The sequence below is a fragment of the Meriones unguiculatus genome, chromosome 7 (assembly GCF_030254825.1).
Source record: "Meriones unguiculatus strain TT.TT164.6M chromosome 7, Bangor_MerUng_6.1, whole genome shotgun sequence".
NCBI classification, from domain to species: Eukaryota; Metazoa; Chordata; class Mammalia; order Rodentia; family Muridae; genus Meriones; species Meriones unguiculatus.
This window is the reverse complement of record NC_083355.1, coordinates 10987378-11131556: the sequence shown is the minus strand read 5'-3', so window position 1 is coordinate 11131556 and position 144179 is coordinate 10987378. Positions and strand designations below refer to the sequence as shown.

At 40.1% G+C, this 144179-nt stretch overlaps 2 protein-coding genes and 1 long non-coding RNA gene across 6 annotated transcripts; 2 read left to right on the top strand and 1 right to left on the bottom strand.

Annotated features, from left to right (window-relative positions):
* Positions 1 to 44786: 44786 nt before the first annotated feature.
* On the top strand, positions 44787 to 101583 carry Kcnj16 (potassium inwardly rectifying channel subfamily J member 16). Of its 4 annotated transcripts, XM_060386468.1 has the most exons (3): positions 44870 to 44932; positions 46378 to 46565; positions 98091 to 101583. In XM_060386468.1, exon 3 carries the CDS (start codon positions 98194 to 98196, stop codon positions 99451 to 99453), a length of 1260 nt encoding a protein of 419 aa, XP_060242451.1. In that variant the 5' UTR covers positions 44870 to 44932; positions 46378 to 46565; positions 98091 to 98193; the 3' UTR covers positions 99454 to 101583. The 4 variants fall into 4 exon arrangements, with proteins under 4 accessions (XP_060242450.1, XP_060242451.1, XP_021489942.1 ...); XM_060386467.1 differs by lacking the exon at positions 46378 to 46565 and having other exon boundaries at positions 44787 to 44932; XM_021634267.2 differs by lacking the exons at positions 44870 to 44932; positions 46378 to 46565 and adding an exon at positions 73605 to 73925.
* A 22751-nt stretch (positions 101584 to 124334) lies between these two features.
* Positions 124335 to 130634, bottom strand: LOC132655375 (uncharacterized). Its single transcript, XR_009593189.1, has 4 exons — positions 130471 to 130634; positions 130082 to 130244; positions 128204 to 128264; positions 124335 to 125471 (listed from the first exon to the last, which is right to left on the bottom strand). It is a non-coding gene; the product is annotated as an uncharacterized LOC132655375 (long non-coding RNA).
* A 111-nt stretch (positions 130635 to 130745) lies between these two features.
* On the top strand, positions 130746 to 141325 carry Kcnj2 (potassium inwardly rectifying channel subfamily J member 2). The gene is made up of 2 exons (XM_021634327.2): positions 130746 to 130919; positions 136001 to 141325. The coding sequence occupies exon 2, from the start codon at positions 136226 to 136228 to the stop codon at positions 137507 to 137509; it is 1284 nt and encodes a 427-aa protein (XP_021490002.1). The 5' UTR covers positions 130746 to 130919; positions 136001 to 136225; the 3' UTR covers positions 137510 to 141325.
* Positions 141326 to 144179: the final 2854 nt, after the last annotated feature.

Below are 144179 nucleotides of genomic sequence, written 5' to 3'. Positions count from 1 at the left end.
CACATTGCATGTGTGGAACGGCATTTTTTTTTTTTTTTTTTAGAGCATGTGATTAATGATGAACACTTTTTATTTTTAGCTTTGAGACTGAAATGATGAGATGGGTAATTGTTTATTCAGTCACTCAACAAATTTTGGCCCTATCTATCATGTGACAGGACTTGATCTCCTGAAAGAGAAATGAACGTATAACGTTCTTTCTTAGTGTGGCCTGTTGAGGGGCTGCATATGGATAGATATGAGCGAGTCAACAAGTAAGCAGCAAATATGTAAACATGTAAATGAGAAAATTATTAAATCCATTAGGACAAAACAAACAACAAGAGGCACAAAAGACTGGCAGTGGTGGTGAGAAATTTTACTTTATTTTATTTTGCTTTACACTTTGTTACTTTCTCTTGTTTGGTGTTTTGCCTGCATGTATGTTTGTGTACCATATGTGTGCGATGCCTGCGGAGACCAGGAGAGGGTAGGACAGATGGCTGTGAACTGCCAGGTGGGTGCTGAGAATCAAACCCGATTCCACTGGGAGAGCAGCCAGGGTGCTTAACCCCTGAGCCAGTGCTCCAGATACTGCTGTTTATGTATGTTTTTTGAGCCTCATCTCACTAGGTAGTGATGAGCAACCTTGAACTCAATATCACGCTGCCTCAATCTCTTGGGCATTTTACTTCAATATGAAGAGTTCTTTTATGCTCAACACCATGTCATGTTCTAATTACATGCCATGCTTTTCCTGTCCTGCCACATTGCCATCTTTACGACTCATTGCTCAGACGATGAAATGTTCAAGGTTCGAATTTCTGAGTACCTGCTTGTCAATTTTCCTTTATGTATTGCCAGAGAGAAATAATATTCTGATATAAACAGAGATACCAGGGCAAGGCATATTGATTTCAGGGTTTGGGAATATTAACTCCTACTTTATAGTTTCGTTTTTCTTCCTGTTGAGAAGGAAATGATACATCCAGAAAAAGGATTTCTCCGTTTTTACCTCATAAGAGTAGTATTGCTTTTTGCTTTTTGTTTTTTTGTTTTTTTTGTGCAAATCATAATAATGAGTACTTGATGTTGCTTGCTTGTTTGTTTGCTTGCCTGTTTGAGACAGGGTCTTTCTACGCAAGCTTCACTATCTGGTCCTGTCTGCTCTCGGATGTGCAGTGTTCCTTCTGTCTAAGCTTTTTGACTGCCAGGATTACAGCTGTGCACCTGACACCTGGGTTCATCCTGATTAATCATTCTGAAGACTCTTAACAGTTCTGCTAACAGAAAACCAAAAGGTACACTTCAAAAGTATGTAGCATTTAGGATCAGATAAAAGTATAAGCCTCAGTTTTCCATATGTAATTCGTTGGCTCGTTAATTCAGTAAGTCTCAATTTTCAAAGCTGTAAATGGGTATAATAACTCCCACCATTATGCTGAAAGGTATATGTTATTAAGCCAAGCAATGTTTCTGAGAGTATTGTACATAGGAAAGCCTGCAAGAGGAAGGTATTATTAACAATAATTATCATCTATGTCATCTACACATGCCATGTATACATACTGACTTCTCACAGTGTGTCATTATCCAAGCTGGTGCTGAAGAGAATAACTGTAAAATGTCAAACCAGTTCTGATCAGTCTGTCATGCTTTTCTCCTTTTATTTCCTTATCTCCTTTAAAGGAGTCCATCAATTATGGACTCCTTAACACTAGCCTAATTTATAACTAGAGTCCAGTGTTAGGCTTAGGAGGAAGATTTCGAATTGACTTCAAGATTAAATTAACACGAGAAATCCTGATTTAAATCCTACTTTATAGTTTCTTTTTTTTTTTTCCTGTTGAGAAGGAAGGAATCATAGGGAAGTGATACATCCATAAAAAGGATTTCTCCATTTTTACCTCATAAGAATAGTGTTGTTGTTTTTTAAATGCAAATCATAATAATGAGTACATGATGTTGCTTGCTTGCTTGTTTGTTTGCTTGTTCATGAGAACCCTATTTAAAAATTGTTCTCCATTAGGTCTTTAGAAATGAGGTTGAAGACGGGAAAGGTAAAGATGTGCAGAATTTTGTCAAATTTCTGTCTAATAGGGAATTGCCCCCCCCCCATGTGGGGGTCTGTGAATGGTGGAAGGAAACTCCTCCATTCAGTATGTCTTCTGTGCAATACAGTGCCGATCTTTTTGTGATTCCTCTTGCTTTATTTTTGAAGCTGTCAGTGCACCAGCAAAACATATACTATTTAAAAAATTTTCTGGAATAAATTTTTTAAATTTAACAACCATTTCTATGACTTAGTCAACAAGTACTCTCACTGAGTTTAGCTGAGAGAGGGGTTGGATATTATAGAAACAGTCATACAGGAGCTTAACAGCTATGCTTTCTCCTTTTTTTTTGTTTACAGTTATAATAACTGAAGGTAATTAAGGGCATTAAAATTATCTTAAAATCAGTTGTGTGAAGCCACTTTGAAATTCTCCACAAACCAAACATTTTTAAGATTGATTTTTTCTTTTAATTTATTCTTCTCTCAAACAATAATACATACCAACTGCAGCCTCCCTTCCATCCATTTCTTGAAATTCCCCCCCACACACACACACATTCTATTCTTCCCTAGATCTACTGTTCCTCCATTTCCCTTCAGAAAAGAATAGGCCTTACAGGAATATCAACAGAACACAGCATAATAAGACACAATAATGCTAACCAGAACCTCTCATGTCAAGGCTGGATGAGGCAACTCAGTAGGAGGAAGAGGGTCAAAAGAGCAGGTAAAAGAGTCAGAGATAACAGAGATAACCCCACTCCCACGGTTATGAGTTATATGCTCATATTATATATGTATTATAAATATATGTTTAAATTTCCTTCATTGCATCAGAAAGAATCGATGGTTCACTCACTAGTCAAGGAAGAGGAATTAATTTGAGTTACTAAAAACAGTTATATTTTAAGTCTATAATATAATATATGCATAATAAGATTATATATTTATATAATAAGAAAGTAAAACAACATTTACAATACTAATAACAACAGTAAAACAGGATGAGGAATCTTCTACGTGATTCAGAGAAATAATCCATGTAAAAAAAATTGTGATTATCTATGGAGGCTATTCTTATAAATAAAGAGAACAGAGAAGGAATAAAAGGCTTCTTCTTAATGGTGTCTATTCAAAAAAGAGAGTGAGGAAGAAAATAATAGTTCATTGTTTACTGATGGAAATGGTCACTTTTTTGTTTTTGTTTGTTTTTACTCTTTAAGAGAAAACAACACAAAAATCTGCCTCAGGACAGGAGCCTATCACAGAGGGCCTCTGAAAGACTCTACCCAGCAGGGTATCAAAGCCTATGCTGAGATTTATAGCCAAACTTTTTGCAGAGTACAGGGAATCTTATGAAAGAAGGGGGAGATTGAAAGACCTGGAGGGAATAGGAGCTCCACAAGGAGAGCAACAGAACCAAAAAATCTGGGCACAAGGGTCTTTTCTGAGACTGATACTCCAAACAAGGACCATGCATGGAGATAACTTAGAACCCCTGCATAGAAGTAGCCTGTGGCAGCTCAGTGTCCAAGAGGGTTCCCCCAAAATAGGAACAGGGACCATCTCTGACATGAACTCATGGGCTGGCTCTTTGATCACCTGCACCTGAGGGGGGAGCAGCCTTACCAGTCCACAGAGGAAGACAAAGAAGCCAGTCCTGATGAAACCTGATAGACTAAGATCAGATGGAGGGGGAGGAGGATCTCCCTTATCATTGGACTGGGAGAGGGGCGTCAGAAAAGAAAAGGGAGGGAGGGAAGGTGGGGTTGGGAGGGGATAGGAGTGGGGGTGACAGCTGGGATACAAAGTGAATAAACTGTAATTAATAAAAAAATTAAAAATCCTAGATTGTTAATAAATTAACTATACCATCATATGAACTCTGTTACTAGTTGTGAAGGTTTTGCTCATCATCCTCAACAATTTTGAATGTTTTTATTACAAAAGTAAATAAAGACAAGGCTGGCTTCCATACCCATTTTGTTAGTCATACTCTAAAGAAGTTTTTTGCACCCTCCCATCCTCCCAAATGAGATTAGTAGTCACACTTTCTATTTTTAATTTGTACCTAGCACTTCATCTCACTTATCACCATCCATGAGAACCCTGTTTACTCACCTCACCTCAGGAAGTCTGTTTGCCTTTCTCATTTTCAGAAAACCTTTCCCATCTGTTCTCAACACTATAATAGCTTTCTGTGGTGTTCAGGAGTAAAGGCATGGAGAAGGGGTGGGGGTGATGGCTTAGCAAAGTTTTTTTTTTTTAAATGACAAAGTTAACCATGCCAGTAGAAATTCAAGTTAATTAATGGAAAACCCTCATGTTAGTAAAAAGCATTTATATGCACACCATAAAACGAAACAGAAATTACCTAAAATGTATTTACTGTTGTACTCACAATGGATGTATTAAGTCCTTTTCTGTTTACGGACTTGGTCTGTAACTTTTCCATTGCCGTCCTATGTACAAAGAGACCAGTCTGTAGAAAGAGCCACTTGTACATAAGAAAGAAACTAACTAAATTGAGGTATCTCACCAAAGAGGTCCTGTAGGTAGCCAGGAAAAGACCCTGCATATCACTACTCACCGGGGAAACGGAAGATTAAGCTATGGTGAGATTGTAAGTCACCAGGAAAGTGACAAAACTGAGCAGATAAGTGGCAGATGGTAGAGGAAGGACAGCTCCATCACTTTTTTTTTTGTGGTACGACTTTAGGAATTGATGGGTGGTGTCTCAATGAAGTAAAAGTTAGATGTATCTTTCACAGGACTTTGAATTCTCAGTTACAGTCTTTCGTCTAAGAGGAATAAAACATGTGCTCACACAAAAGCATGAATAAACATGCTAATAGCTGCATCACTTATAACAAAATAAATAATAATAAACAAAGCATGATGTTTTCATGAAATCTAGTTAAACTGTAACAACATAAAATCCTACCCTGTTAGTTCCGCTCTTCGCAACTTAAAACACTCAGCTTATTTAAATAAGCCAGCTGCCGAAGATCAAGTATAGTATGATTTGGCTTCTGTGTAATAAGCCCAAACATGCAAAACTGTGAAGATAGAGTGTAGCCAAAGACTGTGGGAGGTCTTATTAACATGTTCAAAATGCTGTAAGTTTGTAATTATGTCACACATTCACCTGTACATTAAAAAGCCACTGAACTGCATACAAAGTCCATTTGAACACTGAAGAGGGTGCTGCACACAAGAATCTCTGATATGATTTTATCATGGAAAACCTTTGTCTAGGAAAGACACATGGAAGGGACACATGGGTTCTGGGTCTCTATGGATGCCACCTGCTCTCACTATGAAAACTTTATGACCAATAAAACCAGGAAATATGCCATTTCTGGAACTCAGGTTTTATTTTTTTTTCTTTCCCAAAGGGCAACATAAAATCCATGTTAACCTTGTGTTTAATACATTTCAGGTGTTCAAAACAGAGTGCAGAGGGATGAAGGGAACTTGAAAAGCAGAGCATTTGACTTCAGCATCTTGCAATCAGGTGTGAGTAGAGGGAAACAAGACCTCTGGCAATAAACAGTACTAAGGCCCCTGTGTGAACAAAGCTGCCCTGTGTAGAGGGACGACGCATCTTTAATTCCAGCACTGCAGAGATAAAAGGCTCTCATGAGCTCACCGTCAGGCAACTACAGCCACTCAGTGAGCATCAGGCCAGTGAGAGATCATGTCTCCAAAAATGAGCTGGACAGAGAAGAAGGAAAATACCAAAAAGTCTCCCCGAACTCCACATTCCCCCATTGCCTACACAAACACAGAAACAGATATGAACATGTAACATATAACATAAAGCACACAAGGAGGGAGGGAGAGAAGGAAAGAAAGAAAGAAGGAAGGAAGGAAGGAAGGAAGAGAAAGAAAGAAAGAAAGAAAGAAAGAAAGAAAGAAAGAAAGGGAGGGAGGAAGAAAGGAAGGAAGGAAGGAAGAGCAGATGGGATTGGGCAGTATAATGAGTATTTCTTAAATGTATAGGGAGTTACTGTTTCAAAATTGTTTCTCAAAGAAGTGACAGCACAACTCCCCACTTGCACTACTCCAGTTCTTCTTAGTGCAATGCTGGACTCTATGTTAGATAGATTACCTGAGCTATAGATTACGTGATCCATTCCAGAAACTCTGAAACAGAATCTGTGTACTAGTGTTTTTCCTGTGTGACTCAAATGTATCTGGTCTGCAGAATTGGATGTCTTAGGTACGATGTTTTTATGTTTTAGAGGTTTTTATGTTTTCTTAATGGGATGGTTAATGGCTCTTCTTTCTTATTTGTTTATTTTAATTGACAGGTAAACTTTCATATACATATCGTATACAAGATATCCTGAAAATGCAAAACTAAGATAATTAACATATGTATAACCTGGTATTGGAAATATGACTCTTTGTGGTCAAGAGCATTGGCTGCTCTTGCAGAAGATCCACATTTGATTCCCAGTATCCATGTCCCTCTGTAACTCTAGGATCTTAGTTCTTAACTCTGCTCATACCAGGGACATATGTGGTACCATCAGCCAAAACACCCATACACATAAAATTATTTTTTTTCTTAAATCATGAAAAAAATATTTTCAGAATTTCAAGTGCTTGTCATTTTAGAGGTGAGGGACATTTAATGTCCTCCCTTAACCGTGTTTCAAGAAAGCAACATTTTAACTTAGTTACTCTGGAGTTTTGTGTCCTTGCCAACGTCCTCGTAATTTATGTTTCCCCAGACTCTTGTCAACAGCGTATAGTTTCAACAGAGCTGCAGAGAATTCTGAGATCAGTTGTTCACAGGAGGGGCTGGGGAGATGACTCAGTAGCTAAAGTCCTTGCCACACAAGCGTGAGAACCAGAGTACATCATCTTGGAGGTCACGTGAGTGCCTGATGGGCAAGGTGGCCTCCCTGTAATGTGAGCTTCCACAGGCTGAGGCAGGGGATCACTGGAGCACACTGGATATCAAGCATCACAGGGTCGTGAACTCTGGGTTTGACTGGGAAACCCTGCCCCAATGCATAAGGTGGAAGAACCAGCAAGAATGATTTCTGACTTCAACTTCAGGTGTCCACATACATCCACGTCAATGCAAACATGTATATACATGCATGCACAAACATGTCACACACACAAACATGAAAACGGAAAAGGAAGGAAGAATTGTCTAGAGAAGGCAGCAATCACAGGATACAGGCAACCCATGGGCTGCGGGCTAGGGGAAGGGAGGCTGCTCAGAGAAGCTCTACACAAGCAAATTCTCACAGCAGCTTCACTCTCTGCCATTCAGGGGAATTAAAAAAAATGCAGTTGATCACCTGGCATGCAGCATTTGCCAAGAGAGCAGCGGTGTTTAAACAGATGGGACACACCATCCATATAGAATTGTTACATCCTCAGTGCAGACCACACATGGCCTTTGACTGGCAGGACTTTACAGAAGAAAAATCATTAACTGGAAGAAGAATGGCCTGTGTCATCAGTGACATAAACTATAACAGAGTGTTTCAGAGACAGTGTCTCAAAGGGCATGGAATGGATGAGGCAAAGCAAAGTCCATTGTGCATCTGATCCTGATTCATTCATTTCTCTCCTTAAAGCACTGCTGTGTCATCGAGATCTCAGGATGTGTTGAAGGCACTGTGATATCTGCCTGAAGCTGCTTTTCCTTGATAATGATGTAAGATGCTGAGTGTAAATATTCCTTTTGACCCGTTTTTTTTTTTTAATAAAGTCTCTAAGATTTAAGAAAAGAGAAGTGGGAAAACCAAAGAATCAGGTAGCTCCTGGATTTCATTTTCCTATTTACAAAGATGTCCTAGAATCCCCATCAGAAAGGCAGGATCTAAGGGGGATAATGTGGGGTAGGGGTCATAACAGCAGGCCACAGGAAAACATGGGGGAAGCCTTGAGAGCTTCCTCTGCAGAGGAAGGCATTGCTCATTGGGATTAGGAAGGTCAAACCCCAATCTGAAGCATTTCCTTTGCTGCTGAGGAAAAGAATGCTATGAACAATAGAAAGGCAATACAGTTTAGTAACTATTTTATAGACCTTCCCAAGGTCTGAAATTCCTAGAAAGGATGGCTGTTTTCTTTGAAGAGCATGTGCTGTTCAGAGACAGTTGTGTACAAAAGGGGCCTGGTTATATATGGGTCAATACGATGCTTCTAGAGAGAGGTGACCTCAGTGATTAATGGAGGGGGGGGGCACAAATGCTTTTAAAGCTGCTGGTTTTCTTGGCACTTCTCTGCAAATGTGTCATGTACATTATTTGGCAGTTAAGTGAGTTGATGAGGTAAATTCAATGTTCTCTCTCTCTCTCTCTCTCTCTCTCTCTCTCTCTCTCTCTCTCTCCTATATGGACCCTGACAATTTGCAGTTTGAATTTGTCTCTTCTTCTATTCCCCGTTCCTGTGCATAGCCAAAGAAAACTACCTTGGGAAAGTGACTGCCTAGCCAGTGTTATAGCAGCACTTTTCCTGTCTCTTGTAGCTTCTCTAGTCTTTCAGGAGCTATGGTGATCCCCCCAGTCTTGGGTCTTCTGCAGAGACAGGCCCCTGCATCGAGGAAGATGCAGGTTCACAAACCTTTCCCAGCCCCTCCAAGGCCTTGTTGCTACTCCTCTGTAAATTCTTTCAACTGTCTGTACATCCTTCTCCTTAAAGTAAGACGTGACTTTTGAAGACCACAGCAATCTTGTTACTAAATCTTATCTTTTAACCTTTGCCTTCCTTCCGACCACATCTTCAGACTTTCCTTCTCTATCAGTTCTGTCCTTTCAGTTATGAATGTGAAAACATCTCTATCATTGTGAGCACCTTCTTCTTTCTCCCTGAGCCTCCTAACAATGGGCTATCACACTCTAACTCTCCGTAGACCTGAAAAAAATATAGGAGGATATATGTTTTCATTATATAAAAAAATTAAAAACAGAGTAGTCACACAAAAGAGATGAAGAAATAGAGCATGGAAAAGAAAAGGAAGAACTGTTAATTCAACAACTGGAGCTGATCACTGTTAAACATTATATGAGTATAATATACAGACATATAGAATATCCATTTCTGTTCATATTATTGTATGTATTATTGTATATGGGTTATGCCATGCTTTTAATGTCATAAGGTTTTTTTTCTTTTTTATACTTTTAAAAATTTTTTATTGTTATATTAATCACAGATTATTTATTTTGTATCCCAGCCATAGCCCCTCCCTTTCTCCCTCCCAATCCCACCCTTCCTCCCTCATCTCCTCCCTGCCCCTTTCCAAGTCCACTGATAGGGGAGGTTCTCCTCTCCTTCCATCTGACCCTAGCTTATCAGGTCTCTTCAGGACTGGCTGCAATGTCCTCATCTGTGGCCTAGAAAGGCTGCTCCTCCCTCGGGGAGGAGGAGGGGGTCGAAGAGCTCGTCATTGAGTTCATGTCAGAAATAGTCCCTGTTCCCCTTTTAGAGAACCCATTTGGACACTGAGCTACCATGGGCTATATCCTGCAGGGGTTCTAGGTTATATCCATACATAGTCCTTGGTTGGAGAAACAGTCTCATGAAAGACCCCTGTGACCTATGCCCTGATATATTTGCTCCTTGTGGAGCTCTTGTCCTCTTCAGGTCTTACTAACTCCCTTTTTTTCATATGATCCCTGCACTCTGCCAAAGGTTCGGTTATGAGTCTTAATATCTGCTTTGATACACTGCTAGGTAGAGTCTTTCAGAGGCCCTCTGTGGTAGGCTCCTGTCCTGTTACTTGTTTTCTCCTACATCCAATGTCCATCCCATTTGTCTTTCTAAGTGAGGATTGATCATCTTACCCCAAATCCTCTTTCTTGTTTATCTTCTTTAGGTGTATAGATTTCAGTATATTTATCCTATCTTATAGGTCTGTATAAGTGAGTATATGTCATATGTTTCTTTCTGCTTTTGGGATACCTCACTCAGGATGATTGTTTCTAGGTCCCACCATTTGACCCAGATGTCCCTCAGTTGAGGAATGGATACAGAAATTCTGGTACTTTTACACAATGGAATATTACTCAGCAATTAAAAACGAGGAAATCATGAAATTTGTAGGCAAATGTCATAGGTCTTAAATAATATTAAATTTCATTAATTTACATTACAATGTCATCTTCAGTGTCTGCTATAGATGGACAGTTCATTGTAATATTATGTTATAATGTAATATAATTATGTAATAATTTGTAATTCCTCTGCACATTCACCTTGACAATATCTGATGCGCTCAAAATTTTATTTATAGCCTCCTTCTCTCCCCCAAAAGGATTCCATAGGTCCCAATCTTAATATTGTTAACATGGATTTGTTACTATGGAAGTAAAGATACTTACAAACCCAAGGCACTGAAGGCTACAGAAAAGAACTTTTGAGTTCATGACTCTTTCAAGGGTCTGAATTTGAACATTTTATGGTGTAAATGTAGGCATGTCAATGACCTTTCTATCTAGGAGTCCTATGGACATAATTACTGAGAGCTGGAAATGATTAAACTTGTTGTATTTTGAAGCAAACTTTGGAGTTGGGGGAGATAGAAAACCCCTAAATAACTTGTCCTGAGAATAGCAAGGGATTGGCTTCCGTACCCTCTAATTCCCACTACTAATTTGATCAGTAAGAAGCCAATGCAAGTAAAAGTGATCCAAGAGTGTGGTGTATCTACACAAACCTTCTATGGTCCCACTGGTCTGTTAGAAGTGTTGGTCTCAGCTGTGTTCTTCTTATAAATGATATGGACTCTGAAAGTGCTTGAAAATGTTGGTTAAATTGATGGAACTTGAGCCAAGGGAACACTTTTTGAGGACTTTCCATGAGGGGATCTAGCCAGGACAAGGCGTGTGTATGGGAATCTCAGCTGATACAGAATAAAGGGGTAAACACAGCAGAGCAGGGACAGATAAAGAATGTGCAGATTACAGTATCCACATGGCTGGTTGTCTTGCCCTCAGCCCTTTCTTTCCTTCATTCCATCCTACTAAATAATTCTATGACTAAGAAATGACTGGAGGGTGATGAAGGAGAATTTCTTGAATGATTTATTTTCTATTTGACAAGGGAAAGCACTGTGTTCAGAAAATAAAGTGATCATTTTATAAAATGAGTAGCAACTTACAGGAACTGTTCCTGCTTCTTTGGTAATACATAAACTCAGCTCCTGGAAGCTACCCTAGGTATTCACCACAATGATGGGAAGAGGACTAACACACTTCTCTTGTGTTTGGATTATTATTTTTCCGTATGTTTTCTCTATTTCCCTCCCACTTCCTCAGTCTTACCATCCTAATTATTTTTCTTTTCTTCTGAGCATTCTTGTTTTTCATTCGTGTGTTGTCAATCAGTATCACATGTGTATTGCCTAACTGTGGTCACTCCTAAGCTTTATTTCCACTCTAAAATTTTTATTGAATTGTTTTATTATGCGTGCTGCAAAAATCTATCCACCTTCCTATCTACCCACACACCCATACATCTAACTATTCATGTAACCTTCCACCCAGGCATGCATTCACTTACCCCTCTAACTATACACCCATTCATCCATTTACCAACCCCTCTACCCATCTATCTACCCACCATCCATGGATGCCTCCACCCATCTACTCCCCTACTCATTACTCTAATCAGTCATTCATTTAGCACTTTTAGTGTACCCCTTAAATGATCTTACTATTTATCTGTTATTATCTTTTATTATTTATCTAATTGACCTCTGCGATCTGCAGATTCTATTTGATAAGTCTCCACACTGGAAGAAATTAATAGGCATGACAGCTGAGCATTGAAAATGCGGTTAGCCATGATGCAGACGTATGGGGAAAAAGCACACAGGCTTATCAAGAAAGAATATAATTCTAATAGCCTTTAATCAATTTAATATTGAAATATTGCTATATATTGGGCTGAAAAATGTATTGTTAAAATTGATTTCATATGTTTGTGTTACTTTAGAAGTCAGACAGCTTGCGGAGTCAGAATTATCTATGTGAATTTCATCACAATTTCCTTTTAAAAATGCCGTTTTATTTTTACCCTTGGAGATGGACATAGAAAGCAGGTCCATGTGCATGATATGCACTTTACTGCTGAACTGTATCTCCAGCCTGAAGCTGACCACAATTTTATTGGATGGTGGCATTCTAAACATGCCTCTTACTCCTTGGTGGTAAAGCATTGCCATTTCCCTTCTCTGTTGTTGCCATGGTATCCTACTGCCCTCTGTCCATGATTCCCCTCTGAAGTTTCAATCCCCTCTTGCCTGGTCTACAGTGCGAAAATGTTAGGGAAAGCTTTTAATTAGCTTTCCACCACCCTCAGGACAAATCCTGTCTCCTCTTTGCACGTAAAGCGCTTTGCTGTCAGAAGTTGACAGGGCTTGAGGCTGTCTTTGTACTCTCTGTTTCATCGCTCATAGGGTTTGGCTACTCAAAGCTATTTCATGCTTCTCAGCTCTAGGGCATGGGTTTCCTCTACTTGAAATGACCCTTTATCCTGTCTACCCAAAACCTTCCTCTTTTATTCCCAACATCCTCTTTAGGTTACCTGGGTGACATTTCCCCCACCTTTCCTTTTAGCTTTCACTTGCTTCTCTCATTGTACCTCCCTGTTACTTGTTCTCTCTCTCTCATCATTTGTTACTGTATACATTCACCATATATATCAAAGTATTCATGGCACATTAAAACTGTCATTTAAAGGAGGGTTAGGCTGCAGATTTTTGAACATATGGAGCAAACCAAACTAACACTGTAAAATACATATTCATTTTTCCTGCACTGTCATTAAAAAACATGGCTAGGACACACCAGTCATCTAGACAAATGTGTGTAATATGTAAGCATTCTTTATCAGAAGTAGTATTTGAATTCACACTGTACTTTGAATTTTGTTTCTGAGTCAATTAATAGAACCAGTTGTAAATGACATAAATGCTTCCCTTTTATGCTGGTATATTTATATTATATAACTATATTTCTTTAAATGTACTGGCATATTTATTTTTGAGATGGCATTTCCCTATGTAGTCCAGCTGGTCTCAGACTCATAACCCCCACCTCAGCTTTCCTATTGTTGGAAACTGCCTTCTTCTGTATTCTCTATTGTTAAAACAAAGAGGGCCTGCCTGAAAGTGCGTGTTAATGCTGGCAATTTCTTAATGAGAACTATAGAATTTAGCTGGTCTAATTATTTTTAAAGAAGTATTCATTTTGGAAGTTCTGTTCAAATGCTCGTGAAGTCTATACTGACAATTCTGTCTTCTGAGGCTCTGGCCTACCTTCCCATACTTTGCCAGCCTCTGAGGTACCGTCAGCCACCATTGTTCTCCTATCTCCCAGAAGGCTGGCCTGGGAACTGCCCTTCCCATTGGGTGATCATTGAAACCACTATCAGGTGCTAGTGATTTGTGAAACAACAAAACACCAGAGAGAAGATAGCGCAGACTTCGGGGCTATCAAGCTCCTTCCTGGTGACTTGGGAGGCACTGCTTGTTTTCAAAGCTGGCAGGACTGAAGTGATCTTTACCCTTCTCTGTAATTTCTTAAAACCCTGAAAGCAGACATACTAATACAGTGACCTAATTTTCCAGGCATCAGTTACCCAATAGGCCAGACAGCCAATTTCAGGCTGTGATACACTGTGAAAAGTATGGCCATTGGCTCAGGAAGTCAGCAAGGGAGGGAGATGGAGGTGCCCTTTAAGGTTAAGATGGATGACGTCATCACTCACAGTGGCCTCTGGGTTGTTTGGAGATTCTGGCTTCATAAATTATCACAGATGAATGTTTGTGCAGAACTGTTTGTATAAAGGCAAAAAGATATGATGCACATTGTAGGAATTACTAGTACTAGGAAAGAATTTAGCAATGAAAAAAAGAAGATAGTTTGGTTTTAAATGAGACTAAAATAATGTCATAGAATCACTTCATGTTAAATTGAAGTTTTGTGAAGTAAGATGTTACCATTTTTGCCATATTATTCTGTGTATCATTTTTAGTAAGTTACTGTGTCTCTGATTGAGATTTTACACCTTCAAGTTGCCCCAAGAATGGATTCCTAAAAGTGGAATTTCTCGGTCAAAAGTTATAAATATTTTAAAGAACTCTGACTGCTTTGACACAAGGGGATGTAAATTGTGTCACTCTAGAGAGCAGTTTGGCAAAGCCTATATAAGGTCCTTCCTCAAGATCTTACTAGTTCCAAGTTTTAGTCTCTGGAAAGCAGAAAAAAATGAACAGACAAAGAACACTCCTCATAAATTTCATGGGCTGTCTTTAAGTATGTCAAAAGTATATCAATGTATCCTAAAGTATGCATGTGTGTGTGCACGTGTATGCATGCAAGTGTGTGTGCATATATGTGTGTGTGTGCATGTGTGTATGTGAGACAATTTTCCATCATCTATTTAAAAACTTGTTTTTATCTTTGCCCATTTGTCATTTGTTGTTTTGCCATCTTTTCTTTCCTTCTTCAACTGTAATTAAATACACAGTTAACAAAGCATGCGTGTTAAGTTGTAAAACTTAAAGATTGCAGGCTTTAGCAACAAGCTCTCTAGGTTCATATTTTGATAAGGTTCTTAGCTTTACTGGCTGTGTGTTCCTTGGCAAGCTACAGAAAATACCGTATTAGTCTATTTCTGGTACTATGACAATGCACCTGAAACAGGCTACACTACAAGAAAAGAGGATAATTTTTGGTTCAGAGTTTGGGAGACTAGGGAGTTGAACTAGCATAGTTCTGGCTCTGGCAAAAGTCCCCCTTTTCTGCTTCATATTTTGGCAGGCATCCACATGTATCCCTTTTAGTGTGGTTGCTCCATCATTGTGGGTCAGTCGTAATGGTAAGACTCCAGTAACCTAATGTAATATAACCTAATCTATTTATGAAGGCCTTGCATCTGAATACCAGACAGAGTAGGATTAAGTAGTTACTCTCTCATTACCACTAACTACCAGATACTCAGACTTATTAAACACAAGTTTATGGGAGACAATTCATAATAATTCTGTTTTAGTTTTATTTTTATTGTTGTGATAAGCTGTTCAGCTTTACAAAAATAACTTTCTGAAGGCAGGGTTTACATTTGACTTAAAGCCCACATCATAATCCATCACTTTGGGGAAGTCAAGGCAGCAGGAACTTGAAGCAGCTTGTCATATTCTACCCGTAGTCACAACACAGGGAGATGGAGGTGTTCTTGCTTGCTTCTGTTCAGCACCTTCTCTGGAGTTACAAGGTCTAGGGTCCCCTGCCTAGGAAACGGTGCTGCCCAGAGCGAGCAGGCCTTCCCATCCTGATTGTGTAGTGAAGACAATCCTCTACAGACTACTGGCTAATCTTATGCAGATTATCTCTCGCTGAAACTCCTTTCCCAGGTGATTCCAGATCGTAGTAAATTGACAATTAAAGAGAACCGCCAAAAGCTCCTTAGGCAACAGCATATTCATTTGCAAAAGGGAATCAGCAAATGTCTCCATGCTGTATTTGTGCTTTAGGAACCCAACATGAAGGGAGATTAAGTATTTTACACAGGAACATATGATTCAATGAGAATGATGGAAAAGAGACAGTAGTCCTTGATTAAACAGATCTTATCTTTTCTGTGATTAAATGTAGTTTTTTTTTTTAACTTATTTTTATCTTTATTAAAGTTTAATTAAAGAATCCTTTCTGGGTATTATACTGGGTATATGGAATGAAGAAGTCTCTAAATTGAGTTATTTTCTGAACAAACGAGGTGATTATCCCATTGTTTTTTAGTGATTAGTACTTATCTTCTTCTTTAGTTCACAGTTCAGTTTTATCAACTATCTTCTCTACTTTCTAGGATGTGTTTGTTGAAACCCTGGGCTTTTAAATGCACCTGTTGCTAAATTCTGGCCTTTTCATGACTGGCTTAATTATCATGAGCTTGTGATGTGTTAACAATAATATATCTCACTTACGCTGCTCTAATTTATGTGATACTACTCCCTCGTCTTAGGGTTTCTATTGCTGTTTGTTGTATTGCGATTAATTTTTACTTTTGATATATCTTTTAGTATTTCCACTGTTAATCCTAAACAGCTGTATACCCAAATCACCACACAGAGACCGGGATTTATTTAATTAACCTAGATCACAATGCTGGGCAATAGTTGTTCCATCCTAAACCCTCCAAGCCCACATAATTTCTCCCATTCAGATTTCCCACCTTATACTTGCTTTTAGTGATATATTAGGTCCAGTCCATCTCTCCACAATGTTCTAAGACCTCTCCTCCTGCCTCTGCTCTTCCAGCCTCTGCTCCTCTCTTTCCTCCTTTGCCTCCCACTCCTTCCTGTCCTCTGGTTCCTCCCCTGTCCCTCCTACTCCTTCCTCTCCATTGCTCAACATTATGGCTGGTTGTTTTATTTTGACATGTTTACATAAAGTTGAGACAGGTGATGCTTAGAATAAATATCACAATGCAATGTCTGGATTGAAACCAGAGTGGGGGAGAGAAATCAGGCATTTGAATAAACAAGGGTAAGGTGTACACATTTCGAAAGAACATTATACCAACACTGATGTTATAAGTCATTGTTCCCAGAACCAACTTGGAGAAGAAGTATTTATTTCCTCTTACATCTCATAGTTCACCATCCAGGGCAGTCAGGCCATGGGCTCAAAAGAGGAATCTAGAAGCAGAAACTGAGACAGTGTCCATACAGGAGTAATATTTATTGGCTTGCTCACACCAACTTCTTACAGCATTTAGGGACACCAGCCCAGAAGTGGCTCAACCCACAGTGGCCTGGGTCCTCCCACGGCAATAATTTATCAAGAAACTGTACCACATGCTTGATACTCACAGGCCAATCTGGTGGGACATATTCTCAGCTGAGATTCCCTTATATAAAGTGACTCTGGCTGTGTCAAGATGATATAAACCCAGGATGTACACTGTCAATTACACATGGGCCAGCGAAGTGGCAACTGGCACTTTGTTGCCTCTGCTCTTCCATTCATCTTATTTTTTCAGTCAGTGGCCCCCACCATCTTACCTCAGGAGCCTTCTATACTGAAAATTTTCTCTCCTGCTGCTTTCACTTTTCTTTTCTTACTTTCTACTCCACTCTTCTTTTTAAATTTTTTCTTGTTTCTATCCAAAAAGGAAAATATAATCTGCCAAAAGAAAAGAAGACATGTTCTTTATTTTTGCATGTCTTTAAAGCCTAAAAAGCTACAAAATGTGTAGCAAATGCTTCAGAAATGTTTTGGCTGGTTTGTAGCAAAGTTCAGAGTTAAGGGCAAATTATCTCTACTTTGGACCTCTTCTAACCACTGCTTTGATGTGCTTGATAATTCAAAAAATTTACAAGTGCTGTGGCTCATATCTCCATTCCAGAATCAAACAGGCTGAGGCAGGAGGATCACTTCATGCTCATGTTCAAGTGCAACTTTCTATACATAGTGAGTTCCAGGTTATTCAGGGATCCAGAGAAAAACCCTGTTTTCAAACACACACACACACACACACACACACACACACACACACACACACACTTGCATTGGTTCACCTGGACCTTCTATGTGTCAATTACTCTCTTAGGTTCTATAAAGGACATAGAGAAAGGCTCATACATAGGATTTATCATAATGTTTTTCAGGCCTATATGAAGAGCCAAACCTTGAAGATCTAGTAATTAGAGTATATCAGTTTCTAAGTAGAAGAGCCAATGATTTGTGTATGATTGATAGCTAAGATTGGGTGATAGACCTCACAGAAGAGGAGCATAGAAAGGTGGATAAGAGTTTTCTAGGATTGTAAGATGACATACACATGACAAGGAGCAGGGGTGTAAGAAGGATGGTCTATGAATCTGAAACCAGGAAGTTCACATGGGTCAACTTCTAAGCCAGTAGTTGGCTCACAGTGCATTGATCATAGTGACCCTTTACACAGCCTGTGATGGATGAAAGGTTTGAGTCTCCAGGTTGAGCCACTGAAGAAGGCACAGGATTCATTAACTTTTTCTTTTAAAGGCTTTTATCTCTCATGATTTTTTTTTCTACAATTCTTTGGCGACCACATGGTTTGATAAGAGGAAAAATATTTCTTTAAAAATATAGTAAGAGCTGGAGAGGACAGGGTCTCCACAAGGAGAGCAACAGAACCAGAAAATTTGAACACAGGAACTTCCCAGAGACTCATACTCCAACCAAGGACTATTCATAGAGATAACCCAGAACCCCTGCACAGATGTAGCCCAGGGCAGTTCAGTGTCCAATTGGGTTACATAGTAATGTGAAGAGGGACTGCCTCTGATATAATCTGATTGGCCGGCTCTTTGATTACCTCCCCCCGGGGGGGAGCAGCCTTACCAGGCCATAGTAGAGGACAATGCAGCCACTTTTGATGTGAACTGATAGACTAAGATCAGAAAGGAGAGGAGAACCTCCTCTATCAGTGGACTTAACTTGGGAAGTGGCATGCAAGCAGAAAGGAGAGGGAGGGTGGGATCGGGAGGGGAGGAGGGAGGGGCTTATGGGGGGATGCTGAATGAATAAAGTGTAACTGATGAAAAATTAAAAAAAAATATGTCATTTTAGTATTGATTTCTGAGTTTGACAGTGTCCAAAGAGATCCACTGTTGTGGTTATTTTTATAAAACTGTGTTTGTTTCTCAGTTTCTCTCTTAACTCAGCTATCAAAATAGTAATTGAAACTATGTTATTTCATTTTAATAAGCTTCACAGCACAATAACTGAACAGTTATTACTCTATTATTAATCCTCTAAGATCATCTGGCTTCTTCCAGCTCACACCCCAGAGATACTTGCACTTTGTAGCTCTCCTGCTCCAGTTCCTTTCTTTTGATGTTTCCTGGATCTCTTTTTTGGCGGAATCCTGTACTTTTCTAATTCCTCCTCCCCTGGCTGGCAGGAAGTCCAGTCCAATTCTCTCCAGTGTTTAGTGACTGGCGGTAAGCTGCTTTATAGACCTTTCAGGAGACAATTGGGAAACTGTTTACACAACATTGAGACAGGAGAGTCTCAGAACAAGGATCCCAATCAGATATGGGGGGTACAAAAATTTGAATTACACGATAACTTTATGCCTGCATCTCCCTCTTTTAGTCTAATAAAAAACTCTTTCTCTTAGAATAACAAGCCATGTGTAGTAACAATTATGAAAATTATTAGGTAAGATTTACATTTATTTACATTTGGTACCCTTAAATAAAGTATTCGTTCAATTTCTATCATCTTAACCAATTTAAGTTTAGCTGTGAGACTATAAATATCTAGTCTTCCATATAACATAGGATAAACCCACTAAAACCAGTACATCTAAAGAAACTAATAAAGAGAGAGGACCCCGACTAAAATGCTCAATCCCCATCCTGAAAGGCAAAGAGGATGGACATCAGAAGAAGAAGAAAAAAACAGGAAACAACCTAGGAACCTGCCACAGAGGTCTTCTGAAAGCCTCTACTCTGCAGACTATCAAAGCAGAAGCTGAGACTTATGGCCAACTGTTGGGCAGAGTGCATGGAATCTTATGTAAGAAGTGGGAAATAGTAAGATCTGGAGAGGACAGGAACCCCACAAGGAGAGCAACAGAACCAGAAAATTTGAACACAGGGGTCTTCCCAGAGACTCATACTCCAACCAAGTACCAGATATGGAGATAATCTAGAACCCCTGAACAGATGTAGTCCATGGCAGCTTAGTGTCCAAGTAGGTTACATAGTAATGGGAACAGGGACTGCCTCTGACATAATCTGATTGGCCTGTTCTTTGATTACCTCCCCCTGAGGGGAGAGCAGCCTTACCAGGCCACAGAAGATGACAATGCAGCCATTCCTGATGTGATCTGATAGACTAAGATCAGAAGGAAGGAGAGGAGGACCTCCCCTATCAGTGGACTTGGAGAGGGGCATGTGTGAAGAAGGGGGAGGGAGGATGGGACTGGGAGGGGAGGAGGGAGGACCTTATGGGGGATACAAAGTGAATAAACTGTAATTGATAAAATAAATAAATTAAAAAAGAAACCAAAAAAGAATATCTAGTCTTCAAACCTATCAGTGACTTAAAAAGAAATAAATATTACCTAAATATGTAGGATGTACAGGCAAACAGTTTCCAAAAGTAGAAATGACAGAGATATTTTACTTCCTGCACATCATCCCCCCAAATATTTTCTATAATGTTGGATCATTATCTTTCACTTTCTGGCTGAGAATATTTGACAGATTTTTTTTTAATTCTTTGTTAATTACATTTTATTCACTTTGTATCCCCCTGTGGTTCCCTTCCTCCTCCTGTCCCAATCCCTGTCTTCCTCCCCCTTCTGCACGCATGCCCCTCCCCAAGTCCACTGATAGGGGAGGTCTTCTTTTCCTTCCTTCTGATCCTAGTCAATTAGGTCTCATCAGGAGTGGCTTGACAGACTTTTATGTGAAGCAGGAATTATTTAGGACTTGCCGACCTTGTACTAACAAAGCTTGGGTGTTGACTCTCCTGAATCCAGTTTGTCAAGTTTTGGATAGTATTCTGTCTGTAGTTGACACAAAGGCATTTTCTCACCCAGTGGGTAGTTTGATATATATGAAGTCTTTGACGCTCAGAAAAGCCTTAAGTTAATAAAATATATTTAAATGCCATATTTTATAGATCTCTGAGATTTTTAAAGACCATTTATTTATTATTTTATCTGAAATCTTTTTTATAGCTATTTTATCTGTTAATCTAAAAACCGTATTTTTTGTAATTAACTAAAGTAATATCTAACATTACTATGAGTTTGATTGACAGCTAATATACAGTTTCTTAATTATCCTAAACAGTTGGTAATATCAGCTTTCAAAAAGACTAAACGTTGCAGTTCTAAGAATTACATAAGTATAATAACTTAGCACGTTGTAACCAAATATAATCTTAAATCTATATTAATATGCAAAGATCTATACCAATATAAGATTTTTGGATTATTAGTGCTCTTTCGTCTAAAAGTAAATTCAATAATCCAGCCTTTTACTTTTCATTCCTATGACTATCCCCTTTAAAATAATAAACAACTATCCATAGAATGACCAAAAGCCATCCACACCCATTGGGAATGGGATGTAATTCTCTTAAAATTGCTTCCTGCTGATTTGGGACATAGTTTTTCTTTTTTGGGGCTCAAGAAAATTAGGATATTGTCCAGTCTTAAGAAAGATAGCTGTAACTTTTGCTGTCCAGTCTCTGAATGCTGAGACTCAGTTCAGAGCTTCACTGAAGTCTGGAACAATGTGTGATGCTGGACAATCTAGGTAGCCATTGTGAAATTGAAGAAACAGTTATTGAGTCCATCTGTGAAGTTGGATCATCCTTCTTATTTTTTGTCTTTTTTTTTTTTTTGGTATCTGGTCATCTTGCTCTGCAAAATATATAAACTTTCAAAGGCATTAAATATTTTTGTATTAATATATGTATGGACTGACTGCACACTGAGCATAGTTCAGCTGAAGATGGTTCTTTGTAAAACAAATTTTTATCTATGTCATTTCAAAGAATGACATGAAAAGCCCTGAGGATTTTGTAGCCAATGATTTATTGGCCATGCATAACTGAAGTCCTGGATAGAGACATTTTCATGCCTCAGTCAGTCTCAGAGATATTTTCATGTCATGGATCAGCAAACCATGTTACCTGTCCTGTTTCATTTGGATTTTTTTCCTTCTGTCTGCAGTCAAGATTTTCAGGAGGTATTTCCCTATCAAATCTTATTTCTATCAATTTGGATGGAATACCTAGCTTTTTGTTTTCTATTAAAGAGGCAACAGCATCCACGTCATAGACAGCAACCCTCTGAACTTAGTAGGAGACCCACATGAAGATCAAGCTGCCCATCCTTACATGTGTGTAGCAGACCTAGGCCCAGTTCTTACATTCTCTTCAATCGGTACTTCGGTCTCTGTAAGCCCTGACGGGTCGAGGCTAGTAGACTCTGTTGGTCTTCTTGAAGCATTCTTGTTCCCTGCATGTCCTTCTATCCTTCCCTCCCACGTTTCCACAGGTCTCCCTGGGTTCTGCCTGATGTTGGCTGTGAGTTTCAGCATCTGATTTGATCAGCTGCAGGGGGTGCTTCTTAGAGAATAGTTAAACTAGGCTCCTGTCTGTAATTATAGCAGAGTGATCATTGATGGTGTCAGGAGTTGGCTCTCTACCATGGGGCGGGTGTCAGGTTGGGCCAGGCATTGGTTGGTCATTCTCTCAGTATCTGTCTTTATCTCTGCATACATGATGTAACTTGACGTGCTGGGGTGGGTTGGGGGAGGGTCCTCTTTCCTGAGGACAAGGGAAGGGAGGATAGGGTGAAGAGAGTGGGAAGGAGAGACCGGAAGAAGAGGAGAGAGGAGGCTATGCTCAGGATGTAAAGTAAACATGTAAATTAAAAATAAATAAATAAAGAGATAGTAGCTTAGTTGTAGAATCAGGCTTGTAAATAAATATTTTGTATATTGTTCAGAAAATAAAGTTACCTCACTGAGCTTGCATGTTTTTACCTCAGTTTATATACCTCCTCTGTCTTTATTGGTATAAATATTAGATAATTTAAACAATTATATATAGCCATTGTATTAAATTAGTGGTATAGGCTTTACTCTAGCAATTTCTGCTGGAATTACATTGCCTGCAATGCTACCTCTAAAGTCAATATGAATTAGGATTGTTTCTGGTTATTCATTTTCTATAATAATCTGTTCGAAACTGTAGTAGATGATTCTAAAGATGACTTAGGATATTAGCAAATAAAGACTTGGAAAAAGAAAATGATTTTTTTGAGTAACAGAGAGAATTATGGGTTTGAAATGAGAACGGATCTCAGTTCAGAGCCTCCCTTCACTCCTTCCAAAACATTTTTGAATCCAGAATGATGTTCAAAGTTTAATTTCTTTCAGGGAAAAGAATATTCTCTCTCTCTCTCTCTCTCTCTCTATCTCTCTCTGCTGATTGAATACTTGTGTGCTGATATGTGTGCATGCAAAGGACAGAGGAGGAGGATGTCTGTCTTCTACTCCCACCTCCTCACTGCTTTGAGACAGTCTCTTGCTGAACATGAAGTTCACATTTCAGCTAGGTTAGCTGGTGAACGAGCTCCTGGGATCCATCTCTGTAACCTCTCCACCAATGCTGGTATTACAGGCACGCAAAAGTATAGCTTGGCTTTTTACATAAGTGTTGAGGATTCAGGTCCTTGCGGTTGTAGAGCAGGCACTTTTAGTCACTGAGCCATGTTGCTGGCCTGGAGGATGGCCTTTCAAATCCGATACATTGGGCTTTTCGGTAAGATTACCACATCTGTGGTTGAGTGTCCCGTGTTAATCTGTGGAGAATTCTCTCTCCATTGTCTCAAATGTTCATTTCTTTTCTTTCTATTCTCATCTAGAATATGTTATACATTTTATAGTTGTTTTATAGTTCTTGGATAGTTGGTTCTCTCCAGATTTCTATTTTTATTTTCAGATTTCAAATTTCTAATGATAGATCACCAAATTTTGAGATTATTCCCTCGGACATGTTGAATCGACCAATCAGTACATCAAAGGCATTCTTTATCTCCATTTTTTTTTCTGGTTTTGATCTGAAGCATTCATTTTTGGTCTTTTCCTAGAATTTCCATATCTGAACAGATTGCAATCTGTTCTCACATGCTGTTCACTTTATCCTTTGGAGCCCATACCATATGAAGGGTGGATGTTCTAAATTTGTGCTCTGATAATTCGGCCCTCACTGCAATATTAAAGTCTGGTTCTGAAGCCTGCTCTCTCTCTGTGTGTGTGTGTGTGTGTGTGTGTGTGTGTGTTTAACAATGTGCTTGAATTTCCATGTGTTCTGTAGTTTGACGTGATAGATGGGAAATCTATATTGTGCAAAAGGGAATGTTTTAAATTTGTCCTTTGAAGTATGGTAGTCAGATATTGAGGGGACTGAGGCATTCTATAATCCTAAGGTTTTGATACTTTGGTAAGCTGGTGCTTCTGGACTATAATTCACATGTTCTCCTCAGTCTCTTCTGCCATTAGGTGTGACAGGATGGCAAGTGGGGACCGGAATCAAACGTTTCTCTATCTCAGTGTTTGTTGGGATACGGGGAAACTGTAACAGGTTAGGGGAGAAGGCATAAGTGAACTAAGCGACCTTTAAAGTTAATGACATCGTCAACTTGGAATGGGTTTGCTGGGATTTAGCTCCCTAACATTTTTCATTTCTTCACAAGGCAAACCCAATTAAGAGGATAATTCTCTAATTTGCAGTAGTTTTCAATTTATGTTGGGGTTGTAGACTCACAAACCCATCAGAAGTTGAAATTTTCACTGAAGTAAGAAGCGCACTGAACACATCTAATCTTCTATCTTAGATATTCCCAGAACTCATACATTATCAGCTATTCCCTGGGGAAAGTGATTTAACATGAAGACTGTGTTTAGTATGCACTGATTATCTCCTGTAGTTAATGGACTGTCATATGAAGATAAGAAGCAGAGTGAATATTGATGTACATATTTGAATCATCAGGAATCTGGGATTTGTAAGTAGAGTGATAATAAGTCAGAAATCAAGGAACTCTCCCAGAAACAGCCTTTTGCTCTTCTTTCCAATGGTCACAATAGAAGGCAAGCTCACCCTGTGCCCTACCTACCTAATGAGTTGATTTCTTTGAATGTTTTCACATTCAGCCTCTGACAACTCATTAACTCACAAGCATTGGTTCATATTTTCCTCACAAGCATTCATTCCTTCTAAGAGAGCTGACCTGGTTGGCTTTGGTTCTGTGTCTTCACTGGCAGATCTTTCCAAGTGTTGGTAGGGGATGGTGCTTTTCCCCTGCAACCATCCTTCTCTGACGGACTGGAGTGTCACTGATTTCTTTGTCACTTTGCTCAGCTTTGGTGGTTGATTTTTACATGCTCAAACTAACCTGAGTTTTCAAAAGTAATTTTATTTTAGCTCATAAAGTCAAGGGCATAGCACTCTAGAAATATAAGGTTATTTTATAGCAAATGTAATACTATTCTAACATTCTTAGAGCTTGGATATTAGTCCTGGATTTTGTGTAGTTACTGTCCAATACAGAATTTAATGATATTACAAGGGATTAAATTTCCCCATACAAAGCTATGAAAATCAGGTCACTTACAATCCCTCCAGCGACTCTGTGTCCTCCCTCATCCTGAGCTGGTTGGAGGTTGCACAGGTACTGTGCATGCTCTCACAATTGCTGTGAGTTCATTTGTGCAACCATGTTGCATCTGGAGTGCACTGTGTTTGTTGTTGTTTGTTTGCTTGTAATCATCTGCCACCTCCAGCTCTTAGACTCTTTCTGCCCTCTCTTCTTCAATGATCCCTGAACCTTGGGAGGAGGGAGTGTACTCTAGATGTTCCAACTATGCTCAAGCTGTCTCTTCAGTCTCTTATTTTCTGCACTGTGATCAGTTGTGGTTCTTTATGATAATCACAATCTACTGTGAAAAGGAGTTTCTCTGGTGAAGTCTGAAAGAGGACCATTCTATGGGTATAAGTAGAAGCCATTGGGGGTTGGTTTAATGCCATGTCCTTTCAGCAGTCAGGAAAGGTAAAGTTAGCATTTCTTTAGGAATATGGCCCTCATGTAAAGGTGAAGGAGACAACAGGCTCTCATAAATTGTCTTCTTACCTCTACACAATATGGCATATGAGTACACACACATAAAAGCTATAATAAAAATAGAGTAGATTATAGGTATAAAATGAAACAGAGTTGTTTGAAATCATTAAAAGCTTTGTATACTTTTAAGAAGGAGTTGGAGTTGTAAGTGTTAAGATCAATGATTCATTCTCTCTGCATGCCTCTACCCCCCCACGTGTGTATGTGTGTGCGCGTGTGTGCAAATCTTTTTTTTTTTTTTAATGTAACCCAGTACATCATTAGGAAGTTCCAACACTGCTGATTGCCTGCACTGTGGCAGAGATTTCTTCAGTTATTAGGAGAATTGCTGATGTGTTCTACATGCTCACTGCTTGGCTTTCTGGGAGATATGCAAAGGCTAAACTTCTTTTCTACAACTTCCAGAGCCTATTGTAGAACAGTAGTTCCAACTTAATATTCAGTCATTACATTTTCTGTTGTAATCTTAAAAAATTAAAAATTCAGCTTCACAGTATCTCTCCATCTACCGTTGTTAGACACACTTGAAAAGACTCAGTTATTACTTTCAACCTGAAGAAATGCAAAGATTAATTTCTTTTTTGATGGCAGTTTCTCTTTTCAGTCAACCATTAGGAAGTTGGTTCCTTTCCCAGGAGCAGCAGGTCTTTTGTCTATGGGAATCTCATATGTGGGGGGTCTCTGTAACTGGATCTGTGGGCTTTTTTTTCTCTTACCAGAAGTCCTCTCAATTTTGCATTTCTCCGCCCCTAACTCCTACAAAAGCAGGACCCAGGCTTTGAGAATTCAGATTATGTAATTTTTAAAATTCTAATACACATTATAGTTGCTGTAGAAAACTTCGCTTGAATTCCATATGCCTAGATTCTAAAGAAAATGTAGTTTTATGTGATAACAATAATAAAATATTGCAGGCATTTAAGTGCCAAACAAATATTGTTCTGTGTTCCATTCCATTGTTTCCTGAGCCTTAGAACATGACTTCAAAACATTGGTTCTGGATAGAATAGGACCAAGGTGCACCAGCAACGAATGTCATAAGAACTTAAAAGAGAGAAAATAATCAAGCGTCCTTCAATAGGGGGAAAACTCATTTTTCTTATTATATTGTACTTATTTATTTTGCAGTGTTAGGGGTCAAATAATGCCTATACCTGTAGATGTTCTACCACTGAGCTCTTTTTGAGAAAGTTATCTAAAAGAGACTAGAAAACATAGACTGCCTCTTTAAATGTAGCCAGGACAAACCATACATGGAGTGCCCAGACAAGGTCATTGAGAAAGTAAGAGCAGGCTCCAAATCCATTTAAAGTCAAACAGGTTTTTCCTTAGCAAATAGACCTGCAGCTTTGGTTCACAGTCATGAAGAAAATATAAATGGGGTCACGTGAAGAAACAATTCATACATCACTGTGGCTCCTTAGTTTATAATGAATAACAGGTGTGAAATAAGAAGCAAGCACCATGTCTTTTGTTATGAACATGGTACTAAGTGATACTAAGGGTAACCAAGAGTCATATATTAATTCATTCTCACCTTTATTTTGAGGATCCACATTGAATGTCTTTTTAAATTTTGTTTCCTTATGAAGAGAGAAAGAGGATTAGATAGGAGACTGAGACTTGAGAAATTCACCCTGCCATGGCCTAAACAAGATACACATACGGATATTCAGATTTTGAAATTATCAAAGTCCAGGAAGGTCTGGAATTACATTTTGTGGGAATTCATAGTTGGCCAAGAAAGAGGATATTACCAAAGATGCACGTGATTCTAGGCAGCTTCCTGGGATATCTATTTGTTCTAGACTTTATACTCATAATAAGTCAATACCAACCTGTGCACATGCAAGAGACACTATTATAGCCCCATGTTGTCTGAATACTTCGATACCACAAAAATGTTCTATTCCCTACCCCCTTATGAATGATGTTTCAGTCTAGTTAAGAGCAGCTGAACATTGGCAATGTGTTGTTGAACATCAATATTTATTATTGATTTATCTTTTAGTTAAACAGTGATTATTCCTAAACAAGCATACACCCAAATCACCACACAGAGACTAGGATTTATTTAATTAATCTAGAGCACAATGCTGGGCAATAGTTACTCCATCCTAAACTTCCAAGCCTACATAGTTTCCTCCCATTCAGATTCCTCACATTATACTTGCTTTTAGTCATCTCTTAGGTCTGGTTAATCTCTCCTTGTGGTTCCAAGTACTCTCCAGCCAATCTCTCTTCTCTGACTCTTCCCACTTGCTTCCTTCTCCTCCCCTCCAGACCAGGAGGTCCCACCCTGTTCTCTCCATTGCTCAGCATTGGCTGGTTGTTTTATTGACAATACAGAGAACAAATGGTGGAATGTCTACAGAAACTTGAGACAGGTGATGCTTAGAATAAACATCACAATGCAATGTCCAGATTGAAATCAGGTAGTGGGGTAGAGAGCATTTGAATGAACAAGGGTAAATTGTATACATTACACAAGAATATTATACCAACAGCAATGTTAAGCCAAATAACAGTAAAAGGAACTAGAGACCTTTGGGCTTCGAGGGCCTCATCAATTCTGGATTCCTGTGGCACATATCCAGGCAGTACTGGACAGATGCAGTAAAAAGGACAGTGTTTGTCCTCTGGAAATGACTTGAATCATTTGCAAAGGTACTTTCCTTTGCAGCTGTAAGTTCCTATAGTTGTATTTAGTCATGCAAGGTTGAAGTTGTGGGCATTTTCACCTCAATGGTTCCCCCAGGTTCTTCCTTTTTAGATTTTTATTGCTCCTAAAGATATGTGAAAATCATCTTCCTGGGACACAGTTTTATAAAGTCCTACAAGGAAGTAGAGGGGAAAATTGAAAAGCATTTGGTGTGAAACCGGATTACACCTACTTACTAGTAGCTAGAACAAGTTCTGCCTTTGGCTTTCTGACCTCCTATGCCGATGATATTGAGTGACGGATTACAGAGACAGACTTTGCAAACAGTTTAAAGCTTGCTTTTATGTATGTTAAGGGACTGACATTCAAGAAGATCATTTGTATTTTTAAAGCAAACTTAAGGTATGGATTTCAAAACAATGTAACTAATAATGATTAAATACCATCATTTTACTAAGCTCCAATAATTACTTCGACTTGTACTGCAATCCTCTCTCCCTTCTCTCCTCCCCTCATTTATTATTCCTTCTCTCCCACTTTTCTTTGTACCCTTTCTTTCTGTGAGGCTATAGAAGTTGCACAGACTTTAAAATTTATCAGAAAAAAGTGCCATTTTTATTTTATACTCAGAAAAACCATGCCATGACTATGAATTGTTATGATCCCCTAGCTACATGCTGCCACACATATTTCAGTAATTTTAATTCATTAAAAAGATAATTAACATTGGTTTACTTGTATGTAGACACACAGAGCCGGCACATTCTTTTGGATGTATCTTTACCCATTAATCTAGTAGCACATATTATAACATTGTGATTTTTGTTAACATTTTGGTTTTTAACATCTGTAATAGCTGTTGTCTGAACAGAAGCAAAGCTTTGACCGAGTCACTCTAAAGGAGTGCTAAACATTACACTCTAGCAAAGAGGCTGGAACATCTGCTGTACAGGTTTGGATTGAAGATGGTCTTACTCTTCCTAGCCTTGTAGTTCTTTTTTTTTCCTGAGTCTTCTCAAGTTCTTGGATTTCAATTTGCTCACTATAGTGCCAATGAAAATCCTATTAGGATAATCCAGTGGAACCACTTGATCACTTTCACTTTCCAGAGTTGTGCTGTGGTTTGGGCGGTCAGGGCATCCAGGAACTTGCAGATGAATATCTGTTTCAAGCGCTCAGCGTAACTCCAGGAAATGTATGCAGTGCCCTCTTGACTCCCAGTCACTGTGTCTGGCTCAAGAAACCTTGGCATTTTCTCAAACAGCTTTGCAAATCACTTTCGCAGCAGCTTCAGCACGATCCCAACACTCAGACGGAAGAAAAGGCACTTGGTTGAATGTGAGAACTCAAGGAAGAAAGGGTCTGATGCAATACATGTTGGTCTGCCACTAATAAAAAAGGAGAACCAAAGGGACGCATAAAGCACGTTGGTTCTTAGTTGCTTTCAAGATAATTCCAGTATTTGAGGCAATAACATTCATTCAGTAGATGGACTCTATCTAACATGCATTTTTATTTCTCCCTGTAGAACTGAAGAGTTATCAACTTAAATTCAGAAAGATCTCTTATATGAATATCATTCTACTCAGCCCCAAGTGTCACATGCAGAAGATGGTGACTGGCAGGGAAGAACATGACCTTCCATTGGCTCTACAACCTTTAGGTGAACCCCAGTCTCCTGTCTGTATTTGTAATATGGGAGTAATAATTTTGTTGAGTCACAAGATTAGAAGGATTAAATAAGGTTCAGACTCTGAAAGCACACAGCATTCTGCCCAGCCCTTAGCAAATGCTACACAGAATATAGCAGGGATTAATATCTCTGGAACGTTGTTTTCTTGTGAGGTTTCTCTATAACCTGTTATTTTTTTTTTTTTGCCTTCATGGTTGCAGTATTTTATATCTATTAGTAAAAATGAGCACAGAGAGTAAACCTACTCTTTATTTTCTTACAATGAAATAAGCTTGTCACTAAAAAAAAATCTCATGACAAAAAAATGTAAATTCATCATAGGGAGGTTTATTAGGAATAAATACCAAAGGAGTCATGATAGGATATGATATTTTTCTTTTGTGATTTAGTGTGGAAGTACTCACTGTTAGACGTACCATAATTATTAAGATTAACACTGTAGAATAAGCTGTTGCTTAGAATATAGTACCCTGTCTTAGCAACTGGCAGATATAGTTCTACAGTGCATGACTTTATCTTATTCAGGTTGAGAGCCCTGTGTTAGCTTTATTTCTTGTTGCTGGGTTAAAATACCCCAACAAAAGCCACTTAAGAAAAAAAGCATTTACTCTGGGTTACATTTCCAGATCATTGCTGGGAGAGCAACGTGACAGAAGCATCAGGCCAGGTTGTTATACTGCATCAGCTCTGGAAACAGAAGGATCAGGAAGTGATGCCAGGCTAAATTCATCAAACCCCTCCCTCCCTGTAGCTACTTACTTCCTCTAGTAAACCACCACTTCCTAGATCTTCCCAAACAGCATCACCCAGATGAAGGTCACATGTTCAAACACATGAGCCTGTGGGGGACATTCTTCATTCAAACTGCAACACCTACCTCACCTCAAGTGTGCATATCATCTGTCAAGCTTAAAATTGTAAGATGAGAGTAGTGTTAACTAAGAGTACCATTTTCTGCTCTTCTCCAGTTTCTGACATCTGAGTCAGGCTGGTATAGTACAGACAAATGGTGCTGTGGAATGGAATATAATCACGCATCAAAATCCTTGCTTCTGGAATCCCAGTGGCACTTTTATCTGTAGCTCTTCTTTTAGCAAATCCTTATCTTAGAAGGTATTATGGACAAGACAAGACATGATGCTACACAAAAGTAATTTGGTTATTTTGCTGATCAGAGTTCTAGTATTTTATAACAATAACACTATAAGGATAGGACATTAGCAATTTGAATTCCCACTATAAAAGAATATGATCTATTTTTTTTAAAGCTTATTTTATATCTCTACTTAAGACTTCAGAAGGAAGTAGGTTATTTTTGATATTGTTCTTTAATTTTTGGAATTAAGATAGTTATATAAAAGTTAGGATTAAAACTCTATTAATCTCTCATTTCCATGGAGCACAAATGAGACTAATGATTCCTCGAAGTCTATGAGCTAAATGGCTGTAACATGTTACTATGAGGCAGCCAAATATGCTTTACAATGGGAAAAACATAGGTTGCTCAGAAGCTCAGGGCACTGGGTTCAAGTAATCACATGAGGTACTTAACAATTCCATATAATAGTCTCTGTCTTAGGTGCTAATGGCCAAACACACCTTAGGAAGGTCAGCCTATGCTACGTTTTGTAGTTTAGGCATACTTAGGTATTGTGACTGATTCAGGAACTTTTGCTTATGGGGTTTTCAACTTATGACAGATGTGTTAAGATATAACTTCTTCCTAAATTGAGGGTCTCCACACATTATTTTGTGAAAAATGGAAATGTGTCATTAATAAAGTCTAGACAAAAAGGCTTAATGTCTTCAGGGAAACGACACATCTCTGGGTGAAAATACATTGATTCATTTTAATTCTAGAAAGTTAGTCTTGCTCCTATCCTGAGTCCTCATGGACTGTATGAAGTTCCTCAGTAAGCACCTAAAACCGGCTGATTGACAGTTACTTATGTCTAAGAAAATTGAGCAAATGTGTTTTCTTTAACCTTATAGGAAATTTAAAGTATCCTTAAAATTTTTAGATTTTTTTTTAAAAAAATGGCAAACCAATATCTGCTGGTAGGTTTATGAACATTGAACTCCCTTGCTCTTTGCTCTGTGTGTGTGTGTGTGTGTGTGTGTGTGTGTGTGTGTGTTTTGTTGGTTTGTTTGTTCTAGCCTTCATTGCTTTCCTTACTCTCTGCCTGTCATCTTCTGTGGATCAATCCATCTCCTTGGTCATGGGGGGTGGGGCAGCTTCCTGATGCTTACTGCATGTAGGCTGTGGAACAACAACAACAACAACAACAAAAAAAAATCAAGGCACTGAGCCTTTTAATACACCCTTCACTTTCTGTAAGTTCATTTGATTCCATAAAAAAAAATAAAATAAAAAATGGTGGGATTAAACCCATGTTTTGTCCTGGCTCTGTTTCTAATTTGACATAAAAGACTTCTTAAGTAGCTATAAAACTAAGGCATATTACCAACACGAAACGTTTCTTTAGGGGCAGGAAGTTTTGAAAATGACCTTTGGTCCTGGTTGCCTTAGCCAGTTCCTCAGGAATCAATTTCATCACAGAAGGGACATTGTTTACAAGTCAATCTGCAGTGTACTAGCCTCTGCGCACGCCCTGAACGTTGTTTTTCTAGGTTAGAGCTGGGAAAGGGGTCAGGAACGGTGTGGGTGTTCCTGTTGTTTTGTATTTACTCTGGATCCTTGCAAAATCTTTTCCAAAGGATCAGCAAGATTCCTAGACAGAGAAGATTCTGAGTCTGTATGTTTTAAAGAATGAGACTATCAAAAAGCTTTTTTCTTGAAGAATTTTATATATATGAACTGGACCAAGCCCCAAATAGCAGCCTACTGCAGCTTTTTTTTAAATTTTTTATTAATTACACTTTATTCATTTTGTATCCCCCCATAAGCCCCTCTCTCCTCCCCTCCCAATCCCACCCTCCATCCCCTTTTTGTATGCATGCCACTCCTCAAGTCCATTGATAGGGGAGGTTCTTCTCTCCTTTCTGATCTTAGTCTATCAGTTCTCATCAAAAGTGGCTGCATTGTCCTCTACTGTGGCCTGGTAAGGCTGCTCCCCCCTTAGGGGGAGGTGGTCAAAGAGCAGGCCAATCAGATTATGTCAGAGGCAGTCCCTCTTCCCATTACTATGTAACCCACTTGGACACTGAACTGCCATGGGCTACATCTGTGTAGGGGTTCTAGGTTATCTCCATGAATAGTCCTTGGTTGGAGTATGAGTCTCTGGGAAGTTCCCTGTGTTCAAATTTTCTTGTTCTGTTGCAGCTTTAAATGAACAAGAAAGGGACATTTCAAGGACAGAGAGTTAGTGGGTAAATTTTCAGTATCAAAGCAAGAATAACGTGATATGGTATAGAATACTGTAATTGAGATCTCAAACAAATAGAATAATTAAAATCCCGGGTAGATGATGGTACATGACTCGGAAAGATCCCAGTTTATAAAGCACTTCATCCCATGAGAAGAAATGCAGTTCTTGGGTGACTTTGACAAATAAATACACAGTCCTCTGCTTAGAGGAAATAAACAGTATTATGAGGATTGAGTAAAAATATCACCATAAAATTAGTTATGAAGAGCTATCAAGCCCTCTATCAAACCTGGAAAAGACTTTAGTTTTTCAGTGTTAAGGACCATCCAAAATGAAATCAGTTTGTCCGTAGCACATGTTTCACGTTGGAGATCACTTCCAGGGCATGGGAAATACATGTGAGCATCCCTTGCATCTAGGTGAACCTGCCAGGGAGTTTGAGCCAACTGCAGATGCCATGTGAAATTCTACATGTGAGAAACACTGGGGAGGGGGAGGAAGATACCAAAGAGCCATGTTACTGCACAGAAACACACACAGGGAGACTTCATCTCTGTACATGTGACCCTCGGCATTGTATGTGCAATGAGCTTGCCCACGCCTGGTGTAGCCTGTGCAAGTGAACTGCCGGTGCCCTTCCTTCTGCCAGGTCCAGTAGCTGACAGGCTGCAAAGGTTTCTTCTAGTGCCTGTTTCTACAAGTTATTCCCAGCTCGTGTCGTACTTACTCGTTCCTTAACACTGGACATGTATAAAACTTTGTTGCCCTCTTAGTTGGATGCCATTTTTAATGTCATTACTGATAGTACTTGCTAGTGTTTTGAATCTAAATACATCAAGCTCTCTCTTCTCTTTTTGTCTCTGTGTACCTGCATGTGCACCTGTGTGTGTGTTTCATATGTGTGTCTAAGTAAGTGCATCCATGTGCGTGCACGGACGCCAGAAAAATCCAGCCAGTGCTCCCCTTTCTTTATTGCTTTCTGCCTTAGTTTCGGTACCCAGATTCTCTCTCTCTCTTGAACCTAGGCTTTGCCTTTTGGCTAGACTAGCTTGCCAGTGAGTGCCAGTATCTGCATGTCTCTTGCCTTTCAGTGTTGGGATTACAGCTACAGTTGGTTTTGGGGTTCTGGGGATTCATGCTCATGTCTTCATGCTAGTTTAGCAAGCACTCTTATCCCCTAAGCCTTATCTGACCTCTTATCTCTTCAGCCTCAGTCAGGAGGTTTTTTTGTGATCCACGCAGTGTCTGGTGAGCTTGAAGAGCAACAACTATCTGTGATAGCAGAGCTAGGGCGGTCACTGCAAGCAGAGCACTGAGGACGCATGTTCGTTGTGTGTGCATGACACTAAACACTAACCTGCAAGGGCTTTGAGCCTGGGAGATGCTGTGTCCTGTGCACCAGGACGTCTTCACACACCTTCACTGGATAGCAAGAGTATCTACTTACGTTACCGTGTCTCTATTTATGACTTATCCTCTGATGGCTTCCTTCCTGATCCTCATAGCTTCTTTTACCTAGTATGAACCTAACCAGTTGGCAGTGTCTCATACTCTGTGATGGGTTTTCCAAAGACCAAAATGTACTATTTTTTTTTCTTATTCTTGCCTTTTCAAAGAGAGCCACACAGGAAGGAAAACAAGAAATTCAACTTTTAAGCTGGGCTATTCACAGCCTTTGCTAAGTCCTGGCAGAATTTCATGGTTTTTCATTACGATTCATCTCACTGATTTCCTGACGAAATGAACTAGCCTTTTCATTGAGGCTATCGGGAAGTGAAGCTGGGGCACTGGAGTCATTGAGTTTCACTATCTGATGAGTGAAAAATGGACTGCTTTTCAGTATGTGTTTGGGAAGCCCTGTTTACTTTTTCGTGAAATTTCATTTTGTGAAATTTGAATCAAGGGGAAGAAGAGAGACGATTGTTAGAACAATGTAAGTCTTTTTGTTCTGGGAACACCAAAAGGAAAATGGATGGCCTCAAGAAGGACAACTGCTGGGCTTACAGAGCTATCTTTCCCTTTCCGCAGTACCCAAACAGTTCACCTGCTCAAGGAAGCTGCACCTCACTTCTCAGTTGTAATGCACACATGTTCAAATTCGCTGGCATAACACACTTCTCCCAACCCCAAGTCCATGGAGAGGTCAGCTCAAACTAGAGAAACATGACATCATTAAACCTATTCCAAATGACCTGCTATAACAAAATGATGTCAACATCCGACTTCTAAAATTACTTCATGACTAAACAAAATAATTGCTCCTTTGTCTTTAATTTATTTAAAGTGTACTCTTAAAGGAATCTGTTTTATAGTTATTACGGCATACAGAGTATTAATTTGTTTTAGATAAAACTAAACAAGCTTTGATGATAATAATTAAAATCTATACAATACATTGAATTTTTTGAGTGTCTAGCCATTTTATTTTATTTTATTTTATTTTTTGTGACTTTAAAGAAGAAGGAAAAATGATATTGGGCCTGGATTGGTATTTGGCATTTGGCATGATGCTCAAACTTTGCCATCAGTTTGGCATTTTCTTTCGAGTCCTAAATATTCAGATATTAGATTAGAGGTAAAGGAAACTATAATTAGCTTGCTAACCTTGTGTTTGAGAACAAGCACTTTGAGAACACCATTTTTTTTGCAGAGATTTTAATATTTTAATGTGACTTAAAACTACATATACCATATCTTCTCTTGTTTCATCTGTCTACAATTTATGCAACACAAATACTCCTGTATGTGTTTGTGAAAGAGATGGGGTGGGGCGGGGTGGAGAACATACTACATTTGAGAAATACTTTTTGTCTTCTTCTGAATTTAGCAGTCTGGCTTTGAAACACACACACACACACACACACACACACACACACACACACCCCAGAGTCCTTGAAATCATGAATACAAATTAAGCTTCTAGAATGGTTGTGTATAGTACTTTAAATTTTGGCTCATTTATTACTTTGTGTTTTCTATAAATCAAAGCATGTAATTCAGGCATATAATGTGTCACTTCCTAAACTGGAGAGTACACAAAAGAGTGAAGCAACTGGCCATTGCAAGGAGAGAAACAAAAGCCATCAGTTTATTGGGAACAATAAAAGGGAGAAAAAAAAACAAAACTATATTAAAATAGCTCTAAACATATCCACAACCAAATGCAAGAATTCTGAATTTGTGAAATTTCAGAGGAAATTCCTTGACTTGAAGCCTGGCTAGAGATCTGTGGTTTCTACAGTGAGATAAATGAGATATTAACGACCTGCAGAGAAGGCAATGAAAATAGTAGAACTATAACACTATACTTCTTTCTATAGTGTGTATTTCATAATATGACAGAACAACTGATAGCATTCACATGTGAACAATTGCAAAAACCTTTAAGATGGCAGGACTCTGGCTGAGAGGGTGGCTCAGCGGGTGAAGTATTTGCTGTGCAAACACGAAGATCCGAGTGTGGCTTCCCTGCATGCGTGTTAAAAACAATCTTAGCATGGTCATGTATACCTATAACTCCAACACTGGTTCGTAAGTGGACGCAAAGACATACTAAGCCTTGGTATTGCCTGCATCCAAAAAGGCATGCTCTAGGTATGCTCAGTGCGTGACCTTGCCTTAAAATATAAGATGGAGAACAATTGAAAAAGACACGCAGAGTGGCTTCCATACATGGATTAAACAAGCTCAGTCTGTCTCCCCCTCACTCACTCACATACACACACACACACACACACACACGAGATACAAACAACCTGCGCATACACACACAGTCACATACACACAGACACATACAAAAAATTATAAGGCTATATAAGTGAGACTACAAAAAAAAATTCAGTGTTACACTGTTGACCACCTTAATCAAGCCCTGTGACCTAAACTAAGAATTATACTCAAGGGCCTGAGTTGACACTAGAAAGAACAGCTAAATTGCTGTATATATGAGAATATATATATATATATATATATATATGCAAATTTACATCTCATAAACATAATTTACTGAGCACACATTCTACTTTAGGCACCACCCTAACAGTTGAATGTGTGAGGACACAATCCTTGTTCTAACCTGTGCAGCCTCATTTCATTATAATGTGGATAAAAGAAATGATAAATTATTGGTATAGCTACCAGAGATTATCCAAGTCTTGCACTTCACATTTTGAAAAATACAGATCACCTTTACTTCATCTTCCCTGAAGTAAACTCTGCTTTCTAATGCCGTCTCTGACCATGCTGCTCATACTGGATTGCTTCTGCTGAGTGACCACTACTGAGGCCTTTTTATTCTCATGAAGAAAAAAAAAATCTTTAGAATAATTCTTCCCACCTATTCAGATAATAAAAACCCATGATTATTTCTGACTCCTTACTTCTTTCATACTGCTAAATAGCATAAAACGTTTTTATTTCTTTTGCTTCTGCCTTCTCTCTTCATCACCCTCACTGGCTAACTTGTTCCTTCTAACTCCCTCTCACACTGTCAGCTTAATCCACCTCCCATTTCAGAAAATCTCCAGAGTGCTGCCACATCTCTGAGTCCCCTGTGTAGAATGTAACACGCTGCAAGGTATTTCATCGGAAACAAATCACTGTGCTTGAAAAGATGTCAACTTTCCTGAAAACCTTTCATTCATACTTTGTACAAAACATCATCTCAAGAGAAAAGTGATTGCATGATTTTACAGATATTACTTTTTGAAATATTTAACATTGTCTTGCGAAAGCAAAGAACAGGATTGATCTTTGAATCGGCAGATTCAGCTTGATTCTTCTCCTTTTACTATTGCATCTTATCATTAGAGTCTTGGAGGGCCAGACGCAAAATGAAACGTCCCGAGCTGTCAGGTAATGAAATGAAAAAGGATGGAATTTAAAAAAAAAGGTAGGGGGAGGGAGCTGCAAGAAAATAGAGTAAGGCAGTCAAGCTGAGAAGTGCTGTTTGAGCAGTGACTAATTACAGGAGTCAAGGTTGTGGTTCTTGTTACCACCAGGGACATTTTGATCTGCGATCCGATGGACTGGCTGCGTGAACTTTGTCTTTACAAAAGGAAAAAAAAATATTCCATTTGCATAAGGCCAGGCATCTCCTTGCAGCTGCACTCCCCTTGGAGATTCAGAAGTTCTCATGTTCTCCCTCCTCCAAAGGCAAACAGAGGCTCTGTCGGGTTCTCATCAGTGCAGGAGAAGTTAAAGCACACGCGACTCTGCTAGACAAAACAAGAAGACTTACAGACTCACTGGAAACATCTAGGGTTTGAAAAGTACCTGATGTGGAAAAAAATTGAAAGAGACAGGAATGGAAAATTCCTTCGCTGGCTTCCTGCTCTCCTTCCTGCTAAAGCAGGATTAGTTACCAGCTGTCAAAAGAAATATCATTTTTGATTCTTATTTTGGGGAAAGGAAAGCATTATAAAAAAAAATTCTTGGAAGGGAGTGAGGCAACAAGGTCTTGCCTCTTGACAGTTCACTCTTGAAGTTTGAAAAAGCAACAGAAGTTTCTAAATTAGGGGAAAAAAGCGTTGTACCTCTGTAGGAAATATGAAGAGAAACAGAGGAGGAGGCGATGCAGGTAATTTTCTTCTTCTTGAAGGTTTCCCAATGAAAACAACAATGTGGCAATGGGGTCGGGGACACAGGACTTGAAATTCTGAGGTAGTGGTAGAAAGTCATCCTCATAGAAATGAAGACAGGGCAAATGCACAGAAAATAGTCCTTAAAGGACTATGTTTATTGTGAATACAACTGCTGAATGCTCAGGCCTAAACAGGATCTTCTAGAACATTCAAGGCCCAGCAAACGTCACAGAAGAGGATGCAGAAAGAGTAAAAGAGGCATATAGATGGGAGGGCGAGAGGGATGCTCTGAAACTGTCTTCTGGATGTGACATGGCTGTTGCACTCACAAACAACAGATATAGGTACCTGAGAAAGACATGCTCTCACACACAAAAGAAGCATGGAAGTGGGAGGAGACCATGTTGGGAAGAATGGAGTCAACAGAAGAGGGAAAGCAACAAAAGTGGTAATGTGGTTGACTATGGTCATAATACATTATATGCACAGAAACCACAAATAAAATTTTGAGAGCAGTAGGGCAGGGGAGAGGGCTCCGTGACTAAAAGTGAATACTGATTTTGTAGAGGGTCTGGAGTTTGCTTCCCTGTACCCAGGTCAGGTAGCTGGCTAGCACCTTGAACTTCACCGGAAGTTGGGGATCTGGCCTCTGCCGGAAGCTGGGCTTCCTTACCTGTACCTACACCGACACAGATATACATATAATTAAGAATAGTACAAGGAAACCATTAAAAAAGTGAGGTCATCTTAGTCAGATTATTCATAATAAATACATGTATAATTTTAACATCCAGGAGAGATTTATAAATGATATTCTTTTCATTTTCAACCCCCTGGAAAAGGTAACTTGTGTTACTTTGCATTAATTATGGTTTAGGTTTATTATGCTACTCACAGCATTAATGCTTGAGCACTAGATCCTTTGTCATGACACTGTCTGGAGGTTGTGGAACCTTGAAGAGCTTGGAGCTCCTTGAAGGAAACAGGCCACCGGTGGAGGGGCTTTGGGGATGGCGTCTCAGCCCTGATTCCACAAGGCCTATTTTTGTTTTGTGACTCACTCAGGTGCGAGGAGGCAAGCAATCTCAGCCAAGTGCTTCCACCAGCATGGAGTCTGAGGCTGCCATGTTTTTCCTGAGGATAGGATGTATCCCTCGGAACTATGCGCCAAAATAAGCTCCCTTTCCATCTGTCTCTTACTAACTGTGCTTGGGGCAAAATGAAATGCTGACTTGTGGGAAGGAGGCAGGATGAGAAATTTCATGAGCTGAGATGATGGTTGCAGGGACACCGACACTGTGTCACTGTGATGATGGGTGGTCATGTGCACAGTAGGAGGGGCTGAAGCTTGAGAAAGACATATTAATTGATATCTGTGGTGGACAAAGTAGGACTCAACAAAGTAAATTTGGAGGGACGATTAGTCTGGTTCCCGTTGCTGTGACACACACACACACACACACACACACACACACACATATGTGAAAAACGTGGGTGTCCCAGCATTCCCTTTGTGGCTTGATCCCAGTGACCTAGCCCAACTTAAATCTAAAAAATTATTGTCTTGAAGGTTTCCCTATGTATAACAACAAAGGACAGGAACACTTTAAAAATCTCACCCATAATGATAGGATACTATGATCTAGAAACGCAGGATGCTTGCATTCAACCACAGGAAGAAATCAACTTGTCAGAGAAGTGTAACTTTGCCTTTAGAGAACATGGAATTATGTGTCGTGTAGCTATGTTAAAGGTTGGCAAACATTTTCTTCTGTAAAGGATATTTTAGGCATTGAGATCTAAAGTCTCCATGAGTCCTGGCAAGCACCCGAATCATGACACTATAATATAAACAGTATTGATCACATGAAAATGAATGAGCCTGGTTATGTTTTAATACACTTTATTTATGGACAGTGAGATTGGAATTTTATATTATTTCCACATACAACAATTCTTTGTTGGATTTTCTTTTCCTTATGGCCATATAAAAATGTAAGAACTGCCTGCTTACAGTCTGCTAGTTTAGGCTCCATTTCTTCCCTAGTCTTAGCAAGGCTAACCCTCATAAATTCTTGGGAATTTCCATTGTCCTAGCTCATGGCAGAGATGCCCCCTTACAATCCAGTTGTCTCTCCCAGTACTCTTTCCTTCTGTTCTTCCTCCACTTCATTCCTCCTGTTCCCATCTCCATCCTCTCTTATCCAGTTCCCTTCCTCCATCCTCCCCCTAGTTATCATCTATTTCCCCTTCTCAGTGAGATTCAATGTAGGTATTAGGACACCTATCTAACCACAAAACCTTAGAACCACAATTTTTCCTGCCTACAAGATGTGCAGGGGTGAAAGATGGAGCAGAATTTGAGGGAAGGGCCAACCAATGACTGGCCCAGCTTGAACCTCATGCTGTAAGATGGAGCCTACCCCTGGCACTATTAATGATATTCTGTTATACTTGCAGACAGGAGCATAGCATAAATGTCATCAGAGATGCCTCAACCAGCAACTGAATGAAAACTGATGCAGAGACCCAGAGTCAAACCTGAGCTGGAGCTTGAGAAAGAGGACGAGGAAGGATTGAAGGAGCTAGAGGGATCAAGGACACCACAAGAAAACCTATAGAATCAGCTAACCTGGGGCCACAGAGGCTCATAGAGATTGAACTGCCATCCAGAGAGCAGACCTAGGCCCTCTGTATATATGTAACAGTTGTGCAGCTGGGTCTTCATGTGGAACTCTTAACAGTGGGAGCAGGGCCTCTCTCTGACTACATTGCCTGCCTTTGGCTTCCTTTCTCCTGACTGGCTGCCTTAACTAGCCTCAGTAGGAGAAGATGCTCCTAGTCTTACTGCACCTTGATATGCCAAGGTTGGTTGATATACAATGGGAAGCCTTCCCTTCTCTGAGAAGAATGGGAGGAAGAGTGCATGTGGAGGGAGGTTGAGTTGAGAGGGAGGGACTGGAAGGAGAGGAGGGAAGGGAAGCTGAAATAAGGATGTAAAGTAAATAAATAACTTAATAAAATAATTAAGAACTGTTTTTAGCTACTAACAACATTGGGGCAAGTCATTGCGTTGGAGGAAAATGTTAGAGTTCTATATTGTAAGAACCCTCTCTGCATGAGTGTGTTGGGGGGGGTGCTGGGATCTGAACTCAGGTACTCAGGCTTGTGTGGGAGGCATTTTACTTGTTCAGCCATTTCCCTAGCCTCTAAAGTCTCTTTGAATGACAATCTCGTTTATGATACCACAAAGAAACTCCACAAAGAAGAGATGACAAAAAAAACATTTTTCAGTGGCAGCATGTGCATTCAAGTTGCAAGTATTTTTATCATCCTGTAATATAATCAGTCTTAAAGAAAACCTGTTGCTTCCTTTATCTCAGTTTCTCATTCTGCTTCAGGGAGAAATAAGTTAGACTCATGTCCAGTGACTTTGACTAGAAGAGGCACAGTATAATGAGAACATAAAAACCTAATAAATATCATTTGGTCTTACAATGTTTTCTTGTATGTCCTGGCCAGCTTGGGCATGTCTGATAGTCCCAGGACCTATTTCAAAAGAAGCAATGAAGTCATACCCTGTGGTATGACTGTTCAAGTCAAGAAGCTCTTCGATTGCATCTTGCCTCCTGGCCTGCTTTTCTCTATGCTCTGCTACCATACCCTTCATCCTTTTGGTCCAATCCAAGCACTCACACAAAGTCATCTTCCCTGAAATTATCTCTCCAGAAACAAATGAGTCACTGTACCTTTACACTCACTTAAAAATCCTTTGAGGGTTTCGAAGATAACTTGTGAATGAAAAGTGTCTCTGGGAGCAGAGCAGCCCAACTGCTGGGCTCGAGAGTTTTGGGGTAGAGAAAAGGGTATGCCAGGCATAACATGGAACAGCTAGGGGCTGAGAAATGATGGGAGAACTTGGTTACCAGGTCAGGTCCACTTTGATATGTTAAATAGGCACCTCAGCCATTTTTCCCAGGGTTTGAGACTTGGTCACCATATCAGCAAGACCCTTAAAAGTAAAACAAAACCAAATAAACAAAACAAAACAAAGCAACGATAAACTGGGCACAGTAATCCTTCTCTGTGGGGTGGAGACAGTTGGAGATCCCTGTGGTTTGCCAGAGGTGAGTTCAGGGCCAGTGAGAGAAGCTTTCTCAAAGCAGAGAATGAGATAAAATGTGGCCTGTACCTGAGGGACAACATGCAAGGTTACCGTACCCTCAGACATTCACAGTCATGTCCACATACATGTATTTATGCCCCCAAGAACAAGCACATAGACAGGCGTATGCGTGTGTGCAAACTCAAAGTCTGAGGCAGAGTATAAAGGAAACTCAGCTTTCAGTCAGTTTAAGGGGCAATGCCCATGAGACAATGAAGCCAGCCTGATTTCATCCCCACCACAATGAAAGCTGTTGCTTCGGTAAGTACTGAAATGAAGGTACACAGGAACTTAATCTGGTTTTCACATTTGTTTGCAGAGAAGGCAAGCTTTGGTCCCACATTTTGCTTCACATTGACAGGTGGCTGAGAAGTTCGTCCCTTGGAAGGCTGAGATTCTCAGAGGTTTTGTGTTATGCTTTGCCAAGCACTTGTGTACATTAGAATGTCAAGACCTTAAGTTAGCTAACAGTCTGGTACAATGTTTATCTACCTAGGGAGGTGTCCTTTCAGCTTTTGTTCGGCTACTGTCTCCCCCCTTTTACAAATGAGGAAATTGAGATTTAAAAAAAAAAGTGAAACATCAGAAATCTCTCATACCTGATCACAGCATTCATCTCCAAGTCCAATCTTATTTCCCCAAGTATGGGAGCCTTTGGAAGTAGAATTCAAAACAAACCAGCTGCAAACAGCAATCAGGGACAGAACCCAGAAAAAGTCCCCTAAATATGGAGTATAAACCAAGCTATAGGTGTCCTTCTCTGTCTCTCTCTCTGCCTATCCTTGCTCTTTGGACTAAAATAAAACAAATTCTTAGCTAGAAAAACACCCCATTGACCTTTCCTGAAAACAGCTCTCCTGGGGGTGGGAATAGCTTCCATAGCTTGGGAGTGATTTCTTTCGTTCCCCATGGCTGCCTTCTGCATTCCTCTAGCATTTTAACCCACATGTTCCCTTGTGAGGCCGTGTTCTGTCGTCTAGTGAGCCACAGTGCCTGCACATGTCCTTGAACACTTCATTAATGCTCCAGGACGCACTTCCAGGTTCAATAACTGACTATCAGAAAGTGTAGTCAGGACCTGGAATACAGTCTGGGCTTTATTTACCCATCTCGTGGCTAGAGTGTGGCGCCTGAGGTCCTGCAAAGGAAAGGTTCCCCGCCCGAGTCTGCTGTCTTCCATCTTATCAGGCTACTCTACTGTGTTGTTCAGGATGAATTATCTTTAATTGCAAGTTGAGTAGAGTAATGGAAGATAGGGTGTCTCTAGCTGTCTTGTCTCACTGTCCATTAGAATGCAGTCCCATCCTTCACCTGCTAAACCATAGACAAACAGTTCTGCTGAAAATGGTTTCACTGTATAGCACTGTTTGAAGTCATGAGACAGACAGGAGTTTTTCTGTAGGTTTCTCAATAGGCCTGTTTATAAACATCTGAGTCATTTACTGGCATGACTGAGGATACTTCTGGCCCAAAAGCCCTTCCTCCTCCTCTGTATCCCTGACTAAAGAAAAACTTGTCAGGGTATACTTGAGTGACCTTCAGAGGAACAGAATCGGTGAGGTCATTGCTGTCTCAGCTGACCGGTTATCGCCTGCTTTATAAGATGCCAGGGGCTGCTGATGTAGATTCCAGGGTGGAACCAGAAGAGCAAACCAGTGTCAATGGTTAACCTGGGTTCTTGATATCTGAGGCTTTTCTTTCCTTTATTATTAACTAAAGAACATTCTTAACCATTGTAAGCCAAGAGCAACCAGCTCATACCTCTCCATGGAAGAGTGTGAATGAAGGTAAGCATTGTTTCAGATTTTGTTATTGTACAACCTTTTGCTATATTGACGCTTTATACTTACTGATCTTTTTGTGATGGTGGTGGGGACGTGGAACTTCAAAGCTCCAGGACCATCAGTAAAAATGTCTGTATTGGATTAAATACAATTAAAATGATTTAATAATAGTGTGTCATATTCCTGAATTTTTTTTGAGGCTTTGCGTAAAAGCAGTCTCACATTGACATTTGTAGAGTCTGCCAGACAGATCTAACCTATCATTATACAGGTAGATTAAAGTCACTTATCATATTGATCTCATCTGGAGCATTCTAATATTTCTTCAAAATCAGATTATAGGAACCCAAATGTATATATGTACATTTGTCAATGTGTACACATCAAAACTATGCATTTTATCTTCCACCAAAAGCTTCAAAAACATATTTTTTCTTGTAAGTATATAATGATACAGGAGGAAATAAAACATCTATTTCTCCAGACTTGTCTTAGCATGAATTTGATACCAGGAACTTAACTGGTATTCTTCTAAAGCAGTGGTTCTCAAGCTGTGGGCCCTGACCCCTTTGGGGTTGCATATCAGATATCCTGCACATCAGATATTTACATTATGATGCATAAAAGTAGCAAAGTTATAGTTATGAAGTAACAACAAAATAATTTATATGGTTCGGGTCACCACAATGTTAGAAACTATATTATAAGACCACAGCATTTGGAAGGTTGAAAACCACTGCTCAAAGCTTTATGTTGAGTTTGTTTGTTTGTTTGTTTGTTTGTTTTTGTCTATGGAACTCTGAGAAATTTCACTTTTTTAAAATTTATTCCGAAAATTGTGAACTTTATGTCTATCTTCTGGCTTCCAGGAGTTCAGAAATACAAAATTGAATTGCTGTTTGTGGGCTTATGTGGTCAACAAGAACTTTTTCTAAAGCGCATGACATTTGCTGAGCAGATTACATTTCCATGGAGCTGTATGTCTAGGAAAGTGGGGTATGACTTTCTAACACTAACCCTCCCCCCTCACCCAGAGACAGGGCTTTAAAAAGAGAATAATGTATTTGTGTACATGAAAAATGTAAACCAAGCACTCCCTGTGTACAATTTTAACCAAGGAAGCAAAATTAAAAATAACAATAACTGTAATTGAATTACAGTTGATCTATAGAACACACATAAGGGTGTTCTGAGATTAAGCAGAAAAGAAATGCTAAAAGTGTAGAAGGTTCAGAGTTCAATTTGAATTAGAGAACAGGGGAGGTGTTAGAGGGCTGGAAAATATCTGCAGGGGAGGGGAGACAGGGCTAGACAGAGACACAGAGAGAGAAGGAGACAGACAGAGAGACAGAGACAGACATACAGAGAAACACAGAGATTTACAGAAAAAAGAGAAAGCGCAAACTTGAGACATCTAATGGATATCATCTTTATGATTTTAATTTTAGAACATAAGAATTGTGATAAAAACCAAGACTTCAGTCTCCTACAAAATGCTGGGCGTGGTATGCATGCTGCTAATCTTAGTCATGAGAAAGGGGCAGGCAGCACTCTGTGAGTTCAAAACCGGCCTGGTCTATAAAGCCAGTTCCAGGCAAGCCAAGACTACATAGAGAGACACTGTTTCAAAAGACAAGTAAGTAAACAAGCCAACAAAACCAAATCAGAACAAAATTTGACACTTGAGCGCATAAAATCAGAATGAAAAGGACACTCAATGTTCTATCTTGACACATTTGTTTTAATTAATTAATTTTATGTATATGCATTCTTTGCCTGAATAATATATATATATATATATATATATATATATATATATATATATAAATACATGAACTATAAGTCTGCTGGTTTTACAGGGTGTTGAATTTCCTGAAACAGGAGTCACAGAAGGTTGCTAGGCATTGAGGCTGTTGGGAATCAAACCTGAGTCTTCTGAAAGAGCAACACTTGCTCTTAACTGATGAACCAACTTCACACAGTTGATGCATTCTTTTAATTAGTATTTTGAGTCAGGAGAGAAGTTTTCAATGACACTGAGAAAAAGATTGCACAATACGTATATGTGCTAATGCTGAATCTTTAATATGAATTAAGGTATAATTAGGAATTGGTGAAATGGTAGCTTTGGAAAAATAATGATAGGTACAAAAAGGTTATCTAAAGTAAATATTTGGTAGCCAAATAATCTGTTTAATTTCTTGGTTTAATTTGTAAAACCTGCCACTTGAACATTGTTGTACTTTTGTCAAGCATGAAGTTTACACTTGAGTACTCCATGGTGGTTCCTAGCTAGAAAAATTGGTCACAAACCCAACTTTAAAAATTTGGTGGACAGTTTATTTCATTCACCATATAGACTGCAAATATGTCTAGGGAAAGGTGGAGATAAAATGCTTGGAGGTGATTACTGTGCTCTGGATGCTGAAGGGCTCTAGTCACAGACTTTCTTTGAAGAGGACCTGCACCATTGTAGACATCTCATGCTTGAAGGTTTTCTAGTCTCAGGATGTATAGTCTTGAAAGAGTTGCGTAACCTCTCTGGGTCTAAGAAGCAGATTCAGTCTTGTCTGAATTTTGACATACACATGCTTCCTCACTCTTCCCAGTACCTACCTTTTCTGATTCATTGGCCTCAAGAGGAAATGGGTTGACCAAAGAGAACAAGGAAGTTTTCCACCAATGTAGCTGGCATTGGCTGCTGTGTTCTGACGTGGCTTGTAAATCAGCTGGACTGCCAACGCTATTTCTTTCTGTCCTTCTCTGAGCTTAACCTTGACTTTTCCTCCATGGGTATAGGTTTCAGCAAGTTGACCCAGTGCCTGCCACTTAGGAAGATTTATCACTTAGGCTAAAGCCTAAGGCTTAAAGACTTCTCCCTAATTCTTTTCATTATGTTATTATCACCCATTTATTTTTAGTTCCTAATGCTATCATATTATATCTTACTGATGAAAAAAAAACACTGTTGTAATAATACGTTAAATTATATATTTTCTCCACTGGTACAGTTTTGTAATTAAAAGAAAAATTATTTTATTTATTCTTTGAGAATTTCATACATGAGTAGGATATAATTAAAATTCTTCTGCTCAATTTACTGCCCTACCCTTTAAGAAGAGTAATACCTATATTATGCTTTTGAAGAAAAGCAAAAGACCCTAAAATTCCAAGATTTTAAAGCAGACTGAGGGAGGGGCATAAAAGGAGAAGAGAGGGGGGTGGGGTTGGGAGGGGTGAGGGAGGGAGCTACAGCTGGGATACAAAGTGAATACATTGTAATATTAAAATAAATAAATTTAAAAAACTACCACAGTCTCAAGTTCTTGTCCTATGTAAAATCCTAGAATTTTATGGTCTCTTTCTTCAAAAGCATAATACAGGTATTATTCTCCTTAAAGGGTGTGGCAGTAAATTGAGCAGACGAGTTCAAATTATATCCTATCCATGTATGAATGCTTCTCATGTACTGCAGTCAAGAGATCTTCTGGAACATTTTACTTGAGATAATCTTTATTTCCAGATTCATCATCTGGAATTTGGCAGGCTTCTTCATGTGCAAGTGGATGGGTGGACTGCCTTCTTCTCTACTCTGACTGGAAGAGCCACTTTCTTACAAAATAGGCTTCTCTGTAAGCTGGCTCACAGCACAGAGCTATGGGGTTCAGTTGCAGCAATCAAGTCCTTTTTTCCATGTAATCATGAAAGTGACAACCCCTAATTTTGACCATATTCTAGTCATTAAAAATGGGCCACAGGAGGCTGGAGAAAGGTCTCAGTGCTTAAAGAGCATATGTTGCTTTAGCAGAAGACCTGGGTTCAGTTCAAAGCACCCCTATGGCTGCTCACAACCAGCTGTATGTAACTGTCAGGGAATCTCACATCCTCTTCTGATCTGAACCAAACACACACGTATGGTACTCAGACACAAAATAAATAAAGTAAAATCTGTTAGAATGAGTCATCTAATGCAGGTCACACCAAAGGGGAAGTTATTAAACAGGAGCCGGAATGCCAGGAGATGGGACACATTTCAAAGCTACTTACTACAGGTTGGAATTTGTGGATTTCACTAAGAACGTAAATTCACTAACAACAGTGATATCTGAGTGAGTGAAGACTTGAGGTGGTAAGAAGTCGTTAATGTGGATTCCGTGGAGAAGAACATTTCTGGTCCATGGAAAATTCCCTAAGGCTGCAGAATAAACATCATAGTCAAGAAATAGGAAGGAAGTAGACGAGGCAAAAGGAAAGTGGAAAGAGTGTACATCTGAGCTTCCATAAGCCAGTTGTGTCAGTGCAAGCTTTCAACATGGTAGGTGGAAAGGTAGAAAAAGGCTCATGGATGATAGGCTAATTATGTGAGCAGAGAACAGAAATAAGAACAGGCAGAATTAACATAGACATTACAAGAGGTAAAGACACAACTCCACTAGCTTACCCAATACAATAAACCAGTGACATCATAGAACCAAGAGTGTGCTGAAGCTAACGGTGCAGTTACCACAGGAGACTAGTATGGACACACATGCAATCAGCACAGAAACCAGGCACACTCTGGCTTGTCTCAGGTGTTGGTCACACAAGATAATGCCAAGTGAACGTAGATTTCAGGGCCACTAAGCAGAATTAGGAGATGTTCTTCCAATGCCCTCCTGCTGGGGACATTCTCATGGGCAGATTCCTCACCAATCAGCACATCATCCTTGGCACCTCCAAATCAGCTTTGTTTGGAAACCTTAAAAATGATTTCTTTAAGGAGGTCCTTTTAGCATTTCTATCAAAGTTAAAATAAACTGATAGGTGTTTTGGACTAGAATTCTTAATACCAATTCCAGCTTTGTGGAAAAGATGGTATACACTTCAGAATGCATTGCACGGACTCGCCCCCAAACAAGGAGACCTCTGCTCTGCCTTCAGAGCTGGCCACTTTCTGCAGATTCCTTTTATCACCATGCTTCAGATCCCTTGTTCCTCAGGATCTGCATTCTTTTAACTCTACCCAACAAATGGGAAGATGGCTACATTCCATGTAACTGCTTTCAAGTGAAAGGAAAAGATGAAATCAACTTTTTCCTCTACTTGTTCCAGGGTTTCACTATTCCAAAGTCAAGAATTCTATATGAAATATACATAACTCTCAGTAGAAGCATTCATTATTAAATACAGCTTCTCCAAGTACCTTCATTCCACATAAGCTGTCCTAAAAATAAACCTGAACCTCTCCATAGGTACATAAGGATAATGTAGAAAAAGACAATTATCTGCAGGGAGAAATACCCTCAAACTAGAAGTTCACACAAGATAAACAGAACCTTAACATGTTGCAGAAAGAAGCACTTCATTACAAATTTAAAAATTTCACCAAGTCCTATTTCAAATTAGAGCCACATTCCCATGATATCATTCTCAGTGAGTCCCATTTTTCTACCATCGGATGGATATGGATACTCAGAATAAGTAAGGTCTAGCCTATGCAGTGGGGCATGGAAAAGCTAATTTTTCTGTAGTAAAGGGGAGATCATGTCCAAGCCCTGTGGTAACACAACTAACTATACTTCCTGCAGGACAACAAGAGTCTCTGCCTTGCTTTGTTGTACAGAGTGTGTTTGTGAAACTCAGAACACTGAGAGGTTCTTCTCTGAATTCAAGGATTCTTCATTGTCAGAGAATCACTCTGACAATTCCCTTACAGTTAGTTACTGCCCCTCTTATTTCAGCCTTTCCTTACTAAATGGGGTTTTCTAGGAAGCATATGCAATAGGGTATATAGAAAGATGAGAGGAAGGGGAAAATAAGGAGGAGGAGAGAAGGAGAAAAGAGGAGAAGGAGAAGAAGGAAAAGGAAGTAGTGGGAGAGAAGAGAGAGAAGACAAGAAGGGTTGTAATGGTGGCTCACAGACTTATTGCCAATGGCAAGTCTGAAATCTGTTGAGCTGCCTGGGAATTGTAATAAGTGTTGATGAATGGAACCAGACAGGAAACTTCTAAGTTTCCAAATTGCAGTTTTGAAGATGAATTGGCTGGTGCTATCTCAGGAAGGCTATCCCACCCTAGAGTCTTCATGTAATCTGATGAAATCCACCCATATTTCAGAGGGTAATATGCTTACCCAAAGTCCACTGATTAGAAATATGCAGAGCACTCTCTCACTTACAGATCATAATAATATCTAGTTTGTTTTTTTTATCAAACTGGCACCATTGCCTGGCTCAGTAGAACCATGGATTAGCTATGATGGCAACTTGGGCATTTTGTTTAAGACAGTTTGCAATCTGACTATGAAATACATTTTTAAGCTTCAGATTCTGTTAACTAAACTGAGGTCTGTACTCTACCAATTGTACATGTTTTAAATTGCCTGGCACAGATGTACCTATCAGTAATAACATTTGCATGTAGACATGTTCATCACTCATTTAAAACACTATTTCCAGTACTATAGCTTCACACACACACACACACACACACACACACACACACACACACACCAACACCATTACCACCACATAGTTTCTGAGTTCTGAGCACAGTTTTCCCTTCTTCTTCTTCTTCTCCAAGCCCCCCTACCCCAACCTTTCCAATCTCCTCCCCTCACCCATTCACTTCTCCTTTTCTCTTCAGAAAAGGACAGGCCTCCCATGAATATTAACCAGCCACGGCATGTCAAGTTGCAGTAAGATTAGCTACCTCCTCTTCTCTTATGGCTGGACAAGGCAAAGCAGAAGGAGAAAAGGGTCCCAGAAGTAGGCAACAGAGTTGGAGAGAGTCACTGCTCCCACTGTGAGGAGTCTCACAAGAAGACTAAGCTACCTAACTATAACATACATGCAGAGGGCCTAGGTCAGTCCCATTCAGGCTCCCTGGTTGGCAGTTCAGTCTCTGTGATTCCAGGTTAGTTGATTCTGTGGGTTTCCTTGTGCTGTCCTTGTATATCTGGTTTCTACAACCCTTCCTTCTCCTGCCCTGCAGGATTCCCCAAGCTCCACCTAACGATTGGCTGTGGGTCTCTGCATCTGTTTCTATCAGTTGCTGGGTGAAGCCTCTCTGATGACAACTGAGTTAATCACTAACCTATGAGTTTAGGAAAATATCATTAGGAATCATTTCATTGGCTTTTATTTTTTATCGCTCACAGTTGGTTTTGTTATAAGTCTCTGGGTTATCCAGCCCCTGGGTCATGGCCCTCCCGGTAATGTCAGGTGTGGACTTTCCTTCATGGTATGGGTATCAAGCTGGACCAGTCATTGATTGGCCATTTCTACAATTTTTCTGCCAACTTTACCCCAGCACATCTTGTAGGCAGGGCAATTTGTAGTTTTGTGACTGGGTTTAGCTTTAACTAATGTAACTTGATCATGAGAAAGTAACTTTTCTTACATGAGGTGAAGGACAAGTTAATGTAAAAGGCACTCATGGACCTGCCCTCCAACACTGCTTCCATACTATGGAAGTATGTTATGTATTTTAACTGCCATTCATTCCTCTGTGCCTGTGTATACTGTGTTATGAATGCATAGGAATCCTGCCTCTGAATAGCTGTGTTCACAGGGGTAGAAGACTAGAAGGTTCTATGAGCACTGTACAGTAAAGACCATCTCTCATTCACATCATCATAGCATTTGAATTTTTAGTAAGAACAAAATGTCTAGTGTGAATAATAATCAATTGAAATGAGTTTGTTATAAAAACAAATACATTTTTGCTACTTTTTTTTTTACAAATTTTATAGATTTTATACTATATAATTTACATTGTATGTCTCCTCCCTGTTCAATACTGGCATTCATTAAAAAGTTCTAAGACTGGAATATTTTGAATCTTTCATATTATAGTCTGATAATCTCTAGGGTTTGGGATTGAATTAAGACTAATGTATTCAGTTTTTTTCCTTCATATGAAGTCATGTTTATTTAATAGAAAAGTTTGAGAAAGCATCAAGTGAGGGTGTAGTTTGTTTTATTTATTGTGTGTGTGTGTGATTGTGTGTTGTTTGTGTGAGGAGGATGTGGGCTATCTTATATTACCCACCCCTTATCTTATTCCCTTGAGACAGTCTTTCACTGAACCTGTATATAGGCTGGCAATCAGCAGGCCTCAGAAAACCTCACATTTCTTCCCTACCCCATTGCTAGGATTCAAGACTTACCAGCAGCCATGCTTAACTTTTTACATAAGTTCAATTAATCTGAACTCAGCTCCTCATGCTTATGTACCTTTCTTTCCAATGCAGGATGCAGTTTATGAGACAAATTCCCTAAGCTCAATTAGTAATTAATTACTTAGCTGGTTCTGCCTGCAAATATTATCCATTCATCCAAGAGTTTGACCAGTCTTTTTACAACTGTATTTTCATCTCATCTACAATGAGACAGGCCCAATCAATGGGTATTCCTGGATGTTCTTCCTCTATTTTGGGAAAAGAATCCAAAATACCATCATAAAATAAAGTCTGTGAATTTCAGGGCTCTTACCAATGAAGGCAGGACAGTGAGTTTGCTGTAGAAGAACTTGGTAGCTATAGTTGGCTAGCACCTAAAGGACACAGCAATTTCTGGGAAGCTCATTAGGTAGGAAATTTAACTTTCATCACTCTTGAATTATAGTTTGAGTTATGTTTACAGGTGACACCATGAAATCCTTCCTGGATTTGCAACTGCAATTTGAGACAGTGAAAGAGTATTACAAATTATTAGCCCAACATTTGTTTGGGTCAGAACTGGTTCAACGTGCAGGTTCAACTTTGCAGGAGAAAGTGGTGGCTAGTCGGCACAAACGGCCTAAGATTAATAAGTTACTCATATAAATTTAGGCTTTCTGGGAATAGCAGATTGTTGCATTTCCTCATGACTAAAATTTTATTAGTAATGATATTGAGGGGAAGATAAGATTGCATGATTTGTTCTAGGGTTTTATGTGGTTAGGGACTATTCGGTGCAACAAGTAAGAGCATAGCAAATGGCATTGTCCAGACACACAGACCCAACAAAAACCAGACAGAGTCAAAGTGCCAAGTGTTTATGCTCATGAAAATTAAGAATATTAAGCCTTAGGACACTGTTTTTACCCTTTGAATTGCTGCAGACAGAACATGTTTGTAGCTTATCCTGTGCAGATGTGACTGCTCATGCTTGCTGCTTGTAAGTGTAAATAGCAGACACTTATTTTTTTTAACTTTGTGCAATCATTTTTATTATTTCATTACTTAATTCAATTTATATCTCAGTCATAGGTCCCTCTCTCCTCTCCTCCTAGTCCCATCCTGCTTCCTGCATTTCCCCTTCCCTATACCTCAGAATAGGGGAACCCCCTACCCAGACACCCCAGCTCATCTATTCACGTGAGGACTGAATCCATCTTCCTCCCGTGTGGTCTGCTAGGGCAGTCCCATCAGGGGGAAGTGATCAAAAAGCAAGCAACATAGTCCATGTAAGAGATATCCCCACTCCCCTAATAGTGAGCCCACAAGAAGCCTAAGATGCCCATCGGCTACTTATAAGTAGAGGATCTAGGTCCAGACCATGCATTGTCCTTGATTGGTGCTTCAGACTCCATAAGCCTCTCTGGGCTTCAATTCATTGGCTCTGATGCTCTTCTTGTGGAGCTTTTTGCCACCTCTGGTTCCATTTATTCTTCCCCTCTCTTTTCCAGTAGACTCTCTATGCTTCGTCTGTTATTTGTGGGTCTCAGTATCTGTTTCGAGCCATGGCTGAGTGGAGCCTCTAAGAGGACAGCTCTCATAGGCTTCTGTCTGCAAGTGTATCAGAGAATCATTAATAGTGATAGGGGCTGGCTCTCTTCTATGGGGTGGGTCTTAGGGTTGGGCCTGGCATTGGTGATACAGTTCCTCAATCTCTGCTCTCTCTGTCCCTGCAGGTCTTGTAAGTAGGGTAAATTTTGGAATGAGACTTTTGTGGGTGCAGGAAGGCACTGCTTCTTTAATTATGCATAGAATTTGGCTGTCATCCACTGATTCAGCTTGTAGAACAGAAGAGGAACACAGGAAGAGCAAGCTAGCGGTAGCACAGCATTGTGTCCTAGGGATAATGTTGTTCAATAACAATGTCTTGCACTTGTGAGCATATATAAAACCAGTGCCTGTTTAATCTATGAAATGCTGCCTTGATAACTGCTATATAGTGAGTGCAATTTTGTGGACATGATTATTTATATATCAAAGTACCAGTGTTCAGTAACCATTTTGCTACCCTGTAGGCAAATTGCTGTTTTCCTGAATTGAGCAACTGTCATTTCCTTTTCTTGTAAGTAGGTGTAGAGTGACTCACTCTGTTGGGTAATGAGGGGTTAAGATTACACTTTCAGTTCCTAGCCTTTGGAGAAGTCAAACATTTGTGAATGAAGACAGGTTCATAAAAAAAGTACAATGCCTGGGATGTTAACAAGCTTTAAAGGGGATGTAATTTTTTGTGTTACACCTTAGAGAGAGTTATCTGCCTGATTATGAAGAGCCTACCCAGTTTGGAAAATGTGAAACATTCAGCATGGTTGGAGTATAGGTCCCTGGTGTGAGGACAGAAGCAGAAAGAAAGGAGTCTTTCTTTGTGCAAATAATTATAGAATCCTGATGGCTTTCTACACATAGATACATAGCCCGAGTGAAGCCGTTATTTCTAGCTGACACTAGAACCTGATGATGTAGGGCAAGCAGATGGAAGGACCAATGGATGTGAAGGGGAAGAAGGCAATGAATCAAGATCAATGGTGATCTGCCAATGCCATTAAAGCATCATGATTAAGTCTACATTGTTCTCTCATGGCTTTAAAGACTCCAGCTTGATAACGAAGGAGGAGCTGGAGCCACAGCGGTTGAGGGACACTGGTAGGACCCATGGACATGCACCACGAGTGTGCTTCAGTGAAGCAATTACATCTAGTATAATTGTCACAGCCATGCCCTATGGTGACCTTTTGATGCAGGAAGAATGAAATGGTTGCTTCTCTCCTACCCTGCATATGAGATGTAGTAGATTTCCTATAGTCTGGGATAACTGGGAACCTAACTGTGAAGTTTGCAGGAAAAGGAATTCTAATTCTCTACTACCAAAGTTTGCATACACCTAAATTCAGAATAAAAGAAAGCAAATGAATAACATATAGTTTTTTAATTTTAATTGTTTATATTAATTACAGTTTATTCACTTTGTATCCCTTTTGTATCCCCCCCATCCCCTTCCAATCCCATCCTCCTTCCATCTCCTCCCATGCCCCTCTCCAAGACCACCAATAGGGGAGGTTCTGCTCCCCTTCAATTTGACCCTAGGCTATCATGTCTCATCAGGCCTGGCTGAATTGTCTTTCTCTGTGGCCTAGTAAGGCTGCTCCCCCTCAGGGGGAGGTAATCAAAGAGCCAGCCACTGAGTTCATGTCAGAGACAGTCCCTGTTCCCTTACTAGGGTACCCGCTTGGATACTGAACTGCCAATGGGCTACATCTGTGCAGGAGTTCTAGGTTATCTCCATGTGTGGTGCTTCAGTCTCAGAAAAGACCCCTGGGTCAAGTGTATCAAAGCAGATGCTGAGGTTCATAGCCAAACTTTGGGCAAAGTGCAGGGAATCTTATTGAAGAAGGGGGAGATAGAAAGACCTGGATGGGACAGGAGCTCCACAAGGAGAGTGACAGAACTAATGCATAGTTTCTGAAAACACATAGTTGGCTGGATGGTAGCAGTGTCATCGTGCTCTTGACTATAAATGAGAGTAATGCAAACTCACAAGACTCGAGGCTATTAAATTTCTAATGAGTTTGCTCTTAAATTGCTTTCATTTTCAAAGATGAAATGCTGGGGAATGAATCTGTCCTAGATAATTTAATGAGCCTGGATTCTTAAGATTGCCCTGTCTCTCTCTAGTCATATCAATTGGTGGAATCATGGTGCTGAATGGATAGCAACCGAGCAACTCCATTAACCATGGTCCTTTGCTTTACATAAGGCACATTATGCTTACATATGCCCACATTACAAAGTCACCATTTACTTTCCTACCATGTTTATACCCTTTATATCTACTTTAGGAAACAAAATCAACAAAGGTATATTGAAAACCTTACCAAAATTCATTAGCCATTGAAACACAAAAACAGGAAGTAGAAAATGCGCTCTCAAAATATGTCAAGTCCACATAATGGAAATGAGTTGCTTTTATGAGCTCTAAAGATTGTCTTTTCTATTTCTGTTTTATTTTATTCAATTGAGTCTGACAAAACTTTTTATTTAACCTTTATCCCAGTTTCTTTCATGCTAATATTATCTAGTAGGGAAGATTTTGTGTATTTCAAGATTCAGTATTTCCTGATATGATAACAATAGTGTCCAATTAAATGAAATAATTTACTAAACTATTTTATTTCTGTATCCCAAATATTCTGTCACTCACTAGTGAAAAGAATATATTTTTGAACATTTTGTTAAAAATAATAGACTCTGTGGAGATGGTTCAAAACTGTTACCTATAATCAACAAAGGAACAGCTATGAATTCATAGCAGAAATTATATTTTGCAATTAGTATTTATTATGTGCTTAATTGACCAAACATTTTGTGCACCATTATAAGTGCTTTGAAATACTGACTCTTCAATCGTAAAGGTAGACTTTATTATTTATGAGGAATGGGCATGGAAGAGCAATGGATGTTCCGAATGTCACACATGTGTTACGCTAAGTGATATAGCTGAGTGTGAGTGGGAAGCTCTTTCTCCATGGTATACAGCTTTAGTCACGAGGCTTTACACTCTCTGGATGCGCAGTTTTCATGTAGCTGTATTTGTGTAACTTGCCGGGGATGTTAAAAGCATTTGTACTTGGCTTTACGTGTTCTCTTGAGAGGTGCAGGTGCTCTGAGTCGATGAGTACAGTAGGGTGCTTGACTTCATCCCTGCTCTAGGCTTCAGAGTATTCACCGTATTGTATTGTTCTGTTTTTCACTCATATTAGTTCCTATGTGACGGTGTAACTAAATACACTGCAGAATAGATAAAAAATAAAGAGAGAGAGAGATTATTAGTTTGGGCCTTAATTTCAGAGAGTTCCAGTAGAATCATGCAAGAGCAGTTCCTTTTGTGGCAGTGGCTTCATGTGGAGGCTGCTCACATCATAGTGGATGAGAAAATAGATTATGACAGGCAACCACACTAGGCAGGCGATCACCCTCGAAGACCTACACCCACTGACCTACTTCCCCCAGCTGGGGCTCATCTGTGTTTCACAACCTCCCTAAATAATGCCACCATCTGAGAAATGATTGGTCAAAACATTAGCCACGAAGGGACACTTCATTTTCAAACAGTGTACACCAAATATTAAATAGTGTGTACCCTACTAAGAAATTCAAGTGAAAACAAAACAAGCAGATCAGAAATAGAGGAGACTTTATCCAACAGGTACAGCCTCTAACGTACCAGAATAGGGCTTGCCATTTACATCAAGAGCTAATAACCGCACACAAACTTCAACAACACAAATCAATGAGAATTTAGACTCACTGAGCAACTCTACGTGCACAAGAAAGCAATGTTTCATCGATGTGGAAAAATTCACTGTTCCTTGCACTCCTAATGATGAGTGCCAGTCTGATGGACTGAGTATCAAATATTGAACTGGAACACCATTTGGGGATAAAGAAGTGAGCAGAAGAGTCAGATTCAGGACTGGTTTGTGAGTTGCTTAGTTCAGAATGAGAAGTTCCTCCCTAATCCAACACAACGTTAAAAGCACACGAATATGACTTTGAAGTTGCTGATTCCAGGTCTTCACCGTGAGATTTTCATAAGAAAGCAAAGGCAAACATTACTTTCTATCTTTACATGGCAATTAGTTAATGGAGCTGAGCAGTGGTACACAGTCACCTGCTAACATTTTGTGTGCCACTGAGTGCACGAATCCTATAGCTATGACCCAGAGTATATTATCCAAGACTTCATATTGATGTTGTTTTCAAAGTACTGCAGACAAACGTCTACAAAAGAAAAGGCACAGTTTTATTGAAATATTTTCAGAGTGGCCAAAAACGATAGCACCTAGGAAAGCAAGCAGCCCAAAGTCTAACTGTTGCTAAAGTCTACTGTTGATGTAGTTATAACATCACCGCAGGGGGAAAATGAGGATGTTTATATTTTTCAGTTGAAAACAAGTATTATTGGAAAAGGCACCGTGTAGTCTTACCCTGGAAACCATTAGTTCTGTCATTTTAAAGATGACACAACCTTTGAGGGTCTAATAAACTTCCCTGTCATTTCCTTTTACGTCATCTCAGCTTTTAAACTAAAGATCAGTTCCTTTACTGGCATTGTGTTGTTTTTTTTTAGGGTCCATCTCTAGATTTGTACTGTTTTGATTCCTCCTGAAAATAGCACATGGTATTTGGGGTAGCATGTTGGGGCTTTGAAAGTTCTTTTACACTGATTGGCACATTTTAGGAAAATGACATTATGACATTTTCATACACTTATATAATCTTTTTAATCATAGTCATCCTGTTTTGCTCTCTCTTGTCTCCTCTCACTTCTTTTGCCCCTCTGACTAGTCCCTTTTCTATTTCATGTCTCTTCGTGTGTGTGTAATTCAATTAAGTTAATTAATTTCATTAGGGTTGCTTACAGGAACACGAGTGAGGGGTTGCTCATAGGAGCATGAACAACTTAACAATACCTGCACTTCTGAAGAAAATGGCTCTGATGCCAAGAAGCCATTATCTGTCTTTAGATCCTCAGGTAGGACTATGGTCTAGTAAGTCCTGTCCCTGCTAGCAACCATGAGCTTGACCCATTTTGTATCAAAACAACTTAGGGTTAGAAATCTTAACTGTAGTGCTGGGAACACTAATGATCAGATTAATTAAGTGATATGATGGTATATCACAGACCCAGGAGCTCGAATTACTGTATCTCCTTCTCTTTCACTTATCATCTAAACACGACAGTGCCTTATCCCCTTTGATAAAGAACCCTTACAGGTGAACAGACACATGTTGGTGCTGCCCCAGGATGTTGTATAGATTCAGAGCATAGAGTATGCTCCTTGTCAATGAGCTATGAGCTCTAATTTAGCAGGTCTCAGTGTGAGGCAGTATTAGCCTCCTGTGGGAACTTGTAGGAGATGCAGATTCTTAAGCCCTAACCCGGTCATCCACAATTCTGGGGACAGAGGTTAGCACATATGTCTAACAAACTCCCAGCAAGAGTGTGGCACACACTGAAGTTTGAAAAACAGGTGTAGGACAAAAAGGTACCTTTACAGAGCCTGGGCTGTCTTTGGAAATTGGGGCGATGGCACCCATGCCACAGAGCTCTCAGGAGGATGGAGATGCGGTTAGGAAGAGAAAGATAGCCAGCCAGCCTGATAGAAATGAAAACATTCCCAGGGTATTCAAGTTCCTTGCAAGGATGAATTCTACTGAATTCTTTAAATTTGGTCTCTATGGGGGAGAAAAGCAAGATGGTGCTCTGATCACCTTTCTTGGATGTAGCAGTATTTCTTAGCTTGGAACTGACTGTCAATTCTAACATATATCTGGGTTACCTATGCTCACATTGTCTGTATTCAAAGTCGTTAGTGGCTGCCATTAAAAAGGAGGCAAATAAAGTTCATTGATCTGTGCCTTTGTTTTCTTTCTTTTCTTTTCTTTTTTTTTTTAACACAGGCACCTTGGGTGTGGGGGAAGTATGAGCAAAATGTGACCTTTTACTACATCACCTTTATCTAATGTGCTATTTTTGTGATTCTAGCTTTTGTATTCTGACAGTTTTTGCTCAACAGGCTAATTTTAGTTTCCCGGCTTGAATTACCTGCAATTTAAAAACCAAAATATGAGTTATTAAGCTAAACATCCTCATTTTACCAAAGATTACAAGTTTAACTAAAAAATTCTTATCAAAAAGGATAGTTAGTCTTGTTTCCCCTAAAATTCATGGGAGTTTTTAATCTCTTCTCATCCAAGCAGTTACTGTGCTTATCTGTAGCCCTTGCCCTTCAATCAGCAACAGTGTTAATTTTATTGGCATTTTGAGGGGGTCAAATAGAACAGTTCAGTACAGTAAGTAATGTTGATAGTTGGAATACAGAAGCACACACACACACACAAATAAATCAAGCCAATTCATGTTTCTGGCTCTTTCTTTCTTTCTTTCTTTCTTTCTTTCTTTCTTTCTTTCTTTCTTTCCTTCTTCCTTTCTGTCCTTCTGACTCATCTTTCCAAAGGCAAAGAAGGCTTGTTAAATGCCAACCGTGCATCATGTTTTGTGCTGTATGTTAAGGACCACGTTGTGTCATTTATGTGTTCCTTTTAATGGGAGGCATTCCATAACATCAGCTGGAGGTGGTGAGCTATGTCAGCTGGCTGTCTAAGCTTTTGTTTTTGAACTGAGTCGTATATTATTTATGTAGTAGTTTTTGATGATCGGAAACTAGAGCAGTTGTTTTTTGTTCTGGCTCATGTGTTAAACAAACACTCTAAGTCTCTCCTGCCACATCATTTTATTAATTTCAGTTGCACTCTGAAGTGATATTTCTGACTTGGGGATTACAGTGTCCAAATTACTGGAGCATAAAACTACAGGGCTTCAGTGACTTTGGTAGTCTACAACCTGAGGGCATAAGTAAGTTAAGTAAGTTTAACTTGCTGGGAATGAGGGGAAATATTTATCCATAAACCAGACTTCTAACTACATGTAACAGTTCTTTCTGATCTCTGTTTATCAAATCTATGTGTAGATAGAGAGATGAAAGCTTCCTACTCCAATATTTACAGAGAACACACAGTGCTGAATGTTTTGACTCTATACTCCCGTTATACTGAGGACAAAGGAGACTATGACAGCACTGACATGGTAACTCTAGAAACACTTTTCCCTGTCCTTTTGGATCAGTGCTAACTCCTGCCCTGCTGCTTTGAAGGAAAAGGCCCTGGGAAGGGAAACTGGTAGAATCTACCTCTGCCTGGTCTCAGCTGGCTGGGTCACTGTACTCAAAGAATGCTGCCCCATCGTTTGTTTGAGCACTTAGCCTTTAGACTTCACTCAGAATTTAATCACTTATTATCTTCTGTCAAAGTATCTGTGACAGTGAAATGGGGCAGGCGATCTGGGCAGAGCCTGTTTTTTCTGCTTCTGAGCAAAGGGTACTTGGAGAAAAGCTGATGTCAGTGATTTCATGACTGAATGGGGAAATTGTTCTGAGGTGCTTTTTTTTTTTTTTCTTTTTAAAGAAAATTCTGCAGGCCTGAAAGGTCTAAGATAAGAGGAAAGTCCACCATTGTTCATTCTCTCACAGGCCTCTGATGACTGGGAAAGTACATCATCCTTGTTGCTTGTTGGCTGGATGAAATGGCACACAAGTACTTGAGCAATTGAGGTCAAGAAGCACTTAGACTTTATTTTCCCAGGTACTTTTTTGTCTGGCTTAAGTTTTAATTTACAGTTCTATGAGGCAACTATACTGCACATTGGGTATGTTCACCTAACATCGTAAAAATTGTCTTAACTCCTAGGATTTCAGGCAAATGCAAGGACATCTATTTTGACCCTCTGAAAATTCCCTCAAATTATATATATTTAGAAGGGGTTAATGACGCCATGTGGCTTGAACATGCTATGTATACCACACAGACCTAAAATTCATAGAAACTCACCAGTCTTTGCCTGTATAGTACTGAGATTAAAAGCTTACCCCACACATGGCCTGATATTTTGTTGTTGTTTTGATAACCCACCAAGTTTGATTATTGTAACCCATATGTGTGTGAATGTGGGACAACCTATTTCATTTTTCATTTTATTTTTAGTCAGGTTTAATTGAAACTAGAACAGGCCTTTACAGGTGAATTCAAGTCAGTGACTAGATTGTCTTCGTGCAGAACATCAGTCATGGTGGACCAAATCCCAGTCAAATGAACCCATCTTAACCTGAGACTTGAGAACATGTACAGACACACCTTCTACATGAGGCCATATTGGGTTCAGTTAAGGGCACTTACAGCTCTTGAGAGGACACAGGCTCAGCTCCCAGCATCCACATCATGGCACATAGTTCCTGGGGTTCCTACCCTCTCTTCTGGCTTCTGAGGACACTTACATATGGGGTGCACATACATATATGTACACAAGGAAATCTTATGCAGCCTCGTATTTTGCCCCTCTTCAACTTCCCCTATATGCCTTATTTTATTTTACTGTTTTGAGACACTGCCTCAGTACATAGCTCTGGCTGGCCTGGAACATGCTATGCATGGATAGCATGCTCCTCCACTTTATGGGTGAGAAAAACACCCATTAGCACAAAATAAAAATGGAAACAAATCTCGAATAAGTTCATATTCATAGAAGTAAATCCTAAGTTCGTGGTAAGGTAAGATTAGATGGAAACACTTCTTTTCTTACCTTTGGCTTGGTTTATTCTATTTTCACCAAGAAGGACAGTAGCTCTTCAGTAACTCTCATAACTATCTGAAACTGGTTTACTGTCAATAAGTCAGCTTCATTCTGGTGATAAACAAAATGGAAGGACATGGACTGAGGGAAAGACAGAATAAAAATGCAAATAAAAGGAACAAATGACCAACCATTTGAGGAACACGGAGCATTCTCTTAAATAGTTATCCTATAAACAAAGAGAAAATGGTGATTTGAGTTTTGATGCAAGAATACGTGACTCAGATTTTCTCCCATAACTTCCTACACAGATGGCATTTCGAAGCTTCCTCTATATTTTCCATCTGCAGCCTAACGAGAAATAACAATAGCAACATTCGCATGTGCTTAAGGCTTTAGAGAACATCAAAGTGGGCTCCCAGGAGTGCTGCGTGGAAACCCGACTTAAGCAAGTCTGTTGGACAAAGCTGTATTTGGGTCCTAATGTTCCCGGCAGCAAAAGTAGACAATAAGGGAACTAGCAGAGGACAGAATATACCAACAATAATTTCTGACAGAGCATCCACATGGATTAGTCTGCAAGTCAGAAGAAATTAAAGACGTTGAAAGAAGTTGATGGTAAAGTAAAAGAATAGATGGTTTGTGGTGACGCCACCGTGATGGAAGAAAACTGAGCCTTGAAGGACTGAAATGAACACTACCATCCACTGTATGGATTTACTAGTGAAAAAATTATTCAGACCCAAATACAACTATCTCAAAGCTGGAAATGGTAAAACAGATTTTCATGACTTTTGTGATTAAAATCCTCCAGCTGATAGATTTCATGAAGCTTAATGCATGATCCTCCACAGGTTTTAAAAAAATTGGGGCTGTTATACAGGATAACTCTTGAAAGCAACTGCAAAGTAAGCAAATTATGTTTCCAACAACATGGCGTGTTGACACAGTAGCGTCCTGAGAAACGGCAGGAGCTACTACTTTTCAGATTTTACATGGAGGGGGCAGCTCTGACAATCCATTACAAATAGCCTAAAAAGCCCACTGCAGCCTTCATAGCAGCTTTCCCCAAATTGCTAGAATTAGAACAATGACTCCAAGATACTCTAACAATTGCCTCTCTTTTCATGCACAACACACACAGAGACAGAGAGATGATGCTTCTAAACCAAATTCACAGAAGCTCTTACTTCTGCCCCACCCAGATCCAGCTTCCTCTGTCAACACTTACCGATCAGAGCATGCTTGATGACCTCTCTCCCCAACACACACCAGTACCCACCTCACTGATGAAGCTTTCCCAAGCCTGTGCATACTTTTTCAGCTTTTGCCAAATGAAAGTACTACCTGCTTCTTTCAGGACATCAAGGTGTGAATACATAACCTCTGCTTGTTTTGATTTGCATGATCTTTGTCTACCTTTGAAGGCTATTATGCTTCCTGCACAGAAATACATAAACGAGAGATTAACTCTGACCAAGTAACAAAGTAATTTAGGGCCAATTGGATATCAAATATGGCATCGATAATTTTGATAGGCAGATAAATGGTTGAAATTGGTTTATCTTTAGAAAAAGATCCCTGTGGACTAGCTGAGGTCTGTGATTATTTGGTGTTTGTAGGCTCAGTTGACTTTCTAGAGATCTCAGCTTCTTTGAGTTTCCTGCACGCATCATTATTTGAGAGGTTATTTGTAGAACTACTCAAAAATAATAAGAAAGTCACCTGCAAATAACTACTTGGCTCTATTTATATTTTTAATATAAATAGTATTAATATATTTAATATAAATAGTATTTAATATAAATATTAAGAATGTAATATTTCTGCTCTTTGATAACTTCATCCAACCTATCATAATCATATTAACCCTCTACTACTTTCCCTAACTCTTCTTAGATCCAGCCCTTTCTCCCTAAGGCCTATCCTCTGCTTTATGTCTTTTTTTTTCTTTTTTCTTTTTTTTAAATAGGAGACTGTCTCAAAGCCTATATGCTTGTCCTCTGGCTATTAGAATCTTTGGGCCCTCTTTCATCCATGATTTCAGAGTCTTAAAAGGTGTAGGGGCTGTGCTGTAAATGTAAATAGAGGGAGAAATCCCATGGTCAGTTATATTGTTTGGATGACTTCAGTTCAGTTTAAGTCAATAATTTTTGTTCATTATGAGGCATTGAAATATTGTATTAATATTAATATTGAAGTCTCGTGTTGCTCATATAAAAATGGCATAGTGACCTTGGTACTTAGTATATGAGGTTTCTTAAGAAAGAACACATAATTTCTGCATATCAGTGACCCAACTTCCAATATGAAGCATTCACTCAAATAAATAATAGCTGTTCTGATTTATATTATTGTCATTACATGAAAACCCATGCTTAGATCTTTTGATGTGACTCATTCAGCGTTCAGGGTTAAGTCATGCTAAGACCTGACAATTCCCATGAACTGGATAATGTGTCAGGTTTTACAAGGTATCAGACGAGTCTGCTCAAGAAGATCATAGTATTGAATGATATGTAGAATAAGCATGCTGTGCTCACAATTCAAGCCAGGAAGACTCTTAACCATACTGCAGACTAAGTCTTTGAACCAGCAGGGTTTGATATTATGCTTCCGAGGGTTTGTTCTACTTGCGCTTTCTCTGTGGCTTCTATCGTTTGAGCAGGTTGTAGGTAATATCCCCATCAAGATGTTTAGATATTTGCTTTACTTTTTGGAGTGGAGACAAACCTAAATTTGGAATACACTATTCCAGAAGAATAGACAAGCACAGCCAACCAGAGTCAAGCATTTCCTGAGGCACAAATCTATTCTCTTTTGCATCCTACAGCAATTTAACCTATACTACAAAATACACATTTTGGAAACATGATGCATGCACATTTAAGTTCTGAATCAAACAGAAGAATTCCTTGGCATTTTACGTGCATTATCTACAACTGTGATCCCAGATACTAGTAGCTATTCATTCAATCTCAAAAGAAACATGAACTCACCTGGGTGTAGGAGGGGTGTATGGCTTTTTTTTTTTTTTTTTTTTTTTTTTTACTCAATTACAGTTTCCCCACAAAGGACAACATCATTCACAGTGCCTTTGAGCTCATGCCTCTTCTCTGATCAAAGACATTGTGCCTCAGGGTCTCTAGCAATCACTGTTGGAACAGAAGGATTGTGATAACTTCATTGTTCTTTTCACAAAGGCTAATTTATGGTCAATCTGGAAACTGAAAAAGGAATGAGTGATCTATTAAAATTCACAAACCTGAAAGTGTTTAAGATAAGAAAATAATATCATGTATGTACTTCATGCTGCTCAGCCTGTGGGTAAGATGGCGTTCTCTTCCTTTTATACCCTAGACAAACTTGCAATTGCAATATGATAGTTCAGAAGCACAGAGAGGTCTAGACACAACAAGCCCTAATTTATTAAATGTTCTTTGTTCTCTTTTGAACCCCAATACCTTTCAAGACACCGACTCATGCCTTGAAATGCTTTTTGTAGGCATTCTCAATCAAGTTCCTTGGAGTCATCTGGACTCTCATCACATCCTCTACTCTCTCTGGCTTTCCACTGCCTTTTTCTTCTGCCTCTATTCCCTATTCTGATTGCTGTGGATCCCATAGCTGACTCTCAAGAATCTCCAAAATTTGTCTCCTTGTCTTTATTCTCTAGAGTTATGCACTACTCTCCTTACTCATGTCTCCATCTCTTGTGTAATCAGCTTAATCATTCTCCTAGACCCAGAATCTTCAATGCAACTTCAATACTTTGTCTTCAGGGCTAGAGAGATGGCATGATCAGTAAATTGCCTGGTCTGAAAGCATGAGGACCTGAGAGGGGGTCCCTGGAACTCACATAGAAAGCTAACTGATCAGATTTGTAACCCCAGTACTGCTTGGGAGAAATGAAAAGACAGGTGAATTCTTGAAGCTCATTAATCACCCAGCCTGGTTAACTGTCTCAGAGTATAAAGTGGAAAACAATTAAGAAAGACATCTGATGTTGAACTCTGGCTTAAATATAGACAAGTGCACAAAGCCACAGGAATGTCTACATACATATATCACTCACCCACACACACGGATGCATGCACATACAACACACACAGACACACACACACACACACACACATTTTACATCATGCTATTTAGATTGTCCTAGTTTTCTGATCAAAGCCTTTCATTCTGTGTGAGAATAATCCTAACAGTTTAGGATGATTTGCCCAATGGCTGCTCACCACCTTAGCTCTCTCTAATATTTTTGCCATTAACTGATCGATAGAGGAAACTAAATAGACACGCTTCTTTTTCCTGCTGATTCATATTCAGGGCTCACCTCGTTTGTCTCCCTTTTTTTTTCATTCAGTGTAAAGAGAGGAAGGGTGTGAGTTGCACTCGTGGGAAAGCATTACTTAACAAGTAGCTCATGGAGAGCTGATACGCTGGCAAGCAGAAGCAAACACATCCACAGCTTTTAAGAATGGAGGAGCTGCTCCAGAGTGGAAAAGACTCAACATAAAAACAAGCTTAGTCATAAGGAGGTGTTTAAGTTCAATATGGATTTTCCATAACTCTTGAAAAGGGCTTGAACATTAATTGAATTTTATGGAAGCATGTTAAGGCGCTAAGATCAATCATAATTGTGTGTGTGTGTGTGTGGTGTCACTCTTCACAAGACAAGCTTCTTACAAGTACATCCAGTTCTTATTAAAAGTTATTTCTTTTTCTTTCCCCAAATTCCTTCCTTAAAAAAAAATAAAGTTATACCTTAATGCCACATGACATTCTGTAGCCCCATAACTTATCTTTGTGCATTCCCCTTTTACCTTTATTAACAATCCAATGGTTGGGAATTACAGGCATGCACTCCTGTGTCCAACTTATGCTATCCTTTAAGAGGCACCCTTAAGAACTCATGAAGACAAACTAAAGCCTCAGCTCATAAGACCCAATTGTTCAGATCTCTTATCAGCTCTTGCCCTAAGATCACACATTTTTAACTTAAAGTCAGCCATGATTGTAATATACACAACACAGAAACTGAAGAATGACTTGTGACTGGACATGACTCAAATATTTACACCACAGAAATCGAAAACTTTACAAATCAGCTTGTCTTGTATTCTGTAAGAGAGTCAGTTGTTAAAATAGACCAGAACAAACCTGGCATTGTTGCTCAGTGGTAGAACATTTGCTTGGTATGATCAAGGCCTTGAATTCTGTTGTCAGTGCTATGTGGCCTTATCCACACAGAATAAATTGACCATATAACCATCATTGGTACCTGCTCTCTTAATTAATTGTGACTATAACATTTATTCCATATAATCTCAATAACAGATTAAATGATTACTATGGATACTGACTTTGGGCATTTTTTTTTTCTGGAAGAAATGAAGGCTGTGTTCAAAGGTAAGCTATGACTACACGATTCTCATCTTTATTCAGCTGAAGAGCCAGTATTGGAAGCACTGCAAGGTTTGTTTTGGGGACAATCTGAATACAGGAGAGTTTGTGAAGGCTACAAGAAGGCACATTTTTATCTGAGCCTGAGGAAGAACTTCCTTTTTAAATTATGTAGAATCATAAAGCAATAAAAGAACATGTGGAAAATCCTGAGATCCTGGTCTATGAAAACTATATAATCAGGCACCAAGAGCCATTTGGAAAGGAAATTATAGAGGGGACTCGGATGATAAAATCTTGTACTAATACTCTCATGATTTATATAATATTTTGAATAATCTCAGGTCATCCCTTGATCTATCATTTTGTCAGCTCTCAGAAAGCCTTGCCTAAAACTGTGTGTGTTTGGCAGTGAGGGATACCAATCAGCTATTTAAAAATGTCACTCAATTTCTTAAATAAAAATCCAGAGTGTGTGGAGTACTTTAGTGTTTGGTTCTAAAATTAAATGTTGTCTCTCATCTGAGAGGAAGTAAACATCTCACCAGTGTCCTAGGCATGATTTCAGAGGCCAAAATCTATCAGAATAACTTCACTTGAGTACAGCCTGGCCAAAGGAAAGGAAACCTATCAGGAAAGAGCAAGAGGCTTGAGGCTCTTAAGTAGTGGGAAAGACATTCGGGAGGGGCGCCCTGTTTACTGATGAGAACTTTAAACACTTCCTCCACATCCGAGGGTAGCCCAGCAGCTAGAATAACAGGAAGTTCTCAGGCCAGCAAAACATGGCACCTGTGCAGTTTGCTTCAGTCAGAAGGGGCTGTTTCAGCAGGGGCTCAGACTGTGCGCAACAGGAACCACTCAAGCATTTTCACTGGATGTTAAAAATCAGGCTAAAGTGAACATTTCTGTACACGGTACTGGACAATGCTGAACAGGGTTTTGTTTTTGCCTTACTCAGTGGTCTTTAATGGGCTGACCACTGGGAGTTTGACCACGCTCCAGTGAATATATGGGCAACACAAATTGGACTTTTTTTCTTTCTTTCTTCTTCTTTTTTCTTGGGGGAGGGGGTGGCAGGTATCACAAGTGTGAGGAAATGGACATGGGAAGACTGGAGTGTGAGCGTGATCAGGCTGCATGATATGATATTCCCAAATAATCAAACACAGGGCTAGGTAAAGGCCAGTCGATGGGATACACGCTGACTTGCTGTGAATGAAACCATGTGTTCTATCCCCAGGACTGTACAAATTCAGAGCGGCGATGCTCATGCTGGTGCCATGCCTCTATCACTACAGCACTAGGGATGTGGAGGCAGGAGGATTAGAAGTTTAAGATTATTTTAAGGCTCTGTAGCAAGTTTGAGTCAAGTCTGCTATGCATGAGACCCTATCTCAAAGGAAATAAAAATTCCTTTGAAAAAGAGAATTACTATATACAAATCATGTAGTTTTTTATAGCTTTACCCAAAGTATAATTGGCAGTATTTTCAAGATAATTGTGTTGCATTTGCATAACTTTAATTATACCTGATGCTTCTTTGTCCATTCCTTCTGCTGTGTAAATTTTTTTTATCCCCCCCATTTCCTGTCAGTCTGTACATCACAGAAAAAAAAATTCCTCTCAGTCACCCAACTTCTTCTAGGTATACTTCTTTTTAGTCTTCCCATTAGAATAATTTCACAGTGATTCTGACACCATTTGCTTTGTTTAACACTGTTTTAACTATTTTGCAGCTATTATTTTATTTGCTTCTTCTAAGAACTATATGAAATATATATATATATATGCTTGGTGTTCAAACATATATATATGTATATATATACATATATATATAACTTGTTTAACATGATAAGCAAATTAAGTGTATCTATTTTAAGATCCTTAAAATCTTTCAATTATAAAGAAATCAGACAACTCTCAAAGCAAATAATTGTAATTATAAGAACAACAAACAATAAATGGGACCTCATGAAACTGAAAAGTTTCTGTAAGGCAAAGGACACTGTCCTCAGAACAAAACTACGGCCTACAGACTGGTAAGGATCTTAACCAACCCTACATCTGACAGAGGGCTAATATCCAAAATATATAAAGAACTAAAGAAGTTTAAAAGCAACAAGTGAAGTAATCCAATTAAAAATGAGATACAGAGTTAAAAGAGAATTCTCTGTAGAGGAATATTGAATGGCAGAGAAACAGTTAAAGAAATGCTCAATGTCCTTAGTCATCAGGAAGATGCAAATAGAATGACCCTGAGATTTCACCTTACACCCATCAGAATGGCTAAGATCAAAAATTCAAGTGACAGTACATGCTGGAGAGGATATGGAGAAAGAGTAGCTGTCCTACATTGCTGGTGGGAATGCAAACTTGTACAACCACTTTGGTTATCAATATGGTGCTTTCTCAGACAACTAGGAATAGCGCTTCCTCAAGATCCAGCTACACCACTCCTAGGCATATATCCAAAACATGTTCAAGTACACAACAAGGACATTTGTTCAACCATGTTCATAGAACCTTTATTCATAATAGCCAGAACCTGGAAACAACCCAGATGTCTCTCAGTGTAGGAATGGATACAGAAATTGTGGTACATTTACACAATGGAATACTACTCAGCAATTCAAAGCAAGGAAACCATGAAATTTGCAGGCAAATGGTGGGAACTAGAAAAGATCATCCTGAGTGAGGTATCCCAGAAGCAGAAAGACACACATGGTATATACTCACTATAAGTGGATATTAGACCTATAACATAGGATAAACATACTAAAATCTAAAGATGAGCAATTATGAATCTTTGTACTGTTCCATTTGTTCAGCTAGTTCTTCTGGCCTTTGAGAAATAGGCATTTAGCACTGACTCTATTCTCATCCATGTTTTAAATGAGTATATGATTTAGTACAAGGCTATAATTAATTTGTACATCAATAACAGGATTATCTTAATGATAATGAAAAATTGTGGGATTTACATTTTATAGTTTTTTACATGAATAAAAAGAATCATTACTTAAGGAATAAGAACAACATTTTCATAAGATGTAGCACTTAAAGAAGATATTGCGAATGAAATTATTCACTTGTTGCACACAGTGATTGGAACACTGATTTGAGTCTGATTAGAACATCAGACTGACTAGGAGAATCGAATGATGGATGACACTAATGTAAGTGCTGTATTCACTTTCCATGATTTTCCAATGAAACCATGGAAGTAAAATAAACATCGTCTTCATGTTGACCAAAAGACTTGGTTTTAAAACAAATGATACACAAGAGTCAGGACACCCACTTAATTAAGAAAATTAATCAACTGAGAACTTTTTCAGTGGAAATCATCACTTTTTAAATGATAGCCTGGGAGGCTCCACCCCTCTCCAGAAAGCCATTGGCATTTGTTGTCTAACTGGGAGAAAGAGGAATTCTTCAGAGGTGTCAACACAGGGTGCTTACTCATGCTTCAGCACACAACCCTACACCATACTCGGGCAAACCATGCCAATTAAAGCCAGCGGGTCACAAAAACCATGAAGTAAGGGGAAATGATGGGAAGAAGAAGAAGGATTTTTAGCAGGTGTGAGAGTGTAAGAGAGGGTGTGCACATGCAAACTAACTGATAGACGTGTGAAATTACCAAGGAATTAATGAAGGACAAACAAACAAATCTCTCTTTCTGAGAATGGCAAGCTGCTCTTCTTTCTTACATGCCTTTTCATCCATCCCACTTTTCTACTCCTTTTGGTCACAGAGCCCTGGGACAATCCTAAGGTCTCTTCTCTCTAACACATTTCCCACTGTACCTACTTGCTTTTCATCTAGTGCTTTCACTTCAAAATTGGGGACATTTTTCATCAAGGTCACCAATGTGGTATTTCACTGTCAAATATCACTGCTCAATACTGAGCTGTCATCCTTGTCTGACAAGGATGGCATTCCCTAGCCGCTGCCAAACTCTCATGCTGTACCGTACAACATTCACTTTGCATGAAATGATTCTCTCAGTTTCCTTTTGCGGATCCTCTTCCTCATTCCAACCTGAAATTTGGTTTTGTCCCAGGCTTTAGTCATGGAATTCTCTCTTGTAACTATTTTGGCTTCTTGTGCGGTTTCTTCCAGTATCCCTGAGTTCAAATGCCTAGCATAGCAATAACTTCCAGTCTGAAACTCTAGGCCATTGTGTTATCTCCCAATATATCCATTAGTTTGAGTAGAATATTCAGTTTACCCCAGCTCAGATTCCACTACTAAGTCTCACGTGTTAAAATTTCCTCTTCTCAATTTTCAGTGAATTTGCCAGCATTCACTTGTTTTATTTTTTAAAGTCAACATTTTCATGATTAATTATTCAAAATGATGAGAAGTCCTCATAATGAATGAAAACTAGACAATGAGTAAGTGACTCATTTTTTCTCTTATCCCCAAACTAATGAAAGCAAAGAAAACACACACACACACACACATACACACACACACACACACAAATAAAAGCAGCTTCTTGAAGAACTTGTAATGTCCTTGAAATTAATACCAAGGTTGTTGATAATTTTTTCTAGGGTCACCTACCACCTTGGAGCCCATGTGAAACGATGTTAGGCAAGAGGCTGTTTGCCTTTGGTATAGGGTTACACAGTCGGACAGGGTGTGTATTTCCACAGAAAACTCCACTGTGGCAGGAACAGAGAGCCCGCACATAAAAAGATCAGACTTAGATGAAGTTGTACCAGCCCTGGATGTCAGCATAAGAGGGTTCAACCTTCTAGGTCAATGTGATGATTAGGGGGCAGCATGTGGCTACTTGGTAATGTGAGAGATTCTTGTGACTTACCAGGGTCCTAGAGCTGCGATCAAAAGACTGAGTTGTAAATGAGGATGGAGAAAGGATATTTCTCCTGGCTTTTTTGTTTTCTGTCAGCCCCCGTTGGCAAGCATCTCTACCATGAGTAGGCATGGGAACCAGTTAAAGAAAGTGTCGATTCACTCGCGTAACGCTGAGAACTCTGGCTTTTGTCTGTGCTGAATGTGTCCGGAAAGGCAAAAAAGAGCAAGATTCTGCTGTGGAGTTTCTCATCTCCATGGTGGTTGGTCCTGACAGCCTGAGAGGGTGAAGTAGGAGAGCACAGAGAAAAGAGCATGCAATGTGTCTGCTGTAGTCGTGTTGAAAATGAAAAGCCCAAAGGGTCTGGCTCTGTAACAAAGGTAAGATCTTACTGTCATGTGCAAACTGATCCAAGCCTGGGTTACTTGCTTGCTCTTCTGTTCTCTTAAGCTCGTTCTTTCTGTGCAGAGGCCTTTGTTTTGGGTATCTGCCTCTGCCATGGCTATGTAGTCATGCTTTATTGCTACAAGGTCTATAACTGGGGATTCTTTTTAGCCAAAGGGAATGCTGAAGCAAACAAACTAAGAGTGCAAGTGCCATTACAGATTTCTTAAAGGGAAGTGACATTCAGAGAAAGAGACTAAAAGGGGAGCGAATATTGTTACTATTTATTGATGTGGCTGGTGTGAAAGATGTGAATCTTTAATTTCCTGTGCAAACAGGCATTCATAAAACAAAGCTATGCTGTATGCATTTGTCACCCTTTCATTGCCTCCAAGTGACAACAAAGGGATAGGAAGGACTTAAAGCTGAGATGAGTCATGCTTCTGCAGTGATTTTTGTCATAATTACATCTTCATAACTAAAACGAAGGGCACAAATTATCACTGAAATGCATATAAAAATCAGCTACTAAAATGTCTTTAGTGAGGAGTAATCCTCCAGCCCCCAAACATGGAATATACTTTTGGGATAAGAACATCACCAGGCTTTTAAATTTTTAATGTTATTTTCTTCTTAATTATTTTATTTCAATTTTTGTATCTGAGTGTTGCTATGGAGTAAATAGCACCTGGGCTATCTCAATTCTATAAGTTTTCATTTCACTAGTAGAAAAGAGAAAAGACACAATCAGAATAGAGTTTGACTGCCTGAAAATTCTAAGATTATATATAGGTGCAGGAGCATAGATTTGGCCATTAATTGTCTTAGTTACACAGAACATGAATCTTTGCCTTTCAGAAATTCCCTTTCTCTCCTCGATTGCTGTTGAGTCTTCAAGTCACTCTGAGAACCCAGAGGAAGCCGAGACAGTGTCTGCAGAGCTAATTGAAGCTTACCATCCAGTCAGCATTGTCAACTTATTAGCAGTGACCTTTCCAAGTTCTTTAGTTTCTCACCTCCTCCTTCAGAAGAGCCTTTAAAAGTAGCTGTCTCTAGATAATCTCTGTTGATATGGTACCTGGTACCTGAACTACACGGAGATAATTGCTATTAGAATTTTCGAAAGGAGGGAAGTTTTGATATAAAGAGTCACTTGATTTAATAGGTAAACTCGGAGTTATATTCCAACAAATGGCTCAGATCCAAGGAACATACTTTGTTTTGTATTTGAAAAAGTATCAGCTAATAGTAATGGTGTAATAGGGATGGTGGAACAGGAAAAAAAAGTAGTTCTATCTATTTATCATCTATCTATCTATCTATCTATCTATCTATCTATCTATCTATCTATCTGTCTGTGCCTGGCATGGTAGTGCACTCCTGTAATTCCAGAAATCTGGGAGGCAGAGGCAGGAGGATCACTGTGAGTTTGAGGCCAGCATCATTTACAAAGCGAGTCCAAGACAACCAAGGTTACACAGAGAAACCCTGCCTTGAAAAAGACAAAAAAAAAAAAAAAAAAAAAAAAAAAAAAAAGAAAATATCAACATTGCTATGCTGCTGCCATGGATTTTGCCCTTTGGTAGCTGTCTTCCACCCCTGGGCCTCACTCTGCTGATGAGCCCAGTCTCTGCGGCTAGTGATGCCACTGAGGTCAGCGATGGTATGTAGGGATGGGCTGGCATGAGGAAGAAACAGGGTCAGGTGCACTCAGAGCTGGGCACATTTTCTTCTGTGTAATGATGTAAGAAAGATTAACCGTTTTGTATTTTGATCTTTTAAGTTGGGCCACATCAAACCATCTGCTATTAGGTGAATCTCCCTGTGCCTTCTTCTTCTTTGCTTGTCATGTGGCTGTCTCATATCAACCCTTGTACTTACTCTTAGTGTACTATTTACAGACATTGACAGGACCTCTGTCATTCCACAAGGATATTGTGTTTAATTTTTATAATTACCTCTTTTTACGGGGTACGATAATTGGTGTGGGTTACATGAAGTGACTGATTGTGATGAGATTCAAATGGGAATCAGTCTGTGTTAAAATTAGCAATGTTTGATTTGACAAATGATGTATCTGGTGTGTCAGATGATATGAACATGACAGATCCCTCATAGGGCACAGATATATAAAAACAGAACCTTGTTTATTTACAATAGGCAGTAAGCCTAACCTCATAGGGGATCAGGGGCACCTGAAGTTCACAAGCTACTGGCCTATAATCATCTGTAGTTCTTGAGCATTTCCTATGGCATTATGTTTGTTTTATCTTGTTTTAATGCAGTCTCATTATACAGCTGCAACCGAACTAGAACCCAGAAGGTGGACCACATTGGCCTTTAACTGTTAGCAATCCTCCTGCTAACAGCAATCCTCCAAGTACTGAGAGAGTTAACATGTGCTACCATATATAGCTCCCTAAGTTTCCCTTAACAGTTGCTCAGAAAATCCCTCATCATATGTGAACTCCTTCTCTTCCTATTGTTGATTTGTTTTTAAGGTTTGAGCTACAGGCAGATCACAAAATAAAAAGGAAAACAAGTCAACTAAGCCGTGAAAGTCAACACTGATCAAAAGCAAAGATAGCATCCAGACATGAAAGGGAATGCCACTTCCTGTTGATATGACAGCAAGGTTCATAATTCTCCTTTTAAATCAGAAGATTCAAGATCCCAATACAAAGATGGAATCTTTGTGATAGTGTTTTATTTTTAATCCTCTTGAGCAGCTGTTTACCATTGTTCATCCCCTAATGCTGGAGTAAATAGTGCATGCTTGGGAAGGAAAACTTTTAGCATCTTACTGTTAAAACAGAACTTCAGAGTTACCTAGCCCAACTCCTTAACAAATGCAGGAAATTCCTCCACAAATCCTTTGGTTACACAAATTTCAAACAAATAGTCCCAGCATGGTATCTATTGTTAAAAATATCAGTGACAAAACATTGTTGTTGATATGGGTATTAAATCTCTAACCTTATAAATTCAGCAGGCAGTTCTTAGTCAGAGTAGCATCAGAAAATAGGGCCTCAGTGTCTGTTGCATAAATACATGGACTCACCATTTTTACATTTTTACATGTAAGGTGCCAGATCCTTGGAGCAGATGGTATTTTCTTTTTTTCTTCTAATTAATTTATTTTTATTGATTACAGTTTATTCACTTTGTATCCCAGCTATAGCCCTTTCCTTTATCTCTTCCCAATCCCACCCTTTCTTCCTCATGTCCTCCCATGCCCCTCCCCAAGTCAACTGGTAAGGGAGGTCCTCCTCCCCGTCCCTCTTACCCTAGCCTATCAGGTCTCATCAGGATTGTCTTCACTGTCTTCCTCCGTGGCCTGGTAAGGCTGCTCCCCACTCAGGGGGAGGTGATTAAAGAACTAGCCACTGAGTTCATGTCAGAGACAGTCCCTGTTCCCATTACTAGGGAACTCACTTGGAGACTGAGCTGCCATGGGCTACATCTGTGCAGGTATTCTAGGTTATATCCATTCATAGTCCTTGTTTGGAGTATCAGTCTCAGAAAAGATCCATTTGCCCAGATTTTTTTGTTTCTGTTGCTCTCCTTGTGGAGCTCCTTGTATCTCCCCCTTCTTTCATAAGATTCCCTGCACTCTGCCCAAAGTTTGGCTATGAGTCTCAGACTGCTTTGATACCTTGCTGGGTAGAGTTTTTCATTATCTCAGAAAATCTGAATCACCAAGTACAGAGTTTAGTTAATACTTATTGAGTGATTTTTTTCCTGAGAAACTATAAGGAAAATCCCAATGTGCCTCCATAGATCATCCACAGACCAAAAGAAGAATTACTTTCAAGTCTACAACAGTGAACCTATGAGATTTTGTAGTTACTTATAGGAATATGGGCAACTCAAAAGGCAGCTACACTACTGAGAGGTACTTTGAGTAACTCCACCAGAAAATCCCACCCCAATCAATTATGATTATTTGAATTTGAAGGAGGAGAGAGGCTTCCTGTTCCTTCTGTAGGGAATGTTAATAACTGTGATCATATGAGGTTCTCTTGTGGGTGATTACAGACACTCAGCTCTAAGACAGCAATATGCATGTCCAACCTAGAAAAAGCTGTTTCACTATGATGTTTGATAAAGATTTTCAATACAACAGTGTATATCTTTAATGCTTTCTTCTTCACTAATTCTTGTATTATATCCCACTTTTCATCTTTACCATTATGTAGACCTGTCTTAAAGAACACAATACCCTCAACAGACCTTCACATCTAAAATATTTCCACTTAGGCAACTTTTTATTATTATTTTCACTGGATCTTTGGTGTGGAACAAAAACTGGGTTTTTTGTTGTTGTTGTTGTTTGTTTGTTTTTTGTTTTGTTTTGTTTTTTTCTTTCTATTTTTGTTGAAGAGTTGCCTTGAATTTTCTGGGAAAGATGTTTTTCATCCATTTGCCATTGTTCATGTCTCACAGTTTATTTGTTCCACGTCTGGGCTGAACTCAGATGCACTCTTACAGACCAGTTTCTTTAATTCTCCTGCTTGTGACCTCCTCCAGTCCCTGCAGCTGAGGTCATTAAATCTCACATATGATCTTCCCACCTCTAGGTTCTTAGGTAGGATCTCCCCTAGATTCTTATCAGCAAGGCTCTCTAGCATACCACTCAGGATCAAACCAACATTCCTTGCAGCTAATTGTGTCCTGAATCTATCCCTAAATTATAAGAATGATGTCTCAAAACAAATTAACCACAATTTTGCCTCCAACCACTCCTTAGATCATAACGGCTTAAGACCATAGTGATGTCACAGATGGATGAGTGTGTCTCAGTGGTAAACTCCTTCATAGCACAGACCTTAAGTGATGGAATGAGAGGAGTTCTTCATACACCTTTTCTCATGATAGTTCCTGTTGATGCTGGAAAGACTACCAAGCTAGTTAAGCATCATTTTTGTATCTGGCAGAGGGAATGATATTGATGCCTGGTTCTCAGGGTTATTGGGAAAATTAAGCATGTTCCTGACACTGACAAAGAAGGCCCTCTGATTTGAGATCACACTTCTATAATCCCATTTCCCATATCTAATGATTCCAGTTACAATATTATTAGCAAAATGCCAGACCTTTGTTAATTTTTTTTAAAGCTCAGGCTGGCATCAGATTCATAATTCTTCTACCTCTCAAACATTGGATTACATGTGTGAGCCTCCAAACCTCACTCACTCTTGAGTCTTTATAAGTAGGACTGGTTCACCCTTGAGAGCAAAACGGAGAATGAATCAATGGCAAGATAAGACTGTGTAGTTTGAATGAATGCAGGAGGAAGTTTTATCCTAGTTGCTTCCCTCAGGATACTTGATGACATCATCCCCACGGAATTGTGTTTCCTATTGTGTTCATACGTTTTGGCTTAATTCCAAAGGATGTCCAGACACAAGAGGGCTTGCCTTTCATCCAGTCACTGAATGGGTAATCTCACATATGAAAACACTGTCCACCAAAAGGATGACCTTTTGGTGATAATGGTTCTCTTGGGACTGGGCTTCCTTTGGTCTCTTGCCACTAGAGGCTTAAGACTCTTTTTTTAAATTTAATTTTATTTTTATTAATTGCAGTTTATTTATTTTGTATCGCAGCTGTAGCTCCTTCCCCTATTTCCCCCCAACTCCACCCTCCCTCCCTCTTCTTCTCCTATGCTCCTCCCCCAGTCCAATAATAGGGAGGTCCTCCTCCCCTTCCATCTGACCATAGTCTATCAGGTCTCATCAGGACTGGCTGCATTGTCTTCCTCTGTGGCCTGGTCAGGCTGCTCCCCCCTCAGGGGGAGGTGATCAAAAAGCCAGCCCCTGAGTTCATGTCAGAGACAGTCCCTGTTCCCATTACTACAAACAAGGCTTAAGATTCTTAATGTTTTGATTCACTCAAGGTTTTCCGGTTAACAGAGACTCAATGTATATGTGTAAACTGGTGTAGTTGTTATAGTTCAGGTAAGTTGAAATATTTTTCATCAACCTGGTTACCCAGAGATAGAAGAACAGAATAAAATCTGTTTAATTCTAGAAACCAGGCTTAGTCTTTACCAACAAAAGATTGACAATCTCAGAGTATGGAATTGATCTCTTTGCACCATTTTTGTCTCATTACAGAGAATTGGATTGTGATCCTAGTTTTTTGTTTGTTTGTTTGGTTGGTTGGTTAGTTTTGGCACACTCTAGTACAGGACTTCATTTTCTTTTGTAGCTAGTTAATTGGTGTCACATAAAACATTTACATATAATATAAAACATAATTAGCAGGGCCTGGTGGTGCCTACCTTTAATCCAAGCACTTGGGAAACAGAGACAGGTGGATTTTTGTGAGTCCAAGGCCAACCCTGGTCTACATAATGAATTTAAGGAGTTCCAGGGCTACATAGCAATGTTTCAAAAAGGAACAAAACAAGAACAATAACCCGCAACAGAAGATAGAATTAACAGGTGTGAGTCTCATAAGTGAGAGCGACTAGTGCTAGCCACACCTCTGGGCAGTACTACAGGGATGGAGTCACAAACTCCGTGCCCACTCTGGGCAGGACTTTGTAAAGTTGGCCCACAGTTGCTAGAACTGGCTTCACTAGCTGTGTCCTGTCCAACAACAGAGGAAGCAGAGGACTAGGTAAACTGCTGCATGTGGACACGCTGGAATATTTACGGCCGTAGAGAAGAATGAAGTTACGTGTTCACTACAGAGAGCGTACACAGTGAATCCACCTAGAGATCATCATATTAAGCAAATTACGCTGGTCTCGGACTGATATATATATTTTTTCATATGTGGTTTCTAGTCTTTATATAGATACATAAATCATATATACATATATATTATTAATAAAACTGTCTAGGAGAACAAAAGGACAAAAGAGGAGATTTAGAAAAAGAGGGGAAGAAAGGGAGTGATGGGATGGTATGTCAGAGGATTTGCTCAGTGTATGTTATGTATGTGTGCAAAATTCCCCCTATGAAACCTAGTACATGTACAACAAATGTATACAATAAAAACTTTGTAACTTCAAAAAGGAGATTTATTGAAATTTGCATTGTATGTTATCACTAGGAAGGAGGAGTAAGCGGCTAGGCACTGAAAGCATGCAGAAGAGATGACGCTGTGCTGAGGACAGTTTTCCTAAAAGCAGAAACAGGGAACCCATCGATGAATTTTGCTTGGCATCAATAATAACCTGCAAGGTTGTACCGCACTGTGACATTGTACCTTTTGACATCCTGGCCATCCTTGCTTATGTAGTCTTTATTTGATTAGTCCTATTACAAGGAACTGAGAGTAAAATCTACTCAGGGAAAGGCGGAAGGCAGCATGACCACAGATAGGCAAGACCAAAGGTTCCAAGGTGTTATTTCCATATAAGGTAGTATTCTTTGCTTCAGAGCAGAGGAGGCCCTTCTCTGGAAAAGAAGAGGAGACCTGCTTTGCTCTATGGAGTAGATAGACCCATGCTGTTGCCATGTTTTTGCAGCTCTGGAAGAGAGACCTGGGATCCAAGTGGAAACCCCAGAGGCTAAGGGAGTGATAGACTCAGCTTTATAGTTCTCGGCTTTCAAAATATTTTAGTGCCATTTAGCCAAATGTGAATGAATAAAAGCACAAATATTTTCTTAGCCTGTTATGTGTCCTTTAAAAAATGTTTGTGGATGTGGGAGCTGGCATGGGAACCCTCACAACTGGCTAGAATTCTGCCTTGGAGAGATGGTTTCTAATTGTGTGTGAGTGTGTGAGTGTGTGTGTGTGTGTGTGTGTGTGTGTGTGTGTGTGGTCTCACACATGCTAGGCAAGTACCCTACTCTTGAGCTTTCCTTCAACCTTTCCATTTTTTTCCAATTAATGTCTCCAGTTTGCTACTACAGGAAAGTTGCAAGAGATGCAGGAACAGAAAATGCCAATGAAGTTTTACATCTCAGGAACAACAATATCAAAACAGTATCTCTTCCTCGATTCCCAAATTATATGAATGAAAAACAAACAAACAAACAAAAGAGTGTACTGAGCATATACTTCAATTGCATTCCTCAAGAGAATTCCTAGACATATCAGTAAATTAATTTCTTGGAAATAACATTTATCATATGTGGGTGTAAAGTGACATTTTGGCTCAGTGATAGCAAAATTTAAGTTTATTTCCAAAGAAAATACTTGGTCAATCTCTGTGTCTTCTCCAGGTAACCACAAAATAAAGGCAGGGCTATAGTTAAAATCATTGTTACTAATCATTAATACATTAGTAGCAAAATATTACAGAAGTTTCAAAATACATTCACCATATTGCTATGTTGTGTAAATCCTCCGTTAATAAAAAGTTTTGAATGGCATGTTGGAAATGCATTTATCTGAGTCAAGTATGACACAAATTTTTATAGGTAACTGCCTGCTGAACAAGTTATGCTTAGTAATTAATGTCTGAATTCTTAAATTGCTTTTTGTTCACCAATCTACATCCAAAGTCTTTTATCTGATCATTGATTGCAGGGAATAAAAAAGCCAGTATGGAAAACCTTTCAGGTACAGCAATACAGTATTCTTTATAAATGCAATTCTATATCTCATTTTGTTTCTTTTACAGTTTATCTGTGTTTGGCCATAACCACTGTCGTTAGCCAAGCAAGCAGCATTAGCCACACAAGCATATTGTTAGGCTGCATGTTGGAGTTGTGAGTGCTGGAAAGATCTCAGGCACAGCCACCTTTCTTTTGCCTGGGCCCTATCCTCATTCACTTTGATACTATTCTCTCCAGAAGATCTGTCTTCTGAGATGGCTGTGTGAACAGAATATCTCATACATATCAAAGATGAGTTTCTTAAAGGCAAAAGGAATTGTCCCAATCCTTAGTCCAAATCATCACAGATACAGTGGACTCTTGATCACATCAAATACATAAAACCATTTTTTTTAACATCACTCTAGGCATTAGTATATTTGGCTGCGACACGGAGACACTAAAGAGAAAGTTTTACCCCTTTACAAGGAGATATAACTCAAAAGTGCCTTAGCCTGACAGTCTAGATGACACCAAGATGAATATTTTATTGCGCCTGAGAAACATAGGGACTAAGACATATATCACTTGCCTTTCTAAGTATCACTGGTTTGGGCTGTCACTTTGTACAGACATTCATGAATAATGAATTAAGACCTCCCACATCAGGTCAGGCTGGGTAAATCTACAGCATCATCATGGGAACAAAATTTTGACAAGAAGAGAAAGCATAGAAAATCAGATTCATGAAAATTCAAGGGTCCCTCAACTGCATTTTAGTCTTACCATCTACCTACATCATCTGTAAACTACCCAATGGCCATGCTTCCCACCTAAGGAGTCCCAAGAATGCACACGCTGATGGAAAGCTAATCCCACTTGCTAGCAGTATGCAGCATGTAGCATGCTTAAGAGCCTATGCATCTGAATCGTCCTAGGAGGCTATCTTGTCTCCTATTCTAAGGTCTCCTTAATTTTCTGTGTCCATGGTGGAAATGGGAATTGAGCCAATAAACGATAATTGTTGCTTCATTTTCTTCCCCAATAAAGATGTTCCGAGTTTTCATTTTGACAGCTTAAAACAGAAACTGAATCATTTAAAGGTCAGGGAAGTTGTAGACACTATCCAGGGAGTTCCGAGTCTACAAGCATAACACATCTGTGAGTTCACTGATTCCCGGCAGATGCAATAGACTAATAAATAGCCTTCACGTTGCCAGAGGACAGTTCACAGGCCCTCATCACAAATGAGAAAACAGTAACAGAGACACAGGAGTTGGGTTTCTGCTGGAATGCCATTAATACTGAACTGAGAAGGTCAAAAGTCGTGGCACATATGCGTTCCGTAAGTTACGTTTGTTTGGGAATGCACAGTTAGGTCTAATCAAAGTAGCTTTCAAATAAAACTGTCTGGAATCTATTATAGGTCAGTCATAGGCAACCTGGCATTGGAACCACAGTGAAGAGCATTTTGTTATCCTTGGGGGAAGAAGTGTGTGCTGGGTATCACATGATTTTTATTCTTAGTGATGCAAGTTCTTCTGGGCAGATCCGTCACATCTTCCTAACTAACCTGAAGGTCAAGACAATTAGATGTGAGAGCAAATGTTTAAACAAGTCTTGGAAGTTTTCATCTTATGAGTCACAGCAGGTATGCTCACACAAATTCCACTTCATGCTCGTCCCATAAAAGCTTACGCTTGAAGGTGGTGATGGTCTACAAAAGAGGATCTTGATTCATGGTCTTTGATTCACTTGAAGTGATTGTAGCTATGATCCCGGCTGTTAACCCTTTACTAAATTCCATGTCCTTCAAAAATAGGCTTCAGAGCACGGTTTCATTTCATGCTCAGAGCAGCACTTTCCCCAAAGGTTCAGATGAGCAAGCACCAGCTTATACAGGTCATTTACTTGTAGAAAAATACAAAATCCAAACAAGGAAACAGACAAAGAAACAAATTCAATTCTGCACATCCCAATCTACTCTAAAAATGCCAAGTCTTCCAGTGAGCCATTGAATATTTGAACTCAAATTCTTATCTTTCCACATCTAGTCTCAGGAAAAAAATTAAGAAAAGCAGACAGACTGCAGTCTTGAGGGTTTATAAGAATCTCTTGGTAGCATGAAAGCACATGAGGAAGCTAAAACAATCCCAGAATCTGCAAGTGTCATATACCCTTCTGGGATTTTAAAACATGCTGTTAGAGGACTACACATTCAAACGCACTGCAGTGCCAACTTGGGTGTGGGTTTGTGCATGAGTAGAACACATTAAGATACATTCACTGTGAACTGGCTAATCTCGGCTACTTAGGCAAAAGCACATCCTATTAACGCTTTGTATCACCCATTCCCTTTCCTATTTCTTTGGGATCTCAAAGTCTGTTCTTATAGACCATGATACTACACAATGATAGAGTTTTTAAATATTTCTTTCAAAGATAAAAGAAAGATTCTGAAAGCAGACTTGGCTCTGTTGATCTAAGAATTGGAGGTGTTAGCAGTTTAATATGGTCTGGAATGGGAAGGGCAGGAAAGTCAGTCATAACAGGGGCACTTCTGTGACTCCTTAGAATCAATGTTGCTTTGTGTAGCCCTGATAGATTACCTACAGCTTCCTCAGGTTCCCCAGTTGTTCTCAGTGGCCAGATCTGATCAGCTCACTCTTCCCCCAACCTCTGTGTTTCAAAGGAGGTCTGGTTTTACTTAGAGGAATTAAATGTCACTATATTTGTTTCTGTGAATTGTTCCAGCCAAAATTACCGCATCCATGTCTGACTTTAGATGTCTGTAAGCCTGTCTGCTTCTCTGGGCTATTTATAGCTGCGTTTTTAAAAGGTCTAATAAATGCTTGTGTACTGCTATTGGTTTGTTTTCTCTTTGCGGAGCCTCAGAATTGGCAGGTTTCAAAGTCTGAACTGAAAATACCTGGATTTCTTTTCGCAAAAGATGTGTGTACCGTAAACATGTATTCTCTCTCACTGTGTGTGTGTGAGTGTGTGTAGTGTGCTGTATGTGCACATGTTTGGTAGAGTAGGGGAGCATCTGGTGTCTTGATATATCGCTTTGCCTCATTCCACTGAGTCAGGGTTTCTCGCTGCACCTGGATCTGGGTTGGTGGCCAGCAAGCCCCAGCAATCTTCCACTCTCTGCTCCCTTGCCACAGTACTAGGGTCAAAGGTGCACTGAAATGTCTCAGGCTGTTTTCATGGCTTCTGGTGTTTGAACTCGGATCCTCAGGCTTGCAGTTGGTCATCTCTGTAGCCACCTATTTTAAAGTTCAAGATATGTAAACATGCAAATAACAAGTAGAAGAAAAAGGAGAATAAGAAATCATACTAAACCAATAGAGGAACAATTCACGTTTTGCTATATTATATCACACCTGGCCTGTGCTCAAATGTATTTAAACTTTAAAATTACATTGTTCAACTGTTTTTTCTATTCATGTTTTTATTTGTGCCAAATCATATGTTACGTGTTTTCCCGTATAACCTTTAAGTTTACAGAATAAACCTGATTATGCTAACTACCTATACAAACCTACATGCTTATTAGATGGTCTCATAAAAACCAAAGTCACCACAAGCAGCTTTCTCTTTGGGTGTGCTGTTTGTGCCCATCCGTGATAAAGTTTTAGAGTAAAAATTTTCAGTAGAATTGCTAGATCAGTTCAAGAGTCTGTAATTTAGATTTGTATTATTATTTTTTAATTTTTAAAGACCAAAATATAATTACATAATCTTCCTCCTTCCCTTTTCTCCCTCCAATCCTTCCCATATACCCCTTCTGCTTGCTTCCTTTTAAAATCATGGTTGATATATATATATATGTATACATATTATATTATACATATATTATATATTATATGTATATAATCTGCTGCATCCATTTGATATTGCTTGTGAGCATGTTTTCTGGTCTGAACTGGTCATTTTAGGATCACCAACTAGGAGGCTCATCCCTGGAGAATATCAGATTATCCCATTCTCCAATGGTGTAGAATATTTTCTTATGTAGGTAGCTGACTTTCAGAAACAGTTCCAGTTACATAAATGTACTCGTTTCAATGTGTACATTTGGATATATCTCTAAAATAAATATTTGATAATTTACACTGGTACTGGGAGTGACCCATTTCTAAAAATGCACTATTTAGACCAATTTAAACAACTTTTACTTCTCAGTTTTATTTATTTACTTATTTAGAAACAGACCAGGCAGAGAACAGCATGTCTTCAAACTTTCTGTTTGGCGGTGTATGACCTTGAACTTCTGAATCTCCTGGTGAGAGAACAGGCACATAGCAGGAGCATAGGTGTGAACCACCATAGCCATGGTGTATGATGTGGAGACTGAACCCAGGGCCTCCTGCATGGTGGGCAGGAACTCTGCCAATCGAACGACACTGCTGGTCTCCGGGAAACACCTTTTTGTACCAAGTATAATTTTTGAAATTTCATATGTCTAGAGAATTTTTGTCACACAGTTGCTCTCAAGTATTACACTAAGGCCTACAGTTGGTCCAAAGAAATTTTGTGTCCATATTGATGAGGTGTTGAGTATTTTAGGCTTATATGTTCTTTGGTAAGAAATACTGTCTTCCTAACGTTTGCTCATTCAGTCCAGCAAGCTCCAATGATGAGTGCAGGCAGGCTACATACTGTGCTAGCTATAGAGAATACAGGAGCGAGAGTGTGAACCTGGTCCTTTCCTGGGTAGCTTCCAGTCCTTTCCATGATGTGATCCAGTCAACAATCCAATCATGCAGTTAGAACAGGTTTGGGGAATAGAATATGTGTACTGGTCAACTCAGGAAGGGTAAATGTCTTACTCCACTCAAAAACACAGGGAGTCCAAAGGTCTATAAGCGAGGAGCCAGAGTGTGCCATTAGATATGAGGCCGGGAAGTTCAGAAAACGTTTTCCCAGGTCCGGTGTGGATGTCTAGTGTACTGTCCTGGCAAAGGAGTTTCTCTTCCTGAAGACTGAAACTCTTGGAGAAGAATCAGTAACTACTAATTCTCTTCGACAAATCTATGCCTGAACAGATAAGGGGGTCCAACAGAGACCTCTGTTTCCTAAACTACTTCAAATTAATCAGTATATTTATATAGTGTTTGGGGAGTGACACCTCCTAAACTTCTGTTGAGTATGTGTGGCCATTGGAATGCGCATTACAGACAGTTGTGAACTGCCATGTGGATGCTGGGAATTGAACCCAGGTCCTTTAGGAAGAGCAGACAGTGCTCTTAACCACTGAGCCATCTCTCCAGCCCCTGAGTATGTGTGGCCATAGACAATATTGACACTGTTCTCTGTGTTCCAATCTGAGGGTCAGATCCCCATATGAGTGAAAAAGAAGCTGTGGGGCGGAGAAGACGACTCAGTCGGCATGAAGAACTCTGTTTGGATCCCCAGCACTCAGGACAGCTGGAAGTGGCAGTAGTTACCTGAACTCTAGCCCTAGTGAAGGGGTACGCAGAGAGTTTTCAGAGATAAGGTCTCTGGCCAGTGCCCCAAGTTCCACCACATAAGTGGGGAAGTGGTTAAGAAGGCATCCCACCTGCACAGTTGAGTACACACACACACACACACACACACACACACACACTGCCACACATGACACTACAACCACACATACAAAACAAAACAAAACAAAACAAAAACTAAAGATGCAGCTCATTCTGTGGAAGAACAGTGAGAGATGGGTAGAGGTCAGAAAGCAGTACTCTGAGTGCTGCAGAGATTATGCAAAACACTCCTTTTTAAGCCAACACTGGCTGGTTTTGATTTCCCTTTCTACAAGAGAATAAAGCAGGGGAGAGACAAAACAGGAAGACTTATCAGGAGGCTTTTATTGTGGTCCACCAAAGACACTGTCCATTGACGATAGGATGATTTTGACAAGAGGAGCAAACAGTGAGAGAACTAATTCCAATAAACTGGGACCTGGTGACAGTTTTAATGATGCTAAGAAAACTGATTAGACTACATTCTTGCAAACAGAAGATATTTTCCGTGTGCTTTAAATTGATTTTTTTTTTAATGTTCTGCTGTTCAAGCAACAAAAATTGTTACTGGTTGATACGAAGATAAAAAAAATAATGAAAAAATTCAGCTTAGAGAATCGAAGAGTGTTCAAGATGTGAAGGAAATCCCGGCAGAAGCAAAAGACAAAGCAAGATGGAATGTCTGAGACTGTCTCCTGAGAAGTGAGAGCTATACCCTTCTTGAATACTTCCTTAGTTCCACCTCACCACTGGCCTCTGGACCCCTGGAGTGGCCTTAAATAACAGAACTCACAATCTTTATGCAATTTCGTTAATTACATAAAGTAACAGAAGTAGAGAGTTCTGCTACATCTCTTGATTCTTCTTTCAAATCCCTCTCTTTCTCTCTCTCTCTCTCTCTCTCACACACACACACAAACACACATGGAGGTATTTCTTACATCATTGGGTCATAGAGCCAATGATGAGGGTTTTCTTCTTCCTGACGTGGGGGGTATGTTTTATTCTTTGTTAGTTCACTCTAATTCATCATTCATCATAGATAACTTAAACATCTACATCAATTGGGCTAGATAAGAATTCAGTATGATGAGCTATTGGAGTGTAGATATTTATTCAGGATAGGAAATTACAATAAAACCAGAGAATACCCATGGTGTGAATGAGTTTTATTTGTTATTCATGGAAACCTTTTGAGATACAGAAAGTGCTACTCTCAAAATTCATACAATGAGTTCAATAAGCTTAAAATATTTGTAAGGTGATGCTATCACTTTGCTAACATGTGATAAAAACACACATAGATACAAGTCTTTGATTTTCATGCTCCTGTCCTTTACGGACTTTATTAATTACAGTTATTCACTTTGTATCCCACCTGAAGCCCCCCCTCTTACCCTTCCAATCCTACCCTCCCTCCTTCTTTTCCACCCATGCCCCTCCTCCAGTCCACTTATACGGGAGGTCCTCCTCCCCTTCCATTTGATCCTAGTCTATCAGGTCTCATCAGTACTGGCTGCATTGTCTTCCTCTGTGGCCTGGTAAGGATGCCCCCCCTCAGGGGGAGGTGATCAAAAAGTCAGCCACTGAGTTCATGTCAGAGAACTAGGGAACCCAGTTGGACACTAAACTTCCATGGGCTACATCTGTGCAGGGGTTCTAGGTTATCTCCATGAATGGACCTTGGTTGGGGTATCAGTCTCAGAAAAGACCCCTGTGCCCAGAATTTTTGGTTCTGTTGCTCTCCTTGTGGAGCTCCTGTCCCCTCCAGGTATTTCTATCTTCCCCTTCTTTCATAAGATTCCCTGCACTCTGCCCAAAGTTTGGATATGAGTCTCAGCATCTGCTTTGATACCCTGCAGGGTAAAGTCTTTCAGAGGCCCTCTGTGGTAGGTTCCTGTCCTGTTCCCTGTTTTCTCCCTCTTCTGATGTCCACCCTCTTTGCCTTTCTGAATGGGGTTTGAGAATCTTACCCAGAGTCCTCCTTCTTGATAAGCTTCTTTAGGTGTACAGATTTTAGTATGTTTATCCTATATTATATGTCTAATATCCGCTTGTGAGTGAGTATATACCCTGCCTTACACACTCTTATGCATGCTCAGATTGCTGTTTTGGACTGTGCCCACAACAGCAGGAAGTTTTATTTCATGTTTAAATGTTCCCTGGAAGAAAGAAGCAAGAGATGTATTAGAGGGCAGGTGTTATATAATCCAGGTGAAGCCAGGTGAGAGAAAGCAAAAGCCTGAGTTCAGTGGTAAAATGCAGATGAGTTCCTGTGATGTTGAGTTCCTGTGAGAACCAGCTCTTCAAATTAGTGTAGAACAATCAGCCAAATTGCCCTTATAAATAGTGGGAGCCTTAACGACCAGATAGTGACTATGTCTTAGACAACAAAATAGAATGAAAAGCCAGGTCTGCTTGGAAGCATTTTGCCTGAGGCAAAAAGTAAAGAGCACTGAACCTGACAGGCAGGTTCTGAATCAAACCCTTTCTGGTGGCCCCTGTCACACACTAACTTTCCCTTTTGCTTCTGTTCCTACTGCGCATGACATATATTGTTTGTTTTCCCTAGAAGAAATTAGTAACATAGATTGTCTCCTTAATCACTGTCATGGTTATTTGAAGTGAAACTCACAAATGTATCCTCCACACAAGTAGGAGGCTGTCCTCCAATAATCAGAAGTGACTGGACATTGTATATAGTGGAAGTCACTTGAACAGAATTTAGAAGTCATAGGAGAACTGTTTTCATTCCTCATATACAACAAATATTTTAATTTGTCTTTTAAAGGGACATTTGATCTTATCACAACTGGCTTTCGTACCAACCTCAATCCAGATCAAACTGAGGTATGAGCAACCCAGGCTAGCATCCAACCAAGTCAGGGGTGGGCTAGTGTCCAATCAAGACAGAGGTTGGCTAGTGTCCAACCAAAGCAGGAATGAGCTAGCATCCAATGAAGACAGAGATGGGCTGGCATCCAACCAAGACAGGGATGGGCAAGCTTGCTGTGAAGATAAGACTAAGAGAAATCATCAAACCCTGTCTACCCAAACAGGTACTCTAGACGGCAAATAAGTACAGGATTGCCTTGTGAATGTCTTAGGATGTCAAGTTTGCCGAGCTTGGGAATTCTTGCTTCTTTTTGGTTAAATCCTCCCCCCCCCCAAATTTAAGTAACAATAAAATTGAAATGGATGAGCATGTGCACATGTATGTATGTATGTACATATGTATGTATGTATGTATGTAGAAAAAGAAATAAGTAACCTTTCATATGAGATAGCTGTTATAAAAAAAGTCACCTGTTTTCTGGGCTTTGAGGAGCTAGTAGAAGGTCAGAGAAGCGACTTAGATGGCTTAGGGGTAAGGACAGAGGTGCTATCCCTGAATTGACCCAAAGTTATTGACTGATAACCACATAAGGTTTGCTACTGTCATGCCAGTGGGGGATTATTTTCTGAAAGAGTGAAAACAAATGTTCTGACATTTCACAGTAAGAAAACAACCTTTGCCCAATAAAGACTCAAGCAAGGATTATTGAGCTGTAACTCTTTACCTGTAATAGTAGATATCGGCTCTGTACCCATTATTTCATCCAAGCCTCAGAGTAATACAGTGACACAGGCCATATTCTCTTATGTCACAAATGAATACATTAGGTTTCAGAGAAGTAGCTGATGCAAGATGTTCTTGGAGTTGTAACTAGACCTTGAACTAGTCTGTCTGAGAACTTAGTGTACACGAATGCTGTGCAGAAACCATATGAAGATATTACAGATGTCAGACAATCCTGCTCTATCACTCTATATTTATTCTCTATTCAAGACAGAATCTCTTGGGCAACCTGTGGCTCCCATGATTCTCCCATCTCTGTCCAATATAGAGATGTGGTTATAGGAATGTATATGGACATGTTAAACTTTTTATGTGACTTCTAGCTGCTGAGATCAGTTCATATATAATATAATAGTATTATATAATAGTCAGGAATTATAGTCAGCCATCTCATCTCTTCAGCTTCAAAAATACCTTTTAGACATCCTTATTACCATAACTTTATTTTTAATTTAGATTACTTGTAATTATAAATCATTTTTACTTTAATTGGTATTTTAAAGACATGTTCTCATTATATGTGGCAAAGCTGTGGAATTTCAACATGTGTATGAGATCCGTAAAAAGCAATCTATTTTTGATAATGTTCACATCAAGAAAACTGAGAAACATATCCTAGTCTTAAACTTTGCATTTGTTTATAAAGCAGCAAGGCAGTTGGGTGGAGGACACAGCTCAGCGACTGTGCACATCCACTGTGCAAGCCTGATGACCAAGTTTCATCCCTGGAACATATGCAAAACGCCAAGTGTGGAAGCAGCAACTGTAATCCCAGCACTCTTAGAGCAAACTGAGAAGTGGGGACGACGAGAGAATCATGGGAAACTCTAGACAAGAGTCATAACCATAGCCAAAAGCCCAAGAAAAACCCTGCCTCAAAATGAGGTGGCTGGATAGAACCATGCCTGAAAATTATCTTCTGACCTCAACGCACTATGGCATGTGTGCGCAGGTACACTCAATACACATGTACTCAGAATAAAGTATGGAATTATCATACTATAATTCGGTTGTGGATGTCACAGAAGGACAAATTGGGAAGGAAACAGGACCTCAGGTGGATGTCCTTACAGGTTCTGTTAAGGTCAAGTTCTCTGCCCCACATTCCTGGCTGCTTGCTTGCTCCTAACAAACCATAGACTCCTTATTGATCTTTATTTTTTTAACTGTATCTAGTACTAGGAAACATAAGGATCTTGCAAAGGAAAACTGCAGGCACACTCCCTACACACTCCCACCCTCCCACTTCCAACTCCAGTCCCTGTAACTGCTGTGAGCCAGAGCTGAAAGTCTTAGATGAAAGTCGGCTGCTGCAAAGAAAACAGGAGAATGAAACAAATGCATCCTCAAAGAGAAGCTATTTGAGACTGGAGCTAAGGGGATTTAGGGAAAGAGGTATAGTACTTATTAGGTTCTAGGTAAAGCATAAATTTTAGTTACTGAATGCAGAGGGTGTCGGCATACCTTATAAGAATCAGGAAAGATAAAGTTGAGGCACCATTCCAAGGCAAAGAGTGATGGCACAGGTTTTGAATAAAACAGCAAAATACATCCTTTATTTTGAGGTCTAATTCAAAACCCCTCTTCCTCTTCCTTTGACCAGAGCCCATCTCTACCCTCACAATTGCTCCCACTGAGTTTATTATTCACCACCCTGCCTTCCCCACTTTTCTTCACAAAAGAGGCTATTTTCAAGGCAATGAGCTTCCAGAGGAATGAAGCCATTCTTTCTCCTCTTTGCCCTACCAACTCTCACATTTCCATCAAAACTTATCTTATTTAATGGTTGCCAGGAGGGTAACTTGATTACTGATGACTTCAGTGTCAACTGCCTCAGATCCTTTATATGGGGAAAAAAGTGCTTGTTAACCTCAGAAGCCACTGGTTTCAATAATTGGATTTCACCAAAAAGTATTTTAGGACATTGTGTGTGTGTGTGTGTGTGTGTGTGTGTGTGTTGCACACTGAATTATGCAAGAGAGATAATGAATGTGTTTATGATAAGTAGGCGGTAGAGGTAAGATTGCATTTTAGCATCGATGAGACACAAGGTTGCAAACTCCAAGTCATTGTGTTGTACTTTCAACTTGCTGTAGATAAACAGATTTTTGAAGATCTGATTGCAAAAGTGGTTCACCTGGTTAACAGTTAAATATGGGAAGATGTGGTTGAGTGGAAGAAAAAAATGTTTTAGTGTTACTCAAGGAGAAACAAGAACAAAGAGGGAGCTATTCATGTGTTTTCTTTCTAAATGGCCCCTACTCTGTCTACTGCCTATTCAAAATGCACTGGAGTAATAAAAGGTGCCCGCTGACTTGAATCCATGCAAAAAAAGTATTAAAACATCAGTCTAAAAACAGAGCTCAGTAGTCAAAGTGGACTACAAGTTTTGTTTTTTTTTCAGTGTCTACTCTTGCTATAGTTAGCAAGATACTAGAAAAGTATCTACTTTGTGGATTCTTTCTTCCAACCTTCTCCACACCTTTTCTTCTTCCCTTTCAACCCCTCTAACACTAGATATGAGAGAAACAAAGATAGAGAGGAAAGGAACAAGATCCCTAAATAAAATCAAGGGTCAGAAAGGGGGTAATGATATCTTTAGACTACTTCCTGCTGACGAGGGGTGTCAAGTTCCTTGGGCAAGTTTGATCTTTGCCATCAGGACATCTAATTTCTTGTTGTTGTTGTTTCTTCTTTGCACACAACTACTTAACAAGTAACTGACAGCAACCAACAACCAACCAACAACCAGTCACACCTCTTGGGGACATAGCATGTATATACCCTGAGAAAAGTCCCAAGAATTCCAAATATCATACAATCTCAGAAACTACCTACAGCTGGCAAAATCACAAATCTGCTAGAGCATGAGAAAAATCATAATCAGATGCTGGGAAACAGCCCCATATCCCACACCTGGGGCTGAAATAAAAACATTCTTACAATGTTTTTTTTTTTTTAAGAGATCAAAACTCCAGAATTTTCAGTATAGAGTGCTTTCCCCAATTCTCTGTCTTCTCCCTACCCATGGATCCTCAGTTATCTCCACAAATTGAAATAAAGTGAAATACCTCTTTAATTTTCTAAATACCTTTGGATGGAATTATTTTACTTTGTGTGTGTGAGTCAATTTCCTGTCTGTATATCTGGGCACCATGTGCCTCTCTGGTGCTCGTGGAAGTCGGAAGAGGAGAGAATTCCCTAGAACTGGAGTTACAGAGGTTGAGAGCTACCTACTGTGCAGTGCTGGGAAATTGAACCAGGGTCCTCTGGAAGAGCCGCCACTGTTCTTCACCTCTGATGTGTTTCCCCAGCCACAGCCTTTGGATGTTTCAATAAACTCTAATAATGTTTTAAGGATTCATCGTTCTGACTGTGAATGGTCCACTTTGTTTTAAGCGCAGCTCGAGAAAGAGCTACGCCTTAGTTGAGGAGTCAGCGTGCCTCTGCTGCCTCTGTTAACTATCACAGGTAAAATAGGCCTCTCTCAATTCAGCACTTGCCTTTGACCTTTATATGTCCTAATTTTATAATACTTTATCTAGTCCTCTTTCTAGAGGGTGATCTGCAAGGTAAACGCTGAAGTCAGGAGATTGCAACTGTGTCCTCTTGATGGAACTCGTGGTGACAAACTCGTGGTGACAAGATGATTACGAAAACACTGAAGCAATTCAAAATTATTTTTTACATTTATTTGTGTGTTCGTGTGTGTGATGTGGTGTGTGGAGGTTGGTGGACAACTTGCAGAAGTCAGTGCTTTTCTTCTACTGTTGTGTATCCCAGGGATTCAGTCACATAGTCAGTGTTGGTGGCAAGCACCCTTACTTCCCAAGCCATCCTCACTGGTCAATGTATGGCAGTTTGAAAGGCTCGATTTTCATCCTGAGGAATACATATTTTTTAAAAAAAGAATTCCTATGAACTCACAAGCATTTGAAAAAGTTCTCAAGTTAACACAACACACTCACCAGGAGATGAATACAAGCTTATTTTATTGAACTGTTTTGACAAAAGGGCCTCCACCAACCCCTCCATTTACTGTGTAGGCTCAGATGAGGGCTGCACAAGGCTGAATGAGGTTGTTCTGCTTTGGCTATAATTTATCATTTACACTGCAGGTATCTGCTTCAGAGCATGTCTCACTGACATGTTTAAAGAGCCTATATATATATCATGGGAACCTAAACAGAATCTGAATACTTGTCTCTGGATAAGTTGAACTGTGTGGTTGCAACAATCAACCCTATCAGAGAACTAGAGAGTAGAGAGTTTGGGGCAGAATTCTCAGTCATAACTTGAATCTCTGACCTTATTAACAGCACTCAGCAACAAATTTTCCACATACTCCAATTTACTTGCTTATAACTTGTATTACTTGCAAATTAATAGCCTGATTATCCTGTTTTGGGAGGTGTTTTAAAAGTGGCTTGTGTTTAATAGCTCCTAGCACCACCGGAATCCAATTGGATGCCAACTGAACACTTTTTTAAATAAAACTGTTTTCTCCCTTTTGGATGCTAAGCAGAACAGAAACGCACAGTAGCTCTTGATTTGTGAATTTTTTTTTTAACTCTCAGCCTCCCCTGGTGTTAAGTAGTTCTCCTTAAGAAACTTCCTTGGTTGAAAAAGCATGTAAAAAGAAAATGATTCTACTTCTGCATCTATCCTTTAGTTTGAAAACATCTTTCTTTCTTTCTTTCTTTTCCCTAAGCTTGTGCCTATGGTCAGTATAGAGTAAAGAATGAACTATACTACAGGGCTTCTATTTTGGAGTCATTTAATTAGACATTAATTAGACAGATACCTCTGATGACCAATAAATGGATATTACAGATAATGTTTGGGGGAATATTTTATTTTCTACATTCTATCAGCAGTTTGGGAGATCTAGGGCATTTCATGAAATTATTCAAACATCTTTCCTTAAACAAGGTCAGGAATTGTCCAGAGAGAAGATGAAACCACTAAAAGAGAGCTGGAGGATGGCCACAGACATTTGTGTAGAAAGAGGGGAGAGGGGAAGGGGAAGGGGAGAGGTGAGGAAGGGAGAGATAGTTTGAGAGAGCAGGGAGAGAGAGAGAAAGAGAGAGAGAGGGAGAGAGGGAGAGAGAGGAGAGCCATGATACTTTACAGGGCTTTTGGCCATAAGCACAGTCCATCCTTGTGAGTGGTCCTCTAGACAAAGAGTTCTTTGTAAAGTGGGCCTGATCCCTGGAGAGAGAGAGAAAATGATTCTTTCTAGCTGGAGAGATGTTAACTCTTTCTTCTCTTTTGCACTGGGAAAGGTGGTAGGTCCGAAGTGATTAATTGCCAAATGAGTTTTAGAGAGTAATATTTAACAATATGGCAGTTTTCCTGTGACTGAGTGGGATGGTAAGATCTCAATGCCTGTTTCTCCCTATATTCCCTTGCTTCAGTCTGGCACGAATGGATCATGGCAAAGACATAGTCCAATAACTACTAAACCATTAAATATGCTGATTTCATTACATAGAAAAAGCTGAGAAGTATTTTGATAATCACATTTTTGAAGTTTACTTTCAGACTTGAATGTCTTTAGATGTGGATGCCCCCACATGAGAGGTTTATGTTCTGCTTGGCAATTAGTTTTGCCCAGGGAAGGCTACACGTGCATCAGAGAAAACACTCAGAGCTAAGGGGTGGGGGTTGGGGGGATTCTACTGACTGGCAGTATGCTGCCTTTAAGAGTGAAACAGGCTTAGCAACGTTGGCAGAATTTCTGTTTCTATTCAGAGGAAAAGAGAAGAGCTGTTAGTGTCAAAACAAACAAACAAACAAAAAAAAAACAAAACAAAAAACCCCCAAAGCTAGAAGGATGGATGGAGGCTGTGAGACAGAAAGAGAGCAACTTTACACTCATGAAGGACAGCCCACCTGGGAGTGGTTTGAGCTCCTCTGGGGTTAAGAAAGCTTTCTTTTCCAATCAAAGCTAAGGGTGGAGCTAGGAGAAAAGGGGTTTAATGTGAAGTGGATGTGAGTATTAGTTCTGCTCCTTTTTGGGAAGCAGAGAAGAAAAGCCCAAGTGGGACGGAGAAGAAGCCAGAGTGAGGGGCTGCCTACTCCATTAGATACCAAAGGTAGAAACGGTTTGTTGTTCTGAGTTTACTAGTTGGGAATCTTGTAATTGGATCCTACTTCATCTCTGTATATTATAGGTTGCCTTGTTTTCTCATGCAAGAAAATGTGTCAGTATAAAACTACTGCTCTATCAGGTGAGAAAGGTTTGTGAGGTACCATTTCAGGGTAATCAGTGTTTACTGAAACGCTGTGTATACCTAAAAATCTTATTTTCTCTAATTGCATATTTTATTCCTGTAATGGCAGAGCTGCTTTCTATACCCAAATGTTGAATCAATACTTAATGTCTCCATGGTTCAAAGGAAGTTGTTACTACTTTAGATAGCACAAAATTGCTCCCAATTTGTCAAACTGCTGTCAAGATGGAAATTGGAATCTAAAGCTAAAATGTTGTTTAATTTTCTTTTTCATTTGTTCTCTATTTTATTTTAGGCTTTCACTAAAAATTTAAAATAAAAAGAACAAAATTTAGAATACACCTAGGAGCTTTAACTGATATAAAAGTCCCCTGGATGCCCTAAAGGACCAAGAAAGAATGAGTTACTACGGAAGTAGCTACCGAATCGTCAATGTGGACTCCAAATATCCAGGCTATCCCCCAGAGCATGCTGTAGCTGAGAAAAGAAGAGCGAGGAGGCGCCTGCTCCACAAAGATGGAAGCTGTAATGTGTACTTTAAACACATTTTCGGAGAATGGGGGAGCTACATGGCAGACATTTTCACCACTCTTGTGGATACCAAGTGGCGCCATATGTTTGTAATATTTTCTTTGTCTTACATTCTCTCCTGGTTGATATTTGGCTCCATATTTTGGCTCATAGCCTTTCATCACGGAGACCTATTAAATGACCCAGACATCACGCCTTGTGTTGACAATGTGCATTCATTTACGGCAGCGTTTTTATTCTCTCTTGAGACCCAAACCACCATAGGGTACGGTTACCGCTGTGTCACAGAAGAATGCTCTGTGGCCGTGCTGACAGTGATCCTTCAGTCCATCTTAAGTTGCATCATAAATACCTTCATCATTGGAGCAGCCTTGGCAAAGATGGCAACTGCCCGGAAGAGAGCCCAGACCATCCGCTTCAGCTATTTCGCCCTCATCGGTATGAGAGATGGGAAGCTTTGCCTCATGTGGCGCATAGGAGACTTCCGACCAAACCATGTGGTTGAGGGCACAGTGAGAGCCCAGCTTCTCCGCTATTCAGAAGACAGTGAAGGGCGGATGACTATGGCATTTAAAGATCTCAAGCTCGTCAATGACCAGATAATCCTCGTAACCCCAGTGACAATCGTCCACGAAATTGACCATGAGAGTCCTCTGTATGCCCTTGACCGCAAGGCAGTAGCCAAAGATAATTTTGAGATTTTGGTGACATTTATCTATACTGGTGATTCTACTGGGACATCCCACCAATCCAGAAGTTCCTACGTCCCCAGAGAAATTCTCTGGGGCCATAGGTTTAATGACGTGTTGGAAGTGAAGAGAAAGTACTACAAGGTGAACTGCTTGCAGTTTGAAGGAAGCGTGGAGGTCTATGCGCCCTTTTGCAGTGCCAAACAGCTGGACTGGAAAGATCAACAACTCAACAACCTGGAGAAAACATCCCCTGCACGGGGATCCTGCACCTCAGACACCAATGTCAGGAGGAGGTCATTCAGCGCAGTAGCCATTGTAAGCAGTTGTGAGAACCCAGAGGAGAGCACCACTTCCCCACCAGATGAGGGCAAGGAAGTCCCTTACCAGAAAGCTCTCTTGACTTTAAACAGGATCTCCATGGAATCCCAGATGTAGCCCTCTTCTCTGCCTCTTACCTAAAGGCATGAAGCTGTAAGGCATGATTTTTAACAAAATGTTAGGTCTGTTCTTTGCAGCAGGAACAGAAAGTAGAGCAGGTGAGGCTTGGTAAGTCATCGTCTGAAAATTCTGTAGTTTTCTAATATTAAAATTTGGCTTTGGTAGCAAAGTTTGTATTGGGAAAATCAATTAAGAAGCTTAATTGATTACAATTGGTCTCAGGATTGCATACACTTGCGTCTTCTCCTGAAGGTGAAATATTTAGGAGTGGGAGAAAAGAGGCTGATAGAATAAAAAATAGAGAAACAAGTAAGCTAAATATTGATATTTATAAATTAATTATGGAATAGAAACTTATCACAATATTTCTTCACCTAAGCACCACAGATGAGATATGCCTCAGCTCAGAAACATTGAGACAAGTAAGCAAAATCAAGCGTGGTCTGAGTTACCATATTTGTCTCTCATAAATTGACAATGCCATCAAGTCACAGATTCCTTTACTTGCCTAAATTGTTACTACTGAGTGCAGAACCATGTGCCAGAAGAAAAGGGGACATCAATACTTAAAGAAGTATTTCTCTCTTAAATACCTTGGTTCAACCAAACAAATGGGGGACAGAAGTGAGGCAGGCCCTGCGTGTGTGCTCCATGGAGAAGTCTCTTGTGCTCACACTCCCACTGTCCTTAAGCATTTATGGAAAGGCAAGAACACAGGGGCTGGATGCAGGAGTGAGTGACAGCTGTATGTATCCTCAGACCTGTGGAGAATAGATGCTCTTGGCTGCTGGTCCGGAGAGGCTACCGTGTGGGCTGAGAGAAATTCAAAGAGATAAAGCCCTTCCTGAAGGCAGGAGCCAGTGTGTGTGTGTGCGTGTGTTGGCTTGAGATTTGGGGTATGAACACTCTTGTGAAACATTGTAATGAAGTTGATTTGATTGTGTACTAGGGAGATAAACTGAATATTATAGGAATGCCTAAATTTTAGAACAGGAGATAAATGTGCATTTTCTGTTTTCATGTTAAGGGATTAAGTTAATTCCTGATTAGTTGTAGCATGAACCCGGTCTCATACACTGTAAGCTTTATAAACTGAAGAATTGTCAGCTATGGCTCAGCATCATTTCTGTATTTTTTTCCACTGTTGCTAAGAATGAATATATGATACAGCTGTTGTTTAATTTAAACACACACACACATTTTGCTTCTTCTGGTGATCTCTTTCTCTTCTCCCCTTCTTCTTCTTACCCCCCCACTACACACACCCACACACACACACAGGCATGCACGCAGACTTCCTTACTTAAATTTAATCTAATAAATAGAATGAACTGAATCACACAGTTCAAAATTGCCAAGCTAAGTAAAACAAATAGGTATTTTCTGTCAGTTTCTTTTTTTCCTCCTGTCCCTTTCTTTCTTTGCCTCTCCCTGTTACCCAGGATCAATATAAAATACAGTGTACCTCTTCAAATGCACATGTGTAAATAAAGCTTTCTTTGCTGCTGTTTCATAAATAAGAGATCAGTTCAAGGGGGCAAGTTAAAAACCGCCTTGAAACACTATCTGAGACCTAAGTCATGTTTAACCTGCACTGCTCAGGAGTGGAGACTCTATTATCTAACCCATACACCATGTATTTATACACCCACACATTCTTGCATGCATGTGCAAACAGAGAGAGAAAGAGAGAGATACAGACAGAGACACACAGAGAGAAAGAGAGAGACAGAAAAAGATAGAGGCACATACAGAGAATTTGGATTTCATAGCAGCAACTACTTGTCTAAATTAGAATATTACTATTTCCAAGCCTGAGAATTATCGGCATAACACAGCTTTCCCCACCAATCTGAATTTGTCTCCCTAGAAGGCAGGTACATTACAGTGCTCCCTTTGCAGTCCTCCCATGGGGATTGCCTTGACAAGAGCATAGTGGGAGGGGAGCTGGAACCATTCATGTCTGATTAAGCACATTCTGGTGCGCTATGTGTTCAAACACAGAGTGGAGTGTGTGGTTGGCATTCATGTGTCCCATGCATCTCTAATCTTCTGTTCAGATTTATAAGATGCTTTGAAAACCCCCAATGACTTACTTAATAAAGATCAAAATAGAGTGATGCAAAACACGGTGTCCATCTCTCTGTACCCTGTAGTGTTGACTCAACTTCTTGAAAATGAGAATGTTGCCTCATATAACTCATAAAACACACGGGCTTTTTAACAGCACATGGGGCAGTTGTGTCCGAAGTGACAGGCTCTTCTATACACAGCACAGACTGGCTCTGTGCAAAATGTATTTCCAGTTTTAAGTGCACTGTTGCTGATGTTAAATGAGTCAAGTCAATCATTTTTCTTATGCTGCCCATCTCTCCTGAAACATGAAAGTATTCATCAGAGTTAAGTAGGAAACAAACTGTAGCATCAAGTCTCTGCTCCATTGGATACTGTGGTCTATGTGCAGGAAGAGCGAATGAACAGAGAGAGAGAGAGAGAGAGAGAGAGAGAGAGAGAGAGAGTAGGAGAGGGAGGGGACAGGGAGGAGACACTGCCCCTACCTCACCACTTCCACACGCTCTGGTGTGCTTAGTCTCCAGGACGAAGGGGTAAGGTGGATATTCTGTTTCTTCCTCACAAACAGTGTTCCAACTGGGACAGCAGTGGGCTCAGGAGAAAGTATGCAAGGCTTCTCAGTTTCTCTTTCATCTGGGGAGGAGCATGGCGTGGGGAAGGCATTGATTAGCACCGTTCTGTGCCATGTGTTATCAGTGCGGGTCTCTTGGTGACATTTGTATAAAAGCACTTTATAGAGGTGGATTTGGCAGGCGTATCTCTTTCACTCTCCCTTGTCACCCTTTTTCTCATGGGACTTCAGACCCGATAGCTGTTGTTGGCTTTGCAGCCATGTTGTATGAAGACAAAGTATATCTTCTGCAAAGCAGAATGGAGGGTCCAGAGGGACTGTGCTCTCCAAATGGAAATCTCTATATAGTTTCTCTATATACATGCATACAGGGTATGTGTACTTTGGTCATATTCATGCCCCTTTTTTAACTTCTTTTCCAGATCCCTCCAGTGCACCGCAAATTTCATACCCTCTTGTTTTTTTAAACCCACTGAGTCCAGTTACTGCTGCCTATGTATGATTTTGTGTGTGTGTGTGGGGGGGGTGCATCCACTGGCACAGGGGCAACCTATCAGAGGCCCTGAAGAAAATGGATTCTCCCTCCACTAGTAGCCATCAGCTATCAGGGCTAGCTACTCAACTGGATCCAGCTTTTTTTATGCAACTGTAAAAATAAACACTCTGTAACCATCACAGGGGTACCATGTCTCCAGGGAATTACTTTGAAAACAAGTCTAGAAAAGGGGGGAGGGGAAGATGTACCGTTTAAGTCCAGTTTGTACTTGTACTTGACGTTTGTTGGAGCTGGTCACTGTGGAAATTACATATTTTCTAGGGAGTTGGGGAAATGCCATTATTATTGTAAACACACACACATACACACACACACACACACAAAAGAATTGCTTCTGACCTGGAAATCCCTTTGAGACAATGGTGGCTAAGTGATCTTGATAAGAGGATTGACCAAGCCTCCTACAGGGACTGCCTTGATTTTCTCCCTTCCTTGCTAACCAGTCAGGTAAGTTCTGTGCTATTGTGGGACATTTGATGGGGTAATGATGTGAAATAAGTACAGGCCTGGCAAACCCTGTAGTGACAACAGCAAAACAAAACGGCCCCCCTCAACTGTACCCAAACTCTCAGCAGACTCAGAAAGACCAAATGTCTTAAATTTAGAACATTCAAAGAAATCTTAAAGATACTCCACGGAACCTGCATTCTGAATATTTCTACTTTTAGGGGCTAGCTCAGTTGATAGAGTGCTTGTTTGCCTAGCATGCATAAAGATTTCTATCTATCTCCAGCAAAGAAACAAAACAGGGTATGTTGGGACATGTCTGTAATCCCAGCATTTGGAAGGTAGAGGCATGGGGATAAAAAATTGTAAGTCATACTCAGCTGTATTTCAGTCCTAGGCTTCAGTTTTTTCCTCTGACTTCCACAGATTTCAAGTAAGTACATGGTACACAGACAGACGTGCAGGAAAAATGTGCATACACACATAAAATGTGTTTAATGTGCTGTAAAACAATCTCTCATATCGTAGCTGGCCACAGAACATAGCAGGTTCTAAAGTCCACAGATATTTAAACCACTGGGCAGCAAATTCTCAGTTGGAGGTGTTCTCTGCCCTCTCTCCAACAGGCCTGCTGAAGCTTCTCCAAAGGCCAGCACAATGCTCTGTGGCTTTTAATGTCAGCTTAGCCTGAGGACTTCTAGAAGCTGTGTCTACACACCCCCAGCTCCCTGGTACCTATCAGTCCTGCCTCCACTCTAAAGTGAATACACCTTCCTTCTCTCCCACTCCTGCTTTTTAAGGAGCCACATAACCCAAATCCAGCCACATGCAGAAATGAAAAGTGGGGTTCACACAGAGTACAGGGATAAAGCAACCAGCAGGGAAGCGCTTCAGCACATCCCCTGCCAAGATGCTCCTGGATCCTGAGAAATGGAAACTAATTCTTGGGACTTGGTTTGGACAAATCTGTGGGCAAAGAGCAAGTGAGGTCCCAGCAGGGCCTTTTCCTGAAAAGTCCCAGCCCTAGTGTTGATCACCTTCTGCACTACCATGGAGATTTTCTTTCCACCTGCTTCTTTCACTGTTCTTGCTTCACTGAAATACTTTCATAGGGATTCTTCAGGGCTCTGTGGTTGGGTCCTGAGCTGCTTCTTGCTCTGTCATACCATTGTGTACACCATTCCTTGGGAAGGTTCAGGACTGGAGTTTGGGGTCCCTCATGCAGTGCTCAGAGATTGAGTTCAAAGACTCTAAAGATAATCAGCTTTGATTTTGGATATGACTGTTAAGGTTCAGACTGCTTTGTGGTGGAGGAGCACCTGACACGGAAAACAAGATAAAACAAAAGTAAAGAATCTTAACAAAATTTCCTTTGGCTTTTTATTTTCTGTCCTACTGATTTATCCTTTTCTATAAATACTGTAAAGTTGGAGTTGAAGAGATGCTTCAGCAGTTGAAGGGCAGTTGGCTGCTCTTACGGAGGGCTTGGGTTCAGTTCCCTGCACGGGGTTACTCACAGTGGTCTGTTGTTGTAGTACCATGAGTATTGAACACTGTATTCAGCCCTGCGCATGGATACTGGACATGCACGTACAAACACACAGGCAAAATACATACATAAAATAAACCCAAATAAATCTTTAAAAAAGTACTGTAAAGAAGTGTGCCTGTGGAGGAGCGTGCTTTCAAGGAAAAGCAGGTGGCTGTTGGGAGATTGCACAGTTGCTGAACTGCTTGTCTTGCAAGCATGGGGACCCGGGTTTGACCCTCAGAGTGCAGTTGTAAAATTGTGGGCATGGTAAGGGACATCTGTAGTCTCAGGCCTCAGCATGCTGACCCTCAGCATGAGAACTCTGGGACTCACCGGGCACAAGCTCTGGGAGAAAGAGCGAGCCCAGCTCCAGAAACAAAGTGTGGAACACCCCACAAACATTTAGAACTCAAAGGTCGTCCTCTAGCCTCTATGTGCACTGACATTCATGTGCATGCACAACTACAGGAACATGCCAACATGCCCACACCAAAAAAGAGGGGTGAGGTGAAGATGAAAGAGGCAGACTGAGGTTTCCAGACTTTCTAATGAGTCTGTGAGGTCTCCTCTTGTCTGATCTCCTGTGGAGACTCTGAAAAGTTCCCAGGCTGCACAGAAATCGGTTACTTGGAGCTTTTTCAGTAATCCCAATGGGTGAGAACCCAAACAGATTCTCTTGCTAAATTACATAATCGTGAAATGATTTTGGTCTCGATTGCTATGTTGACCCCAGGGGACTCTAAAATATCCTTAAACACTATCTAAGAAACTTGAACTTGATGCAGACTGAACCCAACTCAGAAAGGTTAGTCACTGTGGAGTTTTCTTTAGGAAAAATTATCTGTAGCCTCCACATTTCCACATAAAAGACTTCATCACATACAGTCTTCACTGTGGCTAAACTTGTTTCATTTTAATTAGAAGCACATGTTGGAGATCAATTATTTATTATACTTCTGATTGAATTTTTCTGACATTAGTTTGCCTGGAGAAGAAAAGCCTGCCCTCAGGCTGAGTTTATGGAAGAGATCAACCCTCTCAACTGCTAATTCACACCTAAAGATGATTGTGATTTTGGCCCATTCTATCAGACGCCTCTTTTATTATGGATAAGGAACTCTTCTTTGCAGGGACAGACAATGTAGAGCAGAAGAGGAGAGACACTCAATGATCAATGACCTGTAATAAATAACACGCATTGACAAGTGGTCCTGATGTGGTTTAAGACTTATATGCTAACACCTCTATAGGATAATTAGTAAATGAAGACATGATCATGTCAACATCCTTTGTGAATCTGAGGACATAGTTTCCTTTTTAAAATATTTTACATTTATTTTATTTTATTGAGAATTTCCTACAAGAGCACCATTTTCACATCATTTATAGGTTCCAGAGACTTTTTTAGGGTTGTGTTTTCTTTGGTTTTGGTTCTAAAGTCTGAACCCATGGAATTGAGCATGAGAGAGGCAAAGATTGTTTGAATGGTTGGCTGACACATGTGTCAAAAGATGGCTTGCTGAAAAGAAGTTGGAGATGGCTAATAGTCCCTGGCTTAGTGTTGATGAAAAGATTTTCAGACTCAGGGAAAGTGCAGTGCTAGGGTGGGCATGATGTGTAAAACCTAATCCTTGACAATGAGAAGGCCCAGAAGACATGCTCATCCCTAATCCTCTAAGATGCAAAATGCTAAGAGAGGAAACAGCACATTTGAAGAGCTTTGTTTTCACCCTTTGTCTTGTTCCAGTCCTTAGGGTTGGAGATGCTGCTACTCAGTTAGATGAATTAAATGCAATGGGTCTAATTGGGTCCTAAAGTAGCAGGGCCCAGGCGGCAGCACTGAATCACCAAAAGCAAGGTGATCGTAGTTACCATAATGGGCAGCACAGACAACTATATACGGCATTGCCAACATTTATTGTGATAAGAACACCTGAGTCATATAGACCTGCATTGACCATAATTGTGTATCTTATTAATGGTACAGCCTGGAGCAAAATAGCTGATGTCGCTGCTCTGTACTTCATTTGTATATACTGCTGCTGTATGACGCTATAATGGAGAGTGTGGAATTAAGTACCAGTTGCCTAAATCTGAAATGTATTATTTCTCTACTCTTACTAAATGGCTTTGGGAAAATTATTTTAACCTTTCTGCGTGCAAATTTCCTCAACAGCAAAATAATAAAACTAATCACACCCGCTTCGTAATTGTTGTAAGACTAAGTGAGAGAATATTTTTAAAGGGTTAAAACAGTGCCTTGGTACATAATGGGTGCTTATAAAATACATGCTTCTGATGGTATCGCCAGTAGAAAACTCTTCGTATCTTTTAGTGTTTCAATAACTCACACTTGATGAGATTTGAACAATGACCAGAGCTAAAACTAAACTAACTGAAGGGGAACTGAGATGCAGCCCTTTGTAGGAAATCCAGGAGTCGTTGTCAGCTGCAGGTAAGTGATTTATGGACACTGTTACCAGGCTTACTTTGGGTTTCCTCGTTATATACCACACTTCCTTTCAGCATCAGTGTGAAGTAAGAATGGGACTTTGAAAGTTAAAATTCCACTCTACACAGACATGTAAGCTTCGTGAAGAGTGCCAGACTGAGGAAGCACCTCATAAAGGTCAACACTCCTGCGTGAAATACAGTGGAACATTAAGTGAGAGCCGTTGCCAGCTCAACTATTTTATTTTATTTTATTGTAACTTTTAACCTAGTTCATTTAGCTGTTCACTTTACATCCCAATTGTAGTCACCATCTGCCTCTCCTTCTGGTCCCACCCTCCCTCTTTCTGCCCCCCTCCCCCTTCCATACCCCTCACGACAAAGGGGGACCCCCTTAGGACGGTTTCCTTCAAGTTGTCCAGCATTTTTCAGTACACTGGAAGGGTCCTGAGAAAAGCAAGTTTATGATCCCAAACTGTTCATCATAACCCCAATACAACTTTATTGAATCAGAAGTATTTCTCTGCCTACAATGGCCAGGTGATCTCCAAAGATCTACAGCTCACCTGGGAGCCTTCTGGCCACACTCATTGCACTGGATGAGAAAAGAAATGTAGAATTCATGATGGATAGAGAAGAAAATTTCATTCCACTACCCAGTATTGTAGCCAACCTCATGTGTGTCCCTGAGGTACCATCTTGTCATTTGGGGTCATAATCTCTTCTTGTCCAGGTATTCTGCCAGTAAGGTAGGCTGCCTGGCTAGTAAAACTCGGGGATCCAACACCCATTTCCACCTCCACAGCATTGGGATGATAAGTACAGGCCACCAATCCTGTTTCCAACATTGGTTTTGGGGAGCTTCTGTTTGTGCGTCAAGTACTTCGCGGACTGAGCCACCTCTCCAGCTTGTGGCTGGTAAATTTGAAATGAATGGCCCTGGAAACTGGGAAGTCAGACTGGGGGCCCAACGTCTGGCAAGGGTCTCCTTTATTGTATCACCCTGTAGAAGAGTGAGAAAAGGAGAAGCAGAAAGTGGGCCAAAGTTACCCTATATATTTAACTATCCCATACAGTGTGAATGTACCCATGCAGGTCAAGCCCCAGCATATAATCACTTCTTAAAGGTCTACCTTAAGAAAGTTATGAAGGCCATTCAATTTCGGTGGTCTTTGGAGGGAATAAACATCCAGATCATAACATGGATTGTGAAGAGTGTATTGGGATATCTACACACACACACACACACACACACACACACACACACACACACAGTGTGCTTAATAAATCAACATTCTCCCTTACTGCAAAATCTATCAGTAATACTACGACATTTCACAGACATTTAAAAGCAGAGCAATTATCTACTGAACAGTAATTCTTTGGATTGAGAAAGGGCTCACAAAATCCCACCTGTAGCGGAGTCATCAGTAGCAACTGATGGCTGCTGGGAAGGGAAGAAGCAGTTTTTTTCAAGGATTCAGCCTCTGAGAGAGTATTCATGCTCTGTAGATGGTCTTATGCCTATGTACACACAGGCAACAGGAATCAGACTCAGTGGGTTAAAAAAAAAAAAGGAGCACGTGGGAGTTGAGAGGAAAAAGTAGTCTAGGGCCATAGGTGAGAAACAAAAGGGCAATGTGATCAAAACACATAATGTGTGCGTATGAAGTTCTCAAATGATAAGTTTCTAAAATCAGACTATCTCATATTTTTTTAAATGTTCACGATTTCCTCTTAATGCAGTGGAGGATGTTTAAAGACATGGCTCTACATGGATTGTGATAGCTCTGACTCCAACAGAAGCAGAATTGTGTCTCAGTGCTACCAAGGATGAATTATGAATCTGATGGAAATGGCCTAATTTCTCTGCCCCACTCTTTTGGAATACTTATAATGCAAATATTTCTTAAAAGATTTATAGGTTCCATGTAGCCACCAGTTGTCATGGTTCCTCCTCCACTTCTAACCTTGCCCTCTTTGTTGATTTTCCTTCTTGACTTTATGCTTGCTGTTACTAGTATGTTACTGTGGTTCATGTGTCTATATGACCCTAAAAGTCCCATGCAGAGATTTCAGTGCCCAAGTCGGTCTCAGTGAGAGGTGGGTCTTGGACTAAAGCTTGGTCAAGAGACTTCACAAGAGGTGTTAGTGTCCTTGTAGACCTGAGACACTCCACCCCTCTCCTATGTGGGGTTCAAAGAGCAGGCTTTCTTCACGAACTAGATACACTCTGACAAGATGTTGAACTTTTACACCTCCACAAATAAATTCTTACTTCTGATCTGCCAGCTGCTTTCTAGGATGTTGTTAGTGTAGCCCCCAAAGAGGGAGCACGTAGCTCCTGCTTCTTTTCCTAGGATTCTGACAACGTGAATTTACCTGGAAATTTCCAGGGTCCAGTTCCTCTCTGTACCTTTGGGAATCCTCCTCTAATGAGTAACTAACCATGTTCTACTCTGTAATTTATACAGTAAGAACTTGATAGTTTAGTTAACGTAAGAATTGCTGACCTTGTCTTTCCAAGGTGCTTTTATTGTCCTTTTCTATGACAGTACCTTCAGTACCTTTAAAAAAAAAATAATAAGGAGTTTATAAACACCACAAAGTCTGATTGTGGAAAAGATGGGGGAATAGTGCTTTTCTACTGCAGAGGTAGGGTGTTCTAACTGAGAAACGGTACTAAAGTTGTGAAGAGGAACTTATAGTCATGACATAAACCAAGAGAGGATGTCACTCAGGCTACTGTTTGTGATGTTTCTGAATTTTATTCTTATTGCTTGAGAATTTCACTCATGCGTGCAGTGTGCTTTGATCAGATCCTCACCTCCATCCCCAGCTCTCTAACTTCTTCCCCATCACCTCCCATTTTTCCCTGCCAACCTCATGTGCTATTTTAAAAAACCCCCCAAGTCCGACTAGTGCTGGCTGCATTTCCATGGATGTAGGACCATCTACTGGAGCTTGAAGCTACCATCCCTGAAGAAAACTGATTTTCCCTTCTTCAGTAGCCACCGCTTGCCAGTACTTCCTTAGCTAGAAGTGGGACTTCATCAGCTGTTCACCATCCATGCTGGGATAATAACAGCATTAATAATTATTATGGAAATGTCTCTAGTAATTGCTTTTCTATTAGAGGTTGAATATTCTTGATCCCTATTGTGCCACCTTGTGGTCACAAGACAACACAAGTTTTCCCATGAAAGAAATCTGGTATATTTTTCATTTTGCTCCTCTCCTATGGGATAATATTTGGAGTGTACTTTACCAATAATAACTATACTGAAAATGTAACCATTCCACTCAGGAAGTAGTATGCAGTGAAAGCAAATGGCACCCATCAAAGCATGGATTGCAGCTACTCTATTTTCTCTCTGCTACCTTAACCTATATTATATATTTATTAGAAATTAGAAATTGGAGCTCACACAGGCTGTTTTTCTGGATCTACAAAGACGGTCAAGGAAGTTTGAATCGCGTTGGTTGAGAATCAAACAAATGATCCATCATTCTATTTAGTACAAGAAAAGTAGCCAGAATTTATGTATTAATCACCAATATATTACAGAATGCGCATGCAAACACACAGAGGAAATAGCTTACCAAACACAATTTTCAGAATTTTTAAAGATTTTTATTTGTTCATTTTATATCCTGGTTGTAGCCCCCTCCCTCCTTTCTTCTTGATGTCGCCCACCCTCCCTGTTGCCCCTAGCTCCCCTCCCCTATTTCGCTGAGAAAGGAAGCCCCCACCCCCACCCCAGTGTATCAAGATGTATAAGAACTGAGCACATCCTCTTCCCTGTGGCCTGGCAAAGTAGCCCCACCAGGGGAAAGTGATCTAAAATCAGGGAACAGAGTCCATGTGAGAGTCAGCCCCCATGACCCCTACTAAGGAACCAATATGAGGGGTGAGCTGCCTGTCGGCTACATCTATGTAGGGGTCTAGGTCCAGTCCATGCATGGTCCTTGGTTGTGTTTCAGTTTCCACAGGACCCCCCCCCCCCTCCTGGGCCCTGGTTAACTGGCTCTGTTGGCTTTCTGTGGAGTTCCTGCCTGCTCTGGGTCCTTCTATCCTTTCCCCGACTCTTCCGCAAGGCTCTCTGCACTCCACGCAACATTTGATTTTGGGTCTTTGCATCTGTTTCCATCAATTGCTGGGTTGAGCAACTCAGAGAACATCTATGCTAGGCCCTGGTCTGTAGGTGTAGCATAGTATTGTCGATTGTGTCAGGGTTGGCTGTCTCCCGTGAGGTGGGTCTCGGGTTGGGCCAAAACACAATTTTCATTTCTGAGTAAGATTTGCTTCGTAGGTGCACGCTCCCCTTTAGTAAACTGTGTGAGCCTCAAGGATCTGCGTATTTGCTTACAGGGCATTTTCATTCTGTTTTGCCTTCTAAATTCCCACTTTGTCAAATATATCCAGATATAGATACGAGAGAAAGATGGGAACTGTTCGTTCATCCTCCTACAGAGTGCTGCTTGCTAGGGACTAAAAGTCATATTGCAAAATTTAGAAATGAAACGGTTATGGTCTTATAACATCAAAGCATGTTTGCCGTGGTGTGCACAGTCAAGGATCAAAGAATTAGACAACAGCAATAGCCCTCACTTTATGGAGAGAGCGAGCGAGAGAGAAATAGAGAGGATATCCGAAGTGTATTGCCCTGTTAATGTTAGCTTTCAGTCTCCATCCATCCATCTATTCTCTACCTCTGTTTCTTTGAAATTCTATCTATCATATTCATTCTCTACTGAGATGGTGAGTGTTAACTATTCCCTTGACAGAATCCAGAATGACTTTGGAGATGGGACCTCTGAGCATGCTGTGAGGGATTGTCGTTATTATTGTGTTAAATGAGATGGAGAAGAGCCATCCACAGTAGGTGGTGACCCCACTCCCTGACTAGAATCCTGGGGTGTATAAATGCAGAAAAGGGCTGACCATCAGGATACATCCCCCTCTCTCTGTGCCATGTACCTTCTTTACTTAGTTCATATATGCCTTAGTCTCCCTGCATATTTTAGCTTGTCAGTCTCTTTCTCTCTTGCTCTTGCCATCTAGCTTACACTAAATATATACAATAGTCAGTGATCTTGATGTGAATCCAAGCTCTTTGGATTCCTTCATGTGGCCTTGGGCAGATGAACACAAACATTTAAACTCTTTCCTTACCCATTAAGTTGGAATTAAAGTACTTTCCATACAAAGTTATTACAATTAAAATGACACATCTAAGATAAAAGAATTGGAACTGATGTAATTATATCTTCTTAAAATGTAAATAAAATAAAAATAAATTAAAGTTAAAATATATAAAAGAAACAAAAAATAAAATAAGAATGGAATAATTTAAATATAAAAAACTCCTACCTTTAAGAAGCAGGAATATTGTCTAACATATAGTACCTATTTTTATTTTTGTTGTCTGAAGAAAGTGAGGAGTTTTACTATCCCAACGATGATCTATGACACTCTAACAGCCTTGTTTATAGGTCTAATATAACCATAAACTAGAGCTGTGTCTGAAGAATTTAAAAATAGAATCTTGCTTGTACCTCTATGAACCAACTGCCTTATCATTTTTTTATCCACATAGCACACTGGAGAAGGGTGTCCTGTCTGTAGTCACAGGTTGTTAAGTGGCAATAGTAATTAAAGAATTCATGCCTTCTCCTTATGCATTCTTATTCAGAGTTCATGGCAATGAATACAAATTGTCATTCTAACCCATAATTATTTCTCCTCCTCTTCTCCCTTTCCTTCTCCTCTCTCTCCCTTCACTTTCTCCCTCCCTCCCTTCCTTCCTTCCTCTGTTCCTTCCTTCATCCATCCACATTCACACACATACACCCTTTCTTTTTTACTTTTGAGCTCCACACTAGACTTAACTTTGCTGATAAGAAGAATAAAGTTCCTTTAACTGGTACTCAATTTTTAAAATTTTTATTTATTCTTATTTTTATATGCATTAGTGTTTAGCCTGTATGTGTATCTGTGTGAAGATGTCAGTTTTTGAAGTTACAGACAGTTGTGACTTGTCATGTGGGTGCCGGGAAGAGCATTCAGTGCTCTTAACCACTGAGCTATCTCTCCAGCCCTAGTACCCATTTTTTAAAAAACAATAAAAAAATTGGTGTATTCTTATATTAAGAGACTACTATATGTTTGTCACTAGTAGACATTGTAAAGGAATAATGAACTAAATAAAAGCAGATCTTGTCCCTTTGAAACATAAAGTAAGAAAGACAGAGAACAAAGGAATAATATACAGGTTTATGTCAGAGTTATTTGTTTAAAGGAATTTGCCCATTCATAGTACAATGAACCCAGACGCCCAGACAAGAGGCAGTTTAACATGCAGAGATCTCAAGGAGGAAGAATTCCAAACAAGTATAAGTGCCTGAAGCAGAATTTGAGACTCTGGGACAGAAAGAAACGTGTTTTGGCTGGGATGTATTTCAATATCTAGTTGATACCAAATGGGAGCTAAAAGTAGAAAGAGTATGTGCGAACACGGTATTGTAGGAGACGGTCGGACCTGAAGTAAATTTAAAAGCTATTTGCATAAGTACTTGTTTAAGAATATAAATCTGGCTTAGATCTCCTAAGACTCAAATAGCAATAAAGAATCATAGAACTTTATAGAGCTGGACCCTTGAACACTATGTGATTCAGACATAAAATAACATTAAAGGACAATGAGAAGAGCTGCGTAAAACCCAGATGAAGAAGACAGTCTGAAACAGAAAGTAATGGTTGCTGTGATCCAGCTACAACGTCTCTGACATAAAATGTCGGTGGTGTCCAAGTGGACAACTAGATTGACAGAGTGCTGAGAGTGTAGAGACTAGTTTTGAAATATGGAGAGACACACAGGGTCAAAATGAGTGTGAGCTAGAAGTCAAGGGAAGCTTAGGGTTTTTTATTTGCAAATGTCTTTTTTGTTTGTTTGTTTGTTGGAAGGTAGTTCATTGTATTTATGAACAAATGGGGATGGTGGCTTGCTAGGGGGAATAGATAATGTAGGAGGAAAATGAAAGAGAAGAAAAGCCCCTTGAAAACGGGAGGAGTACTATGGGGTCCATAAGTAACTGACAGTGGCATGCTACCTTAGCAGCAGACAGCATAAGGAAAGAGTATCTAATGGTGGGTGTTTCCATTTCTTAACGGTCAGTGAGAAGTGAGATAATCTTAGGAAAATGAAGCATATTATCAGAAATTTTAGGTCTGCAGGCAAGATTCGCCTCTTCATCATGCACCCTAAAGATTAGCAGCTCAGGTAGACTATGGGGAAAAAAGAAAAAATAATAGGACTGGACTGGGTCACACCTGTAACTCTAAGTGTGAGATAAGAGAAATGAGAGGACTTGGTCATGACTGGTGGGATGAAGGGGAAGGTTGATGAAGATGAGTTCTACCCATAAACCACCATGTTAGCTGACCCACAAATGGTGCAGAAGTGCAAAGCTGGGCATGACTTCCCTGCACATCAAACACTGGTACCAAAGAGGGAAAAAAGTTCAAGACACATGCATTTAGGAGCCAGTCAGCTCTCACATGTCTTGCTGACTCTAGGACAAAGATATGACAGATTGAAGATGTCACTAATGTCCTCTCTAAAAACAGGAATGAGGCGTGCCCTGGTCACTGTCTGTAAACAACACTTCTCAAATTATCATCTGTTAATAAGTTGCCTTCATGTAAACTAGTACATAAGTAATGAATAAGCCTCAATTTCTTCACATTGGTCATAATCTCAATCACTTGGAAAATTTAGGATCACCCCTCTCTCTATTTATTTTGCATTGCTAATGATTGAGACCAGGGCTTCATACATAATGGACAAGTGTTCTACCACTGAAGTAAAGCACCAGCCTTGGGGAGCAGCATTTCTTTGCTTCATTTTTTGTTTGCTTTGAAGTTTAGTTCGTAAGAATTTATCATTTGAATAAAGCATCTAACTTTATCTATGTCGTTTCATTTTGTAAATAGCATAGGTGAGCAAGAAATAGTTTTATCTGATATTGAAATATGATATTGCAAGGATCTAGATAAGTGGCCTCATCACCATATGGCTAAAGACCACCATACCACGACTTTAGTAGCCAAGCAAGCAAGAATTTCTATTCTGCCAGAGACTCTAGCTCGTCATTTGTTACAGCCAACTGCTGAAGGGAGATTTACACAGTGTGTTTGGATTCTATCAGAAATAGTTACCCTAGCCCCACAAGTCTGCACAACATTTCATAGGCTCTCTAGTCCATTACTTTAAAACATAGTAAGAGGAGTCTCAGTTGTGAATATGTAGATTACAAAAAAGAAAAAAAGAATCTGTTTAAATCAAATTCAACAAACTGAGCAGGGGCTATCATGGGTTGGCAGTAGAGACAACAACCATCAACTTGCAGAGGAAATATCAATCAAATATTTGCTTTCCTTCCTGACATTTGAACATTTTTTCCATCTATGGAAAAAAAAAATTCCTACACACTGCTCTGTAAGTTTAATCTGATCCTTCACTCAAAACCTCATTTCTATTGTAAATCCCATTAATGATTACATTCTGATCAATTGACCCTTTCCTCTACTGACTTTTTGGAGGCTGGATAGGGATTGATGGAGCAGAGTTTTAAAGGATTTTAAATTACCTTGGATTGTTGTATACTCTTTCATATCCCGTTAGTACAAAGCTGTTTTAAATTGAGCATTTAAATATATTTTCATGATTTTAAAATTCACTCTTGAAAGAGTATGTAGTAATGTTAAAACCCACTGGACTATTCTCAATGCATCTGCCATAACATGAAACTAAAGAGGCTCCCACTTTATTGACAAAGCTATCAAAAGGATACTAGTGGGCTCTAGTCTTGTACCAGCGTTGTCGTGATATTGAATGTTTGAGCATATAGTAGGGTATGCATCGCAGCTATTTCACTGCAGCTATTATGGTGACTGATGAATAATGTTCCATGTTAAACTTCCATAGATTAAACTAGTTATGATGTAAACAGCACATTCTGACCACAGCTCAGATCTTAAGAGGTCTGAGGTAAAACAGTGTTGCTTTTGAATGTGGTTACTCTATTGTTGTGCTAACCACTGTAGCCATCTTTCAATGCTATCACAACTCCCTTTCTTGGGCTTTGTAATGAGGATTGAAGACCAGAAGCTCTCCAGCAACTCTTAATGACGTTAGCACCAGATTGGCACTTCTGGAGCGTCCAGGCTGAAGGACTGAGGGCAGCTACTGAGTTCTCTGCACTTCCAGTGTGCAGACACCTGTGGTTAGACTATGAAGTCTGTGTCAGTTAAGCTAATCTAATGCTCCCTACTACTATGTAGGATATATTCATTCTGTTTGATCTGTTCATCTAGAACACCTTAATATAAGTTATTACATATACATAGAGAGCCTCACAGACAACTGTTCACATGCTCATTGACAGATGTTGACAGCAGACCATTCTTGAAAGTGTCAGTCTCACAGTATTGTTCCCTGTTAATTATTATCAGTTCTAGCCATTATTCTGTTTTCCCCAAATGCCTACATGTGTATTGAAAAGACAGTACACAACTGATTTTAAATTCATATACAATTTGAAGTCATGATTAAAAGAAAAGAAAAAATAATGCTCTTTGCATAATTTTCTCTGAATATTACAGTATCAATGACATTGATAAATAACAGTAGCTATCGTGAAGATGTCTTTGGATCCAAAGGAAGAAAGAATAATAGTGATTCACATTGAACATCCCATGGATGAAAGAAAGCTCTGGACCATGTGGAACTGACAGAATGACAGTTAACTGGCTTCGTATAATCCTTGTTTAAAGGATATGAGACTCAGAAATCTTACATTGGGTTAGAACTTTTTTGAACAGAGTCTGAAGATTTTATTTCTAGTAGATGAACTTCTTCAGAGGACTGAATCACATCTGGGAAAATTTCTGAACTTTTGGTTGTGCCAAAGAGATCATAGAACAAATAACTCTGAAGTGAGCCATAGGAGAGTGTTGATCCACACCCTCTCTCCTGATCACAGGATGAAAAAAGGATAAAACAAACGAACAAATTTGTTTATGGGTTTTTGATGCACATTTAACTTAACTCACTGGCGTTAGGGGGCTGGAGAAAATGACCCAGCAGTTAAGATACTCTTGCAGAAAAGGGTTCAGTCCCCATCTTCTGCATAGCCAATTCGTAACTGCCTGTAATCCTAGCTCCAGGAGATTCAATAGCCTCTTCTGGATTCTGCAGGCTCCTTTATGTACATGGTACACATATATTTTATGGAGGTTTTTACATCTATCAATAGCTGTCTGTGATAAACAAACTGAGTTCAGAAGAATTCACTACAGGATGCACCATCAGCTCTCTTGCTTTTCAAGAAAAAAATATTCTGTGAACTTAAAATGCCTATTTAATACTGAGTTATTTTATACTTGTATATGTTCATTATACATAACACTGACTTTCATAAAGAGAGCTGAATATGAACACATAAATCCTTTCACAATATTCTCCCCCCCACCATACCCTTTGAATTAGGTACTTTTTATGTGATGAAATACCATGACCAAAAGCAACTCATAGGTGGGAGGAGGAGGAGAGACAGAGAGACACAGAGAGAGACAGAGAGAGAGAGAGATGAAGACAGGCAGACAAAAACAGACAAAGAAATAAGCAAAAAGTTGGATGGGATAATAAACTCTCAAAGCCAACTGCTATTGACATGGTTCTTACATCAGAAGTCTACCCCCTAAAGGTTTCATAACCCACACTAAACAGCACCACCAACTGGGTACAAAGTATTTCAATATGTGTGGGTCTATGGGAAACATTTCTCTTTCAAACCACAGTATATCTGTACTCTTCTCTCCATCCCTTTCCTGTTGATCCTCTTTATTCCCTTTCTACTTTCATGGCATAATTTTATATACATGATTTTACATATCTACAAATAAGAGAAATGCAATATTTGTATTTCTGAGTCTGTCCTCATTTACTTAATATTATTATCTTGTTGTATCAGTTTTCCTCCAATTGGCATATTTGTATTTTTGTTTCCTTGTTTAATAATTTTGTTTTTTTAAAGAACTTCTCATATGAATATTAAATCTACATTACTCCCACCACTCTCTCCCCCCAACTCGTCCCATGTCTCTGAATCTCAAAACCATGTTTCTTACTTAATTATTATTGCTACATGTTCATTCATATGTATATATAACCTACTGAGTCCATTTTGCTTTGCTTGTATGTACATGTGTGCAGACAAGCATATATAACCTACCGCATGCTACCCCGGAATTTAAATCCTCCCTGAAAGGCCCAGAATCTCACTTGTCACAGTCCAGTAATGTTATCACATTTTTTCATAAGTCTCACATCTCTGCTATGGTTTATCTTCTCGGTAAAAGTGCACTAAATCCATTCCTATTGCTCCATCTTGTATTGTTTGTCATGAACAAAAATAACAGAATATGTTAATGGACTTGAAAGAGTCGCTCAGTGACCCTGTTGCTCAACCTTTCAGTACATTTCTTCTGTCTTGGCCTTAGCTTCTATTTAAGTTCAATTCTTTAGCACATCTAATAGATTGACAGTATTCAAGAGTCCAAAACACAGCTTTTCTAGATACCAGCTGTCCAGAAATTTGAGCCTCAGAAGTATTCTTGGGGGAGTTTGCATGTACATGAAAAAAAACAACAGGGGTAGAAGACCACAACCCGCCACTCACGGAACACTGTTGCAGCACACCTGTGAAATGCTGGCATCTGTGTACTCCACACTCAAATTCTTGGCTGCTCAGATGCACCCAAGCCCAATGGCAAAGGTGGAGCTCACCCTGCAGTAACAATGCATGAAAATGTACTAGAGAAGAAAAAAAGATGGAAAAACATTTTTAAAAGTACTGCTCTAAGAAGAAGGGATCTGAGGAGTGGGAAGGGAAATGATGTAGCCTGTCCCTGCCCACACCATGCAGGCTCCTGAGAACCTCCTACCTTGAGCTCAGTTTGCATTCAGCTTCATCATCTGGGAAAGTTTCTCCTTCACGGCTCTGACTAAGGTAGCTGCTTTGCTTACTCTTTGGTTCATTTGACACACACGGCTTCTCTGTTTGCCCTTCAAGTTCTTATCGCTTGCTTAGGCAATACTCATTATGGTATTTTGTAGAAAACATACCAGGGCATTTGGTTTGATGAAAGACAATAGTGTCAGGGTCATTATCCTGGTTAGTTTTGTGTCAACTTGACACAAGCGGAGTCATTTGGGAAGTGGGTCTTTAAACTGAGAAAATGCCTGTAGGCAAGTCTATAGTGAATTTATTTAATTAATGATCCATGGCGGGTGCCCAGCCCATTGTGGGTGGTGCCATCCTGAGTAGATGGTCCTGGATGTATAAGTCGGCTGAGAAAGCCAGGAGGAGCAAGCCAATCACAGCACACCTCCATGAATTCTGCTTTAGTTCCTGTCTCCAGGCTCCTCCCTGTTTGTGTTCTTGCACTGATTTCCCTGGAAGATGCACAACAAGGTATAAGATTAAAGAAACACTTTCCTCCCCATGTGGAATTTGATCATGGTGTTTATCACAGCAATAGAAAAGTGACTAAGACAGTCATGTTTTCTCTTTGTTTGAAAAAAAAAAAAAGAAAAAGAAAAGGCAGTGCAGTAGCTTTCCTGTAAGACTCATAATCCAAGCCATCAACTTGAGATGGAGACAAAATACTTATAATGCTAGAACTTGTCAGCCAGACTCAAACCGCCAACAAACAAACCACAGAATGCGGCTCCTTGCAACTCAACCCTTGAGGTTATTTTTCCATGATGTAATAGACCTTTCAGATTCTTTTGAAAGAAAACTCACCAGCAGATCTGTCTTAACTGGCGTGTTACAGAAATCATCCGCACAGGCTGAAAAAGTGTCCTTCGGGGACAGGGTTTTTGATACTAGAAGCATTAGTTATGAGGGCTGTCATTGTTGTTGTTCCTTGCAAGGAAGAGAATAGAAGTGTATGCACACTAGGTCATGTGTAAATTTATGCTGTTTTTACTGGCTCTTAACCCTTTTCCTTCCAGGAATTGTTAAGTTCCTCTGCAGTCATATATCAGCCTTTGGGTATGTTCTCACCGAGGGTGGCTGTTTGACGGTAAAGGGCTCTCAGTAGCCCAACAGAATAGAAGTCAGGGCATGCAACTGGTTCCCTGGAAATTACGTAAGAGAAATAAATACCCTGGTATTTCAGAAAGGAAATTATGAAACTCCCTTCAAACATGGATTCATACACTCTCTGAAACTCTCTTGTGAGAAAAAGTGTTCTTGAAGGGGTCTTTAACAGAATCATGGATAAAGGTTTTTGCTGGAGAGAGCCTCCGGTCATAACTACTGGAAATAGGATATAGGTCGAATTGCCTTCAGAGGGGTCCTGGAAGAGGATCTGGACCCAGGAGAAAGGAAGGGCACCTGTCAATTCTGAGAGGTCTTTATCCTGCTCTCCTTTATCCTCCTCCTCTTCCTCTCTGTACTCCTGTCCTCTTCTTCCTCCTCTTCTGCATATCCTCCTCCTCCTCCCCCTTTCTCCCCCCTTCTCTTCTCTCCTTTGCCTCTTTCTCACCTACAAATCAGCTCATCACGAATCGCTTTCTATTATTATGAAATATTCCTAAACTGATCTATTTTTCTCCCAGTCAGAATTGTTTCATCCTGTGAGTCTGGCTGAGCTTACTATGTCAGATGTGCCTGGTGCTTTTCTGGCATGTTCCATTGACATGTGATGGTTTTTGGATGAAGCTAGAATCATGCAACTCTTGAGCTTCATTTATAGAGATGTAAAAATGTAATAACAGTAGCACATAGGGAGCCTTACCTTGATCACTGTCACATTTGAGGTTTAATTTTTGGGGGGTGGGTATGGAGGTGATGCAGGGGCCATGGAGAGGCAAAATGAAAGAAGAAGAGTGCTGGATATGGAGGGAAAGAAGGTAGAACACTGTAAGCAGCCAAATAATTTCTGTATGTACATCCCTTAGGGAGGAAGAGTGATTCATTCTGAGGCCAGGATTAAGGCGACTTTAACAAATCCCCATCATGTTGCCTGGATTTTGCAACTATGGATACAGCATTGGTGACTAAGCTCAGGCCCACTGTGCTGACTGACACTGTGACCAGGCAGATGTTCTGATTGCTCCTAGAAGGAAATAGAAAGACGATTGCAATTGTGTTCTTCTCTATGGAGACTGCCTAAGCTATCTGTCCTTGGCTTGTGTGTTACTTGAAGGCTGAAGCCATTTAGCCTCAGAATTTTGTAGGTGATTCAGCCTTCCAAAAATGTCTGAAGTAGGTGTTGGTATCTATTTAGAATTTTTTTCACACTTTCAATGTAGAAGCAATGTGTGTGCTGGGTGCAGTGGGTTAGTAGGTGACTTTTAAAGATACAAATTGTGAAATGTAACTGGGCTTAAAGCTCAGGGAATAAGATTCACAGAAGAACATTACTCAAATGGAGAATCTATGAGCTGACCACCACTTTTCTGCAAATCAAAGCTTAGCTCTTTTCTTTCCTTTATCGGATTTTGCAGATGTTGTTCCTGCCCCCTCTCTCAGTAATATATTCAATATATCCCTTCCTTAAAGCATATTGAAGAGGCATCCTGATTTTATATAAAAATGATGCACAGAAATGACAAGAGCTTTGGAGTTTGGCATTTATCCAAGTGGGAAATCCATCATTTTTCAAGAAGCTATTTGAAACCATGACTGTATGTGTTAACACACAAACAATGTTTAATCTCAGCAAATGTGAAAGCTAGTTCTCCTAATTGAGTTCTACTGGCCAAGGTGCCGTAACAGCCACCGCGCATCTTCATGTATTTCAGCGGGCTGGCAGGGAAAAGGCCATCAGACTGCAGAAAAGGCATTATTTATAGTGTCAGTTCCTGCTTTGCTAAAACTTGGTGACTCAGTTATGCAAACCACACAAAGGAAGAGACTGCTGTAGGAACGAAAGCTTGAAAATGAGATCAGAAGCTGAAGTACTGGTGATAGAATACAAGTCTGTTAGGAATCTGGAGTCCATTGCTAACCCCAGAAACCATTTCTGAAACGCTTGCTTAGAATGGAGAGACTTTGGCTCAAGTGTAAGTGTAAGAGAAGAAATATCTGGATTTGATTGTCATAAATCCATTAAGATATCAAAGTCCTTATAAAAGGATCAATGATATTAGTTGAATTTTTAAAATCATATCATTAAAGCTTCGTTATTACCCCCAGTGTTGCTGGTGATAATTGGGCATGCCTCCTCTCTTTTGTATAGTTATCATACCAGTTTGAATAGTTCGTAGCTTATACAGAAGTAGACTCTGGGAAAATGCATGCTTAGGGAATAGAAACTGATCAATGCCAGAAAATACCCACAGATACCGATCAAATTTTAAAATAGGAGGCATGAAACTTATGCCAGACTGGCGTAGATCTGGCTGCTATACAAAGACCCAAAAGTCTATGTGTATATATTTCAGCATCATGGAAAATGATTTAGGGAGAAGTAGTAAGTTGTATATATAAGCCCTTCTCTCTGCAGAATGTTGCTAGAATGGCTAACCTGAGCATTATATTCTGCACAGTGCTGTGCAAGGAATGGGTAGATGTTAAATTTGGAGCCAGTAGCCTTAGAATTTGTGTCATCAGGCTTCACACTTGTGGGGCTGTTTACCAGAATATAATTTTTATATCTCTATTAAAAAAAACTTACAGTGGGGATTTGGGAAATTAACAGTTAGCCAAAAAAGACAACTAAACCAAGACACACATACAAAAAAAATAATATGGCATGCTTATAGTCAGAGCCCATAGGTGAATAAACAGCAGTCTGAATAATTGTTCCAGTTTCCCTACACCCACCTTTACTCTTGTAGATGACTTGTAGAGTTCACTCTATGAAAAAAATAATCGTCAACTGGTTGTCTGGAGGTGTTTAGAATCTATCCAGAGTCTATGTTTCAGTGAATACCTCTTTAAGAAATTCTTCATTGTGTGCATGTGTTTGCTTGTGTGTGTGCATATGTGTATGTGTCTGTGTGTGTGTGTGTTAATGGGGGATGGATGTGTGCATGCACAGTACAGATCAGTCTTCATTTTTCTTCCTTATCATTTCTCTATCTTGATGTTTTCCTTTGAGACAGAGTCTCTGAACCTGAGCTCACCAATTGACTAGAGTGGTTGCACAGCAAGCCCCAGTGATCTTTCTGTCTCTGAATGCCCAGAGCTGAGATTTCAGGCACGTGCTATCATGCCATGTCTAGCTTTTGACACGATCCTTGACCAAGGATCCATACTTAAATCCTTTTGCTTGTGTAACAAGCACGTCCTCACTGGGGCTGTCTTCTCAGCCCTCATGAAAAATGTCTAATATGAACCACCAACTGGAAGGTGCCTTTTGCTTCCCTGCTTTAGCTTACTGCTAGCCTGCATCTTTGCCCTGGCCTAGAAGACATTTCTAGGCTCCCCAAATACTTACACTTCACTTGTGACTGTGACATTCAGCTGGGCACTGCAAAAGACTGATATGTCATTTAAAAGCTTCTTGCACTAACATCTATTGACTGGGAAATTTTCAGTATTACTAGATACACTTGCAGTGTAAATATCTACCATTGTTTAGGCCATCAGGATGTCTCATCGAGTTCAATTATCTGATTTCCAACATCAGCACATTTTTTTTTTTTTCACAGATAGAAAGTGGCAGACTCAAATTGCAGATTTATACCAGGATAACCCACCTCCCAACCTCTTCATGCTGTATGGAATTTATACCTAGCAAAAGAGTCCCACAATTTAAAAATTAAAATTCAACATGCTTGGTTTAAGGCAGTAAGAATTGAAATTAAGGTAGTTTTAAGGGTTCCCAGGCTTTGACAGAGTCATTCAACATCTAGAAATCTATTCAAAGAAAATGAAAAAGATGAAGATAAACACTAAATTGCATAGTGTTTATCGCAAATGTTTAACAAATTTAATTTAATGAATTTGTATAGTGTGTTACCCACAAATAAATACAAGCATAGAAGCTTAGGGATGACTGTCATTCATATGTATTATGAAGACATTTAGTTTGCCTTTGGGTGATTTTAATTGCGTCACAAATTCTTAGGTAAAGTGTTACTCATGAGTAAAAGGAAGACCCACGTGTTATTTAATTTAGTTAATTTAATAATTAAAATGATACAGAAAAGTAGAAGGCAAGGAACAATGCTAAAGTCTATTTACCCCAATGATAGAGATAGGACTTCTTGTATTTTTTTTTTCATTTTCCAGCACAAATATATTTTGTTTTTTAATGGTCTTGATTTTCTGTGTATAAAATTTTGTCTGCACATGGGTCTGTGCACCACATGAGGACAGTGCACTCACAGGCCGGAAGAGGTACGCCATGGCCCGTGATTATAGCTACAGAGGGTTGTGAGCCACTATGCTGTTGCTGGGGATGAAATCCAGGTCCTCCACAAGAGCCTCTAGAACCCTGAACAGCTGAGCCATCCCTGCTGTTCCACATAGCTACATTTTGAATTCATTCTAAAAATCACTTCGTGTTTCCACAAGGAGCATGAACTGTACTTTTTTTAAAAAGCTGCGAAGTGCCCAAGACAGCATCCTAAAGCCTAAGCATTCAGGAGTATAGTCTTTCTTTCCAAAGTATCATTACAATGTGATGGATTGGTTTAAAATATATTTTTGTATTTCCCCTGCAGCCTGGAGCATAAACTGATGAGTCTCGGCCATCTATTTTCTTTGATGTTAGTAAAAGCCAAATTGGGTAAGTCTTATGGTGTTCTAGTGAGTTATTTTAAAAGCAAAGAGGCATCATTTCAAGTGTTTTAGACTTTGGATTTAGTTGCTAATTGCAATAATAGTTTGTACTATATTAGGGAATGGGCTGAGGTGCTAAAAGCATGTACGTCTTCTATAAGTTTGTACCTTCTATAGGCCACTAATGGTTTTTGTGTCTCTTTAGAACACATTGGAATGTTTTTTCCAAGAATATTCTCTTGCCTCTTTTCTCCCCTCCCTACACTCATTTCCCATTTTCACAATCTCCTTGTACGCACGTGCACATGGCGCTGAGTCACTGTGTATCACGCACTGTGAAGTCCAATAGCAGCGACTGCTTCTTGGGAAGTCCTCCGTCTAGTCTGGCTTCTTACTGATCGATCATCTTACGAAACTTTCATCACTCTTATCAAATGATGGCTCTGAGCTTCCAGCAGTAAGGCTTCCCTGTCCCCAGCGGCAACCGTGATGATACAAAATAATTAGCATTTTTTTTCTCAGCTGGATTCTCCTCAAACCAGTGTGCTGATGGCAGAATGACCCAGTCTAGGAAGCTGTGGTGAGAGAGGAAAAGCAAAGGATGTAGGGCTCACTGTCTTTGAGAGAACTAAAACTCCCCAGATAACACAAACAAAACAACCTGTGTAATCACCGATGTTAAAACCAGTAAATTAAGACCCAGCCCTGTGATGAATTTGATATTTTCAGAGTCTAATTGTCTTACCTACCTGAGATAAACAAGGGCTCCCAGAGCGTGACAAAAGAGCTGATTTACTAAATAATACCCTATCTGCTTTGGAAGTGAAGGCTTCTTAAAGAAGAGACCCGTCTGTTATTGGTGTTAACAGATCTGGTGGGAAGTAAAGGCCTTTAATGATATATCATCACAGCAGGCAATGACATTTGCTGAGGAAATAAGTATGATTTTCCTACACACATCCCTATTATCAACACAAATAGTTATAAACACACGGATATCTCTTTGCTCAGAGGTCTTCCTTAAAAGTTCACTATTAAAACATGAGGCATGCCGAAGTTTTTAATTGCTGTGCAGAGCTGAAATGGATGTCTTAGATAGATCCAGAAAACTGACCAAGAGAAGGTAACTTGAAATTCAGCATCTGTGCAGACTATTTTAAAAGATACATCTTTAGCTGTGTTAGATCATATTTGTTTTCACTCGCCATATATTTTTAACAATCTTGGTTATATAATGCCTCAGCCTCGTGGAGATTAGAATCTTAGAATCGAGAAATTAGACACAGCATGGTGCCAGCCTGTGATATTCGCAGAACACTGTCACAAGAAAAATTGTCAAGTGAAGGTTCTCTCTAATGAAGAAGGAAGGTTTTGAAAAAAGCCTTACATACATTTAGTCCAGTCATTTAATGTGGGAGAAATGACTCTACTATACTCTTGATAGGCCCATTGTATTGCCCGTAAAAATCAGATAGCATTAATTATTATATACTCATGGTGCCTGTACCAGTGCGACCTTTTGCTTTTGCAGCAGGGTATTTGGAGTAAATTTGGCTCATGGTCTCAGTCCACAGTACTGGCTTCCAGGGTTACTGGATTCAGGGTGAGAAGGAATATCATAGCAACAAGAACCTGAGACATAGGCTACTAATCTCACGGTGGAATGGAACAGAGAAAGGCAAAGAGACTTGGGACCAGGTAAAACCTTCAGAGCCATGACATATTTTCTGACAGTGAGGTCCCCCCTTTCTCAAGTTTTCCCTACTGCTAGCTGAACGGCACACCTTCTGCATATGAACTGTGGAGAAGATCTCATATCCAATTTATAACACTGAGTCACTATGCAAGCCATTTTTTTTAATACAACAAAGAATTTCTATTTCTTCTGTTTATTTCATCATGGAACTGACTTTTGTGTAACTTTCACACTTGGCTAAGTGAGAAGTGACCAGAGTATGGAGGCAAAATGACATAACAATGAATTTTGAAAGTCCACCTTCTGATAGGTATAAACAAACATACAGAAAATATTTTCATTAGCATAAATGGAGCAAAAATAAACTATATGAAAGGCAGTTTAAGAGTGCAAGTAAGACAATCAGAGAGCTATGTACAATGATTCAGTGAAAATAATTTCCAACCAATCAGATTTTAGTCCTCAGGAAATCTGTGATATAAGATGCTGTGTTCCCAGGTATGTCGGACACCAAAAGCATCTTTACTGTGATATGACAGACAATGGTTATGGAGTAATTTACTCTTACAGTGCCTCTGAGTAGATGGAGACAGTGAGGATGTGATACCCAAAATTCATTATCACAGTTGCAATTTCAGCAGCATAGAGAGATTTGGGCATCATGGGTACATGAGGACATTAACACAATCAGGTGACAAGTCTCCCTTCTAGTATGTTCTTAGTATCCTCAATATCAATGTATGTATGCATGTGACAATATGGTTTTTTCTCCAGCATTGGATCATTTAGGTTTTTTTTTTGTTTCTTTGTTTGTTTTTTTTTTGTTTTTTTTTTTACTTGTTTGCTGTTTCTCTAAAGAAAAAAAAAAGACATACTGTTCCTTCAGCTAGGTGCTGAGTAGTTATTTTAAAAGTATGTCACTCAAGATCAATGTAAATAATAAATATTATCATAATGGTAGGCAATACTGAGGGGTCTCCAGTAAAGAGTCTATTCAGCCTTTCAAGTACTGATTTAGGTGGCTTTGTCTAATTTTGTCTAATATCACGAGAGGGCAAACACATCCTGCATATGTTGCAAGTCAAACTGTCAATTTTTCATTTATATGCTATTATTATTATTATTGTAAATTTGTGGTTCTGAATATGGAGTAGATGAAAATGCCAGAAGCTGTTGATTTTTTTCATGATGTGCAGTGTGAATTTAAACATGTATGGACAGTGGACATCTGAGTGTGTTTCTACCTCTGAAGTTAAGAACAAAAGATTTATTCTTGCAGTTAGGCATTGCTCTCTGTGTCACATGGCCATGTACAATCAGCCTCCTAGTCCAGAGCCTGACTAATATCAGAGCTCCCGTTATAGGTAGTTGCCATGGAGGGAATCAGTAAGAGGATAATTGTCATTTCCTTGGAAAAGTTTAGTCTACAGATGGATCCCAGCACCCAACTTCCACACTATGTGAAACCAACGGGGACAGTATATTTGTGAACATGTGTGTGTGTGCATGTGCCTGTGCTAAATAAGGCCTGAGTTAACCAAAAATGAATGAATGAATGAATAAATAAATAACTAAATAAATAGGTAGGCTGACTAGAGAAATCTATCTCACCTTCTGCTCCAAAAAGAACGCATTTATCCAAGTCCAAAAGCTTTGGCAGGCTACAGTTTTCCTAATGCGGACAGAGAGAAAAGCCATTTATTAATTAAAATGCACAGTTACTTTCTCTTTTAAACGCAGTGGAGCTCGGCAAGTTTATCTATCAAACGCCGAAAACGTTTTAGTCAAAATTAAATCCTTCGTGTTTGTTTAACTAAACAATGAAGGGAAAGGTTCTATTCAGACTCGGAAGCTGCTCATAAAAAAAAAATCCAATTTTCCTGAACTTTCTCCTTCAAGATATCTGCCTTGTGGCCTGTCATTCATCCGGTCCCTGAGAGAGGAATGAGCAGAGAAAATCAGTGGTTGACAGAACTATGTGGATAGTTATTTTATATACCTCTGCATGCATAAATCCAAACAAAGGCATAGAATATTGTGCTCAGTTTTAAAAATGATCTTTCTGCACTAGGAAGCTGTCTTGGTCTGGAGTTTATTCATTTCACTAAGAGTAGAATATTAAAATAAAACAGCTGCAAACCAAGATTCTAAAAACTACTCTTTTCTGGGTTGTTGTGTTGTGCTATTTCAAACAGAGAGCCTTATCTGTGTATGGGAGGGGGTATGGGAGGAGGGTGTTCGTACAGTTTGGAAAATTCTTCCCCATCTACTTATACAATGAATGACAGCACAGAAGAAAGAAAGAATGAAAGAAGGAAAGGAAGGAAGGAAGGAAGGAAGAGAGAGAGAAAGAGAGAGAGAGAGAGAGAGAAAGAAAGAAAGAAAGAAAGAAAAAAAGAAAGAAAGAAAGAAATGAAGGTAAATGAGCTGTTAACTCCTCTAGGCCTTGGCTAACGAAGAGTTACTTTTTCTGTCTCTGGATTCCTTTCCACTGGGCTACGGCCTGCGTTGAAATGTAGATATTTTCTTTGCATACTTAATTCAAGCCATTCATAAATAATACATGGCTTAATGTGTGATAAAGGAGACCTCCCTTGTGGGAGACAATATCCCGGTACACAGGGTTTTAAACGGCAACACTCACTATCAGAGCTTGGCGAATTGCAGTCCCAACAAAAGCAGCACCATTTGGCTATCAAAGCAGTTCCTGGGCTGGCACGACCTATTCCACACCCTCCTAAGTGTCTTGCAGGGTGCTCTGGAAAGAGGCAGCTCAGCAAGGCAAAATTAAAATCTATGCACATTTCACCAGCACCTCCTAGGGGCCACGTGAGGATATGAGACCAGGAGGCGGGTATCCACGCAGCAACTCAGAACTGTTCCTTTCAGCTCTCCTACACGTAAAAGCGTTCCCTGCTTGTACCACCCAGAATGCGAAGTACTTTGTAGAAACAGTTTGGTGACTCAAGACGGTCTTTAGGGGTTTAAATAAAAGGCACACAAGATGCTTTGAGGCGCTTGAAGCGTAATCATTAAACCGGACGTCTGAACTCCGTGAGAGATAAAAAACAGTCTCCTAAACGCATCGTGTTCTTTGAAGAGACGAGCTTCGCTGCGATACCAGCGTGCTCAGAGATAACATGCACTCGCTTTACGCACTCACTCAAGGATTCATTTAGAAACTATCAGAGCGCTGGCTCCAACCGAAGCTGGGTTTTGAAGGTCTGCAGTACTCTCGCCTAGAGGCTGGGAAGGAGGGCTGGGAGGCGCTGGCGCGAGGGCAGAGCCGAGAGTCTGTAGGAGTTGCTGTTCAAGAGAATTCATTACTCTGTAATTGTTCTGATTTTACGTGAGCAGAGCGTGCCGGGCTGTGGTGGAGAGAAAGATCGAGGGCGGACAAGGCGATAGGAACCAGCGTCTCCCTCCCTCCCTCCGCCCCTCCCCCCCCACGTCCCAGAGAAGTCCAGGAGCATTTTGTAAGTAATTTACCATCATCATTCGGGAGGAGAAACAGCCTAGCCAGAAGAGCAACCGCTACACTTGTGGGCATCTAAATTTTGCTGGGTGTGAAGTGTGCGCCCCGGGACCCTTCCGCGTTTTAACTAGCGCATTATCCGCAAGCCGCACTTGAATGCTCTGTGGGTTTCGATAGCTGGAGAGTGGAAAAAAGGGAGACGCACCCCAGTGGTCATTCATTCTCTCCCTGCTGCAGACGCCTTTCCCAGCCCCTGGCCCCTCTCAGGCTCTTGCAGAAACTCGCACAATTCGGCCCCCGCCTTGGAAAGAAACAGGGAAGTGTGGGTCTCAGCGAGCCAGTAGGAGGCATTGCCCAAGACCAGGCTGCGATTAGGCAGCTGCATGGCGGCTGAGCTTCCCACCTGTTGCTGTCCCCGCTGGGCCGCGACTTCCTCCTCCCCAGCCCTGAGCTGGACTCTCCAGACCAGGCGAGGAGGCTGGAGGAGAGGGAGCCACCGCAGGTTCCCTAGCTGGCAGAGCTAGGGGGCCGCCGGAGTAGGGATCCTCCTCCTCCTCCTGGTGGCGGTTCCCGGGGCTGGCCTCGCAGCCAGGTGCGCTCTGATTGGTCAGCAGCGGACAGAGGGCGGAGCCAAGAAGGCCGGTATCACTAGGACCGCCTCAAAAGCTCCCAAGCTAACGCAGAGCGCACTGGAGCCCTGGCCAGCGCGCAGCCTTCCCGGCGCCGGCAAGCAGGGTCTTGGGAATTCTCACTTGCTTCGGCTCACTCTCTTTCACAAAAACCACTGGATCTTACATGCCTCTGTAAGCCCCACTTCCACTCCATGTCCCCATGATCCTGTGCCAGCAACAGGTAAGGGCTTCTGTGTTTTCTTCCTGTCCTCTCTCGGTTGTCTCTGTGTGTCCAGGGCAATGGACTCGCGCCACCGTCCCCTGCCGAACAGATCCCGCTGCTCTGGAGGTGCCCAGCTGTCAGGCTGCGTAAGGCTCCCCTCCGCAAGCTTTGGAGTCCCGGCTCATTGCCTATATAGTTTGTGTGCGCACCAGAACATCCTCAGAGCTAAAAATACTGAGACACGCTTGGAAGAGTTGAGCAATAGAAACAGATTTCTCTGCAGCATCTGTTTGTGCTCATAACTTCCAATGCACCAGCTGTAGGGAGATATTGGGTTTAGAGGCAAGCGCGAGCCTGGCGTGGATTCTTCCTTTTATTGAGAGGGAAAGAGAGGAAGAGAAGGTGATTGGGGATTGGAGGTTCCTCTTGAGCGCTGGTCTGACCACGAGATTCACCACTTATTCTAGATCTTCCGTGTATGTGTTTTTGTTCGGGGCTTGGGGGGGGGCGTCTTTGCTACAAATACAGCACAGAATTCCAGAGTGAGCATCGCGAGTCTCAAAGTTCCTTTGCTAAGAGAGAGAGAGAGAGAGAGAGAGAGAGAGAGAGAGAGAGAGAGAAAGAGTAGGAACCAGAGTTGGATTTTAGCCTGAAGACAGCAAAACTTTCCCATCCTATGTCAGTCTGCCCTAAGCGCTTCGCTATTCTTAGTAATCGGGGTGTAAATCCCTCATTTGAAGACAGTGTGGTTTTAGGGAAGCAATGGTCAAAGCAACTTGATTCTGAAAGAAAGAAAGACAGAAAAGAAAAAAAAAAAGACTGCATCATAACACGGACTCCTTATGACGGACAGTGTGGGGGGGCAGTAAAATAGGAAATGGGCAGTCGCGGTCCCACTTGTGCTGGTTCAGGCTGTCAGCGGAGACTCGTGTGAGACGGTCCTTTCCAATGATTTTCACAAACTCCGAATATACCTGTCAAGAAATAAAGACTAGCGTTACTCAAAAACCTGTCTTGGCTAAGCATAGGAGAAAATTCATATCTCCTTTTATCATTTGGTGTCTCTTCCCACTAATGATTAACAGGCAGTCGTATTTTCTCATGCTAACCACTTCTGTACATGCACCGTGAGCTAGCTACCACTGCGACTGTTCACCTCTTCCTGCCCTCATCCAAGGCTTTGTTTTTTTTTTGTTTGTTTTGTTTTGTTTTAATTTTCATTATGCAGGAAAAAAAAATCCCCAAATGCCCAGGAGAGAGATAGGTTAATTCAAGTATGGTGGGAAAGGTGACCGCAGGGTCAAGGTCAGTTCACTTTGTTTTGTGCCTCTCACTCCACAGTGTGGTATTCCTCGATTTTTTTGTGTTCTTGACGTCTGTAAAGAAGCTTGTTTTGCACCTTTGTGAAATTAAACAAACAAACAAACAAACAAACAAACAAACCAAGCAAGCAGTCGACATCTTTCAGACAGTCTTTACCAAAACTCTCTGGTCAGCTGTCCTGCTTTGACTTCGGAGTAATTTGGAAGGCTGGCCCCATGTTTACCTGAAGGGTGGTTCCATCTCGAGTTTTAAAAAAGGTGTACATTTTGTTTACCAAACACACGTTGCCCTCGGCATCCGTAAGTGCCCGAGTTGCCACGGACGTTGCTGTGGATAAATGTTAGCGGCAGCACTCATGCAGATATAAATGGGTGTCCCCCCCCCCGACTTGTCCTTCCCCCTCCCTTCTGTTTACTGAGCTTCACAGAGGTTGCTCTGCAGCAATCGGACTCACATGGCAACTTGTGCCCAGAGCACTCTGGGGCTGGCCTACATGGCGTCAGCTGGGGAATAGCTGCTCCAAGCTCTCATTAGGAGAGTCCTCCCCCCCTCCCAGCACCTTCCATTCTGCTGTTTCCTGTCTTTAGTCAGAAACTTACTTTTTCACTGAGGGTCCCTTCTCTTATGGGAGATCATAATTCTCATGTATTCTTTCCAAGTACCTTCATCTGGTTTTTCGCATGCTCTACTGGAGGTGTTCCTTATATAGAAAACAATGAGGATTCTCCCTTCTCTGTAGTGTGGTCTCCTCACCCATGCATTTGTGCCTCTCTCTCTCTCTCCCTCCTTTAATATCTACCTAAGATTGACGTGCTGAACTATTTTTTCCCATTGCTTATGCTTAATTTTGGATCAGCCTATAAATAGTCTTAACATGAACAGCACCACATGTAGCCTCTCAATTTCCCAGAAATACTCTCTACCTCATTGGTAATGGCTTGGGCGAAACGATTCTTCCTGTCCATTGAGTATAGATCTGGATCCTTAAATATTTGAGCTTAAAGGGAATTTCTATATTATTCAATAATACCCAGTATCAGCTTTCTAGATTGCCTCCAATGAGGCAAGGGTGTCTGAATATATTACTAGTTTGCTGTTTCTCAGAAAATTTTTGGAATAATATTTCATGGAAGTCCTAGTTTTTAATGAAAGCTTTTCCCAGATGTTTTGGTGATTCCCACTGAGGGAGGAGAGGACAAGGAAAATTTCTGCATGTTTGAGGTCACTGGAACATGTGGACAGGTCCACAGCAAAGGCAGAGTGAACTATAAAGACAGTTAACCTGACAAACTGTAGCAGGTTCTAGACTTCTGCAGTTGTAATAAGATCTATAAAAGTCTGAAGACATAAGACATGTGTGTGTACATATGTACACATTACTCCGTTTTGAGCATATGTTTGACGTGAAATTTTCCACTTCAGGGGGAAAAAAAAAGAACAGTTATTTTCCCCTTTCCAGGGAGCACTGGTAAGACCTGAAAATGATGCTCTAGCATGTGGAACAAATTCTGCCATTAGCAATGGAAATGAGACAATAACAGCCCCCTCAGAACATGCTCTTTGCAAGGTTCCAAGTGGGGAAAGCTATTCATAGGAAACAGCTATTGTGTGATTTGTGGAATTCAAACAGATGTCCTAGGGTTGAGATTTTGGAAGGTCCTAATTGGACCTTTCAAAGTCATAGCGTTGTTAGGTCCCTGTCTGGAAAGACACAGAGTTGGTGTGAGTCCATGTCCATTGATGTTAATGCAAAGAAAGGCTTCTCTTGAAGAGTGAAAAAGGAGTTTATTGGTATTAGTTTATAGTCAAATATTTTCAAGTCAATCATAGCTCAGAGACACTCGTTGAAGGGACTTCTTTGTCCCATTTTCATGTTTTAAAGAAAAGCACACCTGCATTTGGTGTCATGCTGCTGGCCCCATGTTCATGGAGAAACATTTGGTAACATTATGTGAGCAAAGTCATCTGAAAATACTGTTAAAATACTTCTTTCCAAGTCCAGGATCTACACCTCTGAGGAATAAGATTCTTTATTCCTTTGTCCAAGTGCACACTTCACAGGGAAGCAGACACAACAGTGAAGCAGGCAGAAGGTTGGGAAGGCAATGGAACTTCTTTTTGTAAAGCAATTCAAAGGCATTTTCAAATCAAGAATCATTTAGGTGTCAAAAGCTGCCAAAATGAAGCACATATTGCAATTTTCACAGATGACTAATATCAAGAAAAATAAGTTGGGGTACATCTTGATTATAACTTGGATATAGCAGGAGACAGCAGAAGACTAGAACATGGCATTTCCAAAGACAATGCACATTGCCTCAGTAATGGACTGAATGAAATAAGGACAAATGGGTCACTTAATATGTCTGCAGCTGGCTTGGCTGAAAATGGTTCTGTTGACTGATCCATATTCATGTGCCTTTGGGGGGAAATCAACACAGGAGTCCTCTTACCAAGGCCCCGACAGATTTCTGATCCTTTCTATTGTCCCACTTTAAAACTGCACATGGATTTGGTGGTTTGAAAAGCTGAAAATCACTTTCAGTTTTTAGTTCTAGGACATATTAATATTAATCTCCTTCTAGACTTTGTTAGTGCACAGTGCATAATAAAACACATCTAAGATGGTTTCTTATGCATTCTTTTCTCCTCCTTTTTCTCCTCTCCTCTCCTCTTCCTCCTCTCTCACTTTCGTTATAAGGAAAATGTAGGGTTTTTCTTTTTTTTTAAGTCAATAGAGAAAGTCAAAGCAAGTAGCTAAATTTCACCTCAGGCAGAATGAAGCAGTGGGAGGAAGTTGGAAGCTACTATTTGTTCATGTTAGGTAAAGGTGAGTGCCTTCTCCATAGGAGCCTACAGCAAACAACAGCACTAGAAGTGAAAGTAAGCCGACTGGCATTTATGAGCTACTTTGATTACAAAGTTGTCTCTGTTTGAGAGCACACAGCCTTGGACCCACATGAAATGAGCTCCTGCCTTATCTCAATCCGCTAAAGACCTGGGCCTTTGGCACAGAGGTGCTTGCTTCCTACCCTGTCATTACACATGGCAATCCCATCCCTGGAGAATTTCAGGACTCATATTGCTAGGCAACAGAATGGCTCTCTATCCCCTAGAGCAAATCTGTGTCTTCAAGTCAGAATCCCTTGCATTCAGGGAGATGGTATCAGATATTTCTGCACTACTTCAAGTGCATGGAGTGATGGAGCAAGCCCAAACAGTATCCAGAAGTTAGGAGTCATTTCAAATGCTGCGAAGGATTTTCTGCCCAACATTATTACTGAAACAGAATTGTCTGTGACCATAGATTTCAACCTTTTCAGCAAAGGTTGGGACATCTTCTCTTAATACACACATAATTAGATTAATATCCAGGCTGTTCATATAAAATGTTCTCTAGACATATCCTACTTTTAAAAGCTGGTTTGAATCTTCAAATCAGAATGACTCCTTTATCACTCTGAGAACCTAGAGGAGTAAGAGCTGATAGTGAAATATGAATTATGGAATACTCTAGATTGCTGACAAACAGTAGAAGAAAGGAGAATTGAAATCTTGTGGAATGGCTACTAGAGTTACCTTATCTATCTTCAATGACTGGTTTTAAATAAAAACTTACAGAGCATTTATAGGAAGAATGAAAACTTCACACAACTCAATCCAAAGTACATTTGCTTGTATCTTATTCTGTTTTTGTTAAGACAAGAATATTGTCTTAGTCAGTAGGACTCCATTAAGTATGGCTGTTTTGTAATGGATGCTCTCTTTTCTTGTAGGACAAGTTCCCTGGATGCCAGCTGAATTACTAAGGTAACTCTGCTGGTCAGAAAGAACCCCAAGGTTCTTGGAAGCATCCATCTCTCCTCATTAAAAAAAAATATTATTATTATTTTTTTGGTGTGTGAGTCTTCACCGAACATTCAAAACTGTTTCTTCAAAGGGTTTTGCAAAAACTCAGACTGTTTTCTAAAGCAGAAACACTGGCGTCCACAGCGGAAGCAATGGGCAGTGTGCGAACCAACCGCTACAGCATCGTCTCTTCGGAGGAAGATGGCATGAAGTTGGCCACCATGGCAGTGGCTAACGGCTTTGGGAATGGCAAGAGCAAAGTCCATACCCGGCAACAGTGCAGGAGTCGCTTTGTGAAGAAAGATGGTCACTGCAATGTTCAGTTCATCAATGTGGGAGAGAAGGGACAGAGGTACCTGGCAGACATCTTTACCACCTGTGTTGACATTCGCTGGCGGTGGATGCTGGTTATCTTCTGCCTCGCATTTGTGCTCTCCTGGCTGTTCTTTGGCTGTGTGTTTTGGTTGATAGCTCTGCTCCATGGGGACCTGGATGCTTCTAAAGAGAGCAAAGCGTGTGTGTCTGAGGTCAACAGCTTCACAGCCGCCTTCCTCTTCTCCATTGAGACCCAGACAACCATTGGCTACGGTTTCCGGTGTGTGACAGATGAGTGTCCAATTGCTGTTTTCATGGTGGTATTCCAGTCAATCGTAGGCTGCATCATCGATGCCTTTATCATCGGTGCAGTCATGGCAAAGATGGCAAAGCCAAAGAAGAGAAACGAGACTCTTGTCTTCAGTCACAATGCTGTGATTGCCATGAGGGACGGCAAACTGTGCTTGATGTGGCGGGTAGGCAACCTTCGCAAAAGCCACCTTGTGGAGGCTCATGTCCGGGCACAGCTTCTCAAATCCAGGATCACTTCGGAAGGGGAGTATATCCCCTTGGACCAGATAGACATCAATGTTGGTTTCGATAGTGGAATTGACCGTATATTTCTAGTGTCTCCTATCACTATTGTTCATGAAATAGATGAAGACAGCCCTTTATATGACTTGAGTAAGCAGGACATTGACAATGCAGACTTTGAAATTGTTGTCATACTGGAAGGCATGGTGGAGGCCACTGCCATGACAACGCAGTGCCGGAGTTCATATCTGGCCAACGAAATTCTCTGGGGTCACCGCTATGAGCCAGTTCTCTTTGAAGAAAAGCACTACTACAAAGTGGACTATTCAAGGTTCCATAAGACTTATGAAGTACCTAACACCCCCCTTTGCAGTGCCAGAGACTTAGCAGAGAAGAAATATATCCTCTCAAATGCAAATTCATTTTGCTATGAAAATGAAGTTGCCCTAACAAGCAAAGAGGAAGAGGACAGTGAGAATGGGGTCCCAGAGAGCACCAGCACAGACTCGCCACCTGGCATAGATCTTCACAACCAGGCGAGCGTCCCTCTAGAGCCCAGGCCCTTAAGGCGAGAATCGGAGATATGACTGGCTGACTCTGCCTTTGGAATATTTACTTCGCTACACAGTCTGTTGTTGGTCAGAGGGCCGGGACAGTGATACAGACCATGGTACTGGTCGAGAGGTGGGTGAAGGCAAGCAGCCACAAAAGACTAAGGCTAGCACGAAGGTTTCAAGAAAAGACTGTAAGCTGGATGACTGATATAAAGTGCTTTGCAGGCCTCCGAGTGACCCGATGGCACATATCTGTTGTAGAATAAGTTATGTTTTTTTTTTTTTTTAATGTATTGTTTTGTGTTTTTACAAAACTTGAATATGCAGGCAAGCCTCGGTTTGGGTATATGACTTACCTGGAATGCTTCTCTTTAGGGGGAACAAGAATGATTTTAATGGCATAACATAGGCAAGACTCTGCCTTAATTTTCTGAAAAGCTGCTAACTACATGAACACAAACTGTATTTTTGTTGCAGTGTAGTTTATCTTTGACATAATCTTAAAAAAGTCAGTGTTGAACATTGTTGAAAGCTCACGGTATGCTTCCAAGTGTCAAGTATTTGGCTATAACTGCCAAAATGGGAGCCTGATTTTCTGAGGCCAGTAATTTGTTTGCTAAAATTGATCTCTCTCGCTCTATGTCTCTCTCTGTCTCTCTTTCTGTCTGTCTTTCTTCCTCTCTCTCCTGTTTCTTGTTACATAAGGGCATTATGTAACACTAGCCAAATGGTAGCCTCCGGGTTTTATACTTTTCCTTTCCACCATGCTAATAGGTTATCTCAAATTTTTAGTTAGACTACCTAAAATAAATACCAAAGATAATGCACATTTTTTGCACAGTGGAGTTTATATTTAAACGGGGAACAAAGCCCCATGGGTTGTCTGGGAAATCCAGAGACACTTACTTTGAACCTCAGCAAGATGTTACAAATAGCCCATTCATTTTGCACCTTAGTCTGAAAAGAGCATCTGAATCTGATAAATGTAGTATTTGTTTGTTTGTTTGTTTGTTTTAAACTCTGTTCTTTTGTGCGTCCTTCTTATTTGAAAGGGAAGGGGAAGCATGGGTCAAACTTACATATGCACTATTCAGACATTTTTTTTTTCTGTGATAGGTAGTGCTGGTCCGGCTAATGTATTCAAAATAGAGAGAGAGAGAGAGAGAGAGAGAGAGAGAGAGAGAGAGAGAGAGAGCAGTAGTCACTAAGACTTTTCTGGGCTTTTCTCTTATTGCACATTCCAAAGTTTATTCCATAAGATCAGATCTTGGTTTAACTTTGTTGGTAACCTGGCACCCTCCAAACAGAGCCACCCAGCATGGGAGATAGATAGATTGCAAATTCTGCAGCTGAGTCATGGTCTTGACTGTCAGGTCATTTCTAGCTTGGTGTCATATTAAGAAAGATGTCTGGCCTCTAGGCTTGTACTTCTGGGGTGTCTGAAAAGAGTGATATACTCAACATGAGCTGAATATGCAAAGCAGGTGTGGATCTTGGGGTGTGTGTGTGTGTGTGTGTGTCTGTTTGTGTGTGTGTTTATGTGTGTGTGTGTGTTTGTGTACATGAGCCACTTCAGTGCAACAATCTGCTTTACAAGGGAGAGGGAAGTTTCCTTTTTCATGACAGAGGGTATGAGGGCATGTCTTGGCATTTTAGGGTCTCAGTGAGCCATATAAATACAATGCAATTACAAGCTGAGGAGTTAAGGGTCTAAAGGGTTACTTCTCTCTGCGTACACACTCATGGTTAATGTGAGCTGGCCATTGTCTCTTGTAAAGTCCCAGAGCAGGTTACCAAGGACACATCATTTTCTAGAAGCCTTTCTGCCCAGCCACCTGTCTTTACAAAAGCTTCTCTCTCCATCTTCACTTTAGCCCAGCAACACAATTCTCTCTCCCTTTCTTTCTTTTGGCTTTAAAGTTTCCTACTTGTGAATCTTAGAGCTGCTAATTTCGCTTTTTAGTTGGAGTCTCAAAATCAACTCTCTAATGGTATTACACCCTAATATGCCATTAAAAATCAGCTTGTTCTAGCATCATGTATTTTATTTCAGTTGATGTTTTGCTGGTCTGTGGCTGGTGAGCAGCTGTATCTGGATGCAGTGCCTGTAAAATGATGACAGTTTCTGCTGTTTTCAACTTTCTAAGTCAATGGACTTGAAAACTGTTGGTGTTACTTAAATCAAGAGGGAAGTGTTGAGAAAGTGGTTGTCATTGTACATCCATGTTTAAAGACAGGGTTAGGAAGTGGCTTGAAGTGGTTGGAGGGGCTTGGGAGGGGTTAATTCACAGAAGAGAAAACAGACTGGCTTTTGACAGTGCGAGGCCATGGAGGGCTTCAGATGCTGCTATTACAGTGATTTGCAAAGGAAAATAATCAAACCAAAGAGTATTTAGTGGAATGTAAATCAAATGAAGATGGAGTGAAGAATAGGGGTGACCACCTGGGCATTCCCCCAAACACACAGCGCTACCACTTAAAAGACTTGAGTTATTTGAAAAGGGGTGGGTTCAGAGACAAGAAAAAAAGGGAGGGGAATCTTTCAACTTGTTGCTTAAAAAGAAGAAAACATCTTAAATTTCTGGTGCATAGGTTTGTTTTGTTTTGTTTATTTTTGTTTTTCAAGAAATTTTTTTGCAGAAGCTACATTTTTAAAGTGTACATTTTATAAAGTTTATCAGATATTTTCATATTTAAAGCCAAATGTAAATAGAAATCTGTAAAGGAAAAATAATACCCTAAGAGGTATAATTACAACAGTGAGTTCTGAGAGCTAGCACCTATATGCTACCGGTTAGCATGGTTTTAGCGGATATTACCAGCCTTTTGAGGTTTGTTTTGGTATGTTCTGTTATTTATTTCAGCATGGACTGTTCCTTTGAGAGCTTTTTGTAGTTATTAGCATTTTAATAGTTACAAGCTTTAAATGGCTTTTTGTTTTGTTTTGCCAAGAGCCAAGACATAGGTAATGCACGGCATTTCTCCCTGCATTTTTACCTTCAAAATATCTGTCTTCGTTGACTGGGCCTCCAGAACTAGTGTACACACCTGCCACTAGTATGCAGATGGAGGGACTCACCTTGAATATCTGGGGTTCATCCCCAGATTCCCGTTGCTTCTCTGCTGCAAGCAAATCCCTCTAGGATGTATTCCCTTTTAAAGAATGTTTGCCCAAATCTGAATGGGCATTATATATATATTTTTTGGAGGGGGGAGGCATAGATTCCTGGTTATTCTATTTTTAAATAAAAGGTAGACAAAGTGAATTCTATTTTGATTATCGAGAAAGGAATAGTTTTCTATCCCTCTAAGAGTATACTTGAATCAGACATTTTTAGAATGTCATATAGCACTGTAGTCATTTCCAAATCTCTAGAGAAGTTTGTTTGACTTTGTTCTTGTTCTGTTAATGCATTATTCCTTTTCTTTCACTTCCTTTCTCCCCACATACCCCCTCCCTAAATCTTGATGTGTGTCTCATGACCTCGGTTTCCCAAAGACGTTCCCCTTGAAGATAACAAACATCAGTTTCTCTCTTATAATCAGTCACCCCACACAGGCAAATGTCTCATCCTGAGGGGTGATTTAAGCTCCTTGTCACTCTTTTTAATGATCCTAAGGTGGAAAGCATAAAAGTGTTGCATTATTGTATCTCCTCCCACAATCTTCAGCAAACTAGAGTTTCTTTCCTAGGAATGTTAGGTTTCAGCTCTGTGCTTTGACCAGTTGGACGGTCCTAGCCTTTGACAATCATGATAGTTATTATTTTCCCATTTGCCATCTTTTTTGTATCTAAAGTCTTCCTATTGTACTGCACAAACCATGGGTTGTACATATTTTTTTATATATTATGTCTTATTTTATTATTTCTAAATAAAAATTGAAAATTAATTTGTGGAAGCATCATTGAACCTCTTGTATGATCGTTACAGAAACATGTTCTCAGACAATGGGACATAAACACTGGTGTTGGAATGAATAGAGCCAAGAAACTGCCTGAATACACAGGGGCAGGGGACTGGCAGATTAGTTTAATCCAAGTTAGAGGAAATCAAGCTTATATTTTGATTTTGGGCAGAAGAGCTTAGAGGATAGAAAAAAGGAAACAAAATAAAGCTAACAAAAATGGCTTATATTTTGTTTACTAACTTACAGCAGTTATAGTTTATTGACTCTTGACTATAAGGAGATTCTGCCTTGTATATTATTTGTGTTTTCTTTCTTATTCTTTTTTTTATTATTTAATTTTCAAGGCAGTGTCTCATTGCCTTGAAGTAGATATGGCCTCTGAATTAGATATGTAGCTATGGCTGACCTTGAACTTGTGGTTTTCTGCATCTATCCCCAGTGATGAGATTCCAGGTGTCAGCCACCAACCTGTGCCTGTGATAGAACCTTGGGGAGTTTGTGCATGCTAGGCAACTACTCTGATAATGGAGCTACAGCCCCACTATTTCCTCTCATTCCTCCCCAAATCAATATTAAGATATTATTATGTTTGTCATTTCTGTGACAAACTAAATTAGAATGAACTTTAAAGCCAAGAAATCACTACGAAATGATCTGCTTCTACTGTATTACTTATTATTTCAGAACAAAACATTACCAACCCTAGATAGTCTCTAGGAAAAAGGGCCATTCCTTCTACCAAGTCGCAAATGAAATGTTTTCCAAAGCTGGAGGCAGAAGGGAAACTCCCATTTCTAAATATGTTATTTTCGCTCTTTCTTATACTTAGAGAACCCTTTCAAATATGGTTGCAAGTTCCCGGCAAATGTTAAATAATTTCATCTTAATGGCCAAACTCTGTGGTCCCTGTTAGATCCTCACTTGAGAAATTATATAACCAAGGCCTGGGAAAGCACTTGCATGAGGTGGTTTTAGCCAGAAGGCCAAGGAGCAATGGGACAAAGCTCTCACAGCAGAAGGTCCTGGAGGTGAGACTGAGAGCTGAGAGCTTCAGCTCCAGGCTGCTGTTTCTCTGCTGCTGTCTCTCATGGGTTCCTATGATGAGAATTACAGTCTAACCTAAGGCCACTGTACCATTTCACTCTTATATTCCCCTACATTGTACACACACGCATGCACACACACACACAGACACACACACACACACACACACACACACACAGTACCCAGAAACAAAGGCTGGATAGGAATTGGAGCCGTATTATAAGCCTGTTTCTCAACCCCTCCTTTATGAGCTGAACAGCCAGGGAGGAGGGGTCACTTATAGAAGGTAGAATCACCGAATGTGTAAACAGCAATTCTGTGATGTGCATTCCTTTCAGACTTCAGATTCACTTCAGTTAACTCCAAATAGCTCAGGCTTGTCTCCAGGCAAAACCACAGAAGTTCTGCTGCCGTTCACCAAACCGCGGGTACCTAACCACCTTAAACATGTCTGCTCTCCTCTGCTGTGGGCAGCCAGAGGGTAACAAGCATCTTGTGGTTCAGAGGAACAAGCAGAGCGTGCCAAGATAAAGCCGGGATGGATGCAATGAAGACCCCACCTCTGCTGCTACTCAGTCATTCCTCTATTTGTATGTACACACAGATGTGTGCACCTTTGTACACATTCAGGTATTACATATAATAACATCCATAAATACCCATCCCAGGTGAATTTCAGAGAGATTTTGTTGATGAGATGATATGGTCAGGTCTTCCAAACTCAAGACTTCCTACGCCACAGCTCCTTGAGTAATATTTATGAAGGAGGACGTGTTTTATTCCAGAAGATCTCACTTTAGCGCTAGAGAAATCGATTAAATCAACTGGAGTTGTTTGTGTAAAGCTTAATATAGGTAAACACACAGAGGGAACGGCAGTCCCACATAGGGAGCCTACAACGCAGGAGGTTTGAACTCTCCAGGTCGGGTCGCTTTTGTCAGTAAGCCTAGTGGTCCGATGACACGACTCAAACCTCTGTCTGGGCTTTGTCGTGAAGGACTTTTTAAAAAACAGTTTGCACCACCAAGAGCTAATCCCTTTAAGATAAAGTTGGACTGAAATTATCACAGTATTTATCACTGAAATAAGGTGATGGATTCTAGGGTTGCTGGGCTTTCAGAGCTAAGGTGATGAGTGTTCCTTGAGAAATGGGAGGGGCAGCTGGGGCGGTTTGGAAGCTGGAGATGAGGAAGAGTGAGAAAAGGGGATAGTTGAGAAGAATGTGGAAGAGAGGAGATTCAGCCAGGTGAACCAGCTCCAGCACAGGAGAGTTACCAAATGCCGAGGATAATAATGGTGAATAATTAATTACACATAAGTAGCTCTCTCCGAGTAACTAAAATGTCTTGCCTCAGGGATGTTCATTGTTTGGAGGAATGATTTTCTTGCATTTTAATTCTCTTCCTGGTTAAAAATAATGACATATGTTATTTAACATTTCCTTGGGTTACTGAAGATACTGTGGACCTTTTTTCCATGGTGGCTTCTGTGCTACTCCATGTCTTTTTTTGTTGTGAAATCATCACCTGCTCCTTCATCTGGCAGAAGTCTCCTAAGCATAATTCAGGCTTTGCTTCTGATCTTATGGATCGAGGAAAACAAATTAATACCCTATCATGTCATAGATATTATAATTATAATATGACATATGTCATAATAGTGATATAAAAATAATGTCATAGGTGTTATAAATCCCTTTGCATATTATATAGGTTAAGGTTATCAAGAAGCGCTGTTAGACTAGCAACAA

Bases quoted from the DNA above. Each gene is read 5' to 3' on its own strand.
- Kcnj2 (XM_021634327.2), top strand. From the start codon at position 136,226: ATGGGCAGTGTGCGAACCAACCGCTACAGCATCGTCTCTTCGGAGGAA.
- Kcnj16 (XM_060386467.1), top strand. From the start codon at position 98,194: ATGAGTTACTACGGAAGTAGCTACCGAATCGTCAATGTGGACTCCAAA.